Raw genomic sequence first — 143,797 nt, 5'->3', positions numbered from 1 at the left:
TTCAAGGACTTTCTTCGAATCTACTCTTACAGTGTTTAAAAATACTCATGCGTGAGTGTTTTTTTTTTTTTTACTTTTATGACTTTAATGATTGTAATAGACACAGTGATCAAGACAACGTTTGCTATAGTTTCATCTTCACAGCTTCACCCAAATCACTGACACAAACATTCCGACTACATCCTGTCAAGTGAATCATCTGTATGTTATTTGCTTTTTTCCTGCACGTAATGTTATTCCGTGCGAACTTCCTTTTTTGTATATTCCAGTGAAGGGTCTGGGTCTTACAAGTCCCTGAAGGCTTTGATCGGACCCGACATTCAACTGGCTATACCTGCATTACTGAATAAATTTATTATTGTTATTATTATTACTATTATTATTATTATTATTCGACGTTTAAATCCCACGTCTAATTTTTGACCGGTAGGTTTTTCCATAGAGTTATTATAATAAACGCTAGAGGCTCATTTGGCGCTAGTGTCTACGGGACTTCCGGTTGCAAATTGAAGCAGACAGCATGCAGTCTACTTTTCCCGTCTTTCTGTGTATTCCTATGGGAAAACGCGCGTGAATTTTGTCTCGTCGCCGGAAAAAAACATTAATAACTTTTGTTATTTCGATTTTACCATATAGTATGCACCTTTAATAATATTATGAAAGTGTAATTGCTTTAGTTACAGCATTTTTTCTTTACCACTGAACGATGTTAAACTTCGCCATATTTCAGGCCCAAACCTCTGTTTCATGGCAGGTGTGTAGAAACGAGCGACGATTCCAAGCAAAATAACAATCGAAAGGGATGTAGAGTGTGTTCAAAGTTCGACAGCATTCCGTTGGTGCTTATATATTGCTAATATGCCTGTCCTCTCACTATATGAAAGTGCCCCCGTCGTGCATCTTTACGAGTGGTTAAAAAAACGTTCGAAACGTAAATAATAAAGTACGTGGGCTACGACATGTGTATTTTCTTATTATTTCCTATTCTGGGCAGTTCTTATCGCGCACCTGTTCCCTGGCTTCCCCCTATTCGCAAAGATTTGGAGCGTGCGAATGATGATTTGAACCCAGAACAAGCATCTTCGCATGTACTCATGAGCAGAAAGAATAAAGCAGTACTTATTTATTGCAAATCAAACTATATTACGTGACTTTCAATTTATTTTGATCGTCTTCAAGCACAAGGAGTTGCCTATCCAGTGTTACTGCGTAGTTCTTGCCGTCTCTCTTGGTTTTCCACATGTCCTTCGTTCGTTTGGCACATATACCCCCATCCTGGAAAGCGTCGGCGCCGTGTTCGCGCTAACAGTGTCCGACAGTGCACATAAATACATGGACGAAGCGGTTCTAGCACCGTTTTTAATGCCACGATTTTAAAATAAAAACGCCGTAACTGACCAATTATGTCATCTGCGTGTCTAGGAAATGTTCCAATGTGCCTAGTAGGTACGAATTATTCGTGATATTTGCTCTTATAATCGAGAGCAGGGAGGAAATCCACTCGCTTTTTTTCCGTAGAAATGCATTACCGGAAGTCAATTTCGGACTGCTTGCTGTCTGCTTCAATTTGCAACAGCACACTAGCGCCAGTTGAACCTCTAGCGTACATTATAATAACTCTATGGGTTTTTCGGAGCGAAATCCAGTCCCATGCATTCTTCCTTAACAATGCCTCAAGCAACGGTTTGTTTGGAGCGGTGACGTCACACATAAAGAATCTATTCAAGTAAAAAAAAGAAAAGCGTAATAAACAAAAAGTGCGTCGGCCGGGAATCGAACCCGGGTCAACTGCTTGGAAGGCAGCTATGCTAACCACTATACCACCGACGCGGCTGGGTTCGGTGGTAAGAGAGACGGATAACATATTCTTTTATTTCATTGCGAAACCTGTCGCTTCCAAGGAATCGGCTGTTTCTGAAACATTTACGACAAATTTCGAACCACAAGACGCCTCGGCGAGCCTGCTGCAGATGAAAGCGCATGACGAATGCACACGAAATGACTGACGTCTGCAACATTTTTGAACCGTTTGCACAATGATTCTATTTTGAATTTGTAATTATTTGAAACATGGCAGGTATAAGACAACTCATCAGGTTGATAAAAACGAATTGTATTGGCCTGCGATACGATACTCTCTCACGTAAATCATAACAGACATGGAGATCTGCTAAAACTACAGCGAGAAAAAGCATCTGTTTAGAAACATGATATCAAAGCAGCGTCGGGCCCTCCTCTTTATTTTGCAGTTGATGTGCGTTATAAATAGGGCTCCGCGTTTTCGGTTTTTAGTTTTCAAAATTCGGCGTAACTTTTTGGTGTTTATTTAAAAATTCAATTTTCGGTTTTTTCGGTGTATATTTATTCCCAAAAATGTTTACCGGTTTTTTTCGGTGAATATGAAAGAAACACAATCGGACACCGGATCAGATGATCCTTGTAGCTGTGATATTTGTGATCACTGAAAGAATAACGACACATATAGGCTCCTTGCACAGGACGTCATTTCCGTTGCCCTCCAAAGAAGAGGGGAAGGAGGAGCTCCCCTCTTATCAGGACCCTCCTTTGTACCTCCCGGATTTGTACAGGCGTCGCTATTCTCCCCCTAGAAGATTATAGAAGATTAACCTGTCACTCAACATTCTTACAAAAGCAGCTTCCCTCTCCTCCTCTTACTTGGTGTTCAAAAGTGTGCGATGTGACGTCAGGTCGCTACAACTTCCGTCAGGACACACCTCAAAATCACGGAATTCGCGGGCATAATCTTCAGCGCGCTTCTTTTTCCTTCCCATTCTGACGACGTGAGCGTCTGAGGTGATGACCGTACAATGACCAGCGGAATGGTAAAAAAAAAATTCATTGTATTTATTTTTTAACCACAGGAAAGTTTGAGAGAGGGTGTTAAGAAAGGTATTAACGGCTTTCCTCGATGACCTCTGAAGTGCACGAAGCGAAAAACCTTAAACTAGCCTACATCCGAACTTTTTTTTTCGGACCGGGAACTTGACACACTAGGCCCGATCACAGAAAGGACACAGACGTCCCTCGAAGGCCAATTCAAGACCTCTAATTGTTGAATGTTGAACCTTGGAAGAAGGCAATTACGAAGGCGTCACACAATGTCGAACCTTGCAAAGCCCTCCCTCTCTCTCTCTCTCCCCCTCCCCCACCGTACTTTTATCGGTTTCAACCGAAAACGCCAAACCTCCAAACTGACCTTTTTCGGTTAAAATCGAATTTCCGAAAATGGATTCGGCGTACTTTTATCTGTTTTTATCGATTTAAACCGAAAACTCCGAACCCTAGTTATAATGAAGGAGCAAATATTTTTTACTATAATATGAGCGGTTTGAGAGCCTAAACTTCGTTTTTCAGGCTCGCAATATGGGTTTGTGTGCTTGGTAACTGCTTGTAATCATCACCTCGAGAAAAAAATCCTACTGATTCTTCAGTTTTAAGGAAGACCACAAATAGCGGAGGAGCTGGATAAAAGGCTCGAGGTACACTTAAGCACAACCTTCGTCTGTCCGGGGCGATTAACCGACTGGACCATCCCGGCCACTGGTTTCAGCGGACTCAATTTTTGACCAGTTCTCTGTGTACTGTTAGTTTCGAATTCGCTTAACTTGGTAGACGACGGCCGTTGCCGATCTAAGGCCCGAGCTAGTTTTGAATCGCGGCATTTACGTGGGACGTCATCTCAGCTTCCAAATGTCGGAAAGGGCCCGTCTTCCAAGATATCTAGGGAACCACTCCTCCCCATAGGGACAGGCTGCACCGTATATATAATGGGAATGAGTGAAGATTGACAAACGTAGCCGTAGTAATATTGTGACCGAAGAGGGGAGAAAGCAATTATTGAATTTATTGCATTAAAGTTAGGGAAGGGGAGAAGGAGAGAGAGCAGTATTACCGTAAAAAGCCCGCATTCGGAGGAGGGGAGGAGGAGAAGGAGAGAAGGAGGGGAAGGGGAGTAGGACGAAAGGAGGAGGAGAATTTAGGGGAGGGTGCGGAGGAAGAGGAGGGGCATACCCTCCTCTCCAGACCGTCCCCTCCTTCTCCTCAAGAACTGCGCTCTAATTCGGCTTTACAGAAAATTGTAAACGTCTTTTATTTTATTTTTTTAATCCCTTTCATTCAATGCGTGACGTCACCTTTCATGGGAGCGTTGTGAGTTGTTTGAAACTCCCGCGCGAGGACATGTGACGACAAAAGGAGCGGGTTGGTAGGGATAATTAAACTTGAGGAAGAAAACGAGAAGGGACGGACAAATACAAACTTCCAACTGGCAAGAACATTTATTGACACCAAGATTTTGCTTATATACAGGAAAAGGAAGAGGGTGAAAAAAGGTGGAAAAAAGGAGCACTATGCCGTCACTATGTCACGTGACCATGTTACACATGATTAATCATAGCGACAATACAAAAGCGCCACGAGAACCCACAATTTCTGATACATTGCAATTTTGTATATGATAATAAACTGCAATAAGGTTCCGTTGAACAAAAGGTGACGCCGGCTGGCACAGGCCATTCCCGTGCAAAAAGCTGCCGCGCGTGTGTCTGATGAAAAAAGTGCATTTTGGCACTCTCGAGTCTCGCGCACTTCATCCTCTTCTGAATAAATAGCATCAGTTGATAGTCAGCGCTCGTCCTGTCCTCTTCTCTTCTATCTTCCTGTCGTCTTTGCGCTGTTCAAACACTTGTATATGATGATTTGATCAATAATACAGTTACCAAATTTTTATTCTCAAATATTTACTTTGTGATACTAAAAGAAGATACAAAAAATACCGCGAACCGTTTAAAACCGCTTGTCACTATATTTTTTCAGGTCAGTTCCAAAATGGCGGCCTAAGATTTCGGTTCGATTCAGTTCCGGATCGGCTGAAAATAACGGTTCAGTTCCAGTTTTCGGTTCAGTTCGGTTACGGTTGAAAACTCTGGCTGTCGTGTCATCAACCCATCGACCAAACAAAAATTTCGCTCACGCCACCGACGCCGGCTTTTCGGCTATGCCACCGACGCCGGATTTTCTGCGACAGGCGTTCATTACCCCTTTCGCGTTAAAATCTAATGTCCTTTCACCTTGGTTTACGACAAACTTAAAACAGCTACTGAATAAAAATGAATGTCTGTTTGCGAAAGCCAAAAAGAGCGGTGACGACAACGACTGGTTTCCTTATCGCTCGTATTCTCGAGACAGACTAATATCGCAATAAAAACAGCTAGAAGGAGTTTTACGGTCCCAAATTATCACATCTACTTCGTACTGAGCCTCGTAAGTTTTGGAGGGCAATCAGTCCGAGTCATGCTCGGAAGGACCCCGGCCGTGTTAGCAGGAATTGATAATCGTTAAATTAACGACAATGAAGCGTCATATCTTCCTTTCAACCCTTTCCCCGTCTTACGGCTCTACTAAATTCGCTTGACTGACTGACTGAATGCTTCTTTATTAATATAGCAGCCCCTTCGGCGTACTTTGCTCTTTGTTTGCTAAGCAATTCCACCTAGGCAATTTCAAAAGTAATATTTTTTTTCAATTCTAATTTTTAAAACAAAAACACCACTGTCATTGCCAAAACAAAAGTTAGAACCTAAAACGCTCAGCTGCTCGCTTAAGATTAATTAAAAACAAAGAAACAAGCATTTTCACTAAGACTAGACTATTAAAATTAATAAATGCGTGTAAATTATCTCCCAATTATCATTTACTCTAAGAGGTAGAATACTTACCGGACCTTTTGTATTTTATAATTCTTTTAAATTGTCTCTCACGCATATCTGAGAACATATGGAAAAGAAGTAGAATGTTACATCCTACGTAGCAGTTCATTCAACCTAGTATTTAGTCAAGGTCTTCTATATTGGTGCAGCGCTCAGCGTCGTAGTGTACACTACGTCAAAAGAAGGCGTCGGTGGTATAGTGGTTAGCATAGCTGCCTTCCAAGCAGTTGACCCGGGTTCGATTCCCGGCCGACGCATCGTTTTTTGCTGCTTTTGCAAGTTTGGTTTTTTGCACAAACATCTGAGTACAAGCTGAACCCTCCAACCTGTTCGGCACGTTGCACTGTTTTACTTGTCAAAAGCTGGACTCCATGTACGAAATGAAACCTGTCATTTTCTTCTCAAGCCTGACAAGATTTTGGATATCGGTTATCGTCTCTGGAGCTTTGTCTAAAATTGCTTGAACTCCTTGTGTTAACCTAGTAAAATTAGAGCTGGCCGAGCATGTCAATAATTTTCAGAGATCTATGCAGCGTCTTGTCGAGGTAGGTTTTTAACAAAAAGTTTCAAAATAAAATCAAACCAGTGAAAGACACAAAGTTACCTCTTTATAGTAAACTGCGAACACAGAATAGTTCGGAGAATATCAAACGTTCACATATTGTAAAGCTGTTCATTATGTACCTTATATTAATTGATAGTCCATATATGTCGTAGTTGTTCAGGCTCATGAAGAAGAGAACGGGTGGCGCGAGGAGCAGGAAGGACGATTCGATCGCTGCTTTGCCCGAGGGCCGCACGCACCGGCGCCCAGCTTTGACCCTAGGATCTAACATGGCTCAGCCCCCGGGGAAAAATACTTTACCATAGAGCCGGTGCTGTAGTCCCTCACGTAGCGGAAGCCTGCCTTGGCCTCGCTCCAAGGAAGTGAGGCAGTCTACCATCAAGTCCCTCAATTATCGAAAGCCTGCGTTGGCCTCGTTCCAAGGGAGAGAGACAGACCACCACAAGTCCCGGGTCCATCACAACATCCTCAAAGGAGAACCAAGTCGTCGCCGCGTGAGTGACGCAACTCCCTGGGCCCCAATGGACAGTCTTATTGAATTCACACTGAACTATTTATTTTTGTTCGTCCACACTAGCGAGTTATACTCCTGTAACAGGGGCACACTTAACAGCAGTTAACTTAGCTTTAACTGCTGTTACACGGCACCACAGATACCGCACTATACTATTAGACAGCTATTTCCTAAGAAGTGAAGAGAGCGCGTGCACTGCTTTGATGGGTGCTTAAGATGCTCAAGCGCACGTTCGCCCATAGCTTTGACTGCATAGCCGCAGAATGCTGTCGGCAAGTATTGTGCGCTAACTGTGGCTTAGCGTAACTGCAGTTGTGTGCCCGTGTAACAAGGGTATTAGGGGATTTGAATCAAATGCTTATGTTTATTTCTGTATTTAAACGTTCGTACCGCTCTCCTTTAATATTTTTTTATAATTAAACGTGCTTTTTTTTTTTTTACATTTTGCTATGCACGTGTCCCTGGTTTGTTTCCTTCCTCTGACACCCTCGGAAGAACCTGAAAATATATTTAAACCGCCAATGGCGATTAGCATTTCCAGGGAAATCGCTCCTCGAGATCTCGCCCCAATGGCTGCCCCAAGATGGGCTATTACATGAGAACTAGGGGTTACGCAAGAAAAAGATCGACCACTGTGCATAAAACACACAAAAATCATGAAAATAAGATTTAAAAAACTGGAAGAGACGTGAAATATTTTTCCGATGGTCGCTCAGTAATAATAAATCTTAAGGTATTAAGCTATGAATGCTTATTCTCATGGTCGAAATCGTTGAGGTACACCGTACTGAAAGTTCATGGTACTTCAATTGAAAAAAGACAAACGCGGCATCAAATAAGTATTATGTGACAAAGATACCCATGAAGAGGCGATAGCTTGACAATACCACGAGTTCACCGAATCTCTATAATAAGAGGTTTAAGTTGAGCTAGTTCGTACATGTCAATGCAAGAAGGTCAGCTTGAACATCAAAAGCTAACGGCGTTCCAGCCTCCACAAGGCAAGCGGGGCGAGTCAGGGAAAACTTCTGTCCTCGGAGTGATGACACTCCGGTTCGCCGTAAGGGGGCGCCACGCAAACTTATCGGGGCTTATTACCTCTCGTAAGCCGCCGATACTTCACAATTCTTCGTCTTTTGCCTGATTTCTCGTTTATTCTGTCCTGTCTACAAAATTGTGTCTTCTCTTGATAATGTCGTCTGACATTCCAATTCACGTTCCCTTTATTTGGTTGGTCGCATTATTACAGCTACGTTTCTTTTGTTTTGTCAATGTACACCTTCAGTTTTAATATGAGGATCTCCAGAGCAACCCACTTTATATTTGCTGGAAGGAGCATTTACGACTTGTTCTTTTCTTCTTTTTTTTTTTTTTCAGAAGACATGTGATGGTCGTTTGTGACGTCGTTTGCACGCAACAGTCGCCCAGTTGAGCGTTGCTTACATTTGTCGCTCCCGTCGCTCCGCGTCTGTGCTTCGTTTGTTGGTCTGGTTGGTCCTCTGTGACTAGTAAGTTGCCGGAGTAATTGGCGGCCACTACGGTGACAGTTCCGATTTCATAATCCTCGGTACTTGTGGTCACGTGAACTTGACTTGGTCTCACGAGATATTTTCTGGTGGTACTCGGATGCGAAGTATTGTGATGGTGCGAGTACTGTTTTTCTTCTTTGACGTTCTCTGGTTTTTGTCATTCCCTGATTTCCCAGCTGAGCTTTGAACTTGACATTGATAGGTATTCCACGATGCGGTCGCTACGTTCTTTGACGATAGTAAAATCCTCTTCGAAATGTTCGGTTGGTAGGAAAAGTTTGTTGGCATCGCCTAGGTATCTCAGTAGACAGTTGTAGTTTGTCAATTTCTCGTAGGCTTCGTTAACTTGCCAGCCTATCGTTTTTTTTTCTGGCAAGTCATTCGTAAGATGATCAAAGAGAGTGATTACCTGCGTGCGCAATGCAGTTCCTTCTTGAAGAAGACGCGCAATGTCGGCGTCGCCGAAGATGTGAATTCCCTGGCCGTTCGTTGCTTTGGTTGTCGTCTTGTTTATGTCGCCGTTCGATCTTTGCTGCGTCAGCTGTTGAGACCCTTTGTTGGGTTGTCCAGTAAGGTTCGCACCGCTTTGTTATAGCTTCTCACGGGTTTCGGCGCCATGTTGTAAGAACGGCTAACTTTACGCAGTGTTCACTAGGGCCATGCCAGCACCATGTTTTTCACAGTTACTTCAATCACTCTGTTATCCCAGCCAATGGAAGTCAGGTAAGATTGTTTTAAACTTTATAAGCTTAGCTGTATTTTTGCATTTCAACAGTAGCAAACGCAAACAGTCAAGAGTTTAATACGTCTTCAATCAAATGCGAACGTGCGCAATAGTTGGGAAGTATACACATTCTACAGCTCAGCGGTCAGATATAGGGCACCGGAGAAAACCCCACCGGAGAAACGCTCACCTCAAAACCCGCAGATACGGAGAAAAGCTCACCGGCCTTTGAGCGGATGAGGAGAAAAGCTCACCGAATTTCTTTCATTTGTTCTTTGCTTAGCGAATTGTGTGTCACACGTGGCAGTTTAACACATTTAGAAATCATCACTTCATTAAAACTAATTGTCCTCTTTTTTTGTAATATCCTTAAAGTTTATCAGACATGTTTACTAATTCGTGAGAAATTAGTAATCACCCATTTTGTATATTAATTGCGCTGCAAATATAAAATCAGAACATGAGACACCCGTAAAAAAGAGAATTTATTGACAGCTTGACAGTGCGCCGTCGGTAACTCTGTCAGATAAAGAGGTTTGTTTTTTGCGAGCTAATATGAATAACGGTGTTTGAACCGGTTCAGCTCCGAAAATTGTGTGGTGTCTGATAAATAAGTAGGTGTTTGTTGATGTAATCACTGTCGGGTACGCTTTTTTTTTCTTTTTTTTTTCACTAATAACATTTTTGTTGCGAAGACAGCTTTGTTATGTCATGCTGGTTGTCTTCACTTCGTCTTCGTCGTTTGAGCTGTTTTCATCATGTATAACGTTTACCAACTCGCCCGATTCACTACCTTACAGAAGACTTGTTCTTATATAGGTCACTAGCAACGACGGTGACAGTGTGCAGCTCTGGAGGTCATGGGTGGCTGGTCGTAGAATTGCACAATCACACAAAAGCAACGTCCTCCAGCAGCAAAGTCATTTTTCTTTCGCTTGCATAGCGAGACCTTGCCTGTGAAGCTGTGGCTTGGAGAAAGGGGTTTAATTGTGCCTGGCGGAGTCAACTGCCCACAGTGCAAGGAACCCGAAACGATTGAGCATGCCTTCCTGTACTGTTGGGACGCCATTTTTCTTTGCGATGTTTTGAAAAGAACCTTAAAAAAAGGAATTATGCATAACGTCGTATACAATACGATTCCTTCCTGTTGAGCTTTATTCTGATGTTCCATATGACATGATTATGGTTCTTGCGCTCTTCAGCTTGTGGAAATCTCGTATGTCTGTGAGGCATGCTGAACAGCCCCAGAAATCTGCACGCCTGTTTTTCATTGAGATAATTACACAAGTCAAGAGTGTACACTCTCAGGCAATATGAAAGACACACTCGGAGCGCGTGGCCGAGGCGGTGGCTGGCGGGGGCGCTGCGAGCGCTCCGGGCAATTCCATTCTGCTTCGAGGGGAGCACGCTCCCTCGGGGCTCAGCTAAAGTGAAACGCGCTTATCAGATTGTGCTGAGCCCCCAGTGAGCGTCCTCCCCTCGAAGCAGAATGGAATTGCCCGGAGCGCTCGCAGCGCCCCCGCCAGCCACCACCTTGGCCACGCGCTCCCAGTGGGTCTTTCATATTGCCGGAGACTGTACATAAGTACAGCCAGACACTGCCCGAGTGGGCTGATACGTTGGAGAGTTTGGGCAAGATAAAAGAATTTTAAATGTAAAGCTGCCCGAAAGTATCGGGTAGTGAGTTTGAGTGTAAACATGTAAATACGCGCTGAATAAAGAAAAAAAAAACACAAAAGCAACGTGTGGAAAATCAGCACGAACGTCTAGAAAACGTGCATGTCCGTGGAAGTAAGACACCTCGATTTCCCACTGACCGTTCTATCCTGTTTTCAAAAGTGAACAAAAGCTTCAAAAACAGTTTCAGGCACCGCGTTGTCGCGCATGCACTGTCAGATTTTCGGCATTTACAGTTTTCCTTATTTTTTTTTTTAGGCTTTAGGCAGGCATTATTACGTTTTCAAACTTTTTCTTGTTTTTCGAGTTCATAAAGTCTTCAGCTGGACTTTCGTTGCCTAGAGAACAAACAAAAAAAAAAACACCCGCCCGCAATTGTTATTTTGGGAGAAATATACCCAATAAACTTGACAAATATTCAAAAAATAATATTTTCTTTTTGACAGAACTGACAAAATTTAATGATAATAAATTGATGCATGTTGCGCAGGATCCGGCAGCCTCTATAAAAAGAAGAAAACAAATTGGTGAACTTTATTTCGCATACGCTCAAGGCCTTTCTCCATATCCGCCGGTTTTGCGGTGAGCTTTTCTCCGGTATTCAAATAAAAGACCCTTGAAAATACTAATATTTATAAGCCAATACGCGAACACAAAACTCGTGTCATTTTTTCGTTCCTATATAGAACGTCTGATGTTGCAGAAGATAAAATCACGCAAAAATAGGGGCATGTAACCTTCGTACACATCAGCATAAGAGGAGAAAAAGCTAGCGGATTGTCTACGAGAAACATCAGCATAACTAGACATGCACGCAAACAAGGGAGGGCGTTATCAAAGAAGGTTTACGCTTTTACCAGCTTTCTGATATGCCAGTCTACGACCCGCGTTTATAGCGGCATGTTCACGCTCTTTTATGCGGCTGTGAGTCATAAAAGCGGGAATTCCATAAATAGCGAGTGAGTTATACTTCCCGCATCCAGAAAAGACGCAATTACTCGGCCTACGAGCCTCGGTACTCGAGTACAAAAAGAGAGCCCGTAATGAGCATCTGGTAGTGCGAGAGTTTTCGTTTACCGCCACTAAAAACAAGTATCAAAAGGCAACGCACATGCCTCGAGATGTACCTACGTAGAAGTGAAAGGTAATGCTGGGCAGCTGGAGTCATGTAATCTGGGCAAAGTAGAAAATGTGGGGTACTCAAGATACTTGCACACACACAAAAAAAAAAGTCGAGACTATATTTTGAAAATATGTCTTTTTCAGAGCACGCGACTGTTCTCTAAGCTTGATTTTACTTTTGCGACACTTCAGTGCTCTTTCAATAAACAAAAACGGTGTTTCTGAACAAATAGGGTCATAGCAGAGGGTAAAAAGAGAAAAAAAATGCCCTTCTCCTCTCGCCCGGATGTCGTCTGCTCCGCCGAGTGGGCAGTACCTAGCATCCGGCTGGCGTACAAACTATGTTTAAAATCGCGTCATTTTGGGAAGTTCAAGCGCAGATGCGCAGATCTTGGTATGCCAGTTATCATGTACTACTATGCTAGATAAAAAAGACTAACAGAGTCCAATTGCGCTGTTATCTGCGTGCAAATAAAAAAAAAATAGGGAAAACTGTGTCAGACTGGCCGGTCTCTCCGGCGAAAAGTGAATCCGGTGGCTGTACCTATTTTGACTATACAAAGTTCGTACCGGTGTAGGCCTTTAGCGACCATGAGTGGATGTCTGAAATAAATAAATAAAAACGTGCTCTCCTGCCGCAATACACGCAGTAGTTAAGGGTAGTACTGCCGGCTGATTCAACTGCTATTTAAGTAACGAAAAAGAGATATGTCAGTTGATCATTTACCGAAGTAGAACAACAGAGAGCTCTAGGCTGATTTTGGAGTAGCCATAACTATTCTAAGAACGCGAACCACTTCACAACGGCAGCCACGAGCGAGAGTTCGATGTTCCGTACAGCCCGCCGATACAGCCCAAAGATGGAGAATGGCAACCTTCCGTTTTGTTATGGTAGTTTTGTCGTCTGCTAGCGGAGTCAGGCGCGTGCCCTCTCCCTCGTTTTACCCCGCCGAACCCGCTGAATTTTCCGGATGTATGGAGAGGGCGCTGCTGTCGAACAAAATGGTGCCGCCCAGAGAGCGCTAAATGGAATGGTCTATAGACCCCTTTCGAAAATCACATGCCGGTTATAAGAAGGTCGGAACTATCGCACAATGGCGGAACAACGGACATTGCGGAACGTGCAAGTCATTCTATAAGACAGTGAACGTCGGAGGGCGGTTAAAGCTAAACTTTTTGCCACAGTCTTACAGTCTTACACCCTTTGCCACAAATACTACACTCCAAAACTTATGTTCGATGTACAGCGCCCTGAAGTCGAACTGACAGCCTCAAATTTTGCGAGGGGCTTCACAGGGTTGGGCTGTATCGCGATACAAATGTATCGCGATAGTATTTTAAGAATATATAATAGTGTTTTAAGAATATATAATGTATTTATATTTCTGTACTTAAATATATTTTCTGGTGTATTCCTGGTATCGCGATACTATTACAGCCAATGTATTTCGTTACAATTTTAAAAGAATTGTGAGCTCTACACAGAGTTTTGTCCGGGACGTTTTGTTTCTCTGACCGCACATGACTCCCTTTTTTTGTGCAAACGTTAACAAATGTTTACCCACACTTTAGGCGGTCGACTGTTCCAGTAGGTTCCAAAAGTTGAAGGCGCTGTCCGTGCGCCCAACTAACAGATAAAGGGATACGGGTTCTTCGAACTTCATTCAACGTGACGTTATAAGATCACTGCTGAAAGAGGCGTCTTAGGGCGGAAACAACGCTGATTTAGACGTCCCTGGGATTTTGTGTCGGAAAGATAAGAGATGCCGAAATAAAACCGCGCTCGAGCCACGGTGAAAAAATCGCTTGCTTCCCTTACTACTTCCCAACATACAATTTTGAGGTTAATTTGATTCCTGCTTCATGCAGTCTTCAACCTGCCGAAAGTACTTGCTTGGTACTTTAAAAACAAAATCTTGCGTTCTAGACCACGCTTTCTTTCTGTTGTTCGTATGCAATGAGAAGTGAACCAAAACATTAAAAAAAATGTGTATATAAAATGTATAGCAGTGTCTGTATTTCAGCTCCACCAGAATGTATTCCTGTATTTATATTTAAAAATACTTGTCTAGTGTTCACAAGAATTTCTGATGGCATCGAAATACATTTTTATAAATGTAGTTCAGTATCAATATTTTAGCTGTTTTTGCCATATATCCCAGCTAAAGTACGTAGCAAATGTTAGAGAAGAAATCACACAGATTTTGCAATATGACCAAAAAAAAACTTTTTTTTTTTTTTTTTTAGTTAGTAACACGTGTATTAGCCTTTTTTTAACCAACTGTACCATTCGGTTATCAAGCGGCTCGTCAAAGCTGGTACCGTCGGTTCAACGTCTGTGCGCTGTACGTCGTACGAGTTTTGGGGTGTAGTACATGTGGCAAAGAGTGTAAGACTATTCGCGACTCCAGCAAACTATAGCGGGCGCGCTGGTCAGGCAAAGGGGCAGACAAAAAGGGGTCGTTTTCGTCGTTCAGCACGCGCAACACCATATATTTCTTGCACTGCAGCGTAAAATCACTGTTACATATGAAAGCAAAGCGATTTTTCGACGGTAGAAACCTTCTTCTGGTTAGTGCGTAGGAATGACGCGGCGGAAGCATAAAAATAATTATTGGAAACGATATTTGCTTCTATGGTGCATGCGAAAACCAAGCAGCCATAGCAGACGACAGAGTAGGAACGACCTCCCAGCCTGAGCTTCTGGGTGTTGTCGCTATGCGGCGTCGATTTCGCGAAAATCGCCAATACCTTCTTTTTTTTTTTTTTTTTTTAGAATGTATAGGAGCAGGCGACCAAGTCCAATGGCGTCGAAGAAGCAACGTCACTGCGCTCGTACTTTTTTTTTTGTTTAGTCAGTATGCCTTTCAAATCGGTATGCCTTTTAATTTAACCAAACGCATAAAGTGTGCCTTGACGGTGCGGTTTTTGTCCGCCATTGTGCAGGGATGCCACAGCTGCCAACAAATGGGTGTTTTTCAAAAGGGTATCATACGGCATGCAAGTTTGTCTGCTTCTTGTTGACCTCGGTCCTTTGTTTACCCTTCAAAAACGCCCACGTCCGTTTTCTTTTTTTCTCTCTCTCTCTCTCGACTTTAATTAATGATGCCGCGAGCTCCTCTGCGTCGTCATCGCGCGGTATCTGCACGTTATTTTTGTTGCCCTTTCACTTGTGTGGCCCTTTCGGCGTTCCGTTGCGCCAAAGACGCATTTTAGAACACTTGCTCGCCGCATTGATGCTAACACAACGTTGGGACCGAAGTTCGCGGAGTGCACCGATTGGGCTATCTCGACGATGTCTTCGCACTTTCGTCGCCGGCGTCAAATACTTTCGGTTCCAACTTCGATTTTGACGAGTTTAGGGCCCCAGAACTGTATTACAAGCGTTCATAAAACTAACACAATTTGCTCTATCAAACTGTAGTGGTACGTACGGCTATGTTTCTTTATTAAAACAACATTTTTGGAGTCAAGTCCTGACAGCCGAAAGGTGCCAAAACATGTCGATACTACACACTGACGATTATGCCTTTGTCTTCTAATTCCAAAGTCAGTTTTCAGCTCCGGCCTTCAAACCACAAGTTGTGTAAAGGCTTTTGAAGACTTACAAGTAAACGGGATCCCATGCTGACATAAATCTCAGAAATAATATTGGAAGCGATCTTTATCTCCAAAGTCCAATAAGGCATACAATTCGGTATTTAAAGTGCAATTGTATATAATTATTTAAAAGATATTAAGCCGTCGTTTCGGGAAGCGAAGCACCTTAATTTTTATATAAAATGTTCAGTACATTAAGCGGGGAGACAAGCGGCATAGGTCACGTGGCGTCAATTTCACCCTTAAATTTAGCGGGAACACTAAATTGCTATATATGTCACGTGGTGTTAATTTTTCGGGTGGATTGAGGGGGGAAAGCGTAGACAGCGACAAAGTGTTTCAAATGCGTCTTTGCCGCATCGGAAACCAAGGAGGAGCACGCCAATGGGCGCGTTAAGTCCGTGCTCAGGAGCGCGAGAGTTTGGCACTCCGTTCGCTAAACGGACGGGAGCACCGCCGGAGACTGACACTCAAACGCGCTCTTCGTGCACCAAGTATTTCTCGGAGCGCGAGTGACTTCTTCCCGCTCCATGAAGTAATGCCCACAAACACGATGGCTGCGCTTACCGAAACGTTGTCGAAACGAAGGGCACTGCCGAACCACTGCCGCTTTTCAGTTGAATAGTGCATAATCCACCAGGTAAAAACGATTTGGTCTGAAAGCCAAGACAGCAATTACCGTTCCGGAAAAAAAAAAAATGCTTTCATGCATCTCTCGTAAAAACGATTTCATCTGTCGTACGGTAGCGTGCCGATAGCACAGCGACAGAAAGGTTGTCGAGATGAGAGGACAGTCGGACCGCTCTACTTTTTAGAAACCTTAGCCCAGAAAATAAAGATACTTCAAATGGAAAGTCGGAACATCAGCTATAGCGTCGCGGAAAAGGTTCGTTCATGCACGTCGCCTGACAACGAATTGACGTGCTATCTGCCGGATTATAATGCAATTAAATGCAAAGGTGCAAGCGAGCTGGGCAAGAATGACGAAAATGATCTTTTGGAGAAGGGGAACAAGTGGGAGAAAGGACAAACAAATCTCCAGGCACAGCTATATGCTACTGGTGCCCAAGCTCCAGTAGATTCTAGCCCAAGCCTAAACTTCCTAATCATAGCCTTAAAATGCAAGCCGTTCACCCTTGTTGATGTTAGACTGGTGGCAGCTGATAAAACCCGTTTGCTCTACTGACATTTGACTCCTGATTAGTTCAGTTGGTAGAGCGCTCCATTCGAAATGGAGAGGTCCCTGCTTCGATACCAGGACCAGACGAATTTTTTCGGTCGCACACCAGTCACCTAGCCGTGTTTGGGGATCTGTGTTTGCCCTTTGTTCCCCTTGCTCCCCTTCTTCATGGATCATTTTTGTCATTCTCGTCCAGCTCGCTTGCACATTTGCATTTAATTGCATTATAATTATGATTTGGGATTAAAAACAACTCAAAATACGAAGGACCGGACGAAGAAGTAACACGGACGCAGCTCTGACTTACAATTGAGTTCATTGATCGCAAAATCGCAATATAAACATGCGTTGTCACAAACAAAAAAAGAAGAAAAGAAACTAAAGGAGGAATTCAGCCCACGTGATACATCGCCAGCAAGAAAGGCGCCAAACACAGCCGTACAGAGCACGTGTTAAAAAACAAGCAAGTCAAGGAACTAGAAAATCCCTCTCATTGCCTGATAGGGCCACCAAAGGACTGCTCACACATGCAGCGCCCAACCTCGCTATCTCAGCGATCAATAAACTGACTTGTAAGTCAGCGTTGCGTCCGGGTTACTTCTTTTTTCTGGTCCTTCGTCTTCTGCGCTGTTTTAAATCCTGAAGTATATCGCACCATCTAGCCCAAGCCTAAACTTCCTAATCATACCCTCAAAATACAAACCGTTCACCCTTGTTGATGTTAGACTGGTGGCAGCTGATAAAACCCGTTTGCTCTACTGACGTTTGACTCCTGATTAGTTCAGTTGGTAGAGCGCTCCACTGGAAATCGAGATGTCCCTGGTTCGATACCCGGACCAGGCGGATTTTTTCGGTCGGGCACCAGTCACCTAGCTGTGTTTGGAGATTTGTGTTTGTCCTTTGTCCCTCTTGTTTCTCCTTCTCCAGGGATTATTTTCGTCTATCTGCCGGTATCGACGTATAGCCCATAGACGGCTTCCGCCCAACGCTGCAAGACGGAACCACGGAACATCTGAGAAGTTTGACGGAAATTTCCTGCGTCGACAAGCGAGTTCGAGAATGTTCTTTCATTTAAACCGGAACAGCATCCATGGTCAATAAATAGATCGGTCAAGGTAACTTTGCGCACGTGTGCTCGAAGCGAGTTTCCAAACCTTTCAGGAATATTAACATTCGTGGTAACTTTTCCTAACGTCAGCGTCCTTTCTTTTTTTATTTTTTTTTTTACTTTACACTGCCATTTTACAAAGGCCATAATTGATCTATCTCCGAAATAATTCTGTCATATGCCACCCGTATCCACGAGATGCCAGGTTCTTCATCATCGTGCCGTGGAAGTGGCGCATGAGGCTCGTCGATAGTTTCGGTGTGTTGCGCTCCTGTAAGCTATGCTCAGTCTCCGTGGCTCCGTTTAGTTGCTGCGATCGGAGTATGAAACTCGGAGCGTCGGAGTAAGAGTCAAGGAGCGCAAACTTTACGCGCCCAATCAAAAGCCAACATAGAGAACGTACAGGAAACACTCCGTGACGAAACAGCCAAGCGCGCGCCGTCCTGAGCAGAACATTGATGCGTCACCTGTAGTCATATGACGTGACGTTAATTTCCCCGCTAAATTCAAAGGGAAACCTCAAGGTCTTTGGGTCACGTAAAGTCGACTTCCCCGCCACATCTAGCAGGGAAACTGAATTGGCGGACAAAAAGTTTAGATCAAAAGATCGTTAAAAAAGTATTTTATAAATATTTCTAACGCCGGTTACAAAAAAAAAAAAAAAAAGCATTGATAGATTAGTTCCTGATCTGACATTCGACTCTTGTAGAAACGTCTCGTAGGATCGAAAGCGTTCCTGTGCGTGGCATAAAAGAACTGTTATCGGTATAAATCCGGAATAAACTTACAGACCCAAGATGAATCGCAATAAATAGTTACGCTTGAAGTTTGTGAAAGGTTCCAGTATTTTTGCAGGGCAGTTCCAAATATGGGAAGCCGAAAAGCTACCCGCTAAATCGCTTACATCACCCGAAAGTTTTAACTGCCACTGTCACCTGTATAAATTTTTCTAAACGGTGAATTTTTGTTCAGGCGCTAGAGTTGTAGAATAAACTTCCTCATAGTGTCGTCGCACTGAAATCCTTTTCTGAATTCGAGACTTTCGTACGCGTATTGTTTGCACTGTAACACTGTGACGCTTCTTGCGTGTGCATGTGTGAGTGCATACTTTTGGGGTGCGGTCGTTAAATAGTGCTCTGAATGTCGATATTTGAAAGCAGTGTTGTATTTGACTTCCAAGTTTGCATCACCCCCTCCTGCCTTGGCCCTTGACAGGGCTGGCGGCACTGTGAAATATTATTAAAAATAATAATAAAATATCTCCCCTACGCTAAGGGATATGTTATCTTCACTTTATTTAGCCTACATACTACACATCTTAAAGAAAAAAAAATTTTCAAACGCCCACACAGTGTTCTGCGATCAGTGACGCAGCAGCTGTTGCGTTGTTGAAAGGTGTGATTTTGGGAGGCTTGTTTTTAGTCGATGTGCTTTTATAATATTTGTTTTGTAAGCTTTTCTTTTAGTAGATAGAATAAATAGTCGTACATGTGTGGAAAGCGCAAACGCGCTGCCTCTCGTGCGTTATAGTCGGGGTCCTGTGCCCTTTATAGTTCTGGTGCCACTGCGGGAAAGAAAGAGGGGGCAGCACCTTGCCATAAAGTTTTGCACGCGTTACTGAAAAAAAGTAACCAATTACAATTACTTTATTGAAAGCTGTGGCTGATTACAGTAATTAATTATTGCATAACAAAATTTATTGAAAAATTATCAGAAAGATTACTTTTCGCGTTACTTTTTTTTTTACTTTTTATAATGAAATCAAAAATGCATACATATGTTCCAAGCTTCAATTACATTTTGTTTCTCTTTGTCAATCACACCTTGCTAAGCTTCAACGGCAGTCGTCCTTCGAAGTTCTCGAAAGTCATCTTCCCACGTTTCCCGGTGAAGATGTCTGCCTCGACTCTGAAGACCCTCTCGACGAATGCGCTTGGGGGAAGCACACTGGCACACACACTTCGCGTGCCAGTTCGTGGTTCCGCAGTGCTTCGACGGACGCTTTCGAGTCCTTTAGGAAGCGAAGCGCTTCACTGTTGCGACCGCCTGTTGAAAGCGTTTCAGTCGAGTGCAGCGAAATGCTGAAAAAATCGTCCTTGGACCAGACTTGGACGTAGTTCAACTACTCTACTCAAACTACTGTAGTTTAACTACTTTTTCGAGTAACTTAGTAACTTTTAATTACAACTTTATTTGGGTAATTAGTAGTTTAATTTAACTACGTTTTTCAGGTAACTTCTACTCAAATTACTAACTACTTTCGAAATCTAATCCTATTATTATTTTTTTTTTTCATCACAAAAGTTTGAGCGCAGAAATAAATAAGACGCTGGCAGATTAAGTGGTATTCCCGAACAAGGGGCCCCCCACATTCCGTTCCCACGTACTTATACTCGGCAGGCGTAGAAACGGAATCAGAGGCGTCCTTGGGCCAAGGTGGCGACGAGCAGCCAAAACATAGCACCGGCGCGCACGAACGCAGAGATTCTTAACAAGCCTTGGTCGGGTATTGACCTAATCCGGTAATGCAAGCAGGCGCCGCGCCTCCAGCTGCAACCGTGAAAGACGGGGACACTCCAAAGGTTGTTGTTGTTTTCATGTTGCGTGTTTTTAGTGAGTTCTGACTCAAGTGGTAGGTTCGATGGTAGGCACCACTGGAATGACCTCGCAGCTGGGCGCCTGTTCCCATGGTCGCCTCCTCGTCAGCGCACACTCCCTTGCAAAGCTGGACTCCCGCGCGCACAAGCGCAGATACGGATAATCCGATCATGGGCACACGTTCCCGCTTTCAGCTGCAACTGTACGAGCGCCGATGCTTGTTCACGTAATCTTTCGCGTTCTTCCGACCTTCCACGCCAGGGAGACCTCCTCTTTGTTGAAAACGTTTTACTTGTCAGGGCGTGTTAAAGGGTGTCCAAACAGGACACTACAAAACGCACGACTCCGACAAATCGTGAAAATTGAAGCGGACGCGCCCGCTTCAAATTTCACGATTTGTCGGAGTCGTGCGTTTTGTAGTGTCCTGTTTGACACCCCTTTAGGCGCGTGAGGATACCGTAGTCGCCGGGGAGGATTTCGAGTCACTTATGGGAGATCATTTTGTTGGACCCAACGTCAACGGCGAAAATCTATTTTCTTTCTTTCTTTTTTTTTTTTTTTTTTTTCAGTGGCGTAGCTATGGCCCTGCAACGAGACGCGCAGTCGTCCGGATGATCTGATCGACGTGGCGCGAGACTTCATTCCTTGACGGTCAGGTGCACTCGGTCGGCAAAATCTCTGAACGTTGTGAGAATAAAGAGGGGCCAGTCATAACAATCTCAACTTGCCGAAGAAAAAAGGAAAAAAGGAGGAGAGTTTGTTATAAAAGACTCTCTAGCCGAGGCAAGCCTCACATGTTTCGTCATGGACCCCAAAGGTGCAGACACTCGCTTACCAGACCCTGCACAGCCTGCTTCTGAAATTGAACGCTGCCTTTGCATCCAGCCACGGTGGAACGTCTGTTTAGATTGACTGAGGACGTCATTAGAAGTCAAAAGGGGAAACTCTCCGATAACAACTTTGAAAGACAATTGCTTCTGCAAGCGAATGAACTATTTTGGAAGTCATAAAATGACTGCATATATTTCATGCTGGCAGGGTTTTTCACTGATCAAAACTGCTGTTCATTTTGGTGCCACAAGAACATAAAAAGTAACTTCGAAAGTAACTTCAAAATAACTCGCTACTTTTTTACAGTAGTTAGTAGTTTACTCAATTACTATTACAAATGCGTGATTTCTACTCTACTCTAACTACTTTTGGTCTCGATACTCAGTAACTTAACTTAACTACCTTTTTTGAGTAATTTGTACATGTCTGCCTTGGACGGATTCTCCGGAGCGTCCGCCGAGAAGGCGGCCGTTGCGCAACCATAGAGCGACGCCTGAGCTCGTCTGCCAGAAGGCAATGAAGCTCCTGGCGACGTCCTTCAGTTGTCGTCCACTTTGCCTCAACTCAATAATTTTAGCTCTTGCGGAAACATATAACTGATTACTTGTAATTGATTACAGAAAAATTGTAACTGAATTACGGCGAACGTTACCGCGAAAGAAAAGTAATAGAAGCTTTAAAAGATTACAATAAAATGTAATTGATTATATGGAATCAGTTACTTGTAATTCGTTACGCACAAGGCTGGCAGAGATGACGTAATTTTGTGTGGTGCGATGGCAATCGGGAGAAAGTGATAGCGCAGTAGGGCTATCACTCTTTCCGTGATCACGTGAATTTTTGCGTACGAACGCCGACGTATTTTTCCTGGAAGGGTCCCTAACCACCGCCCGCTGTACAATATTCATCATAATAATAGAGAAAACCTGATATTGTTTTATTCTGTGCAAAGTTAGGAGCAGAACGTCGGCTGCTATTTGAGGCTCCAAAATTGTGTCTATCTTGGTCTTCCCGCCAGCGCGGCGACCTTCTGGGTTTGTACGCAATTCCTTCAGGCGACTGTGGTTATAAGTTTTTGTGAACATTTTCAAGAACTTAAGGGAACGAAAATGACAAGAGAAAAGAATCCGTTTCCTCCTCATTTTCTAGACACGGCACAGCATCTGCTCGTGTAGGTGCTTTACATTACTTTGATATTTCATTTCATTTCATTTTATTCACCTGAAGGGCGTCCGATGAACGCATTACATGAGGGGAGATTCAAAACAAATGACAAAGGTTAAAAAAAAAGACAAAAAAAAGAGAATAGCAAAACACGGAAAAGTGAAATGTGATCGCGGATGCACCCAATGTCGTCGAACAAAGCGAAATAAAGAAAGAATAAAGCACAAAGAAAGCACAAAAGCTATTATACAAAAACATAATCAAGGTGAGTAATTATACAATAGTGAACACTAATACCTAAATGAAATGGGATTGCTGTCACTAACAATTTTATCAGGTAACGCATTCCAGTCTCTCATACAAAGTAATAAGGGGGAGAAAAGGAAAGTGTTAGTGCGACTCAAGAATGGTTCTATAGTTGCCGACAATGACCTAGTCTTGGCGATGCAAAACTGGCAGGGGGCAATAAACTGGTTTAAATAGGCGAATCGCTGTAATGGATGCTATGAAAAAAACAAAGCCGAGCTATTTTACGTCTAAGTTCAAGAGGAGAGAAATTATTGCTATTTTTAAGGCCGAGAAATTAGTTTCCGGTGAGTAGTTGTTGCATATAAATCTTAATGTTTTTTTTTTTTTTTTTTTTTTACAGATTCCAGTTTTTAAAGAAGGTACGTTTGGTGGGGGTTCCAAATGGTGCATGCATACTCTAATTTGGGAAGGACTATTGTCTTGTATGCGAGTAGTTTTGTTTTAGTTGGGGCAAGATATAATGTTCGTCGCAAGAAGCCAAGCGTTTTCAAGGCACTGCTTGTAATGTATTCAATGTGGTAGTTCCATGATAGAGTGTCTGTAAAATATAAGCCCAAGTACTTATGCAATGTTACATGTTCCGGGGGTTTGTGATAACAGTAAATATTGTGATTGTGTTACTGTAGAAGACTTAGTGATGGACATTTGTTTACATTTGTGAGCGTTTATGTTCATCTGCCACCTAGAGCACCAAGAAGATATAGTATTTAAATCGTCTTAAAGTAGAGATGAATCGTTATTTGTAATAATTTCTCGGTAAATAACGCAGTCGTCGGCGAAGAGCCTAATTGTGGAGTTTATGGAAGAAGGAAGGTCATTTATGTATATTAAAAACAACAGAGGACCGAGAATACTACCCTGGGGAACCCCGGATGCAACGTGCCAAAATATGACTTCAAAATTTTTGTCAACGCTGTACCTACTTTTGATCATTTTTAATTTTTAAATGTGGATAGTTCTTCATTAGCTCCATTGTTAATAGGTCGCTAGATTCTCCTCCAAAAATAACTGATATTTTCATTTAAATTCTAGTATATTCATGTAGCATGGGAAGGGTCCTAAATGATCCAATAGCGTACGTCTCAACATGTTTGTTCGCAACATAATTGCTCATAAAGGGCAGAATCATTTTAGTATCAGAACATAAAATCAGAAGATGATCATGTAGTTTGTGAATAAAGAAAACGATGGTATTAAACAATTAGTCTACGTCAGGCATTAAGCACATTCCTACAAAATCACGCAATCAGATTCTTCATAGCATTATTTCGTATGTAAATATTTTAATTCGCTCCATTGTAGAGTTTACGCATCCGTTCAAATCCTCTCGCAACATTTGTCCAGTGTTCCTTTTTGCGGGGCAGATCCGAAGAGACGCGTCGAGCAAACACGTTGCTTGTCGCTAAAACTCAAGCCGTCTCCTCGTGCCGGAGATAAGAGACGTACTTTTCCAGCGATAAGCAGACAATAAACACGCGACACGGGACCCAAACATTCCGTCTCAGTCACCTTTATTTCCAGCATAGTATTGAAGCTGCGAATATAGTGCTGTCCTTTCCGGATGCTGCGTATGCCCTCCTACGTTCTAAGCTAGGCCTTTCGGCTCAACGAGGTGAGTGCCATTGATCTGTTTACTTTGTGTCCCTGTTTTTTCTCGCGCTATTTTATATGTTTCACTAAGCTGAACCAACTAGCCCAGCAACCTATCTTGCTTGAGGGCCACTAGGTCCGTTCTTCTGTCTTCAAAGAATGTTGTGTTACTAAGAAGGCAGGGGCGTGTTCTTTGTATCGTCTCTATTGTACATAAATGTCGATCAAGGAGGCAACGTAATTCAGAAATATACATACAGACAGATGGAAGTTGTTACCTTCCTTTTGAGGTGCAATTTTGAAGAACCTCTTTTGACCTCCCTCGCCAGGAATTGGAAGGCCCGGATTAAGATTCCGGTCCCGGAACCTATTTTTGTTATGAAGTTAGATATTTTATATGATGGGTACGAGTAATTAATCTGTAAGCCTGAAGTATGTAGACGTTTGTCAGAGAGGATCGAGTAGGAAAAGAAAAAAGGCCAGTCTTGTAAACACCATCGATTGTTTTTGCGAAGTTATAAATTGAGTGCGCAATTTGTTGTTTAACAATGATTTCGACTTAAAGGCATCTTTGTGTAGGCACCGTGTCGAAAAGCTTCGCAAAATCAATAGGAATTACGTCCGTCCGACAAACAGCATCACTTGTTTTTTTCCGAAGTCATTAACTGTGAGTGCACGTTATGAAACCGTTGATACATCGACGAAGACCAATATAAAACAATAATAACAATACATTTATTTATTTACAATATACTGCAGGCCATTTGTAGGCCCAAGTAGGTTGGGACAATATAGAGTAACACTGCAGAACATTTTACAAACAAACAAACAATAACAAATTAATCAAGAAAGAAAACAATATGCCTCAAAACCAGCAGCAAGTTTCCGCTGCTAAGTTAGATAGGAATATGGCGTTCATATTAACGTAAGAAATACATTTTGTTTAAAATAGAAAAGAACCATTTTAACACGTTTCTAATTCTCAGGAGCTTATTCTGCTTTAATTTACACGTTGAGAAGTAAAAGCAATAAATTTAAGCATGACCTCAGATGTCGCTTCAAAATTATGGTTAAAATCATAAGAGATTCCTTTTCTTTTTTTTTTTTCTTCTTTTTTTTGTCAACGTTAAGGAATGTTGCAAAGATTCCTTCCCTACGTTGGTTATTGCAGCATCCAGAATACTAACTTGGAAACTTCAATTGCTGTAATGTTGTTGTTATCAGTATATACACTGAAGAAAAGTACTGGTTCAATTAGCTAGCAATCTCTCGGAAATCTTCAGTGTCTATCCAATTTTGTGGTATAGAATTAACGGGTGTCTTTTATACTGTTAAATATCGCCAAAGGATTGTACACTAAAAATATATGGTCACATTGTGGAAGTAATGTTTTGACTTGTGCATTATTGACCTTAGTTGCCTTCGTAATTGTATGTTTGCGTTGACCCAGCGTCATTTAAGAAGACTGAACCTAATAATTTTAAGCTTAATATGCAAGTTTTATGCCTTAAGATGTAAGGGTTACGTTCTGAATGGATTGGCAGTGTGGGCACAAATCTATCTATACAGGTGTTAACTGTGTTTTAAACGAAATCCAAATATCATCAATATTGATGTTACCTCTACCTAATTCTCAGAAATCATCAAACGACAATTTCAGGTGGACTACACATTTTCGTTCAATACCCCAGTGTAATCAGACATTTTAACAACTCGGTCTGTCTTCTTCGTAATAAGTTCAACGTACGCATTTATACCAAATCAAATGGTGATCCCGTCTTAACATGGCAAGAAAACGTCTTACTCAGCAGCTGTTTGGATATAAAAACTAGGTCTGCACGTGTGTGCTTGCATTTGACATTCTCGTGGTAGAAAACGATATGCGACAAGTTACTATTATGAAAAGAAATATTATTCATAGTCAAATGTTCAAAAGTTCAGCAATCATATTTCAAATTTGCTAATGATTCCTAGGTATAATTTTGAAGATTAAAATAACCGGCAATTAAATCATTTACAAAACATTGTCTGCATATGTCCAACGTCATGTAGTCGTTTTCCTAGTACACCTTCTGAAGCTTCTGGTGGCCGGTAGACCGCTTTGATGCCATTGTGAATATGCAAACTGGCCCGAACCGACTCAATGATTAAATTATGTTGGACTAACCTTGCATCCATACCTTCAAAATAATTTTTGCTGTTGTACCCGCTCTCAACTCCACGTCTTCTCGTAGTATTTGATACGATGATGGTCAGAATTTTTGTCGTTGATGTTAGCATGCAACCCCGTTTCTCTCAAAACTGTATATAGATAATCGGACAGTAACGTATGTTCTATTTCAACAGGTTTATTTACAGTGATGCTTGTATTTGCATTCATATCAGTGATAGAAAAAGTTTTCACTGTTGTCATTCATCGCGGGGTTACGTGCATCTGCCGTTTCACTGCCAGGCTCTAATCAATTAATGCGTGTGTTATTTCCCAACATGTTTTTAAATCATAGCATGACATTATCGTCCTTTTTAAGGTCTTTGGCGATATTCCAGAGAAGCTTTCTTTTTATCTGACATAAAATTATAAATATTGCAATACTAAAGTTCTAAATCGTTACAGTTTCCGTGAATTTACTTTACTGTTTTCTTTTGACATTAAACACCAGTAATTATCGCAGGCATTGTTTTACCTATACGCGGTTTCCCAGTCCTCTAAACCCTGTCTATTCCAGCGTATTCAATACCTAATTTGTCGTGCAACATGACCAAGATGAAAAGTTTCACATAATAGGAATGGGTCTAGGAGAACACGTCACAAGCCGACTCGTTGCAGCCAACTCGTCATAGGTAAACTCGTCAAACAGGGCAAGTCGTCAAAGGGCATCTCGTACACGGGGAAGTCGTAACAGAGGGCAACTGGGCACTTGTCCAGTTCGTCACAATTTACCTTTTTCGCCCATCTTGCGTTTGCAATCCGGCTTCGATAACTGATGAAAAATAGTAATTTACAACTAAAAAATAAAAGCACGACATGGTCTTGTATAGAGTTTTCTCAAAAAGAGCTTCTGCTGCCATCTCGAAGAGTTTGTGCGTATGGCGCATGCTTTGCTCTCTTTCCGAAGCGACAAACACGCACATGCTGGGCTGTAAATATCGCACTCTGCGCCGTACCTGAGAATGGTCTATTGTCGGGGACAAGCAAAGAGCGCGCACGTTAGCTTCCGCCGTGCTTTGGTTGGGCGTGCGCGCTCGTGCTATTAAGGGAAGCAAATTCATTAGCCCATGACCGATTATAACAACCGCTCTGAAACATGAAACTATTGGGTCTAGGAGAACTGATCACAAGCCAACTCATCATAAGTAAACTCACCGAGTGGGGCAAGCCGTCATAGTGCATCTGAGGGTGATGGCTTTGGCCTTTGCAATGCTTTCTATATCTACAGACCGAGTACGCAGCGTCGGGTTCTTTTCGGCTAAGCGTATAAGAATACCTTTCGCACAGCATGGGAGCGTCACGCTGGGTTTTAATTCGGTCCATCATACCAAATGCGCTCGTGCTCTCTGAAGGTCCGCAAATTTCGTCCCTTTATATATACGTATTCGAAGCCACTTCGAATGAAAAACCCCTTCGGCGTAGATATAGAGAAAAGAGAAGACGTTCTCAAAGACGAAACCTAACTGCTACACTTCCTAGCATCCTGGTGCGGAGGTCTGCATATTGCACCCCTGTCTTATCATTGCACTATAAGTTCCGACCTAGCAAAGCTTTCGAAAAGGATTTAATAACAAAGGGACGTCGTAAGTAAAGATAACACCGAAAAGCCGACCACAACCGTCCCCTGCAAAAAAGCAAAAGGAGAGGTCAAGTTTGAAACTGCGACAAGTTCGATGCGACCACTTTCCAAAATAAAGCCCCCCCCCCCCCCCCCGCCCCTTCCCCTCCCCCCTATAAAAAAAAAAGTCTTTGACGAACTCTCCAAGAACGAGAAGGTCACTGCGACCACTTTCCCTACTACGAGTTCACCTAGAACGAGATGCTCTCTTTGACCAGTTCACCTATGGCCAGTTTCCCTATGACGACTTGGCTGTGACGAGTGGGCCTGTTCCCTAATAGGAATAGCTCTACAAAAAAAAAAAAAACGAGGACCACTAACTGAACACTTGCAACAGGACAACCGCGTGGTCCACGCTTTTGTTTTTCAGCTGTTATTTTTTTTTTATTATTTCGCCCCGTTCAACACTATCATCGAGGTGAAAGGCTTTTCTATATCTCTTTCTTTTCTTTTTTATTATTTAGCACCGTTTCAGCTATCCGGAATATCAAAGAATAGCAGATTATTCCTCCGCATTATAATTTTTAGATTGCGACCCTTATCCTCAAGCGAAGCAATTGATTGTTTCAAAGTAATGACGGTGTTGGAGTACGTGTCAAGTCTTTCTGCAAGGTTACTGAAGAATACTGCGGTTTCTATAATTCCCTTTATTTATTTTTTGCCCTTTCTTTGGTTCGTCTTTTTCCCCCTAATATCTTCGAAGGTATGTTTCATTGATCTTCTAGAAGCTTTTACAGGGTTTCGCTAGAAGCCCGAATTAAGCTACCCACAGTCGCTGTAATGAAAGCCACATGGGTCTCCTAAAACACTTGAGTCCCAACATAACGCAGGGAACAATGCTGGAAGCCTATCCCCCAAAGATGTCCGGACCTTGCGAGGCGCCCGCCGTTTGGAAGCCACTTTCCGTCACGGTGGCCGGACTCCTACTGGGTCTGGTGGGGACTCTGACCTTCGTCGTCGGATTCGCCTGGCTGAACAACCGCACCGTCTACGCCTCGGGCCTGGCGCTCTTCTTTGCGAGCGTTGCAATGGTCACCATCAGCATGGCCGTCTACAAGACACAGCTGGAGATGCACAGGCACCGCACCCAGCACCAATACTACGTCACAGATTACGGCAAGCTCGACGAATACGACGAAAGTGGTGACGTCGGCGCGGACGTCATACGCAAATCCGGCCGGCCGGGTCCCTCGCCTGCACCGCCATACACCATCGTGGTTCTCGAGAGCGCAGCTGGATGGTGCGGCACCACAGCGCAACCGCAGGTTCTCTTTCCGCAGCACGATGGCAGAAGCCCCACGTATATCTAGCCGAAGAGGCGCTGCGCATTGCCTGAAATCACAACCGTAGACCAGAGTCCTCCGTAAGAGCGGGGGATTCGAATCCAATGTCGATTCAGATTCTTAACCTACGAGCGTTGTACTTTTCCACAAATATTAGGGACTTAAGAAGTCGTTTTTTTGTGAACACAAGTATGCGGCTCAAAACACAAAACTAGAAGAAATGTAGAAAAAACTAGAACATCATGCTGTTTTCTTGCGTTTTCTTCAAATGTCTTTCAGACTTGCCTTATCATTGTCCCTTGTTTTGCTTGCGAAAAAAAACTGCGCTGTGTAGAAAAATTGGAAACGTTTTATTTTTAATGTTTTATGGAAACATTAACCTTAAATTGCCAGCTGTGTTGATAAATTGTGCCCTGAAATAGTCATGAAGTTTATTTATTCAGTCTGATGGGTAGAAAGGTAGTCATGTTGTTTAGCTGACAAAACATTTTTTTTTTTTTTTTACCGAACCGCACTGTTATGCGAACCGGGTCCATGCAGAGAATATATTGTGAGGGGATGTACCAATGGTATCTATTTCTAGACGGCGTTTATTTGTATTGTTTTCAGGAATAATTCTGAAAGCAGCTCTTGCTCTACAGACGTGTTTATTCTAACATGACTATTTTAGGGCCATGAGGATGATTACTATACTATATATCGACAATGAAAGCGACATATCTGCGATCATGTTTTGCCAATACGTTGTACTCCGTTACTGCCAAAAACAAATGCCATAGAAACGAACATTAATATTTTCGCGTCGACGGCATGTCCGCTTTAAAAATAAAAGCGTCTTCAAAGAATATATAAACTATTTTGATAATAGTTCAAATATGTAATCTCAATTAAATTATATATTGCGGGAATGCGCAATAACTCTTTTGAAATGTAAACACGATTTGTCGACGCGTTCAGTACAGCACGAGGGAGCAACTTAAAAGGAAAGTCACCCTGATACTGACTTTGATAAACGTACTATAATCAATATTCGCAGGACTCGTAGAGAAAAGTCCAATCCCTGTTATTTTAAAGTTGAACGGCTCATCCTCCACTCCTCCGAATTGTCCGTTTTCTAACATAAGTTATGCGTATCCAGTCAAGCGCTTACGCTCTTCAATATCTTTAAGTGCATAAAATGTATTATAAAAAAATTGTCGTTGGATGTTACAACTCATCAAGATCATTATTCTTCAAAATACTGTCGGAAGGTAGAAACAAAAGCTGCCACTGCATCGTATTTTATGTAAAACCACGCAATGTGCTGAACCCGGTCTCTTAACTCGGTTTGTAAGTATCAGAGTGACGTCATGAGCCAGATCTGATTAGAAAATGCCACGCCTGTTCACAGATGGCACCATCGCAATTTCATGCTTATCATACTCTCCTTCAAATTTTATATACATCACCTGAGCAATCCCTAAGATATATCGAATGACTATTTTACAGACAAATCGTTCGGTACTGCCTTCGACATCGTTCTTTTATTCTTTGCGACACGCCCGCGATTCTAGTGATCTTTGTATTCCTAAGTGTTAATAAAAATCAAGAAATCCAAAAATGCATTAGGTGGTGCTTCACTTATGCTATCCTTAATTAAGATAAGCGTCTATAAAGCAATTTGCATAAACAAATAAATGTTCCCACTAAACTCAATAGTGACGCCTACCTCTTACGTTCATTTAACTGACGATCAATTTCGCCGAGTTCAGAGGGTCGCTGCAGCTGGTTCAGTTGTTGGCCTTGCTCGTAGTGGATTGGTTGGGTTGATGGTCTGCCGCATCACGATGAAGGACGAGGCGTCAGTCGGAAATCTCGGGCCTGACACGGTGGGCGCCCCCTTACGACAGCGGTTCTACGAGTGATCCCAACCAATCCAGTGCTGTAAACCTGTCTCGCGACTACACTCCCCGCGCGTCCCAGCACCCCTCCCGGAGGTCACGTGGCACCCACACGGTATGCGGGTAGAAACTGGGGCAGAGGAGGAGATCAAAGCCCGCGGGACGCCAGAAAGCCGAGCTCGGACTGCAATGATTAGAGGACAGACGCGAAGCGAGCTGCCTTTTTCTCCCCTCACTGTTCGCACGTATTCGAACGCGAACGCCGAAAGCCGGACGCCAGCGTTCGGCGTTCGAACGTGTTCGAAGAGTGAGTAGAGAAAAATGGAATTCATTGAAAGACGTCATATCTCATTAAGAGGATATCTCAGTAGAATTTCATCTCCGATAGGAACTTTTTCAGAATCCAGATGGCTCTGGGGAGGACGCCTTTCCACTCAACTGCTTACGCGATATAGTGCTGCTTCCAAATAAAAATAAAGAAAAAGCCCGACTTTTTGTTCCGGTTCTCAGCGGACCGCTTGACCCTGAAAGCCCCCCACCCCACCCATCCCGTCCCACCACCCTGCGAGCTCCGAGAATGGCTTTGTTTTTTGTCCGTTCAAAAAGAGGATAGCGGGGAGTGTTGTGGGCCTCCGAGGCCATCGCCAAGGGGGCCCTTTGTCCTATTCTTACCGGATTAGGAAAAAAACGAAAAAAAAAAAACGCGGTTAGAGAACGCTTCATTTAGCTGCCTGATACTTTGGATTCATTTGGCTCAGTTCTTCGCGTTCCGAGAATTTTTCGTAGGACACAATTTCCATATAATATGTAGACTGTTGATATCGTCATTACAAAACGAAATGCGCCATGTGTCGTGTCATAATCTTGCGAAATAGTCTACCACAAGTCAGAATGGCGTTGCGTCCTAAATAGCGGCCCCTCAGAGCCTTCTTTTCATTACTGCGAAGCAGTGCTTAGAAAAATAGAGCTACTTACTCTAAAAAGTGTCTGATCTCCTTGTGTGAAGAGAGAAACGAAATGAACCAGTTCCCGATACCATCAGCAGCCATTGGAGTCCCAACGTTTCTTCTAGAGCACCGGATTTCAACGGTCACCCCGATTCCTAAATCGGTGTGCATTTTCGAAGTGGCACGGTATCAGAACTATATGTTGTACTGCCGAAATGCCAAAAAAATCAATAACCACAAGTTTAGATAGTGTTGTGTCTTATATGCGTACTGATCAAAGCGTAGTTCTAGAGTCACAAAGCTATGCTTTAAAAAAAATATTAAAACAATAACTTTCATGATTACGCGTTCCGCTTAATCACTTCGCTAAAGTGAATTGCCACTAAGGCTCTAGAAGAAACGCTTTACCGAGCACCGCATTCGTTCTTGTTTTGTTTTGTTCGCCTGGACAAAACGCCGCCACCGCAAATCACTCAAATAAGTAAACGCTGTTGCACATAGTAAAAGAGTGAAAGTGCGCTGGTTGATTTTTGGGTCATGTGATTACATTTTTTACAAAGTTATAAATATCTTTTTTTTTTTTCGAAATGAGCCAATTCTATGTCAAGCGAAACTGAGATAAAGTCATATGTTTGCGTATCAGTGAGCCATGTACTGCGGCCACCTCCGCAGTGGTCTTCGTCGCATACTATGACCGATTCAAGTTTAAAAACATAAGATCGGTGCACCGACGGGTATAGTTCTTGTTTCAGCAGAAAATACCTTATTTCGGTTCCTAGATTCACCCAATTTAGAAAAAAAAAAAAAAAAGCTTTTTGAGTAGAGTTTCAGGTTAGTTTCCTATATAGACACACCAAATGTATGGTAAGAAACTTTCGCGACACCTGAGTGCCAGCAACTGCTGACAGAATGTGAACACGCCGTGCTGCCACGTACTGGTCGACTCGACAAAAGCCGCTTTTCTTATACCTACAAGCAATGTCGGTCAGTTCTGAAATCTCTCGAAAGCTGCCTTAGAAAGGAAGAAAAGTGAGTCCACAAAACACGCAACGTTTTGTCTAATCCAATCTTTATTTCATATGTAGGCACGGTGCACTCATCGAATCCCGGAGAAAAGCTCACCGGAGAAAAGCTCACCGGAGATAAGCTCACCGGAGATAAGCTCACCGGAGATAAGCTCACCGGAGAAAAGCTCACCGCAAAACCGCCGGATGCGGAGAAAAGCTCACCGGCCATTGAGCGTATGCGGAGAAAAGTGTATAGATATTTTTTCTTCTTTTTATACAGAGGCTGTTGGATCATGCGTAACATATATCAATTTATTATCATTAAAATTTGGCAGCTTTGTAAAAAAGAAAATGTCCTTTTTTGTAATATTTGTTAAGGTTATTCGATATATTGCTCCCAAATTAATAATTACGGGCGAGTGTTTTCTGTGGCTTACTCTTTAGGCAACGAAAGCCTATCTAAAAACTTTATGAACTTGAAGAACAGGAAAAAGCTAAAAAAAGTTAATGCTGACTGCCTAAAACTTAAAAATCAAAGCTGTAAATGCCGAAAATCCAAAAGTGCATGCGCAACAACGCGGTGCCTGAAATTCTCTTTGAAGCTTTTGTTAAGCTTTGAAAACAGAATAAAGCAGTCAGTAGGATATGAAAGCTTTTTTCTTCCACGGACATGCACGCTTTCTAGCCGTTTGTGCTGATGTTTCCACAGGTTCCCTTTGTGTGATTGTACCCTTCTACGGGGAGCCACCTATGACCTTCAGAGGTGCACACTGTCACCATTATTACTCGTGAGCTATATAAGAACTAGTCTTTTGTAAGGCAGGTAGCGAATTGGGCGAGTTGGTAAACGCTATACATGATGAAAACCGCTCAAACGACGACGGAGTGAAGACAACAAACACGACACGACAAAGCTGTTCGCGCAACTAAAGTTTTGATCGTGAAATTAACAGAAACAAAACAGCGTAGCCGGCACTGATTACATCAACAAACACCTACTTATTTATTAGGCACAACACAATGTGTGGAGCTCAAGCAGTTCACACACCGCTATTTATATTAGCTCGCAAAAAAGAAACCTCTTTATCTGACGGAGCTAGTGACGGCGCCTTTTTTATGCAGAATAAAGCTAAGCTAAAAAAAATATCGGTGACCTTTTCTCCGCTTCTGCCGGTTTTGCGGTGAGCTTTTCTCCGGTGAGCTCATCTCCGGTGAGCTTTTCTCCGGTGAGCTTTTCTCCGCCGCCCGCACTCATCCCTAGGAACCTGGAAATGGAGTGAAACTGGAAATGGAGAGAAATGATTCACGAAATTCTGTTCGAACCTTCAGTCATTTTAGAGGTTGGAAATATCGATGCAACTGGCCCACGGAGCGCTTTACTTTGGCATTACCTCTGCATCATGCCAGGACTGCTGAGGCTCGGCACTCATCACTTTAGATATCGCATTAGTCCTAAGGGCGTTTGTGAAAACACAGCGAGCGAAATCACCAAGTTGTTAAAGGTAATTTCAAGTCGCAGTCGTACATGTAAAGATCAAATACTGCCGGTCGCGAGGACCTCGCTGTGGTCCGCGACAACACCGTGTCAACATGTCAGACGTCTCGAGCGGACGGGCATTCGTAGGTTTGGCTCTGCTGCTGCACTCGATATTTTATCCAACTCTTACATCAAAGTCATGTAAGTGAAGGCCATGTGATTGAACCCAAGAGACCATTTGCTATATTACCCAAGCATCAAGGAGAATGCAGGAATTGGTGTTCCACGCGCCACACGCGCACGCCTTCCCCGTATAAAAGGTTCAAAGTAAGTAACCAAAATAAAGAATTAATGAACGTGCGTGAAAGACTCCATTTGTTTTAGGTATCTATTTTAGAAACGTTACTAATTAATGCTGAGGCCAGCACGTGTTGCGCGTGCAACCCCAATCGCTGCATTATCCTTGATGCTAGGGTAATATAGCAATAGGTCTATTTAGGGTGCCTCAAGGTCTATTTCATCTAAGCCGTTTCGTAAAACACAGTTTCATCGAACATCATGGTTTCTGGCGAGATCGTTTCTCGTTTTTGTAAATAGTGTTTTTTTCTTTTAAAGGATAAATATAACGTCACGAATGACAAAGGATGGGGCGTTAAATAACTGAAAAAACTAAAAAACTAAACGTATAATGGGGCGAAGAAAACAGAAGGTTGGCGTCGCAGGCGTCGATGTCGGCGAAACAGCAGGATCGGGACTGACTCCGGCTCTCCACGCGGAGCTCGTTACGTACACGCGTGGGCTTCTGGAACAGCCGGCGTAGAAGGTTCGGCGCGGAACGTTCTAACCTCGAATAAGCCAACAGGGTTCTGGAATTCACCAGAACGCAACATTACAGAAACAATAAAAAAAGGTGTATCCGTGGCCAGGCATCGAACCTCGGCTACTTGCGTGGAAGATAAGCACGGTAACCGTTAGGCCACGGGCGCGCGGCCTAGTTGGCAAGCCGCGCACGCTTTAATATTATGTTCTGCTTTTCTTCTGTTTTGTAGTAAACAACGACTTCCTTCGGTTATGAGGCCTAAGACGAACTTGATACTTTTTGGGGGCCAGGAGTCGTCGGGTGCGAGGCGGGGGTCACATTGTTGCTTTTCGTAGTACACAACTTTGAGGCAATGCCCTGTCTCCATGTAAAAGTTATAAAAAAAAAAGCGTTCCCCACTTTTTTATGTGTTCGCATTCTGCAAAACTGTAGATTCGTCTGCCTTTTCCCCATTTTTCTTAGAAAGTAAGCTGTTCTTCTGGGGCTGAACGAGAACACTTGGTTTTACAAATATACGAACACGCGAAAAGCGCGCGAGCGCTGAGCAAAGTGCGGACGTGAGTTTTAAATATAAGCACCGCAATGCGAACAGTAATAAAATATTTCGTAAATGAGCTTTTCTTTGCATTTGTCGATTTTGCAGTGAGCATTTCACTGGTGAGCTTCTCTCCGGTGAGCTTTTCTCCGCCGCCCGCTCTCCGGTGAGATTTTGTGTCCGCCGCTCAATAGTAACAGCCGACCAAGGGCTCATCGCAGCCAAGACAGTGCAATCGACGAACACCATGATAAAAGGCTTGCGGGTTCTAGTCTAATACATTTACCTCTATTTCATAAAATACTGAATCAAGAGTGTGTTGGTTCGAGTCAAACAAAGACTCTTCAGCGCGACTTTCACAACTTCCAAATTGCAAGGTGTCACGCCTACTACCAAAATGCTTGTTCTGTTTCTAGCTTCACTGGATTCTTTCGCAATGTTTGTTTTATTTGGGTAGAAATCCGCCTCCATAAGCTGACATGCAAAGCGAATGTCGACGAACTCACGTATGTCTCTTCCAGATTTAAAATAAGTAAACATTTTGAATGCATCTCTGCAGAATATTTGAAAACGCCAGATCAAATCACCTATCCTATTTCGAACAGAAAGAAGTGGTAAGACAGTATCTACTCTTTGACCCTTCGGTAGCTTTTGTCTGCCTGCATTTGCTAACTTCAGTCATGCAAGGACCGCTTGAAGCGTGAAATCTTTCACTCCCATTTTCTTGACCCAAAAATGCCAACAAAGATGAAACATCCTCCCAGTAACGCGCTTTGGCGATTGAAAACTAATGACCCTCACCCACCCGCTAAATATCTCCGCCGCTAAACAAAAAAAAAAAAAAAAAAAAAAGAACAACAAGAAACTTTTTACTTGCATTTGTGCGACCCCAAAACACCAACAAAGAACGGAACATCCTCCCAAGGACGCGCTCGGGCGATGTACAACCTATTACTCACTATCGCGATAACCCGCAAAATATCTTCGCCCCCCCCCCCCCCAAACAAAAAAGAAAAAAAACAGAAAAAAAAAAAGAAAGAAAACAAAAATCTGTTTCGAGAGGCATTCTTCCTCAAAATCCCGCCTGTCAACCCAACGACCTTGAAGATGCAAGTAGTCCGGGGCGCAATAACACATTGCGCAATTTCAAGAGCAAGTTTCGCGGAATCACTCATAGATGGCACCACCTGACAGCTGAATTTTTTGACGTTTTGATAGGCTACAAACTTAGTTAAAATTTATTACAACGATAATCCCTGGAAAAAAGATCTTGTAAGAGATATATTCAAAAAGTCCTGGTCTTGAATATTGTGGAGCCTAAATTTGTATTTAGATCCCGGTTTATTTTTAAATGTTTATGAAGCACGGAACGAGGAAAAAAAGGCTTTTTCAGTCATCTTTAAGTTCCTGTAAAACATTTTAAGCGTACAAATCGAAAAATGTAGCGCCACAATATTACTCAGTTTTTTATTATCTTTCTAATAAAACCAATCCCAAGTCAATCCGTCCGGTGGTTCCTGAGAAAAAATACTGAAAAGTTGCTATTGGAATTGCATAGGGCTCGGGAGGTGCGATATCCTCTTAAAGGGGCCCTGCAAGGACTTTTTTCACTGGTTTTTAATTTGCACCGAACCTGAGCGCACTGAACGCAGTAACTTAATGAAACTTTTCTCGAATTTCGGTTTATCTTAAAAGTTATAGGAAAATTAGAATTACAAAAACAAGCAAAAAAGAACCTTCTTCGTGACGTCCTTGGTTGCTTGAGTGGCCGTGAACTAGAGGAGGGGTGGTGAGCTCAGCGAGCGGTCACGGCTGCCGCACTCCGTGTCGGCGGCTCGAGAGGGCGCCACTAAAGCATGTTCTGGCTAGGTTGTATGAAGCGGGCAGCCAGGGCGGCTCGCATTGCATTTGCTGCGCGATTAAACGCTAATTCGGCATGACACTTCATTCGCCACAAACGACAGCAAACACGGGGTAAAGGTCAGTTCAGAACGGGAGTCACTTCGCGCTGCCACACCGCCAAAAGGCCAAACCGCAAGCGAAAGCTGCTCGCCGAAGGCCTTGAAAACACTCGGAACCGGTCGGATCCTCCAGTCCATACGACCGCAGCGCCGCCGCGTACATCCGGGACCTTTCTACGCTCGTCGCTCGTTGGTGCCTGATCCCACTACGCCTTTCTAGTATGCGCCGTCATTTCCACCGCTTGTTGGCGGATATGTCGACGGGACATTTCTTGTTTCCGTAGTTTCTAAACTGCATTTGTTTCATTTCTGATCAACAAAAACTACTTTCATAAATAATTGAAACGGTTCGCGTCACTTATATCTTGTATTTCGACTAAAAAGAAGCTTCTAACGGCTCTGACCAGTAGTAATCTCAGGACCAAAACGTCACATTTTGCGTGCTTTCGGCACCGCGGGTCGCCCCCGTAGGTGGAGGAGGTTTCCGCGTCGCCCGGTGAAAATATGACGCATTGATATTTAGTTACTCTCTCCGTGCCCGCTGGCTTGCCCGAACCCCAAGAGACGTGAAAACCACAAAAAAAAAAAAAGGGTAGACGCTTAAATATGATTGCATGGCGCCTTTAATAATACCTTATATTGATGGTTACCTTTTTGATATATAATCAATCGTGTCTGGCGTTCTTCGAGGGGTATTTTATGCCCTTTCTTGTTTAATTTATGCATAAACGACATTGTAAACGTAAATAAAAACGTGCTAAATATGTCACATATGCTGACATACGTTTGTTATTTGCAGGTGACTGCAGTCTCGAACCAGCAAATTGGGAGAATCAAACATTGCAGCAGCTGTCTGGAGTAAAAATTAATGTGAACAAAACTAAAGCCGTTTTACTTCACGCAAAAAAAAAAAAAAATGTGACTTTCTATATTCGTCGAAAATAGGGGCTTTAACCAGTATTAAAACACTTGGGGCTATTTTCAGGGAAACAATGACTTGGGGTGGCCATCCGAATTATAGTATTTTGATAAAGTTGTCACGGAAGGTTGCTATATTATTGCCATTGCTGTATTCTTCCGAGAAATGTGAGACTAGTATTCCATAACGCATTATTGCTTTCAGATTTACACTATTGTCACCTAGTCAGTGGACACGGCAACCCCGCCGTGGCAGCGTCGCTTAACATGCATCCCATCATGTTTACGCAGATCGTCCTTGGCTGCTTGCTCTACGTACCGTCGCTATCGGTGGCAACTTCGGCTGGAGAATTCCGCGCTGGCTGCAATCTGCTGCCGTGCGTCGAGACAGCTGCGTCATCGATTACACGGGTCCACGTGGCGAACTACCACGGCACAAAGCTCACGCGCATGACTACATCAGCTGATCACCTCGGCACAACTGGGCTTAAAAACTGGATGACTGCGGTTCCTACCTTCAGTGGACACGGCAACCCCGCCGTGGCAGCGTCGCTTAACATGCATCCCATCATGTTTACGCAGATCGTCCTTGGCTGCTTGCTCTACGTACCGTCGCTATCGGTGGCAACTTCGGCTGGAGAATTCCGCGCTGGCTGCAATCTGCTGCCGTGCGTCGAGACAGCTGCGTCATCGATTACACGGGTCCACGTGGCGAACTACCACGGCACAACGCTCACGCGCATGACTACATCAGCTGATCACCTCGGCTGATCACCTTGAATTGAACTCGCTCTACCGACAAGTTGATGATCTTGATAATCGTTCACGTAGAAACAACTTGATTGTGAGGGGAATCAAAGAAGAAACTCTTGAAACTGAGCAAGTTTTACTGAGGCTTGTAAATCATGAAGTATTCGACGGTATACTGAAAGTGAAACTCGACTCCATCGAACGAATTCACAGAATCGGAAAACACACACCTGGTAGAATTCGACCAATTATATTGAAATTTGCTGACTTCCGAGATAAAATGAAAATTCTTAATAATTGTTCTAAGCTCAAGGGCACCAACATTAGCATTAATGAAGACTACTCGAAAAGGGTTGTGGAGATTCGGAAACACTTATGGAACTCTACCGCTGATGAACGAAAGGAGGGAGCAAAAGTAAAGTTAATGTTCGATAAAATCAAGATCAACAATGTCCTCTACGCTTGGAACGAAGTTGCCAATATAAGATACAAGTGTTTCACTTCACCAAACACACAAGAACAATGACATAATAAAAAGAGTTTCAAATTAATTAACATAAATGCCCGGAGCATCTTAAACAAGGTTGAGCTTATTGAAAGCATTGTTCTGGAACATGAACCAGACATTATGGTAATTACTGAGACGTGGCTTCATAAAGACATTTTAGATAGTGAAGTTACACCAGAAAACTACAGAATAGTGAGAAAAGACAGGGGAGCACGTGGTGGAGGCGTTGCAATTCTAATTAAAAATAATATCACATTTACTGTTTTGGAGGACGCTGAAGCCATTGAGTCAGTATGGATCCAGATAAAACTCAACGACCATGCCGTTGTCCTAGGTGGAGTTTACAGGCCACCTAATGCTCCAGTCGACTTCTTACTCAAACTACGCGATTACATGGACTCTGCAATACGGTCTCATAGTATTTTGTTAGTGGGGGATTTCAACTTACCAGGAATAAAATGGAATAAACTTTCAGCCGGAACAGCGGAAGTGGCTAGTTGTGACCAACTACTGGAACTTGCTTTCTGTTATAACTTGACGCAAGTCGTCACTGGGGAGACACGAGTGTCTTCCACGACCTCGTCCCTACTCGACCTAATCTTTGTTTCAGCCAACCTAAACGCTGCTCTTCCAAACTGCGAAATTTATGAGGGAATATCAGATCACAAAATGATAGTCATGACATTAAACGCAAATCTCGGCACAATCGACTGTCCATCGCGTAAAACATTCCTGAATTTTGAAGCCGCCGACGATGTTAGTATTTTAGACTACCTTGAAAAGTCATTAGACGATTTTCAGTTGCTCCACCAGACATCTGTCGGTACAGAAGTTTTGTGGAACTATTTTGTTGAAGTCGTTCAGCACTCCATTAATCAGTTTGTGCCTACTCATACAAAAACGACCAGGAAAAAAAGTCCTTGGATCACTAGAGATATCATTCACAGAAAGAGAAGAATAAAGCGTTAGCGGAAAACCCTTAAAAGTAATCCAAATATCGATAAAAGGGTGCAACTTCACGCCATGAGTCATGATTTGAAAATACTTGTGAAAGACTCGAAGAGCAAATTTTACAACGTCACACTGAAAAAGTTCCTTACTGATGACCCTGCGAAATTTTGGCGTTATATTAATCCGCGTGCCAAATCGGGAAGTGACTCCGGCAACACTCAAGAACGCGTTGAAGATTTTAATTCCTTCTTTTCTTCTGTTTTTACGCGAGATAACGAAATTTTGCCGGGATTTAAAGATTTCTCTGAGTATCCTTCAATTGGAGATATTGAAATACATGAAGAAGGAGTTTTAAATTTATTACTTAATATAGACGTGAAGAAAAGTTCCGGTCCCGACGGAATTCCGAATGCGTTCTTAAAAAGGTACGGTGAATGGGTTGCTAAGTATCTTACTTTAATTTATCAATCATCCTTAAATGAAGGTCACGTGCCTAAAGCCTGGAAGTCTGCCAGAATTATACCTATTCATAAAGGCGGTTCGGAGAGTTGTGTAGAACATTTCCGCCCCATATCTCTTATTAGTACATGCTCCAAACTCCTCGAACACATCGTTTCTAAACATATGTTGACTTTTCTAAATGACCATAATATACTGTATGAATATCAACACGGCTTCCGCAAGGGTCTGTCTACGACCACACAACTTGTTGAAACCGTGCATGATCTTGCTCAATCTATTAACAACCGAAGTCAAACTGATGTGATATTCTTGGACTTCGCAAAAGCATTCGACAAAGTGTCACATCCTAAATTGTTGCTTAAAATTGATACCATATTTAAGAACCCCATAATTACAAATTGGTTTTCTTCCTATCTTTCTTCGAGAGTTCAGTTTGTCGAATCCGGAGAATATAAGTCTAGCTTTGCACCTGTCCTTTCGGGAGTTCCACAGGGTAGTGTACTGGGACCACTATTATTTTTAATATTTATAGATGACCTCCGCTTTGGGATTTCTGTTCCAATGAAGTTGTTTGCGGACGACTGTGTATTGTATAATAACATTGAAACCCAACAAGTTCACATCGAACTAAGCAATAACCTCAGCAAAATTAAACAATGGTGCGATGAGTGGCAGATGGAGTTAAATCCCTCGAAAACGGTATTGATGACAGTTACACGAAAAAAGAAATTTTTAAGTTATGATTATTTTTTAGATGGCACTAAACTCCTCCGTGTGGATGAACACAAATACTTAGGATTAGCATTCACGAGTGACTTACGATGGAACACTCACATTGAAAAAGTCTCATCAAAAGCTAACAAGGCACTCTGGTACCTTAGAAGAAACATAGCTAGCGCCACACCAGAAATAAAAAAATATATCGTATAAAACATTGGTGAGACCAGTTCTCGAATATGCGAAAATTGTTTGGGACCCATATACAAAGATCAATATTACTAGACTCGAAAGGGTTCAGCGGCTTGCAGCTAGATTCATCTTTAGTAAATATAGCCGCACAGATTCTCCCACTGAGCTATGCTGCCGTGCCGAGCTCCCAGCTCTAGAATTAAGAACAAAGTGTGAGCGTATGAAGTTTTTGTTCTTAATTTTTCATGATTTAATTTGCATAAAAAAATCTAACTACATGGACATACGCTTGGGTGAATCCACAAGGCACCGTCATGCTATAAGAGAGCCGTCTGTTAGAAACGATTGCTTCAAGTATAGTTTCTTTGCTAGAGCAATTACGGAGTGGAATGCTCTGCCAAGTGGCACTGTCACCCTAACCTCAATTAATGAGTTTGTTAAAAACGTTGAGAGCTTAGTACTTTGTCACGCGTCGTAAATGTTGATTAGTCACGATGCCTATCTAGTGTTCTACTCTTACCCTCAGAGTCCATTTCCATCATTTTTTTTGTCACTTGTTGTGTTGGCGTTAATCTGTATAAGTACTTGAGCACTTCGAATGCTGTATCATTGCCTGTCTAGTCACCAAGTCATATAATAACAGCATCTTTTTTTTTTTTTTTTCTCTTTTCGTGCTTTTTGTCGCAGCAGGTATTAGTATTCTCTGCCGCCGTTCTCTCTTTTTTTTCCTTATTGTGCATTGTTGTTTGCATGTATGTGATTTACTGCATTGTATTACCCACTCCTGTAAAAGCCCTGTCTAGGGCTGACAGTATCAATAAATAAAAATAAATAAAATAGTCTGGAGGAAGACTGTATGAACGTGTGAAAACGGCGACAGTTCTACGTTAGGTCAAGCCCCCAAAACGAGCAGTTTTTTCGTACTTCCTCTTTGTCCCTCCTATCGGCAAAGCCGCCACGAGAGGTTAACCAATATCCCCACATCTCCCTTACTTATCACTCCAAGGGTTTTAAATGCTCATAAATATTTTTTAGGGGAACGCATACATATTTCGCTCCTCGTATGAGTGTGGTGGTTTTGCCGCAAGGAGGTTCAGTCTCTGGAAGATCTGTTAGGGAAACCTGCACCTTAACGTTGCTGTCTGGCTTGGTACTGGAATCAGATATGTTATGTTTCTGCGAATGTGGTCGCCGCCATAGGCGTAGACTATGAGGGGAGGGGGTGGGGGGGGGGGGGGGGGGGGCAACGGGGCTCGTGCCTCCCCTGGTGAAATCTGCACCCCCCCCCCCCCCCCCCCCGGGCCATGATCCTTACCGAGACGCTGTTTACGTGCCATGTAACGAGCTTCTAGTAGCGACATGCAAACAAAATAACGCGCACGTTGCCTTTATTAGGGAGTTTTAGAATAGCGCACGCTAGAGCTTTGCGTACGCAAAGAATAGCGTCGTCGCCACTGCGCATGCTCCGAACGCAAACCAGGTTTTGCGCTTTGCGCGCGCAATTTTAGCGTGCTTTATTTTTCGGAAATAGCGTGCGTATGGAAAGAGTCTTTGCGCTTCTCCGAGGGGCATTCGTGATGAGAAGTTGGCTGAAGCCAAGACAAGCAGAGTTAAAAAATGGCGGCTCCCAAGATTATGTCGGCGGCTGCTTTGGCGGCGTCGTGAATGCGACGTCGGCGGCATCCTCGCGACTGCAATTTTCATTACAGGACGACATTGTACTCGGTTTGGCAGCGATCATCGGCAACTTGATGCTTGTGACGGCGATGGTACGATGCGCGAAGGTCAGTACACGAGACCTCTCTTGCCGAGGCGACGCAAGCGGACACGACCGGTCAACCGCTCGCGTCGCATTGTCATGTTTAAACAAATCTAAAATAGTACTCTGGACCAAAAAAAACGTTTTTTTTTTTTTTCAATATTTACAGCATTTCGTGTGTGAAATAAAAATTGTGACTGTATCTTGGTGGCGTCGCAAGCGCGAGATGCTGGGGCTTTTGCGTCGCGACGGAGAAACGCGGTTCTAAAACTCTCTCGCGTCGCGCGCGCTAATACAAGCGCTAAATTTAGCACTAGCGTGCGCTAAAATTGCGTACGTTATTCTAAAACTCCCTATTGACAATATACATGGGAAATGGAATTCCAGCGTGTTTTCGTTAGCGTGAATCTCCAGTTCTGGCAAAAAAAAATAACGCCGAAACACCCCCCCCCCCCCGGGAAAATGGAAAGTCTACGCAGCTGGTCGCCGCCATCAGTGTTAACCAAAGTGTGACCTATGTTAATTTGCACTGCTCTGCACCACTTCTTACCGTTGCAAGTCGACTATCCACAGATGTGTTCCGTCGTCCAAGTCAATCAGGTCTCTGACCCAATGTCGGCGATCGAAGTCTTGCTCATGTTTTTGTTGCTGCGAGGTCTCAAAGGTTCTAACGCTGTTAAAACTAGGAAGGCAGAGAACGAGGCACTCGTCAGCAACTGGAAGAGTTGTCCGCAGCCTCCGTACCTTTAGGAGTTCTGCTGGACTATACTCATTTAACAGTGAAGCTGTTTAAGGCAAGGGCTCCATGGTTTTTTTCGTGTGCAGTGACTAAAACCTTTACTCTCGCACCGCCACACGCGCCGCACGCTTACGCCTTCCCCGTATAAAAGATTCGAAGTAAATAACCAAAATAAAGCGTTGGTGAACGCGCGTGCAAGGTGCCATTTGTTTTAGGCTTGTTACTTTAGAACAGTTACTGCTGCAGATGCCGGCACGTGCGGCGCGTGGTACACTATTACCTGCATTATAGCGTCCTCTATACTGACAAAGCCTTGCAAAGCCTGGCAGATCGCCACGAGGAGCGGCCGCCGAAATTGAAAAGGTAGAGCGGCAGTCAACGGACGAGAGAAGAGCCACGTGACAGGTGCCCCGCTGCGGCGGGACGCCGATACACACCTCTCCCGAGCGATGGAATGTCCGCTCGTGCTCCTCGCGCTACTGCTTCTTTTCTCGTCTGGTTTGAAAACCATGTTTCGAGGCCTCGCCGCTGCAAAAGCTGTGCGCTGACGTCCTGGTTGCTCGAGAAATGTTCTGTGCAACCAGATCCTCACGCTAACCACGCCGATGAAACCAGCCGAGTTGTCGCCGTTTCGTCGTCGTTCTTTTGGAACCGCAAGCCGCAAATTCTGATTCGGAATGAAACGGGACAGAGAAATACTGTGCCTAGATTTGAGAGAGTTTCCAACCGTTCGATAGCCGCGTTTGAATTATGAACTGCCAAAAAGTTACGAAAAGACGAAAGCGTCGATCGGGCTGGCGCCGTCGCTCTTGCGTTTGCTCGCCTTCTTTCCACGCGGCAAGACAACACATGCGCACGTACGAGCAATCTGCGCTGGAGCCGACTCCGTGGTTTCAGCTTCGCTTGCTCCCTCTTTTAAATCTAGGCTCTCTAAAACAGGATAGATGGACAGAGGAATGTATGAATAGCGGCAGTTCGACGGCGACTTGCGCCACCCAACCACGTTTTTTTTTTACTTGATTATATTGTTTAAGCCTGTTTACTAAGATTTAACCCTCTCTGCTTATTTGTGTGAAATAAAATCCCGAGTGCCCTTTTTCTTCCTTATAATTGAGACGAAATACCGCAAATGCACCTTTTCTGAGATATATAAATATAAAAAAGTAAATGACTGTAACTATGTTTTTTTTTTGTGACGCTTAAGGTAGATAGATTATGTTTACGCCATAAAATTGGATCTCTAGTGTCCAACGTTCATCAGTAACTGCTTCTTTTTTTTAACCATAATTCTTAGGCATTTGCTTTTTTTTGTTTCGCACGAGATGCATCTTCTGCACCAGGCGCATACTCTGCACTTATAATAATCTATTTCGCAGCACACTTTGAAAAATTTCTACAAATAAAATCACTATTCAATATTCAATTCGATATTCGTTTTTTTTTTTTTTTCTTAATTCGATTCGGTATTTGATTCAAAAACTACTATTCGGTATTTGCACACCCCTAATATTTATGTTTGTTTACGATTGGGATGGTTTGCCTTCTAGCACTGCAAGCATTGCTACATTCATTTTGATAGTGCTCTAGATATATATTTTTTTTTAATTATAAGTAAATAATCATGCCAACTAGTTCTTGCTAACTAAAATGTCAGTTTATGTATTTCTGTATAATCTCATGCCCTTATATTCTGTACACCTCCATGCCTTTGGCCAGCAAAATTCTTCAAATAAATAAATAAAATGTACCGCAATATACCTTTATAGCCCCCGAGCTAAAGCGGGAACACGATTGACAACGAGAGCGGTGCATTTCGGCACCGCGCGATCAGTGGCGCGTGCCATGAGACGAGACACGGAGATTCGGGCGACATGGTGGATCGACATTCGGCGCTGGCCGGCTGCTGCCCTGGAACTTCTAACCTTTTGTAAATATTGTAAATATAAATGCATGGTTACTTAAACCAATCTCGCTACATTTATATTTACAATATTTACAAATGATTATAATTTCTAGGGCAGGAGCCAAGCAGCGCCGGACGTTGATCCACCATAGTTGCGCTTGAAGTTTTTATACAACATTTATAACAATAAAACTGGCATTAATAGCTCATTTTACTTATTACCACCAAATTATATCTCAAAAATAAAAGACCACATTCATAAGATTAGAGAATACCGCACCAGGACGGAATTGGGCAAAAATTCTTTTTTTGTTAAAACAATTAAGGAGTGGAATGCCTTGCCCAGTGCGATTGTGTGTGCCGTGAATTCAGAAATGTTTTTTCAGAGCTTATTCGCCCCCTGCGATAATGCCTGATGGCGCTGCAGGACAATGATGAATAAAGAATAAAGAATGTCGCCCCGAATCGGTATTGTGGCACGCACCGCCGATCATGTGGGGCCGAAACGCACCGCTCCGATTTTACACCACATTCTAGCATACTTGGTGTTATACACTAACATTTTAATATGCTCTTAGTAAACAAAAAGTATAGTTCAAGTATATCTCCATAGTTCATAAAATTAATATATGTTTAGCGTATTGCCTTTTGTCACCTCCCACATTTCTATCGCAATCTCTGCAATTACCAGGTACCCCTGCACAAACCTCATGAACTACAGTTTGCGTACTCTAAATGGGCAGGAAGGTTAATGAGCATCCACTTGAAATAGCCGCAAGCTCATGAACAGCCAGAGAAACAAGACTATTAAAAACGCATCAGTTGAAGAAAAAAAAAAGTCAAAAGCAACGTGGGACAAATGGCCACCAAGCTGTACCTATGAATGAAGGCAGCAGGGCTCAACTGAAGCAGAGAACAGAAAACCCATGACGGTGGTCTTTTTTGTTAAAGCCATTCGCAACAAATGATGAGCCCTTTATTATTCAAAAAGTATGTAAATTGCCTATTTGGTGCCAGAAGGGGCATCACCATCTCCAGCTGCTGGAACCACTTCAGACAGCCACTTGAGGTAGGGCGGGTTTCCGTGCTGTATCTGCATTCACAACAGCCAATACAAAAGTTGTCAAAAAAAAAAAAAACCCATATAAATGATGCCCAGGCCAACCCCCCCCTTTATTCAATTCCAAATGTGATAGATATGAAAGGCAAACTAGACTGTATAACATAATGCTAACATGACAACAAAAGTTCATCGCAATTTACACACAGTTAGTGGCGAGTCACAAAGTTTACCATTAAAGTTCATTCTTTATCTTTTAATGCTAAAGCATTAACTGTCTCATGGAGCGAGCTGACGTCATCAGTTTGAAGCGTGAAAACTGCTCCTAGTTTCCGCGAGCCTTCGGTTCCATTGGCTGGCGCGCCTCGACGGGGCTCCCATTGGCCGCTGCGCCATGGCCTCCGAGATCCCGAAACGCGCACGCGTTAGTACACAGCAGACGACAAAGGGGGCGGACGAGCAGACGACAAAGGCAGCGGACGAGCGGCTTGCAGGCTTTCGCATTCACAACTCATAAAAAATGCTTAGGTGTACCGCAAGCTTTTTTATTTTCCATGCTCATGAACAGCTGCCTGAATAATGATGCAGAAACACCTTTTTGGTTTTCAATTATGTAGAATTTGCAAGGTATATGTACATGGGTAGCGAAGCTTCCATAGAAGCCCACATGTCGAAAAAATGGCGGCCCATGGAGCTGCTTTAGCGCCATCTATGAGTCGTGGGGACACTTCCGGCGGAACAAAAAATCAACAGGAAATTACGACACTTCCGGAAAAAAACGTGACGTCATGCGTGCGTGCGGTTTGGCGCGAAAATTAAACAAAACTAATTCCAGAGATTACAGGTAAATGAACGACATATACACTAAAAAGTCTCAAACATAGCTCCGTGTTTGAGCTTTGTTTGATACTTTTTAGTGTATGTCGTTCTTTTTACCTGCAGTCTCGGCTTTTTCTTGGGGTGTTTACACCTTGTGTTTACTCTATACTGGAATACTGGATCGTTTACACCCTTATTTGCCCTTGCTCTTATATTTTGTTCGAAATGTTTTTTTTTTTCTGCAGCCGACTTTTTTAGCCGACCTGCTATGAGAGTAGTTTCATTTCGTCACAACCATCGTGTCTTTGCACTGTGGTCAAACTCCAGCCGCAGTGTTTTGCTTTTTGTTCCTTCAGGATCCCTGGGAAGTATGTGAGAAACCTTAAAGCAAATTTTGTAATGTCACAAAAAAGAGTGAATGAAATTGCTGGAGTGTGTTGGGCGTATGAAATACACAACAGTAACTCTAATGCAAGTCCAACGTCGCTTTAACAGTCGCGTTTTATTTGTTTTATTCACTTACAATCATTCACTCAGATTACTCACTAGAATTATACAATCGGTATCAACTATTTTCAAAAGGTCATGGTCGAAGAAAATTTGTAGATCGGTACATAAGGCACACTGTTATAACATAAGACATTGTACAATCGGCTGGATGTTGTGAGGACATTGACAGTTGATAGTCAGCCACTAATAACTCGGAGGTTCCACAGTGCTTCGACGACAACTGAGGCCACCACTGTAATACACAGAAAAGCCCCACTTTTCTACACATTCCTTGGGCAAGGTACCATAATGCTGCAAATATCTTAACTTGCATCTGCTGGTGCTGCTACACTGCAACGCAGCGATTGTTTGGTGCAGGTCAAGGAAGCCAAGTGGAGTAAACCCTCTTGGAGCCCTGTGGTATGCTGCACTTCATAAGCCAGTGTTGCTTCACAGCTTTAAACTTTATATATGTGAATAAGTTAGATGACTACATTACTCCTCAAGAAACCGAAGAAAATGAAAGGCTCGAATAGAACATGCCTGCGCTGCTTTAAAAAGTACTCTGGGTGGTCTCGCATACGTGGTCTGCGCACTTGCTGCCTAGCTTTACACTTTGCTACTGTATGAAATAGTCAGCATTTTTTTTTCTCGCGCGAACCAGTGCAGAATGACTCTGGCATTCAGAGAAAACAAATTATCATAAACACTTTCGTCACATACAGTCAGACACTTCGAAATATTCTGGTTAAAAAGGACACAAAGAGTCCGTCCTACGTTCTCCTTTGAAATTAGGTTGTTGATACATGTCTCGAAGACTTCCTCACAAGCTTCAACAAATAATATGAAAGAAGCAGAAGGAACTGAGAGGATTCTAAAGTGGGAGTCGGCAGTTCCTTTCACACTCAAATACAAGAGCACTTGATTTCCCTAAGAAAAACACGCATTTTCTGTCCTCAACTGATATTTCTGGAATGTTCCTACACAGAAATGAACCTTGAAGAATATCGATGCCAGCCACCCAGCAAAATAAACCATGTTGTTCTCTCCTATTGCCAAGGGGTAGTTTGAAGGCGAATCGTCTGCCGTGGTAAGAAAAACTGTGCTTCCTAAGGCAAGACGAGGAGAATGTGCCAAAAGGCCTGCTGGGAACGTATAGCAAGGAGAGACATGTCATCAGCACAGTTTGATTTTTCCGGCAGCTTGAATAGGTTGCTAATCAAAAGTTGCCCAGAACGCAGCCTGAAATTGACGGAAAGTGGAGTTCGTTTTTGCACCTGATTTTGAACGTATAACAGCAAAAGTGTTTTCAAGGGTGTCCTTGTTCAGATGGCGGCTTAAAAGGTGGGAAAAACCGCAATTAACCGCGAGGTGACTGCTGAGCAGCAGTAGATACCTAACTGTTAAGCAGAAGCCACAAATGCAGTGCGGCTGCCTTCCACATCCGAGTACTTGCAGGCTCTTAAAAACCAGAATGCACTCTTTCAGAAACTCCTCATGGATAGAGCCGTTACAGATTGCAGAGGCATATGGCGTCTTTGCAGATTTCTGCGAGCTATTTAGGCTGTCAAAGAGACGGTTGATTCTTTCAACGAATCTCGCTGTGTGAACAGCTGTGGCTGGCAATTGCTAAGAAGTAACAAGGGCATACATTGCAGCTGCGCAGTGATTGCTAAACACTTGAGCTGCTAGCTTCAACGACATCTTTGACAAGAAGGTCAAATTAAAATGCTTCTCCTTCAGCTTTGGCATACAACCGGTCTCAAGTTTACGGTCCTTTTCATAAGCTTCCTTGATGTAGGAACTTTACACTATGTAATCACCAACTTTTTAGTCGTATTTAAATAACATGTTTCTTAGTCACTTCAAAAGGTGCGGAGCATCGAAAAGAAAAAAAAGTGGCTTGCCATTGATCTCTACGTAAGGCTTTTCGGCAGTTACGATGCTTGAAAAAGAGACACGTTCTGGCACCGTTCATCACATACAACAGCTACCGGCTTCAGGCCAGCGTCCAGAAGGGCGCTGTAGCACTGGAAAAAGAGATCTTTTAGTACATCTGAAGGTGTGCCTTTGTGAGCAAAAAATAGCAAAGCGGCTGCTTCCACGGTGTTCGGACTCCTTTCGCCATGAACATAAGAGCCTTATTTGCCAGTTTTTTGCCTTGCTGTCCACTATGTTCTTTAAGTCTTTCAAACCTGTCAGACGAGGGGTTGTATGAAAGCTCTTTTTTGATGTGCATTTCATCAGACTATGCTGCAGGCCCGATCGGCTCGAGGAAAAGAAGCTGCCCGCCTCTTTATCAGCTCGAAAATGCCAGGGTAAAATCCAATCTTTAGTGGCACACCCTGAAGCCATATAGCTGCAGTGACCTTACTAATGGCAGCCTGAGCAGTCGCCTGCGATACTTATAGCCTTTGGGGCTATGAAAGTAGAGGCCTAAAGCCAAGGCTTTGTTGTGGCTGCACCATCTCTGGCCAAACCGGCTCACATTGCTCATTCTAAGCTGGGCTTCAACGAGTGCGGCGACACGAGGAGACACATGAACGCGGACACTCTCAACGACTTTGGCAACAGTCCTCATCTGACGTTGTCGTTGCAGCCTTCTTTGCAGCCTCTTGTTACGCTCTTGTAGCTGTCGCACCTTGGCTCTCAGGCGTTCACCTTCTTGTCGCCGATGCTGCGGCTTTTGCAGGGTGCTGCAATTTGGCAAATGACCCCCAGATTAGGTTTCCAAGAAAAACTTGCAATCGCCATCAATTTATTAAATGTGTAATCTATTCACGCTCAAGAACATTCCTCAATGATCTGAAGTGTCTTTAAACAAGAACCGCAAGTTTGAAAAACTACACACGCAATTCAAGTTTAGGAAAGCAATAATAGATCTTTATGTCGGACTAGGCGCTTCATGTTGGCCAGAGACCTGATAGTCCAAAAAGACAAGGGCGCACACAGAAACATGCAAGTCGGAATAGGCATCCAAACTGTGAAATGCATTTTCTTAAAGCTTGACCATACCTTACTTATGCCCATGGCATTGTAACAGTGAAGCGCTCGCACAACAACAGGCGACTAAAGTTTGGCAGATAGGACAAGGGACCATAACAGGCTCAGCATCACACACATATGACCACGGCAGCTTTTCGATAACATTAAAAAACACTGTCTTACTTGAGGTTTTGCGGGAAGACTTATGATTCAGTGAAGCCGGTTCAGCTGTTTTGATTTGACGGTGTTAACACCTGCGTGTGGAACATTTTTTTTTGTCTTTTTGTGTGCTTGACAATGACAATACCATGAAATAAAAATGTGGTGAACTTTGAACAAACTTCGATTTGTAGCTGCCAGCTAGTCGGTCTGGTGTTATGTGACCCCTTGCGTCATCTGCTTTCAAGATAAAGTTTAGTATTCCCTGGTGTTTTTCGAGCCTTGGCTTTTTATTTTTGCGGCCTGATATCTTATAACTTCACAAAAAAAAATAAAAAAGTTCGCATCATAGAAAGCACTCACATTTGTGAGAAGGCCCAGCAGCACAGCCAGAGAAAGAGTCTCTAGGCGACGGTGAAGAAACCAAAATCTCCATGTCAGCCACGTGCCCGCTAAACTCTTGAGCAGGAGCAGCATCTTGACGTAAAGCGTAGCTGTGATCAACCGCAAAAAAAAAAGAAAGAAAAGCTTTTGTAAAAACTGCAAGTAAGAAAGCAAGTTCAACAGAGTGGAAAGTTGGACGAGTTGGTCGTTCATTTAAGCTGGCAGAAACAGTGCCTCTCTGTGTACTTTTACTGCGCCTGTCTGTATACTCCTTGTTTCCTGTTTTACGTCAAGTTGCGCTGTTTCTACCACTTGAGAAAGCAACCTCACAAAGAAAAGGGAATAAAAAAGACAGCACAAGCAATATTCGGCCACCACTTAATATTGGCTCCTAGTCGACTGTTCTCTAGTAAGGTGCACGAGTATGTGTGGTCCAATGAAGCCACAGAAATCCGCTCTGCAAATTTAATGTGAACTTAGCAAAGGAGAAGAGGAAGTCCACCCTTATTCCCCTATTTGAACGCATAAAAAGTATATTCTTCTTTTATGACAGGTTTAATTCAGAAGACTGGTCGTCAGGGTGACTACAGGAACTCCACCAGTCTGAGTGGCCGGAGTATGTGCAGCTCGATGAGGCTGGCGAAATCCTCTCTGCAAATTTAGCGTGAAGTTGGCCATGGAATAGTAGTTGAGTTCCTTCCTATGTGTCTATTCTAACACACGACAAAAAAAAATCACCTTGTTCCCACGAAAGTTTCATTTCGGAAGACTGGTCATCAGGGTGACTACAGAAGCTCCGTGAGTCTGAACTGCCAAAGCATGTGTAGCTCAATAAGGGTGTAACACTCACCTCTGCAAATTTATGGTGAATTCGCCTATTTTAACACAAAATGTAAATCACTTTCTTTCATGGGCAGCTTTCTTATGGAAGACTGGGTGTCGGCAAGGCGAAAGATGCTCTGTGACGTTGATTATGTCACCTCAAGTAAAACATGTCATTATAAACGGGCCTGAAATGAACTTCTAGCAGTACCTCTGTCCATGTTCAACCAACTTTTCCCAGCTAATCTCACCTAGTTCTTTTGCAAAATGCTCAAGTCATGAAGACCATGAGGTAATGCAGTGGTGCTGGCAGTTGCTGCCACTTTATGTTAGTTTCAGTGAAAAAGCTCACCATGCAAAACTGCTGAACCTGGAGAGCGTTTGCTGGAAATGTCGCCATGTGTCGTCTCTCCAAATAATATAAAAATGTAATGAGCCCACAAAAGCAATATTTCAACCCCATGTGGTAACCATTTTTCTAAGAGCGGGTTAACCATGCTTAGTCACAAAGTGCACGGAAGGTTTATTGGTCTGCTTACTTTTTGTGGGAAGCACACTTGGCAACGCATTGTGACGGAGGTGTCCAGGGCGCAGGAGAGCTGACTCCTCAAAATGTAAGGAGCAAACTACCCTGTCTCGTAGCTGCCATGGAGTCTTCACCTGTAGACTTCGGTTGTTGCAGAACCGAACCCAGGCTTCGCGCCTGCAGATAATGCATGGTGCTATGTGGGTGCCGTGAATACTTACGAAAAAAAAAATGTAACCAAAATGTCCGCAAACCAAAGCAAATCAGTACAAGGACCTTAACAAATGCATGACATCACTGCTCTGTGTACATGATGAAGAGTAAAAACACGAGTCTTACGCACAGATGCCCTATTATATATCTGTGTTGTACCACTGATAACCACGCCGATGATCACGACACTAGGCTCCTCAGAGCCAGGCCGGTACAGGTAAATTTTAATATCGTGGGCACTTTTATAATGACGGCACACAACGCTGCGAAGTCAGAGTGGTTTCGAACTTAAAACATTCCTAGTATAACATATTACGCCTTCAGGTGTAGTTTCTTGTGCACATCCAGACAACACTAATAGTTTTAGGTAAAACTAACAAGAGTTAAGAGGAGACCGAACAAGGGGCATACATCACACAGCAGGCATGTCACTGACAGTAGCGAAGTCTCACCTTCGAGAGTCGAGGGAAAACGGGTGCAGCGAGATGCCAGCCGTGCGGGTATTGCTTTCACACATTTCCACGGAGCACCGTTTCTTTGCGTATCGCGCTGTGCTCATCGTCGCAAAAGACGTTGAGCCCCTTGGGCGCAGTAGCGTCCAAGATCCAAGCGCACGACAGCCGAGTTCCCGCGCAGGTCACTGGGCTAATCACGCCCGAGCAAACAAAAAAACTCCCGAAACGGTGTTAACTGCCGCTAAAACAATTAAAAGCTAAGAGCACGTGGAGGCCCAAACACAAGCAAGCAGACGGACGTCAGCAGACTGCCTTTGCGCGCGCCCACGAGGTCTACAAAAAACTGCAAATATCGCTATTGCTAGTCGGCCTTTTTGCTAGTGGCGTACAGAGGACGCTAATAAGAAGTATGCATAATATTAGCAAAAACAAAAACAGTTTTGAATTTTGTAGCACGTTAAATATGATTGATATTATCTAATAATTATATTTAGCTTGTTTAAAAATACCAATGATTATACTTCTAGTCACAAACTAATTAATTTTAATAATGTTTGTCCCCACCTCTCCTAGTCGCGCTTCGATCGCACCCTTCACGTGACCCTCCAGGTCGATGTCGCTGGCGATTTGTTTTGAACCGCTTTTTGGCCGAAGCTTCGCTACCCATGTACATATACCTTGGAATTTGTTTGGATAACGAAACTGGCAAAGGGTGTATTTAAAGGGTAACTGCAAAGAAAAAGGTGTATTTTTAAACAGCCTAGTTGGGACAAGCATGTCTCAAAACAAATTTTCCAACAAAAACAAGATTGTTCACAGCAATATTTATCGCGCGGGACTGATTTTAGTTTGCGGCTATTTCGTCCGTTTTAAATCGCGCGCCACAAAGTTGGTATTATACGTCACGGAGTGGCTGCTCTACGTCACGGAGTGACGTACTCCAGTCACTCCGCGCGCGTCATAAGAGCGGGAGTTTCAAATGTGGAGAGGTTGTGACTCCGACTAAATTACGTCCTGTGGCGTAAATATTGCTAAAAAAAATTTTTTTTTCGTGGAAGATTTGTTTTGTGAGATGCTTGGCCCAACTAGGCTGTTTAAAAAAACACTTTCTTTTTCTTTGCAGTTACCCTTTAAGAAAGAAAGGCACAATAACGCTAACTAAGGAGAAAGAAATGCAAATATGAAAGTAGCACACAAAATTCACGGCATACTTTCAAAAACAGCTAACATATGTTAAAGGACACATGCAAAGGAAAAAAACATTTTTTTTAGACAGCTTAGATGGAAAAAGGATGTCATAAAACGATTTTACAACGAAGAAACAAAATTTTTAGAGCTATATTTACGGCGCTATACGAATTTGTAGTTGGCGCTCGCGGGAGCCGCCGCTGGTCACGTGGTAGGCCCGCGCGCCGCCGCGCTGCGTCGCCGCCGCACGCTGAGCGTTGTGCGAACGCCGCTTCAACGCGTTTCTCCACGCCGCCGTCGCCGCCGCCGCACAAGTTCGTCTGCTTCGGGGCGCCGCCGCCGTCGTCTGACCGGCGCACAGGTCTATCACGTCTGCGTGCGCTTTTTCAGGAGTTTCCTTTGGGCTCTAAAAGTTACTTATTCATCTTAGTTTTTTGTTATACTTCAAACAAAGATGAATAAGTTACTTTTAGAGGCCATAGGAAGCTTTCGAAAGAGCGCAAGCACCACGTGATAAATAAAGACCAGTCACGTGATAAATACAGACCACTTTTAAGCGGTGCCCGCGGGCGCCAACTACAAATTCGTTTTGCGCCGTAAATATAGCTGTAAAAATTTTTTTTCTTCGTTGTAAAATCGTTTTATGGTGTCCTTTTTCCATCTAAGCCGTTTAAAAAAAATGTTTTTTTCCTTTGCATGTGTCCTTTAAGGACACACAGAAAAATAGTTAGATATAGTCATACAAGCTTGAACATTTGAATCTTGGAGTTGAAGATGTCAATGTTGGTTGTAGGAAGTGTTATAAAAAAATATATGCATTTCATGGGACTGGTTAGATTGTTTTTTTCACTGAGAAAAGGGGAGTAACCTATAATATTACCCTTGCTACATAGAGGTGAAAAGCTGAAATGAGGTTCGGACAGTCAACTAAACTGTGCAAGCATTTATGTAAAAAAGTAAGATTGCGCTCTAATCTCCTGGTGTTTGCTGCCAGACAAACATATTGTCGCAAGTCTTGCATGATCAAAAAGCCAGTGCGGTCATAAACAATCCGAAAAAACCAACTAGGTACTTTTTTATCACTGCCTGGCTTGTAGGACCAATACAATACCAAAAGAAAGAATTAAACTCAAGTTTTGTATGTATCAAAGAACAATATTAATTGAATTAACAAGTTGACGAGGAAAGTTATTGCAAAATTCCAGAAATAATGCCTAACATCCTAAGTGCAGCATTTGTAATTTTAAAAACACGTTCATTGAAAGACGAATGTTAGTCAACATATACTCCTGGACCTCTCATGCAGTCATTCCTATGCATAGATAAATTATCAAGAGAATAACAAAAACTTTGAATTTTCCCTTTGATGAAACCAGAGCATCAGTGTGGAGGATTACAACGTCAGACACTGGAAGTCATGCACGTGTTTCACTCCCCACAGCTATGCACGCTAGTTTTCATCAAATCAAGCTCCTTTCAGTGCTCATGAAAAATTATATTTTACGGTGCTCGTGAAAAATTATATTTTACAGACTTCATTATTTCCATTGTAGGTGTGTCTGTGACAACTTTCTGTTCGTCACATAGTCAAGGCAGTTCTCAACTGGTGGCTTTGCTGCAGAGAAAAGCTTGACTTTGAGCCGCAAACATATTTGCTTGATAGCATCCTTGTAGGCTAGGTTTCTCTAAAAAGCTATGTGCATATAAATACCTCAGCAGAGCTTCTTAAAAGGAATTGTAAGTGTCCAGACTGTTATGCAAACCATGCATAGGGGCCCAATAATCCAGAAAAAATACCTACAACTCAAAATAGGATTTTAATCTGCAAAAACGTGCCAATCCAAAGCCAGCAGCTCAGGGTTCCCTGGCGCTGGTCCTCTAGTTTCAGTAAGACTTTTTTTATTTTTTCGTCTTAACAATTTTGCAGCGAGAAATCTTTTTGGAGGTTGCGTTTTGACGCCATTACCTAGTGCTTCGCATGAAAACATTATTGATTCTCTGGATTGTTGGAGCTCCTTTAAATGTGATTTGCAGAACAGCTTTTCTTTCTCTTAGGTCACATAAACAGCTCTTTGCTCTAGTAACTACGCACCCTTGCTCACTAGCTCATTACTTAATAATAGTGTTGTTTCCACCATAAGATGATGGTGGCAATCAGGAAAGAAAGCTGTAAGGTACAGCTTGACGGGTTCCTGGCCGCATACAGCAGCAGCGACAGAGTGGGGAAATAATACAGCAATCAAAAGAGAAACGCAAATGTACAGAAAATGATTGCCATCACAACATGTTAAGCACAATACCTTAGATTATCACAATGTTGACATATAGGGCATGAAAGGCAAACAGAAACAAAGCAATAAAAAATAAGATCATAGTAATAAGTATTAAGCACGGAGTAAGGAGAGCAACTACACTAAACATCAGTGAAAAAAGGGTGACCTCACTTCACTCAAGGATAACTTGTCCCAATCAATACCTTTAGCTAAAAACAGATTAAATAATTTAGGAACAGCGTATTTCAGCGTTTGTGTGCCTTAGTTTGTTCTCGGTGTGACCATCTCCCAACATTCAGCTCCGCGGGTAGGGTAATTATGAATGTGTTTCGAGATTTGTGCAATATTTATAAAAAAGTTTGTATTTCCAACTTGCTCCACTTTTAGGCTAGTGACAAGCCTGTAATCATATAATGTGAGGACATTTTTGGTGGACAGCACTGCAGCATGTCAAAATAAGCATTTAAGAGGCATAAAAAAGAACCAAAACTACTAATAGTAACTTACCGGAGTAGATATCACTTCACAAACCTCATAAGGATGATTTTCCCTGGAAAAGTGTAAGGCACATGAGAGTTTATAGCAGCCTTAGTGATGTACACCGAGTCAACCAAGCTGAAGCAGCTAAGGAGACGCAGCATACAATTGCTGCCCTTAATAAGACATTAAAGTGAATTTTCAGCTAGCATTTAATTATTTATGACTTCTTTTAGATGGCATATACCCAGAGTTGCTATGTGGAGAGTTCAGGGCCTCAGGAATCAACTAAAGAGGCACAACTACTAGAACTAGTGGTGACATGGACTAACAACGCCATCAGACATAATAAATGCTGTGACATTAGACCAGAATAACACAGTTCAGTTTAAAAGAGAACATTCGGTAGAATTGTAACCAATGCACAGCAATGAGCAAACTGGTTTGAGAAGTGCTCTTGAAGCATCTGTCCCACTCATGTAGAAGACATGGAATCACTGCTACCAAAGAATAACAATCAATAAACGTTCGTCAAAATAACTTTCTTTTTTCTTTCCAATGTCCAGCTCACAATGGGAAAGAGGAAAAAGATGTTTCTCTCATGAAGCCTTGCAAAGTGCTTTTTGTTAAATGTTATCAACTAAAGACCTACAGTCAAACCTTCCATGAGCTTTCTGTCTGTTCCCCCAAGATCTCTGTGATGTGAATAAAGATTTGATTTGAAATCCTGAGCCCCCTGCAATCAAGGAGTGTGTTACTTGAGTACCTTTTAAGTTATTTTTTGAATTTTTTTGAAAACAAGAGGTGGGTTTCTTTCTATGACATGCATGTTGTCTGCTGCATCTGCACAGGTAGCCAGGAAAAATCCCTGGCCATGATAAAAATCTGAAGGAAACATGCATCTATGAAAGCTCATGCCTTTTGTGGTGATCAAGTGGAATAGGCCTACTGTTCAGAAATAATGTCTTGCCAATACAGAGGGCCCCAGTTCCAGGGGCAATTACTAGATGTGCTACATGGATGGATGGCTGGGTGCATACAGCTAAACCCTACAAATTGGAGAGGAGGGAAGAGGCAGAGCCCTGCACAACCTAGTGAGTGTTTTTGATATAAACAGTTCATCTCTACCTAATATGCAAATCATTAAAGGGATACTTCAACGAAATTTGAAATATTCCCATCGTGTTCAAAAATAGGTTCAATATGACCGACAATATCCGTAAATGACAATCGCACGTTTGTATTTTGAGCCTGGTGGCTGTATTTTTCGTTATAAACGGCCTACTCTGGCAAGCGCTCGGAGAAGGCCCAGCGGAGACCACGTGACATCCAACGCAATCGTGACGTAGGTCGTCTCAAGACGAGCAAAGCTACGGCGAGGCAGATGCGAGAGGATGGCCTAGTCGTTCCAGCCACCGAAGCGGCTGCTTTTGTACGAATTTTGAGTGACGGGTTAATCTTCTGTAATCTTGTAGGGGGAAAATAGCGACTTCTGCGACACACAAAAGGCATTCTCGGGAAGAGGGGAGTTCCTCCTGCCCCTCTTCTCTCGTCGTGGCCGGAGACGAGACAACCTCCGTCACTAGCTGTCAAGGTTCCTAGACGGGCATTACAAGCGAGGCGTTAGCGACATCCACCAGGTGCTCTTTGCTAATCGTTTAATTCGTTTTAAAATTCCTTTTCGTGACTTTTTTAACGAGATATTGGTATGTTCGATGTGATGCTGCTTTTTTGAGCACATATAGACCAAAAAATGAGCGCCAAAATTTCGTTGTAGTATCCCTTTAAGGTTAAGCCTTTTAATAGTAATACTGTTAAAAATTAGAATCCATGACAGATACGCCTCTACAAAAGAATATGTGAAGTGTGCAGTTGCCGTGGTGTATAAGATTCTGCTGAGTTGTGTGAGGGTCTACACTGGACAAACAGGTCAGTGCATTAATGATAGAGCACGAGAGCATGATTGGTTGCTTCGATCAACAGCAGGGCTCATCTACCCCTGCACTGTGGCCCTTGTTTGTGTCATCCTTTTTTTGACAACATCCCCATCACTGAAAGAGGAGCCGATAAGACAGCCAGGGAATTATTACAGGCATATGAAACGAATAAGCAGGGGGAACACAACTGTGCAAGCCAAACTTCTGTTTCCTCGAACAAAAAAAAGATAGCCTATTTAGACACCATCTTGACATGGTGGTGATCTGGTGGTTTACTTCGTTGGGTGTTTTTCAATAAATATTTAGTTGTCAGATCCTGTGCACTTCTCTCCAGTCTTCGTTGTTTCATATATTTCCTAAAGATGAACCAACTCGCCCACATCGCCACTCAAATTCTAATCAACAAAAGGATTGGCTCCCCGCAGGAACACTTTTTCCTTGTTGTGCAAGGTAGCTAAAAGGGAACTAACACATTTGTACTTATTTTCTATAGCCAGGGCCTCCAACATCTCGCATGTGAGCTGGTTTCCTGAGGTGTCCTCAGATACTAACATTCCTCAATCGTTGACGCAGCGCCCAGCTTGTTCTATGTAGCAATACTCGCATGTCAATGGAATGTTGTAAATCACACTTTTTCACGCGGGAATAATTTGTCCTGTGATTGATGGAACAAAGATTTTCTCAGTTACGTCGCCCCTGGTTCACTTTGTGGCACATTGAAAATGCCTTATTCAGCGCTGAGCACACAACTTGCACGTCTTGCCAGCTCGCAATCTTTTTTATTTTATGGGTTGTCCCAATACTTATATGAAACCACTAAAAAAGGTCAGCATGCCTTTTTATTTTGTGTGATGTGGTCATTATGGTCGCATGCATTCTTGAGGTAGTGGCAGATCTTTCTGCAAATAGAGGCCAGTAAGGATTGCTGAGTGCATCTGACTTGCATAACTTTTTTAGGCTGGCTAAAATTGCTGTGGTAGCTACTTCTGATTTGACAATGTGTGATTGCTCAGACTGAAAGGGAGGAAATTTTTACCCGATTGAATACTTGGAACTCCAATTTCTAAAGCCAGATCAAGGAACCTAAGAGAATTTTTGATGGGAAGCTCATAGGTGAAGTTGAGCCCCATGCACCTTTGTTGGAAGCATCTCAGGATGGCATCGAGGCACACATCGGTTTGTTCATCACTTCCGTAGAACAAAAAATCAGAACATCGTCTACATACCTAAGAATTACTCCTAAATTCTTTGGTCTTTCATGATTTTTTGGATAGGTATTCCACAGAAGGGGAGAAACACCTCACTGAGATATGGAGCCACTTGGGAGCCAATGCATACACCGCTCTTCTACAGATAGTGGTGATCTAGGTGAGATGCTATCGTTGCGAAGAGGCAGAAGCGTAAAAACTCCAGGAAGGTTCCAAAGTTCATGGCCGCCACTTTCTGGAACGATACGAGGCCTTGTTCCTCTATGGTGGATTGGAGAACTTGTAAGAGGGTTGTGTGCAAAATGGAGTAATACATGTCCTGGGCATTAATAGAAAATCCAGAAATCATAAGTCTTCCTTTTCTGAGATATCCAGAAGGGGCCTGGTATCTAAACTTGAGAAATTTGTTTCGCTAAAAACTTCGATACAAATGCTTGCCAAGTGTTCCTCTCCGATACATTAAGGAACAAGGCGTAGCATTCCAAAATGCGGCGGGCATGAGCTTTTACGCTTCTACCCGTCAGCAACGATAGTGTCCCACCAATATCACCACTACATGCAGAAGAAAAGTGTATGCATAGGCTCCCAAGCGGCTCCGTATCTCAGTGAGGTGTTTCTCACCGCCCCTGGAATAGCTATTCAAAACATCATGAAAGACCCAAGAATTGGGGTAATTTTTTGGTATGTAGATGATTTCCTGATTTTTTCTTCTATGGAAGTTGATTAACAAACCGACGGGTGCCTTCATGCCACCTTGAGATGCTTTCAACAAAGGTACATGGGGCTCACCTTAACCTATGAGCTTACCGTCAAAAAATTAGGTTCTTTGATTTAGCCTTAGAGATTGGAGTAGTGAATGTATATTGGAGATTCCAACCCTAATTGGGGGAAGGTTTCCTCCCTTTCAAGTCTGAGCATTCAAAAAATGTCAAATGGAGGGTAGCTACCACAGCAATTTCAGCGAGCCTAAAAAAGTTGGGCAAGTCAGACACAGCTTCAAGAAAGAAATTTCTGGACTTCATGAAGCTGGATACCCACAAACCTAAGTGGTCTTCATATGCAAAAAAAATCTTGCACTACAATCGAGCCCAGTTATATCACACTCGGGGACCGCCAAGCCAGCCTACACGCGGGAAGATATGCCACAAAAGAGCAGTTCTGGGAAAAGAGAGACAATGAACCGTGAAAAAAAAAAAGTTGAGGGTGGCAAAGCAAGGGGAAGGGCACGCGCACGTGAATAGGGAGAGCAGGGTGTGCCTCCTGTCGGAATGGCAGCTTACGACCTTTCCCCAAACACTGCTGGTGCTGCACGACTCCCAAGCCCCAAAATAAACTAAGCAAAAAAAAAAAAAAAAAAGTCTCCCCGCAAGTTGAGTGTGTTGACAACAAGGGTTATGCAATCGCACTCTGAACGCCTCATCTTTGTTTACCTTTCTCTTTTGCAGTTATTCCTTTGCCCTTTTTTTTTTTTTGCCTGAATTTAGTGAGCTTTTATTTTTGTTGCTTAACATTTTTCTAGAATCAATTGATTTTTTTTTATGCTGCTCGCTTTTTCGTTTTTCTTTCTTTTTTTCTTATTTTTGTGTTTTGTTGCTCGTGCTGTGTGGAGGTCCCGGTCAGGAATGCACGCAAGCTCAGCGGTGTTTGCAGTTTTTGCAGTCTCCGACAACTGCGCTCTACTGCATTTAGCGGCTCTTGGATGCTCTATTTGGTAAGCTCTCGTTTGTCGCAACCTTCAGTATTAGCAGAGATGCAAGGAAATTTCAACTCAAGCTTAATTTAACATGCTTTTGTTTATCAAATTATTGATATATCGAACTATTTTACAATCACCTTTGAATTCAATATATCCGGGTTCGACTGTACATCAAGAATGCACATGACCGTAATGATCACACCGCGCAAAATAAAAAGGCACGCAAACCTTTTTCAGTGGTTTCATATATTCATGGGATCACCCATAGATTAAAAAGTATTGTGAGCTGGCAAGAAGCGCAAGTTGCGTGCTCGGCACCGAATAAGGCATATTCAATGTGTTGCAAGGGGAACGAGGCACAAACTAACTGAGAAAATCTTTGTTCCACCAATCACAGGACAAAGTATACCCCATGGGAAAAAGGTGATTTACAACATTCCGCTGACATGTGGGCATTGCTAAGTAGGATAAATAGGACGCTGCATCAACGATAGAATGCTGGAACACCCAGCTAACCTAAAAGAACCTGACGGGAGCAGGGCACCTAGCCGCTCATTGTCGGGAATGCAAGTGCGAGGCCTCTTTCAGGAAAGTTAGCATCCTAGGACACCACAGAAACAAGCTTGCACATGAGATGTCGGAGGCCCTTGCCATAGGAGAAATCGAGGACTAATATGTTATCTCCCCTTCAGCTACCTTGCACAACGAGAAAAGAATGTTCCTGCAGAGAACCAATCCTCTTGTTGATTAGAAATAAGAGGAGGAAGTAATAAGAATACTAGATGCCATAGATTCATCAAGCAGAAAACAAGAGAAAGAGAAAAAACTAATATAAGGATGAAAATGTTTTTGATAAAAAATAGCTGATAGTCCAGTGGCACTATATGTCCTTTCCTTTAGTATCCTCCCTTTTTATGTTCAGCTGCTCCGACCCTAACTAGCTCAACTTATTCTGGTCATAAAAATACTGACGTGTTACAATATTCCGAAATCAAATCGTACTCCAAATTACTGCACAGAGAAAGGGCAGCACCAATTGTACCTTGCTACATGTCTTGATTTTAGATATTGCTACTACCGCGAGCTTAGTGGTAGGAGGAGAGAGGTACAGATAACTGAATATGGCAGAAAACATTACAAATTAATACACAGTGGATTCTAAATCGTTTTGCTACAAGGAAGAAAATTGGTGTTGGAAAACTCTGGAGTGAGTCATAACGAGTTATATTAGGATGTAGGTTATTTCAATCCAATATGCTGTGATGAAGAAAACAAAAAAAAATTGGATTTTTATTAAAGCAATTGTTGTGAGGCTGAAATTTATCTATGTTTCTTGAATGTGAAGCACAACCTATGGCACAATGGTTTGATCATTTTGTGATAGCGAGGAGTAATTATCGGTAGTATTCTGCAAGCATACTACCACTGAAAGCTCACCGTACAAAGGTTGTCATCTCGTCGAGGCGCAACGTCCGAGACTTGATCACCTGCACAAAGAAACCACAGGACGATTAACATGCACTCTATTCTGATCAATGTTATTTATTTATTTTATGCCCCAAGCAGCCGGTGAAGGAGCAGTGCAAGTACAATTCATCGCAGTGCCCTTCCATTCAAACAAGAGCATCTCTCCAAGCAGCACGAAAAAAATGGGCATCCACTGCTACCCACATTTACCATGAGGACTTCAGAGTCTGTCTGGATTTCATTCTTCCACTCGTAGCTAAAAGATGAGACAAAATGCAAGCGTATGAGTGCAGGACAGTGAATGCAAACGTGACACCTCTCTGCGCTCACTCACACAGAAACAACATTGGGGATGATGTTAACACATGCCGCCAGCTTCTTCTGCACCAATGCCCTGCAATGACAGAAAGGTTGACGGTCAGTTTCCACCTTGATAACCATTTCTTTCACTGCTTTGCCTCCCCCATTCCAGGAGGACTTCTCTAGCTGTTACAAGATTGTGCCGAAACGCTCTTATCTCGGGACTAGACGATATAGGAGAGAGCACATCTGTCTTGGATAAAATTTCCCACACCTGAGTATCTTGTGTGAGGTAACAGCCAGTTGGCATTTACTGCATAAGATTACCAAGATCTAAGATACATTCCTAAGGTAATGGGTAAACTTAAAATCCCTAAATTAAAAAAAAAATTGATTTCTAATACAAATAAACATGACCTCAGGCCACGGTGCAGGAAGGCTCTTTAGGTGTCGAGACTCCGCTCTCCGCCGCGACCAAATAATGACACCCCGCGCGCTTGGCTTCACGGAGCCACCCCCAGATGGCGCCGTAAGTTTCAGGCCATCCGGTAGCGCACCGGGCCACCTGTGCTAGCTGCCTGCACGGCGTGCAGCTTGCTTTCCGGTAGCTACGGGTTCGCGTACGATGTGGTATGTAGGTGGGGCCATTCAACTATCATCTCTCTCAGCACAATGAAGTTTTCATAACCTGAAAAATGGCAGACGGGCACACAAGAGTAACTCCCTAATACCAGCCGACGCGACAGTCTACGAGTGAAAAAGAAATATCCCTCTCCTGTAGATAATTTCTAGCCTAGCTTACATTTCGTCGTTTGTTTTCTCAGTAGCGTCGGTAAGCGTTTGTAAAATGAATAAACTCTGATTGTACCGCAGGTAAACGATAACTTGAGTGCGACCGAAAGAAACAAAAATGCACAAAAATAAAGAATGATTAACACAAACCTTGTTAACGGATAATATGGAACTGAATTGTTTTAAGCACCGTTCACATGACTTTTCTAAATATATATATATATATATATATATATATATATATATATATTGCGTTCGCAAATTCCAGTTGATTCGACTAAACTATTAGAAAACATTTTTTTTCAACATCTGGGGCAGCTAACGTAATTATTCTTTTACATTTTAAGGCAGCCTTTGAGTCCTGCTAAATTAAATTGCTGGCCAAATCGGCACGAAGTTACACATTTTGCACGCAGAGGTTAATGAAAGCAGCATTCTTCGAAAGGTTCACTTTGTTAGTACACTTAGATTTGCATGTAGCAGATTGCAGCAAAAGTTTATAATAACCACACTCGTCAAGGAAAGCAAACCGGTTTTATAAATGGCACTTCTGATATAAGTATAATAATAATATCATCACAAACTTCAATAAGTAATTAAAAAGATCGCTGTAAAATAATGCTGTAAAAAACGCTGTTAAAACATTGTTTAATGTATGACACACTCTATAGCTGCTTTTGGAGTTCTTTTCTACATTACGAGGCGCACAGTCGGGACTTCTTCTTCTTTTCTCGAGGCTGTTTCTATGCATCTCGGTTTTTTCCTCTGCAGTACTGCCGCATTCCCATACGATCCGAACCCTTTTGCACGTTCGACCGAAACCGGAGAAACGTCTGCCTTCCACGGAGGTGTCTGCATTCCACCAGAACGCCAGACAGAATCCGACCCTGAACAGATGGGCAGTCAGTTGTGTCTGTGTCTACTGTTTGCAAGACAATCCCCTACAAGGCGCCTTCGATTCGGAGAGAACAACGACCGAGCATGTGACTGATGCCTTCGGCAGATGTTTTTATCTTGATTGTCTCTTTTACTAATATTTTCATGTCGTTGTTTTCCCTTTCTAAAATATTTACGTTTCCCCAGGCTGGAGAGCAGTCGGCGCATTCATTCAAATGTTTGGCTATTTCCGAATTCGGATCTTTGGTTTTTACATTTCTTTTATGCTCTATTCACCATTGCAAAAAAAAAAAAAACATTTGGAAACAATTAGAGGCGGCGTAAGCAATGGGTGACTTAGCCCACGTTCCGACGGAGGGCCGGCGACCGGACGGCCTGAACGTTTTGGCGCCCTCTAGGGGCAGGCGGAGAAAACATAAAAAAGGAGGGGACGTGATGTGTTCGCCGTTCCGACGGGGCGAAGAGAGGAGTCTCCACACCTAAAGAGCCTTCCTACACCGTGCCTCAGGCCATAACTAAAGCAATCTGTTTTGAAAGTAACTTCACCGGTCACTGGTTCTCGGTCTTCCTGCATGTGCCCCGTGCGACATGACGAGACAGAGCCAACCTTAGAACGATGTGGGGGGCAGGTACTATATGGATTGCTGCTGCCTTTAATTAGTGACAGGTTAAGGACCCAGCAGATGCTGCACCCACCAAGCGTAATGTACCCGCTCTACTTTCGAGAACATAGTGTGTCATTCGCTCTGCGAGACAGGCATGTCGGCAGCATCGGTAGGGTGGCCAAAGGGGAAAGTGCACTCAATGCCTGTATCGATTCAATCCAGTGATCCGAAAGAGAGGTAGCTAGATGGCGCAGTCATTGGATGTGATCCAAATTCATGCCAAGATCCGCGCGCTTTTCGCCGCGTCGCCACGTGTGCTAGGATCCACTGGGTACTGTAGCGATCAGCAGTAAAGAGTTCCATGCTGAAGCGGGCCATTTTTTCACGCATTTCACTTTAGAAACTCATTTTCTGCAACGGTTTTTCGCAAAGAATATGAACTCGGGCCGTCATGAGAACCATATTCGGCGGACAATAAATATGAAAACTGAGGTTCGACTGCGGAACAACCCATTACATGGAGCTGTCCTTCTCGTGACAGCACATACTACCTTCGTAGAATATTGCGGTGTCTTGGCTTATAACATGGACATGATGGCACCTTCCAACCAAAAAGGCTTTCAAAATAAAGCTCGCAAAATACCTGCCATCAAATCTTTATCTGAAGATATTGGTACTCCAGGTTTGGAGAAGGACTTTTTCTTTTGGTGTAGAGAAGAAATCTATCCGTAAGGTTATGTGGCCGGGCTCTCACCCCAGTGCAGAGCGGTGATGTTGAAGAGAATTTTACTTGTTCAGATGTCCTCCATCGGCACAAATATGTTGTAATTCTTTTCATAAACATACTCCTACAGAGCCTTTTGTAATTGTCTTCGTTTTCCACTTCCATATTTAGTGAAGGAAAACAAATTGAGCTTTGTTAACGTTTAAATATAGCGAGAGGTCGATCCACCTCCGAGATTCAGCGGCATGGTTCAACGCTGTGGAAAGGTAAGTTATAGGGACGTCCGGGACTGCTAACTAGGGGTCTAAAATATACTCATGCTCCTGTGATCACAGGATTGCATATGATGCCTGTTCCGTGTAAAAACAATTAGGGGCACAGCTGCAGTAGATGATTGGCTGAGCGGATCTATGACAATTGGGTCAGATTCAATCCCAGTGCCACACTTGTCCCGAAGCCGCAGATTATTTGTCTCAATGTGCAAAATTTAAAGTAGGCTAGGTGAAAATGTGCAGCCGTAGCTGCACGAGGGTTCGTCAGTCCATTGACGATGAGCCGGAGCCTGTCCTAATGCGATGAGCCTAATGCAACAGGATTAAGATGGCTTTTATATTCGTGCGACAAAGTATACAAGCCTATGAAAGCTTCGAGATTATGAGCAAGTGGGGAGGACTAAACAGATCTGGAGGTCACCTTAATAAAGGCTGATATCAAAAGAACATTAACCTCGTCTTTTCTTTCTGATACTAAATTCCTTAACTGGCTAGAGCAGGGCACCTCGTACCATGTGTAACTTGATTGGAAGCATCAGCGCCATTGTGCGGATCGTGCACAAGAAGCATTTCTGCCACAATGCAGACAAGCAAAAAAACACCCATATCATCACTTCCGGCCTACTGTGACAAACCGGTCAATGAGCGCACCCCCCCCTCCAGCCCACCTTAGCATCGGTTTCAGCTGCGAGCAGAAGGGGCGAAGCTCGCAGCTGATCGAGCAGGACGACGTCGTCGCGAGTAAAAGCGCAGCTATCGAGAAGGAGACCGGAAGATTTTGCCCCTCTCGTAGTCAAGGGTGAAGGAGGGACAAGGTTGCAACTTCGACAAGGGACACCTTCACGTGCAACAGTGCAACGACGAGACTTGGCAAGGGCACTGCATTAAAGAGACGAATAAATACTGCATCGAAGTCGTTCTTTCGGGGTATCCTTTTTATTAAAAGAAGCGGAGAAGCAGACGGAGTCCGGTGAGGCAGCACGGCAGTGGCATCACCCGATCACCTCACGCAGCGTACCGCGGCGACCAAGGCGTTTTCATGTTGACCAACGAAAAAAGTTGTGAAGAAACGCTCCTATTGGAATAATTTCTTGAGTCAGGAGCAAGCAGTGCACCTACAAAAGGTAGCCAATGGCACTGAAGAAGCGTGTCGACTGTAGCCATGGCAGTTTCCAGGCCTATTGGCTTAACTAAGTGGGCACGCCGCATATTTCGGCGGCGACACAACTGCTGGATTCTCACGTCGTCCGAGAGAAACTAGCACGGACAAAAGTCTATACAGGCATGACTTTGCAACATAAACCCGGATAGGCAAAGAGCTGGAAAATCACTGCAAGAACCTGGCATCCCCGAAGTCACCAACCACGCTTGCTGCCGTATTAAAAAAAAAATAGCTTGTCAGTCACTTTCATGCAAGCCATGACGTGACGGCTCGAATGGAAGTGACTGGCTGGAGGAGTGATATGAATTCCTTTGAGGGGCATTTCCAAAAGTCAAACTTGGGGGTCTTACGTGCCAAACTAACAAAGGGCATCTGGCACACCCCAGCGGAGGACCGAGGATTCAATTCAACCACCTGGGATCTTTTGATGTGCAACTGAAAGCTCAATTATGTGGCACCGTCCCTGCAACGAGCATCCGTCAGGTTAATGAGAAGCATTTGCCGCTGGGTCGAGCCTGTCACCAACAGCAATTGCCTAGCCTCATTTATCTACCAATAACTAGGGGCAGACCGCAAATCACTGACTCCTTTCGCCACTTAGCCTGCTGTGTAGCTGCAAGAAGATTCCGAAGTATGTAAGCTTTAAAGGGGCCCTGCAATCATATTTAAGCGTCTACCTTTTTTGCGGTTTCCACGTCCCTTGGGGTTCGGGCAAGCCAGCGGGCACGGAGAGAGTAACTACATACCAGTGCATCATATTTTAACTGGACGACGCGGAAACCTCCTCCACCAACGGGAGCGACCCGCGGTACCGAAAGCGCGCGATATGTGACGTCTTTGGTCCTGGGCTTATTACTAGTCAGAGCAGCTAAAAGCTTCTTTTTAGTCGAAATACAAAATATAAGTGGCGCGAACCATTTCAATTATTTATAAAAGTAGTTCTTGTTCAGTATTTTAGATCAGAAAAGAACAAATGCAGTTTATAAGTTAAGTCCGGAAACAAGAAATGACCAGTTGACATACCTGCCACCAAGCGGTAGAAAAGGCGGCGCATACTAGAAAGGAGTAGTGGGATCAGGCACCGACACTGAAAGGTCCCGGATATACGCGGCGGTGCTGCGGTCGTTTACGGACTGGAGTATCCGACTGGCTTCGGGCGTTCCGAAGGCCTTCGGCGAGCAGCTTTGTCTTGCAGTTTGGCCGTTTGCGGTATGGCAGCGCTAAGTGGCTCCCATTCTGAACTGATATTTACCCAGTGTTTGCTGTCGTTTGTGGCCAATGAAGTGTCAGGCCAAAGTAGTGTTTAATCGAGCAGCAAATGCAATGAGAGCCGCTCTGGCTGCCCACTGTATACAGCCTATCCAGAACATGCTTTAGTGGCGCCCTCTCGCACCGTCGACTTGGAATGCGGCAGCCATGAGAGCTTGCTGAGCTCACTACCCCTCCCTTAGTTCACGGCCGCTCATGCAACCAAGGACGTCATGAAGGAGGTTATTTTTTCCTTGGTTTTGTAATTTTAATTTGCCTAGAACTTTTAATATAAAGCAAAATTCTAGAAAAGAAGTTTCATTAAGTTACTACGTTCAGTGCGCTCAGGTTCGGTGCAAATTAAAAACCAGTAAAAAAGTGCTTGCAGGGCCCCTTTAAAGTGACTCACGCGTTGTTTATGTTGTCAAAACCAATATCTGCACATCTAAGTACTTCACAGCACACAATCGGAGAAGTTTCAATAAAACGCACACAGAGCACCCTTTTGACAGGGAAAACACCCTCTGTCACCAGCCAACCAACCAAGCAGTCTCCAGAGATTGGCTGTGTCTTGTTGTGTGAGTGTGCACTTAAAATTATTGTCAGGCCCTCGATCAGCAGCATTAAGGTAGGGGAACACTGCACGTAACACATCATTTGTGCAGTTGTCCAGTTCTTCATTGTATAGGTTGCAAAGGCAATGCCATTACGTCGCACTCAGTGGCCACGGACTCGGCTACGGCCTCTGATGGATACACCCTACTGCATGCCCATTTGTGTAACCGCAGTTTTAGCGACACGGCCACACCAGAGACGGTGAACATGTAATTTCACGTTTCAAATAACATCTAGAGAACAAATGTGAACAAGATAGAAAAGCTTTATCATCTTATATCATGCAAGCAGCATGCAAAACATTGTGGAAACTTGGAAAAAGCGGCAGAATCCTAACATTGCCACTCACTCGGCGAGCTTCTTGGCCACCTGCTGGTCCGGAGCGGTCACGTAGGAGACCGAGAACGTGCCAGGAGAAATATTGCTCGGAGCTGCGACGGAAGTCATTGCCCGACGTCCGAAATGCACCAGAGGGCTCTGGGACAGAAAGAAGGTGGTGCACAGGGCCTGTGAGGGAAACAAATTCAACCACCGATGTCGGGATCTGCCAATGAGCATAGCTGCGACCTGCTTCATACTGCCGTATAAATGCAATTTTTTTTATTCACGCAAAGAATCTGTTTTGTCATAGCTCAGAGCCAACAGACATTATCTTATGATGCCGAAAGCCTCAAACAACAGCCGGACAACGAATGGGAGTGGGCCAGTGCCGAGTCTAGTGAGCGCGCCAGCCCATGCAAGTCGGTGCCCTTGTGAGCCAGTGGAAATAAACCTACTTCGCCTTTCTGGCCTTGACAGTAGTGATGACGCAGCAATTGAGTTGACCTATGCTATCATCATGCCTTACAAGGGACGTATGCAAGCCACACTCAAATGTTACGTCTGGTACACCTTGTTCTCCAGTGTGTCACCACCACCACAAGGCCGGACTGTGCCCCAAGCTACAATCACTGTTGCGACCTTGTTGCTACCGTTCAGAAAGACTGCATCCGAAGCACCTCAAGCTCAACTCACCGGAAACGGTCCCCATGGATGACTCCCGAGTTGCAATGCCTTGTCTGCAATGCCTTGTCAAGTTCCAAGAAACAAATCAACTTTGGATGAACCTCAAATCTGCCATCCACGTTGCTTATATCTGCCATGCCCACCTCATCACTGAGGGTGTCAAGGATGACCCAAAATTGTTTTGGGGATTCACTAGTCAGCAGCGATCCGCCTCTCACAAACCGTCTGTCACATCCGGCAACTACCCAGTAACATCGCCTTACGACATTGCTCGACTTTTCACCACACGATTCTCGTCGGTTTACAGTAACCACTCGGGTGACTTTGACATGGACCAGCTGGTTGATGAATTGGACACAGCTACCATCTGCCTAGCCAGCTCACTGTCCACCATCGAGTTCTTTCCCAGCGATTTCCAAAGTGCCACCGAATGCATATAAGTCCTCGCACACCGCCGGACCAAATCACCTCGCTCCCAATTTCCTCAAGCTGCTGTACCCTCGCATTTCGCAACCGCTGCTGGATACGCTGCAGTCATTTCAGGAAAGCGCCTTCTTCCCAGACACAGGAAAGCAAGCTCTCATTGACCCCTTTCACAAGGGCGGGGGAAAGTCAACCTAGGCCACGTGTATTTATCGCCCCCTGTCCATCACGTCAATATTGTGCCAAACCTACGAGCGCATGATCAACGACAAGTCGTGCGAGTTTTGCAAGAAAAACAACCTTCTCGCCCCCACACAGCACGGCTTCAGAACCTGCGAGACTGCACTGGCTTCAATCATGAACTACATCAGCGACAACCTCGATGGTGGCACTTCAACAAATTTGGTTCAGCTTGATTTCAGTACCACGTTCAATACCCCGGACCATATCGCACTCCTGCAGAAAGTGGCCGAGGCTGGTGTCCGCAGTCCCCTGCTAACGTGGATGGTGTGCTTCCTCACAGGCCGCAAACACCAGGTCCTCTTCCATGGATCCCGATCCAAGAGTTATGCAGTTACTGCGGGGCTAATGCAAGGCTCCGTCCTTATTCTCCTTGTACATCAACGATCTACCCTAATCGAGCAGCATTCACACGATCCAGTAGGCTGGTACGCTGACGACACCAATCTTCTTGCACAGACATCCCTCAAAGCCAGCTGTTCCAGCCTCCAAGCACACTTGTCTGTAGCCCAGCAGTGGTGGTGTTTGGAACTCTCTTGCTTTAACCCATCAAAGTGTGCTGCCACGCTAATCAGTCAAACCCACAACCCAGCAGCTCCCACTATAATCTGTCTGACATCCTTAAGTCTGCCACTTCAATGCCGACTTTCGGTGCGACATTTACCCCGGACATGTCCTCCACACATATTGGCCACGCTATCGCTGAGGCCAGGCGTCTCCTGGGATTCGCGACACGGATATCAAAAGTAAGCGGTCCCGCCACCTTTCGCGTCCTGTACACCACGCTCATACTTCCGCACCTTGAGCACTGCAGCGCAGTGTAATGCCCACACCGGTCCAGCCTTGTGGACAGCCTAGACAGCGTGTGGCGACAGGCTGAAGCGCCTCGGATGGCGGCCCTTGTCCCATCGGAGGAGAGTCACGAAGTAGGCCTGACCTGCCGACTCTTTGACGGCTCACTGAAGGGCACCTACCTTCCATCGATTCCAAGGATAGATAGGAGATCAGAGGAGCCTCAACTAATTCAAGTGCAGACCTGTCATCACGGCTCTTCACCTAGGTGTACCGACCGGGATCGAGGACCTCCTTACAGCCCCGATCAGTGCTCGCTCCCTTTTTCTCCAAGATTGGCAAGTCTGTGGGATTGTGCCAACTATTCTCAAAGTCTGAATTTACAATCGTGACTAGTGAACTGAACCCTTATTGAACTCAGTTTGTTTGTTTTTGACCTTGTATCCTGGCTGGCACTCTGGCAGGCGCACTTGCGTACAGGTTCTAATCTTTCTGCTCGGCCTCGCACGCCACCCAGAGTAATACTCTCATACAAATAAAATAATAATCATTATTCTTTAGTATTATCTTTCCTGCTACATCATCGTAACCGGCGCATGCACTCGCGCCGGCCCGCGACACGGGCCGGCGCACCGGAATCTGAAGTCGACATCAAAAGATGGGGCCACTTCCAGTGACGGGGCTGATTACGAGCACGGTGACTTCGGGCCAGTTGAGCCGGCCACATTGCCAGCTTTGCCCAGGTGTTCGACACGCAAGCGGAAACCACCGGACAGACTGAACTCAGAGACCAACACGCGGAGCGGTTCTGTTTACCAACACGGCCGGAAGGCCGCGCATGCGCGGTAGCTATGTGGGCAAAAGTGGCCCGGCTTTCCGTGTTTTCGCCATTGCGTTGTGTGGCGTGCGCTCGTTGTTTACCTTGTAGGGGCGCTTCTAGCTTTATTTATGAGTCGTATTTCCTGACAACATATGTCACATTTGAGCTCGTTATTCGAGCCTGAACGGCAGCGGCATCGAAACATACTGTGCGTGGACGGCGTTGCCTACGAGGATCCGGACCCCGTAAAGAAGGCCTGCTGGACCTCCGACGTGAAGTTGTTGCCACCGAAATCGACGGCTCACGTCATCGTTTTAGTTTTTTTGCCAAGCCAGTTCACGGCCGACACGGTGCAAGCATACAAATATCTCGAGGCCTACAATTACTTCGAGTCGGTTTCCGCACTGCCGGCGGGATCAGCAGACTGTGGGTCTGCGGAAGTGTATTTATTAATTAAAGTAATACACACAGCGTCTTGAAGTCAAGGTATGATATTTCTCCTACCCTCATGACCACAAGGCATGACAAGCAGTAACGCTTTGTCCGTTCAGCAGTCTTGGCGGTAACACGTTAAAAGTAACGGTGCTACCAGGAACACATTATTTTTTTCAGTAACATAGCCTACTCGTTACTCTTTCGATACAGTAACGGGTAACATACTTATGTTACTATTTCAAGTAATGTAGTTACGTTACTACTTCCCAAGTTAAAGAAATTACACTTGAATTTGTTCCGTGTTTTTAGGCGTCAAGCCATGTTTTTCTTTGTGTTTTTTCTCGTGAGTATTTAGGTGAAACTGTAAAAAGAGATAGAATAATTATGTTCAATTTCTGCATAAACATAATGTTTCTTGATGTATGAGCTTATGCATACCTGTATCGTCAAAACCGTAAAATGTGTTAAATCATAATTTAAAAAGTAACGCAGAAGTAACGCGCGTTACTTTTTATTGGTAGCGGTAAAGCGTTCCTTTCATTTTTAGGTGACATAGCTCAGTAACGAGTACCTTTTATTTGCAAGTAACGTATTTCGTTACTTGTTTTTCGGTAACACCTACAACACAAGAAGCAAAGGGGATTGGTTCTGTCACCAATCCCCTTCTGCTTGGTAGCACGGGCATAGCGAGCCTCCGACGAGCGCTTGGCCGGTGCTGTGTGCGCGAACACCGTGGGAACAAAATCTGGGTGGTTTCAATCGGACGACGGTTTCCCTGCACATAAGCAAGCCTCGGGACGGAGATCGAAATGGAAGCCACACTTGCCTTCAAGAAAGTGCTTGCCGCACAAACGGTCGTTCGCACGAGGTGACCATTCTTTTCGATCCACGGATATTGTCCACCTCCTATGCCTTTCGGAGTCTGCCGGGAACTTGTGGAAACACACTCCGCTACTTTTCTTGTACATTTCGGTGCAATTAACGGCAACACAGCTTCGTGGCATGCTGAAATGCTATGGTGCGCATGCGAAACAAGCGCCCTTTTGCCCACACCAACCGGCTCCGGCGCAATCGCAGCGCCGCCGCAGCTCCGTGACGTCAAGCCCGCGTGTCGGTCTATAAGGGGGGAGGGAATGCTACGTCATCGTAACCGGGGCGTGCACTCGCGCCAGCCCGTGTCGCGGGCACAAGCGGTATGCTACATCACTGCAACACCATCTAGTGCGCGGGTGCTCGCACAAGTCCACGAGATGACAGCCAGGGCATAAAGGGATAGGGCTAGCTGATTAAACATTCCACGTTAACAGCCACTAACGAGTTTTCCAGTCGTCTTTTTCTCGGATACTTCACCCTCTGCCCTCTGAATCGACAGCCAGTTCACCAACTGATCATCACCGACTGTAATTGCTTCTGCGGCGCCATTACACGACATCTCCGCTGTGTAAACCCAAGAACATCACCCGTAACATCAACACAAGCTCCATTTCAACATCGTCATGCATCTCGTGCATAGGCATAGACTTCGGGAAGTGGGGCATGGGGGGTCGTGCCCCCCCTAGTGAGATTCGGGGGGGGGGGGGGGGGGAAGGGGAGGCAGAGCCCCCCCCCCCTCCAGGGCCCAGGCCATCAGCCTTACCAAGACGCAGTTTACGTGCCATGTAACAAGCTTCTGGTAGTGGCATATAAACAAAATAACGCCCACGTTGCCTTTGTTGACAAAATACATGGGAAATAAAATCCCAGCGTGCTTTCGTTAGCTTCAATCTCCAGTTCTGGGCAGAGCCCCCCCCCCGGGCCCTTACTGAGACGCAGTTTACGTGCCATGTAACGAGCTTCTGGTAGTGGCATGTAAACAAAATAACGCCCACGTTGCCTTTATTGACAGAATACATGGGAAATAAAATCCCAGCGTACTTCCGTCCAGTTCTGGCGAAAAGAAAACGCGCGCGCACCTACCCCTGCCCCTGCTGCCTGCCCCGCCCCCCGGAGGACTTCTCAGCCTGCCTGGGATGCCTCTAGCCCCAAGCCCTGCGTCTACATTCTTTCCCCGGTGTTTCAAGCACTGTTAGTAATCTCACGGATGTTCCCACAACATTAATTGGGCTTTGAAAGACCCTTCGAACGTCCTCGGTATCTCGTGTGCCGATTTTCACCGTAGTTCGGAGTCTAGACCACTTTAGATCACGACCGAACATTCTTTTGATAGCTCTAACCCAACTCCTGGCATTGGAATATGTGTTGTTTTTTTATTTGTAAACAAAATGTTAGATAATTACACTTACACTTATTCAGACGGGCGGTGGACTTACCGTAATACCTATCCCTGTCCAACTACGTAAAATACTCTGCAACACTGACATCCACGCTTGTTGCACCGTAGAACTGAGCCAACAGAGCACTAAAAGCACTAAAAATGGTCTGCAAGAGAGAGAGGTAGTGTTTGGAAAAAGCAGAAAAAGAGAGGCTGCCACACAACAAACAAAACGGACGCTTGGCTTGCCGATTCGACTTGGCTTGCTTTGCCGACTTAGCAGATTGCCAAACTCTGCTTGCAAAATATACAAATAGAGTACAAATTTGAAAGATGTAAGTTTATCACCATTCATAGCTAAAAAATTTAAAACTGCATAAAAAATTTTAAAACTCTCATTTGTCAAATTTGGCCAAAACTTCAGAAGTACGCAACCCTCAATGAAGTAGGCAAGTTGTAATCCAGGAATCCGGAGTCGGAGCGTGGCAATGAGCCAGTAAACATCTCACGTTCCCGTCTCACCCGTTGAAATAGTGACATTTGCCATGTGCTGCTAGTTACAACAACATCGTACTTTGTTTTGTCCTTAGGTTGAAATAATGAGTGCTAAAACTGTAGCGCATAGCTCGTCGCTTAAATCAAAGTACCTGAGAAACTTCGACAAAATTTCTCTTCCAAAAGAAGCTGTTGGTAAGGGTTCATTTCCTCCCACTCACCGCACCACCATACGCGCTTTTGAATCCGAATTCTAAAGCGTAGTACATTTACAGAAAGTTCCGAGTCATCTGACGACGAAACAGCGGACCGCCCGACCTTCGTGATTGACAGCAAACCAAATTTTGGCGAGGTCCCCGATTGCACGGCTCCAAAGCCGAAGCAGAGGTGAGTGCTTCTCTCAACTTTGAGAACACGTGCATTGATTGGGTTAACCTATATGTGTATACCATCTGTTCACGGAAAGAATAGTCTTCAAGCTCTATTAATCGGTTAAGTTCCTTTTCAATTAAACAACTCGTCAACCAGCCTACGCGAGGTGATGTCGTACTGGACCTTGTTAGTACCTCCCACTCCGAAAACTTGTTTACTTCAGCTATAATGCTGTGAGAACTACAAGAGTCGATTTTAGTAAGGTCATTTGGGATTATTCTGAGGCAATTAGCGGTGCCATTAAGGACTCTGTCGACTTTCTGGCTCAATGTGTTAGCAAGTGCCACGCATGCCCAGTTGAAGACAATCGGCAATTTATCAAAATCAAACTAATACTGATACGTGAAAACTTTATCCCGAAGTTGGTTATTACCCCACGTGAGAACTGGCCCTGGTTTTCGGGAAGTGTAAAACAGGTGATCTCGAGAAAGAAACGACTGTTCAGAAGGGCCAAATTTTCAAGTATGGAGCATGACTGGCAATTGTACGAAGAGTGCGCACATCTATGCGTGCTCTTGGGATTTTACGGTACATACTTGCTACTACAAATTTCAGCTCGCTGCAGAAAACTGCATTGTCGCTGAATAGCGAGATGAAGCAATCAAATTGAATAATGCCTGTATATATGACATTGGCGAGACCGTACAGTAGGAACAAGCATAAAAGAATTCAAAATTTCTAGGAATGCGGCAAGGAACGGAAAACTGTCATGGTTCAAAAGTAGCTCAGAATCAAATCAGCATTTACAACACTCTGTAGAAACAGAAAATCGCGCTAGAGTCTTCTACATGACAAAGGCCAAAGTAAAACTCTACCGAGAAGAAATTCATAATTAATCTCGCTGATGAGACTTACAGAGCTGGTCCTGTGATTGCAGCGTCGCTCTCTCCTCCGTGCTGGACCCAGGCATCGACCTGGCAGACACATACGTGTCCACTCGGCCCCGAGACAACCCTTCAGAGCCGAGCCGGAAGCTCAAGGAGCTGGTACTTGCGACATCTGGTGACGAGGTGGGCTCTTCCGCAAATATCCATTCAAAAGCACAGGCTGATGGCATTTCCAACAGCAATGCTTCATTCAATCTAGCTATTTACAGACATTGCATACATGGCGAGAAATCTCACGCTGAAAGATATAGGCGACATAGAAGAATTCCCACAATTAGCCCCCTTAAGGACGCTAATTGCAGGAATTTTTTTCTGCCCCCCTATAAAAGAAAGAAAAGACCAATTTTGTTGCGTGCTCTAGTTTTTATGCTTAAAAGAATTAAACAAACTGAAGGTACATGGTGACGTCCCTCGAAGTACCGCATTTGGCATTCGGGGCCACCGGCCATCCCTCTTCGATTGTCGACTTTTCAAGGTCCGATTTGGCTACAACGGAGAACCACACCCCCGTCACATCGTTGAGGTTTATGCCAAACGATCGAGACGAAAGACGGTCCATCACGGAAAAGATGGAGAAGGTCGTGACTGAGAAGAAATGGTTTTGTTGGCTCTTGGGTGCATCAAAAGCTTGTCTACTCCGAATGATGACACACCGTAGTTCCAACGACTGCCACACACAGCTGCGGATGAGAAAAAAAAAAATTTTTCTTTTGCGATTATGCAGCAAAATTGCAGTATTTCTGGGGAAGGTGGCACGTTTTTAATCGCTTGTGCCAAGATAAGCAATATAAAAAAAAAAACAAGCTGCAAACTCTTTCAATGTTAAAATCGTTGCACTGCCCAGGGGTGGAAGCGCCGCGCCATTGTGCGCCAATCCACTTTCGCTGCGCCATCCTGCTCCCAAGCGCACATTTTGTGCCAAAACTAACCAAAGAAGCTTTTTTTTTTTGAGGTCATTCTTTTTAGAGTATTTTCCTTTATTGGCCACAGTGGTTTACCGTGTTGTCTGTGTTTAGGTAATTCTGAACCAATTGGGACTTTTAGCAAACCGTTGCCGTGTTCTGCGTACCACGCACTACCGGAGCCTTTTTGAAGCATGCTTTTAAGTGCGCACCCGAGTGATATTGTGACTGCGGGGTGCGCGCTTAAAAGCATGCTAAAAAGGCTCCGGTTGTGCGGAACACTGTAACGCTTTGCTGAAAGTCCATATTGTTATGAAACCACCATACCGATGTGGCCGTGTCAATGGAGTGTAGGTCTGATCTCCGAAAATGGCACATGCATAGGTTGCTTTGTCAGAGTACTCATCAGAACCCTGACTAACGATGCCTCGATGCATTGTTTTGTCATTTACTTCTTTTTTTTTTTTTACACAGTGGCACTGAGCATGACCGCGTGCATTCGAAATACCACACACGCGGCATCAAATCGCGGATACCATAAAGTCTCGTACAAACGCCCGCCCCCGAGAAATCACACATCCCGTTGTTTTTTTTAATCACATCTGCGTGATCTGCGATGTCGGTACGTGACAAGCGTGCTCGCCGCGGTTCCCTCGTGCTTATCGCACCGTGAGACGCGAATCTGCAGCATCCAAACTATACGGGGTATCCCTTCCCATGATGTGCAAATTCCTAACTCGTTCTCGCATTTTTTATTTTTTTTTTATTTTTTATTTTTTTTTTGCGCGCGATATTGGTTTTTGTAGCACTCGAGTTTGTAGCGGTCGGGCCATACCCGTTACTGGGGAGTTCAAGGCAAATTCCCCGCATACTTAACGCACACGTGAGTTCGCCGTGTCTGTGATATGTATCGGTAATGAAAAGACAGTGAGTGCGCAGGCGAGCTGGTGATAGTTAAACATGATGTTTAAAACCTGAGACTGTGGTAAGGGAAAAGTTGGGAAACTTTGAAGTTGAAGAATTCCCGTTTCACATAGCACACACACACATGCACGCGCACACACCCACGCGCGTGCACACACACCCACAATTGCACACAAACCATTTACCTTTTCATTTTGGGTTGGCATTCTTTCAGGACCTTATGGTATATAAATGTACTTAAGAGCTTGCTGGCATTTATTCACCTATCATCAAATTTCAGGGGAAAGCGATGACTACTCTATATAAATAAACATTTGGCATAATATACCGTAAAATCCCGAGAGATAGCCCACCTAAAATCAAGAAAAAATCGGGTGAAAATATGTGGTGGGCTAACTTTCAGTGTACAATCAAGAAAAGTTGAAACCATTATATTTTTAGGTCATGCTTCCCTTCCAAGCTTGTTATCGTGGCGAGGGGCAACGAAGTAAAGATGACTGCTTCCCAGTCATCAGTGATCGGGTATATCCCGCCGCAGTTAAGAAGCGGCATTTAACGGTACGTGCTGAGGCCATCATGGATCCCAGCACTACTATTGCTAGAAGTGGGCTATCTTTAGGTGTTTAAAAAAAATTTATAAAATCAAGCAAAACGTAGGGGCGGGCCACTTTTCGGGAGTGGGGCATCTCTCGGGATTTTACAGTATATATATATATATATTTTTTTTTTTTGTGTGTGTATGGGGTGAGTGTTTTTGCTGAGACTGCTTCCGCGCTCCTCATTCGTGTCGTAAACATATGAAAGCGATAATTGGTTGCCTCAGTCCTCTGTAGAGATTTTTCTAAATGACATAGGTGGCGAATACACGTGCTGGTACCCAAAGAGCAAGCCGGCGGGTGGACAAGGAGAACAGTGGGAATATCCTGCTCGGCGAAGCAAACTCTAAACCATTGTAGGGCGCATCCAAGCAATGCGGAGAGCAAGTCGTCTGCTTGCGCAGGAGATATGGTGACATTAGAACGACTCCAAGCTCTGTTTGGTTTTGATTGAAATGACTGTGGGTAGACCTGAATGCTAAGTGCCTTGAGGTATACCTGCTATTTTTTTCAATCAGCCAATAAGAACTCGGCGTTCTGACGTCACGCAACCCCTGTGCAAGATGCAGACAAACTTGCGGTTCGTAGCACTGATCTTTATAACAATTGCTGGATCGCGTTTGCCCGCTCCGCGAATGTGGCCACTGGCAACCATCTTTTTGGTAGAGTTACCTCTAGCCAAAGTACAGCTCCTGCAGCCACTATCGTCCATCCATGGTAGACAGCGTTTTGGCAGGTGTGGTGGCAGGCTGCCGTCAAAATAGGGTGGGTTATATTTCGTGCTTGATTGAAATTGTTTGACGAAACATGTTTTTGAAATCCGGCGTGAACGGTAGCCTGATCTTTGAGGACCCGGTGAAGGTTTCACGAAATCGCAGCGCCGGGGGAAACCAGCACAGCACGCATCGAAAGTCGCATCGAAAGCAGATGCCGGTATGGAGTCTGCTTTCGATGCGAGCTGCACTGCTTTTCCCCGGTGCTGCGCTTTCATAGAACTTTCGCCGGGTCCTCAAATATGAGGCTACCGTTCACGCCGGGTTTCAAAAATATGCTTCGTCGAACAACTTCAATCAATCACGAAATATCACCCACAGTACAGTGTACTAGATTCACGGCTATTTTATGGCAGCCTGCCGCCATTGCACTGTCCGCCATATTACCATTGTAGAGAAAGACAGACGAAAAGCGACTACGTCTGACGCATTCCAAAATCGAACTCTTCTCTTTTTTTATTTGCACGCAATCTTCTTCTTTTCTCAGTGGCTGTCGCCACATAGCCCCCCTTTGGAGACGGAGTCGTCCCAGTGAACTGTCCTGGAGTATTGGATGCGGGTCGCGGGTGCCACTGTTGAGCTCGAGGTGGCTTGCACGCTGGGAAGATCAGTCGGCTGAGCGATCATATCGCTCTCAACAAATGCTGGCTTGAGGCGGTCAACGGACACAACCGTGTCGCGGCCATTAACTCGCAGCGTGAATGTTTTTTCGCCACGTGCCACGACGAGGTGGGGACCAGTGTAAGGTTGCTGGAGCGAACGGCGGACACTGTCGACGCGCAAAAACACGTAGCCACTGTTGTGCAGGTCGCAATGGAAGAAAGGAGGTTTGCTCTGGCGTGTCCGCGTCGGTGTAGCGCGCACGTCACCGAACAGACGGGCTAAGTCTTCCCCGTAAGGCAATCCTGCAGTCATCGTAGGGCCGCCGTGGATCGGAGTGGTAGGGCTGACCAATTCAGCTGGGAGGCGCAGCGATGTTCCATAAACTAGATGTGATGCGGCACATCCGAGGTCTTCCTTTATGGCTGTGCGCAACCCTAGGAGGACGATGGGTAGAGACGTGGCCCATTTATCTGGTGTGGAGTGGGCCATGAGGGAGGCCTTGAGATGGCGATGGAACCGCTCAACCAAACCATTTGCCTGCGGGTGGTAGGCTGTGGTCTTCAAGTGAGCGATGCCAAGAAGAGTTGTCAAGCTTCGGAAAAGGGCCGATTCGAATTGGCGTCCGCGATCGGTCACGATTTCGGCGGGAACCCCAAAGCGGGAGATCCAGGTGGACAGAAGCGCAGAGGCGACAGTCTCGGCAGTGGTGTCTTTGATGGGACAAGCCTCCGGCCAGCGCGTGAACCTGTCGATGACGGTTAGGAGGTACCGGTAGCCCTGCGATGACGGTAGGGGTCCGATGAGGTCCACGTGAATGCTGGCAAAGCGCGTGTCGGGGAGTGCAAACTTTGCCAGAGGCGTGATGGTGTGCCGGGACACCTTACTCTGCTGACAAGCAATGCATGCTCGTGCCCACGCGCGGACATCAGTGTTCATCCCAGACCAGACAAATCGTTCCGCGATTAGATTTTGAGAAGCGCGGATGCCTAGGTGTGAGAGTGCATGAAGTTTGTTGAAGATCTGACGCCGAAGTGGTAAGGGCAGATAAGGCCGTTTCCGTTCGGTCGCCGGGTCGACGTCGCAAACGATGTTTGTGCCCAAGTCGGAGAAGTAAACGTCCTCAAAATGGAGAGAGGAGGTTGGGGAAGAGCGAAGGTTGCGGAGCTCTTCGTCACTTTCCTGTAGAGCAGGGAGTTGTCTAAGGTCACACCTGCGGTACTGAACTGCGGAGACGCGGCTGAGGGTGTCGGCGGGGATGTTGTGGACGCCCTTGATACGCTGAATGTCGGTAGAAAATTCAGCTAGGAATGCCAAGTGTCGCGTCTCTCTCGGAGAGTATGTGGCCTTAGATGATCTGAAGGCATATGTTAGTGGCTTGTTATCTGTAAAGATCACAAACGATCGTCCTTCCAGGAAGAATCTGAAGTGCTTGATGGTAAGGTAAGCCGCGAGGAGTTCACGGCCGAAGGCACTATATCGTTGCTCGGTTGGTGTAAGTTTCTTGGAGAAGAAACCAAGCGGGAGCCACTCGTTGTTGATGCGTTGTTGCAGCACCCCTCCTACTGCGTATCCAGAGGCATCAACCATCACGCTCGTGGGGGCGTCGTGCTCTGGATGAACTAAGAGGGTAGCAGAAGCGAGACGCTCCTTGATGGTAGTGAAAGCGTTGTCTGCAGCGTCAGACCAGTCAACAGTGGCTGTTGTACCCTTCGTAGTTTGAAGGAGCGCTTCTAGGGGAAGTAATATTGCCGCGCAACCTGGGATGAACCGCCTGTAGTAATTCACCAGGCCCAGAAAACGGCGGAGCTGGCGGAGCGATTCTGGACGTGGGAAATCGGTGATCGCTTTCACCTTGTCGGGAAGAGGTCGGATGCCATTGGAGTCTACCACGTGGCCCAGGAATTCCAAGGACGGGACGCCGAACGCACATTTTTCTGCGTTGATGATCAGGCCATGTTTAACGAAACGCTCGAATACTAGGCGCAGGTGGCGTAGATGTTCCTCCGGCGACGAGCTGGCGACAAGAACGTCGTCGACGTAGGCGAAAACGAAAGGTGTAGTCCGCGGAGAATGGCGTCGATGAAGCGTTGGAAGCTTTGCGCGGCATTTCGCAAACCGAAAGGCATCCGGGTGAACTCGAAAAGTCCAAACGGTGTGACGATTGCGGTTTTCTTTACGTCTTCGGGAGCGACCGGGATCTGATGGTACGCTTTCTGTAGGTCGAGTTTCGAGAATATGGTACATCCGTTCAGGTTGGTGGTGAAGTCCTGAATGTTGGGGATGGGGTAACGGTCGGGGACTGTAGTCACGTTCAAGCTGCGATAGTCGCTGCAGGGCCGCCAGTCGCCTGTTTTCTTCAGGACTAGGTGGTGTGCAGAGGACCAACTACTCGAGGATGGGCGAGCAGTGCCGATCTCCACCATGTGTTGGAACTCTTGCTGAGCGACGCGAAGCTTTTCGGGACCTAGCCGACGAGACCTCGCGTGTGTAGGTTGACCGCTGGTGATGATGCGGTGGACGACATCATGCCTGACCGGTTTGTTCCAGTCGGGAGCTGCCGTTAACGATGGGAATTCGCTCAGCAAGTCCCCGTAGGGCGACTGTATTGGTTGGCGAAGTGTGAAAGCAAACGGCTGGAGTGTGGAGGTTTGGCCGGTGATGAAAAGGCCCATGGTTGAGTCATGAATTTTCTTTTGTGCCATGTCTACTAGGAGAGAGAAGTGGGACAAGAAATCCGCTCCTAGAATAGCGTGACTGACCTTGGCTACAAGAAAGATCCAACGAAATGTCCTTCGCAAGCTAAGGTTGATCGAGATTGACCTCTTCCTGTAGACGGGGATGTTGGAGCTGTTGACCGCTTGCAGGTGGCAGATAGGAGTAAGTGTACAGTCAAAAGAATTTGCGGGTAGCACACTCACTTCGGCTCCTGTGTCGACCAGGAACTTCAGTCCACTGGTAGCGTCCGTAATGTAGAACAGGCGACCTTGCTTATTTGGGGGAGCGCTCGTCGCCACTAGCGATCCCGTGTCTTGTTTTCCGACCAGCTGCAAGGCATGGTGCAGCGTTCTGCAGCAGCTCCAAAGCGCTGGTGATACCAGCAGTGCTGTTGCTCTTGCCGCTGTTGGTTATGCCTTGGCTGGTGGTTCGCCTGTGGCGAGGGAGAACGACGGCGGGAGCTTCTGGTCTGTGAGGATCGCCTAGGGCTGCGAGGTCGTGAAAGGCGCAATGTGCTTGTGACAAGCTCCTGTAGTTGTTGCACGTCTTCTCGCAGTGCTGCGATTTCATCCCGAGTAACCGCGGCCGCTATGGGTGCGCGAGTCGCTGGAGTGGCGGGCTCGGGGCGCTGTACTGATGAGACGGTAGATGTTGACGGGTGTTGGCTTGCAACCTCCATGATCTTATCGGCGTGGAGAGCCAAGGCAGGCAAGGACAAGTCGGATGCAGTCGCCAGGATCATTTGCACCGACGGTGGGAGTCGCTGCAAGAACAGCTCTTTCAAGAACTGGCTGTCGAACGTCGTGGCACGGTCGCCGAGAAGCGCCTGCATCTGGCGCAGAAGTTGCGATGGGCGACGGTCGCCCAGTTCTTCTGCTGAGACTAACTGCTGCAGGCGTTTGCATTCCGAAAGCATTGTGCGTTCTAAAATGGCAGTCTTGAGCGCATCGTACGGGTTCGTCGCAGGTGGTCGTGCGAGGATGTCGTAGACCTCCAGCGCCACTTCGCACGGCAGCGAAGCCTGGACATGGCTGAACCGTACCTCTTGGGATATTATGTTGGCCAGTCGGAAGCTTCCCTCGACTTGAAGAAACCAGACTTCTGGGTGCTGTGCCCCGAATGGAGGCAGGCGAACAGCGTAGGTGCCAACGGTCGCAGCGGAGGTTGCAGGAAGCCCAGCATCAGCTCGGGGAACGTCTGGACGTTCCATGCTGGGACATCCGGGTCACCAATGTAGAGAAAGACAGACGAAAAGCGACTACGTCTGACGCATTCCAAAATCGAACTCTTCTCTTTTTTTATTTGCACGCAATCTTCTTTTCTCAGTGGCTGTCGCCACACCATGATGGCTAGAGATGATATAACTCTACCAAAAAGATGGTCGACTATGGCCGCATTCCAGTCTATAGGCGGAGCTGGTCAAACGCGATTCAGCAAATCGACATAGAGATCAGTGGTTCATAGTGGCTTGAGGAAAAACTTCCGTTTTATGGTCTTACTTGCTAGTTTTGTCAGTCACTTTTTTTTTTATTATTAAACTCTTCAACAAGCTTTTTTTCTTTTTCGTCAGACATGCCCGTTTTAGTAAAGATTAATTAAGTGCATATGTATGAGCAGGAATGGTATAGGTCGTATGAAGTTTTCAATATTTTTCATTATTGTACTTTTATCAAATAAGTACTCTTTTGAGTATCAGAAAACTTTTGATTTGTGCTCTGTTGAGTACTGGAATACTTTAACTTGTGGAATGTGCGATTTAGGCATTGTTAAGTAGTTACAATGTTTTGTTTTCATGAGGCTTAAGTTGTTTGTGGCCTATGCCTACTATCGTAAATCCATGAGAGGAACCAACCCGCTACCACCAGGACAGTTCTCAATGGCAGCCGTTAAAATATTTTTTGCTGTGGGCTGGAATATATTTAAGGAAAGGTCATGTTTGGAAATGGTTCTGGAACGTCACATGGAGATGCTTTTTTATTTATATTTCTCTTTGTATTTAGAAAAACACATGTGCTTATAGCACCGAGTTCGACTCGGGTTACCGGCTCCAAGATTTGCTTATACTGCTACGAAACTTGACTTTTGTTGCTTGTGAGCTGCTCCAAAGCTGCTCCAAAGGGGCATCTTTGCTGCTCCCAAACTTGCTCCAAAAGGCTGAAGCTTGCTTCCACCCCTGACTGCCCTTTAAACTGCAAGCTTGATTCGAGTCGCAATCCTTATATATGCCCCTTAAGTACAAAAAGGGTGGACAGACTAAATCATTCCGAAATAATCTAAGCATTCGATAGCCAAATTGACACTGAAGCAATAATGTTTTGTAAGAATGTTAGAGGCTCTGAACCAACTGCTAAATGAAAAATTGATTATAGTATAGATACTGTATCACCCTTCGAACTTTTTATCACCCCGCTGTTATCTAATGGGACCCCGAATTTATACCTCGTGTAAATATATTTTGCACCTGTGTTCCCCTGCCTTGTCGCGTGTATACCGTAAAATGCAGGCCAAGCACCCACTCAAAATGGAATCGCGATAAAAATGGGGAATGGGCGCTTGTCCAGTCGTCAGTTTTAAATATCAATGTATTGCACATATTTTCTCAGATCTTACAACTTTGGGAATGGGCGCCTAGTGTGGAATGGACGGATGCACTGTATTCTATGGTATTTGTAACCTAAACCCTCCCTGTAATGCGCCTGAAGGGAGGGCTAATAGTGTTTTCAACAAAGAATTTTATAATATGGTGCTGGCCACTTTTTTGCTTCAGAAACTCCACAAATAAAATGCTCTGCACATTGGCATTCTCATTTCCAGAGAAAGAAAAATGTGTGTTGACAACCGCCAACACAGTTTTCCCGAGGGCTCCAGAGTTCTTTAGGACAAGACATTATGGCATTGACACGGATGACCGGGGGTGCAACTCAATTTGCGGTGCTTTATATTGGATTTCCAAATCTCGGACCATTGTCACAGCGCTCGAAGTATGGACGTTACAACCGCGTGCTGCGTCACTATGGTCAACTCGTCCCCCTCTCTCCTCTTGGAAAGAGAGCAAGCAGCAGATGCATGGTTTTTGTGCTTCCAAGGCTGAATTAAATTAATGCAAATGTTTTTTTTTGCATAGCATTCTTTATACAATTTTTCTGACTGCACCCATACTGTAAATTAACCTTGTGAAGATGGAGGCTTGAGCTGGTTGGTGATGGCTGGTTCACACACAGAGGTTTAAAAAACATTTGTGGCACACTCTGTCGTAAGTAATTGCAAACGTGTGGACCAGCCTTCATACGTGCCGTTAAAAGACGAGCAGACGAGACACAAATGAAAGTTTTAATAAAATTACTTTGGTTTCCAGAGGCTCTTCCGCATAAAAAGTCTTTTAGGTGGTCTGAGACAGCTTGTGAGCGGTGTTATCCATTAATGTCTATGCAAAGAAGTATAATGAGCGTTCCAGTGTATAATGAGCGCTTCAATGAACTTCCTAGCTAGAAACGTGGCAAATGCTCCGGGTGGTCCTTTCTTTCTGTATTTTGAACTACAGTTTTTTTTGTGTTTTTTTTTGTATCTGGGTGAAAAAAAAGAATCTTGGTAAGGTTGCGAAGGTTTGCTTCTGTTACCCGAGACGAAGCGACATCTGTGAAACAAAACGTGTACCTTGTGTTTGTATTTTGTTTTGAATATCCCAGACTAGGGCACATGCTCGCATGTTGATGCCTAATTTTGTTTTTTGATTGCAACACCCTAACGAATTGTCGAAGAAACACCACTCAAACGACAAAGTGTACCAACCATTTGATATTGGTTCCTTAAGCAAAGAATATTATAATTGGAGTATCTTAAGAGGCCCTGAGCTGCAAACAAGGTTCTCTAGCTGGCTAGCCTGCTGTGCACTTTGGCAGTAGATTTGACAGATTTTCTTTTTATTCTATCATACAATAACAGTTTCATGTTGAAGCTTGATTTCGGGCTGCTTGAGAAGTTGTAACCTTGCCGAAACACTATTGAACTCGCATAACTGGCAGGATCGTTTTTTTTTTTTACTCACACAAAATGTCATACTGGGTGATGGCTGCTGTGTGAGAGAATGCTCTGTCAAAGCTGTGGCTTGCCTTTTCCAGCTGTTGCGGGGAAGTGTTCTCACCCCTGGCTTCGAGAAGAAAGATGCCGTGCCCCCGTACACCGAGTCGTTGAAGCGCCTTAAGGCACAGCGGAGGGTGAGTTGACTCCCGGCGACATTAGTTCTTATCTGTCTATTCATGAGGGCAACTTGTTCTGTGAATACAGCTGTCTTTGTCTTTCTGATACATGGACGAATTGTAGTGGCTGCACACTTTACATTGGCTGGTAGCTCGTGGCCCGGCATTTAGCATAAAAACATCCGCCCTCACTATTAAATCTTCTAAACTGGGACAGGTTGTGCCTGGTGCAACATACTATGACAGACGTTGGACCATCGGGCTCGATCTTGACCCCGTTTGACCTCGCTCTCGGGGCATGCTTTGCACATTAACCTTTGGCTAGGTGAAGGTCTGTTCGGTGTTCTTTTTTCGAAGCTTCTCGCAGTCGCCAAGAGGCAGCTCCGATCTAGCAGAGAGCACATGCAGGGAAGCCTCGACCGCTTTCTGCAGGCACGATAAGCATGTGCCCGTGACAACCCGTGTTATCTTTTTTTCTCTTTTTTGTGGCGTGTTAATTTTGTAGAGTCCAGTTATAACAAAGAAGCGGATATAGCGAAGTGATTTCAAATTCCCGTCCACTTCGTTGTAACCGGTTTCGACAGTATTCCAAAAAGCACCCTCCGAATTCCACGAGAAATAATCTCCAAAAACATGGAGTTCTGATTATGATTGAAGTGTATTCTAACCAGTGAGACTGACAAAATGTGAATGGATAGTGGAAAGAACTGGGTTATTGAAACATCTGAACTTTGAGAGGTAGTGATTTTTTATGATGCTGTACTAACGATCATCATTACACGCTTAAGGTTATACAAGACTCACAAGGCGCCAAGCGCGATGACAGCGTTTCACAAAATGGATGCCACCACTACCAACCCAAAGCTGCATAATGTCTTAAGAAATGAGTGCTGTCGAAATGTCTTCTATAATGGAATGGTGAACTACTTGCAAACTCCCCGATATAGTCTATTATATCCGAATGGATGTTTTAACAGAATCTGTGTTAAGTGAAGTTGGCTCAATGGCATAGATAAGAAGACAAAATCTAGCTTTACAAATCAGAATGTTATAACTGGGATTCTGTGTTTTCAGATAAAACCAGAAAACTTTGATAATCGTTCGCCAATCGAATTTTCGTCGGTTCGGATTTATTCTAATAACTGAATTTTGAGGTCACAGTCGCAAAATAAAAAGCAAAGATGTCTGTATTTTATGAGTAAGGTTTGTCTGACCACAGGGTTAGTATAGTCTTGAGAGGAAGTCGCATCAGTCTTTTTGTTTTGTTTTCTCTTTTAGTCTAGGATTATTGTCAAAAGAGTTTCCCGTTTATCTCGTGAGGGTTTGTTCAGTACAGTGAGCCAATGTAATAAATGACGAAAGCACTTTTTATAGTTTCTAGTTTGTACCATATTCTTGTGGTTCTTAGATAGGGGAGGTGATGTGTTTTTATAACAGTGAAAGATAGGAATTTGTAGATTGATAGGAAGAGGAACGGCGGCTGAAGTGTTTATGCTTCCCGACGGCTATTTCAAGGTACTAATGTTTATTGAAGCAATGCTTGTTTGAAATATTTATCATGGGCAGTTAGTACCGTCAATCGCATGAGCACCTTTCAGTGATGCAAAACTATAGAAAAATTGATAGTTTTTACAAAGCCATCAATAGTGGGCTATCGATAGCACTATCGATAGCTGATTTTTGATAGTGCCATTGATAGTATTATTGATATATAGGTAGTGCAATCGATAGAACTATCAATAGTTTGCTTTTGTTCGACTGTCGAGGCTATTGGAAATCAGCTTTCAGAAAACTATTGAGTGTGTCGAAAATGAAAGCACTACCCAAAAAGAAATGATGACGGATATGTGCGGACAGACGAGGCATGGTTCTAGGAAAAACCTGAAATTGAAAGGAAATAAAACATAAATTGCATTTCTCATACAGTGAATTTAGAGGTAAAACTGAAGTTGCATTTTGCTAGTTTTCCTGCGCACACATTTTGTAATTCGTGGAGTTCAGATATCAGCCTTCACAATTTTGTATTTCCGCATTTGTAAAACTATAAAATATATTCAGTATTTTTTTTTTTTTTTTTTTTTTTGTCTTGGTGCTGGGAAAAACATTTGCTGAAGGCATATAGCAGGGGTGGCCAAGCTGCGGCTCTCGAGCCGGATGCGGCTCTTCGCGGGTTAAAGTGCGGCTCGCGGTTTCCTCCCCCACTACCCCTCCCCCCCCCCCCCCCCCGCCCCCCCCCCCGCGCCTCCCACCAGATCACGCAAACACTTCCCCAAAAAGAGAAATGGAAGGCGTTTTAAATCGACAGACAGTTTACGGTTTGGTTGTCTTGTGTTACAGCTACCTTACGTACAGTTGGCCTGCTTTTGACTCGGATAGATTGAAAGTAGTTCGAGTTTCGTTTATCGCTCTGGACAAAAGTTTGCTGCCCCCCCTCTCCCTCCCCCCGGCGGCTCTTGAAAGTTTCGTGCTTGCGGCTCTTAGACCGGGTCAGCCTGGCCGCCCTTGGCATATAGCATCAGAGTTTCCAGGGTGATTCCACGTCAGTTCATGCAATGATGGTCCGGGTCATATTTTAGATATTTTTGTTAAAAATATATATGAAAGCCATGTTCTTGGGAGGAACATTCAGCTAGATATGAACGCCGTAAGAATTTTTTTTCGCTGAGAAATAAAATAGAGAAGCTTGAGGCGTGGAAATTGAGAAGATTTCACAATGCTACTTTGCACAGTCGTCCTTTCCTTATCGAACCTTTCACGGCACCATAACTTTTTTAATAGGTTTTACAAAGGTTATACAACACATACATAAAAAATTAAAAATATCCATAAAATATTTCAATGCAAACAAAAATATCAAACATGGCACAAAAACGCGTTTTAGAGACATATTCACAATTTTTTTGCAAATAAACCATCTTTCATAGTACTTCACAAAACATATCAAAATGCGCGTATTTACATATTCTTTACGAATATATAAAGATAATATGCCCACCCTTAAACATATTTTTGTTATCAACGCGGAAATTCGACTGATTTCTCAAAATGTGGCAAGATTGGGCGTCGATATTTAAAAAACTCCATCTTTTATTTTCTTTAAACTCCCCTTGGCACTTTGCAGTGACTTGAACTAACCTGTGATGGCAAAAGATTGAGTAACATATGACCTCCAAGCGGGAAAAGCTACGACAAACCTTCACTCGGAGCGAGCCGACGTCTTCGTCATAGCGGCTTTGCTGCACAGCACCAAACGTTTGGGCGTTAGTTATGGCATGTATTTTATATTATTAAAATTCTTTTTTTATACGCGGTGAGTATTAGTGACGTGAAAAGGAGCTTTGAGCTGGGATGCCATTAATTAGCTTACAATTCACAGGAATAAAACGGCCCCACTCTGCAAATTCGCTACCTATGCATCATACATAAGCTTAAAACTCTCAGTTGCGCGAATGGCCATGTATACATCTGGCCTCTCGGCATATGATGACTTTCACAGATGAGTTTCCTGGATTCCTTTGACAGGTTTTACGGTGGTCCACTTTGCTTGCTTCACCGCACGAAACTCTCGAACTCGAAGACAGTTGTGAGCACTGCGCAGAGTGGTTTGACGCGTTTTGCGAAGTGCTGAAGGCATGTAGTTCCCACCAGGAACGCAAGCGATTGTACGTGCTTCTGCCACCAATCATCCTGAAGAAAACAATATTGTGTCTGGTGTCGGGTGCGACTGCCTACATGATTGATCAAACATGAAAACTGAAGCGCAAAGGTGGTGTTTGAGCAACCCCTGATCCCTACATGGCGAAAAAGGCGAATGCCGAAGACGTGGGGGTTGCAATAGACTACTTCCATAAAGCCCTGCATGCAACACGGCGCGCGTTGCACTCTGGGAACTAGTTGGCCAGCCAGGGAGGAGGGTGGCATGGTTTCGGTTTCGATCGACACGTCGACAAGAGATTATACACAGAGCGTGGGCTATTAACGGCCGTTATCTCATGTTTTCTGGTCCCGAGAGCGTCATTTGTGGTCTCTAAACTAACCTAAATGGACAAACCTCGAAGCTTTAGACAAGCCCGAGACGTATAGCTTGTCTGAACTCATGCTTGCTGTATTTTTGTGCTTGAGCCTTTCTGTTCGCGTTACAATCGAGGTATGTGGACGAGCCAGTGCTGGGAATCTCGACACTGCGAAGCTCGGGGATCTTGCTTGTGTACGAATCAACAAGCTGTAGCAACCAATAAGTATGCATACATCGAGCTCGCGTCTTTACATTAGTGTTGTTGATCAGGAAGTTTGTTTCGTGCGTCCATACACGAAATATTACTTTTTGCTATTACTGTTTTTCTTAATATGCCTGAGTATGCGAGGTAAAACTGGGAGGCGCCAATGAAAAGCTAAATTTTAGCACACTTCTTATCTCTTATCTGAACAGACCCGCAGCACTGCGCGAAGTGAAGTTCCCACCCGCTTGCATTCCACTAATATTCAACATCGCGTATGCGCATAAAGTTATCCTGCATTCATATAGGCACATTCGCACATACAGACCGTTTTTAGAAGGCAAAAGTCGAGCACTTGTGTGAAGAATGTCGCATCGTTCGCCGGGAGTGCGCCGGACGGGCATGAACCCCTATGCGGTGCGCCAAACAAACGAAATTATTCAAAGCGCGTTTGACGGTTGCTAATGGCCATAATATTTGTTATCTGTTTGCTTTCTTCCTGCCTGAGTACGTCCAGATAATTTCAGACACAACGTTCAGGCACAGATCTTGGGCGTCAGTAAAAGCTCGTCCAAAAAGGCTTAGCGAGGAGTAGGGGACGCTTGTAATGGCCTCCGTCGTAGCTAGCCGATCTCAGCGTTTGCGAAAACTTATCTCCTATCAGCATAAAATTTGAGTGGGAGATATATGATGACACGAGGAAGACATCATAGTAACTTTTGTGCAGTAGAGAGGTCGAATTTATTCCGTTTCCTTAAAAGTTCATGCGTCAACGCTGGGCTCAACTTTGATACCTTTGTGAGAATGCGGCTTGCTTTTTGCCCAATGAAGTAACAAGAAGCGAACGTTTGGCAAACAAAATAGGTGAAAGGCTCCAGATGAACAAATTTCAGTTGTTGTTCACTGGTACTAGACGGGATTATTGAAATTGAGCTGAAAGATGCACTCGTGGGGTAAGCCACGTCTTACTACGGTTGCATACGCACTCATAATATCCGGTGTTTCGGGAACAAAGAAAAGTGCCCCGGTCTTCGTTTTGTATCGCTCGAGAATGAGTGTATTGTACGTTCGTGAAAAGTCAGATAATCGAAAACGCAAGCAGCGCGTTCGGTCGCGGCGTGATAGCATGAGATGCAGCTGCTCAGTCGAAACCGAAACTGAGCGGCCAACTAGTTCCCAGAGTGCACTGCGTGGTATTTCGCCGCAATGGGGCGCGTCGGTTTTGGAAGAAGTCCATTGAGTACTACACACGCGACGACCTCGCTTGCTCTGTTCAAAGCCCCGACAAAAAGGACGTCGTCAAAGCCATGATCAACGACATGTTCAAAGTCGTAAAAAGGTTTATGACCCGCTCTATTAAGGAAGCTTACCAGCTGTTTAGGAAGGACCATCCCCAACCCGAACTAGGCATCTCCAAATTTTATTCCCTACGACCAAAATGGGTAAAAAAAAAAGTCCCGAGCACGAGGTGTGCGCATGCATATATTGCGTCAATTTTCAGTTGCTTTTAACGGCAATAACAAATGCCCCAAAGAAGACATTTACTGAAGACGACCTCAAGCGCATCTACCTCTTCTGCGCTCCACAGAACGATTGCTTTCTGCACCGTTGCGAAAAGTGCCCAAAAACGCAGAGCATCTCGCTGCAGTCGCTTCATCTCGGCGAAGACCAAGAGATCTGTTTCGCGTTATGGGACGCTGGCGAACTCGTCAAAAAGATTATGGACACTTCTGCCTTCCTGCGGCAATAGGAAAGCGAAAAGTATATGAGGCATTCTTACATCCTTGACCTTGAACGAAGCCTGATACATGACACAAGAACCGCCTTACCACCCAAGGCAGTGATGTTCCACTTCGATTTTGCGGAAAAATGGACAGTACTCTTTCCAACCGAAGTGCGGAGTTTTCATTGAAAAAAAACTCAAGTGTCTCTCTCCACAAGTGTGGTTACGTCCACGCAAGGCACGCAAAGCTTTGCCGTTGTCACCGATGGTACATGAAACATGACACAGCTCACGCTCTTCTAGCCACATAGGCCATAAAAGAGTATGTTAATGTTCATTTCCCAGTCTTTTTTGAAATAATTTTTGTATCAGACGGAGCGGCGGCGCATTTCAAGAATCGCTTCCAATTCCACGAATTGTCTCGGAAGCCGCACTCTTCGGCAAGATGGATCTTTTCAGCCACTGGACACGGAGAAAGCGCTTGTGATGAAGTAGGTGGAAGAACCAACGCTCACCAAGTTGAGATCTTCGCTCAACTCAACGATTGCCACCGCTAAAGACTTTGTGGAAGTGCTACGTAAAAAAGTAACAAATGTCTGCATGTTCCACCTGTCTGTGGAACGGGTTCGAGAGTTTCGTGCAGTAAAGCAAGCAGAGTGGACCACCATAAAACCTGTGAGAGGAATCCAGGCTTCTCATCTGTGGAAGTCATCATATTCTGAGAGGCCGGATGTATACATGGCCACTCGCATAACTGAGAGTTTTAAGCTTATCTATGCATAGTTAGCGAATTCACACAGTGGGGCCGTTTTGTTCCTGTGAATTGTAAGCTAATTAATGGTATTCCAGCTCAAAGTCCATTTTCGCATCACTAATACTCAGCCCTTATGAAAAAAAGAATTTTAATAATATAAAATACATGCCATAACTAACGCTCAAAACGTTTGGTGCTGTGCGGCAAAGCCGCTATGACGAAGATGTCGGCTCGCTCCGAGTGAAGGTTTGTCGTAGCTTTTTCCGCTTGGAGGTCATATGTTACTCAATCTTTTGCCATCATAGGTTAGTTCAAGTCACTGCAAAGTGCCAAGGGAAGTTTAAAGAAAATAAAAGATGGAGTTTTTTAAATATCGACGCCCAATCTTGCCACATTTTGAGAAATCAGCCGAATTTCCGCGTTGATAACAAAAATATGTTTAAGGGTGGGCATATTATATTTATATATTCGTAAAGAATATTTAAATATGCACATTTTGATATGTTTTGTGAAGTATTATGAAAGATGGTTTATTTGCAAAAAAATTGTGAATATGTCTCTAAAACGCGTTTTTGTGCCATGTTTGATCTTTTTGTTTGCATTGAAATATTTTATGGATATTTTTAATTTTTTATGTATGTGTTGTATAACCTTTGTAAAACCTATTAAAAAAGTTATGGTGCCGTGAAAGGTTCGATAAGGAAATGACTGTGCAAAGTAGCATTGTGAAATCTTCTCAATTTCCACGCCTTAAGCTTCTCTATTTTATATCTCAGCGAAAAAAATTGTTACGGTGTTCATATCTAGCTGAATGTTCCTCCCAAAAACATGGCTTTCATATATATTTTTAACAAAAATATCTAAAATATGACCCGGATTATCATTGCATGAATTGACGTGGAATCACCCTCCACTAGTTTGTTTCATGCTTGTGTTTCTTTTATTATTCAGTTCTCACAGATCACTTTTTATAGCCTTGACCACCGACTGGTGAAAATAAACACTCTGCTAAAAGTCTTTTTTTTTTTTTTTTGCTAATGATTATTTGTAGCGAATTTCCAAAAAATCAGGAATTAGCTGTGGACAAAAGCAGTTAGGCTTGTATGCCGTGATATGTTGCCACTTGTTCAGTTCTAATTTGGCAGATTTTAATAACGGTGCTTAGAAAAAGGTTTACCTCTTGGTATAAAATACAAGTTCAAAATACAAAAGCTGTCCCATTTCTATAAAGAAATAATTTTGTATGTAACGGAAATCTTGTTGTGAAGACTTCAAATTGAACAGTACCAGATAAAAAGGTTATACCAAGCCAGCATGGTTGATTAGTGATGCTTTTAGTTTCTCCAGTCTTCAAATACAATAAATTTGGGAATATAATAACTAAATAAAAAATAAAACATAAAAAAATAATTTTGTGATCCAAGTCACAATAGACCCCTTGCAGAAAACCCGGCAACTGTGTGTCTCGGCATGGTAACCATGGCAACAGTGAGGCGGTCAGCAGCTGCGTGACATGGTGAAGGAAAGCAGGGCGCAACCTCACTCTGCGCCAACTGAGCTTTAGGCGCTTCATATATCGTTTTAAGGACAGTTTACGCGCTCCAGAGTATCAGTGAAGATGCAACACAGTGCTGTGTCCTGGTCTGCACGCAATATGGATACACTGACAAATTCGGACGGAAGGGAGTACTTATATATATACCTATTGGACCGTCCGCTGCCGCGACCGTTTGGCTAACCTCACGAACTCGCATGCATTTGATTAATGAGGATAATATACTGGTTCTGCATTATACTGCTTCGAGTTTTCTTTACTATTGCTGTTAGTCAGGCATACGTTTGACGCGGATAAACGAGCGTCGGTTTCACCGGACGGATCCGTTGCCTTTCGGCCAGCCTCGCAATTTTGCATGCAGTTGCTTCATTCACTACGTTGTTATTTCATCGCACATTTATTTGGTGTTGCGTAGACAGATAGCATCGGCGAGGCTAAACGAGCAGTCGAATTCCCGTATCAGTCCTGCGAACATTTTCTACACTTTAACAATAATTGCGCGAAAAAAACAAAAAAAGCTTTACCTTGCAGGCGCTTTTTTTTTTTTTTAATCTTCTTTTATGTTAGTGAGGCATCCGCTAATACCATTTCACTTTATGCTTCCCTGCAGAATTGGGACAGCACCGCATTAGGTTCCCCTATAGGGCATCTTTTTATGCAAGTTTAGTGGGGAGTCGCAGACACATCATGATTTAATTATATTGGTCATGATTTGTCATCATCTCACCATCTTTGTGTTCAGGTTTCATGCCTAGCAAGCTAGCTAGCAAGGTTATTTTCCCAGCCGGCGGCGGGAAACAGTCGCGTTACTTCATTTGCCATGCCACTTTTTCACGCAGAGCCAGCGGGCCGAAGAAAAAAAACATTCCTTCACCATGGAGAGTGCGCACACTTTTGCCCGAGGGGCACAGAGTTGTCACACTTTTGAAAGGGGTCTATATTGTTATAAATGCAGCAGTATTTCAGTGAAAAAGGTTTTTGAATACGAGAGGCAATACTGTTTCCTTTCTTTCTTGCTAATCTAACCACCCGTGAGCCACATCAAAGCAGTTCATACTTGAGCAACACGCTTCATAACATCATCCTTATTCCTTTAACATATGCGTTTTCTCTCCTCAAACGTCGGTGCTCATTACCTCTGCTTGAAATGCCTTTGTACCATCTCTCTCTCAGGCATAATTCACAAGTTCTATTACAGCAATTGTTAAACAAACATTTCTTTCCTTAAACCACCCAATAGATCATCCCATTGCACCACAAACCGCAAAAGTATTCAGCATCTCGCTGGTCAACAAACGCGTTCATTGTTTCAGCTGGACCATGAGGCATCTGCACATGGAATAACCTTCCATTGTCACCATTACTGACACCACACTATTTCTGGAAAAACTTTTCTCGTTTATTCTGTGTACTGCATTTCTTTCGTAATTACACTCACTTTCTTTATTATGGTATATTATTGTCCGTTTCTGTCTTACATCAAATTATGTATTCATTATGTATGGTTCAGTTTGTTTATTTATTTATTTTAACCCTAAAGGCCCTTTCGGGAATTACATAAGGGGAACGTTACACAAAAATTGGTACGACTGAACCACTTATGGTTCAGTCGTGCCTGTATGTTAGTTTTGTGTATTATTTGTTGTGTTTTTATTTTTGTATCTTTTTGAATGTCCGCCTTTCTGCAATGCCCTTAATGAGCCTGCAACGTATTATGAGTAAATAATAAATAAATAAATGCACTTATTCGGTTCGAAAAAACGCCACACTTACCTTTTCATCTGGGTAAGCCCCATTCGCGCACTCGATCACCATCTCTAGCATCATATTCCAGCAGGGTTTATGATTTATGCGACGCGTTTACTTATCAAGGGCGACAGGGGTCTTCATTTTTCTGATTGAGCTCTGGCTATACAAATTATAAAAATCAAAGGGCACACTCTGGAAAGCAATCTAAAACAGCAAAAAAACCTCAACAACGTATCAAGTTTTTAATTTTCTTGAGCGTATTGGTGATAAAGTTGAATGCAAGAAAGAATAAAACATGAAGGACGGACAACACAATACATGTTTTGACTTGCAACGTACAGGGTTTTAATGCCGACAAGCACCGAGCTTGGAATTCTCAAGGGTGGAGGGAAAAGGGGGAACCAGGAAAGGAGGGGGGGGTGTAAAGGGGGTCGAGGGAGAAGGAGGTAGGGAGGTATGGACCTAGCAGAAAAAAGGGGGGGGGGGGAAAGGAGGGGAGGGGCAGTGGAGGAGAAGGAGAAAGGAGAGCATAATCAATATTTTTGATAGTTTATTGTGGATAGTTTTTGAGGAGGATTTTTACTGTTTTCTGATCGTTTTCCAATAGGTTCTATAGGTTTTTCCTTGATTATTATATAGATGTGACAAATTGCAGTTACGTTTTTCTTTGAGCTACATGACGTTTCATGGATGTACACTTGACATTCTTCATCACCTAATAAAACACTAATGATAGCTTTAAGATAGTATGCTGTCGATAGTTTTTCAACATTCTACTATAAGCAACTGTTGATTGTATGCTGTCGAGTTTCACAATAGTCGACTATGTACTATTGATAGTTTTACTATAGTTAACTATCGGTAATTAAATTTAGCTTCCACTATCGATAGTTTTGCACCACTAGCGCCTATGCCAAATGCAACTTCAGAAATATCTGTTGGTACTGGCGAGTCTTCGTGAATTTATGGCACCTTTTTTGTCCAAACATAAACTTTTATATTGAATAAAAAAAAGAAAACGCTGGAACACAGTTGAGTTAAACTTTGAATATAAGAAAATTTGGAAGCTAACAAAAATGAGCTCTGATAGACCCCGAATTTCCAGCAAGAAATAAACCTTGAGAAACACCCTCCGAATTTCACGACAGTATAGTCTCCAGAAACACTGAACTCTATACTCGTCAGCTGTTTGGAGCGCAAGTTCGTCTGCTTCTTTTGCAGGGGTTGTGGTGACGTCTGAGCACCGTGCTCCGATCGGTTCTATTTATTTGTTTATTTATTTATTCAGATACCTACAGCGCCATGGGGCATTACAGTAGGGGGGGGAGAAGTTGGAAATGAAGAACACGAATAGTTATACAAAAGTTAAAAGAGCAATATTCACAAGCCATAAATCTTTCAGTATCACAACAAAGTGCAGGCTACATAAAAAATAAAAATGCGGTCTACTAAACACTACGAACGTTACTCCACTACTAACTAGACACTACGAGGTTAGTGTTGAATAAAACATATCGTTAGGAACAATGTTGACCACCGAGGCTGGCAAACCGTTCCAATCCCGTATTGTTTTAGGAAAAAAAGAGTTCATATAGACGTCACTTTTACAGCAGAATTCCTTGACCTTATACACATGATCCTTTCGTTGCGATATGTAATCTGGCGGGTGAAGGTAGGCATTTCTATCTATCCCAGTCCTACAGTGAAATATGTTATTAAAAAATTTCAGTCGAAGGTTCTTCCTTCTAAAGCTTAACTCCTTCCATCCTAGGCTCTGTCTTGCACGAGTCATACTAAGTCGCCTGTCGTAATTGTTTAAAACAAAACGGGCAGCCCGGTTTTGTACTTTTTCAAGTTTGATTATCTGGACAGCAGTGTGAGGATCCCATATAGTGCAGGCATATTCTAAAATTGAGCGGACATGCGAAAAATAAAGTCTTTCTTTCAAGGAACGTGGTACAGGCTTAAAATTACGAGCGAGAAAGCCAAGCATTCTCGAGGCTTTAGAGACAGTATAGTCAATGTGCTTATTCCAACTTAGGGTCGAGGTTAGGAATACACCAAGATATTTGTATTCGTAGGCAACAGTGAGTGGCTCGTCATTAATGGTATAAGTACTGAGGGACGGAACACGCCGTCTCGTAAATGGGATGTGGACAGTTTTCTTAAAATTAATATTCATTTCCCACAGTTTGCACCAATCGGTAATTGCATTTATGTTTGCCTGTAGAATGTCGACGTCATCACTCGCTCGTATTTTTCGATAAACAACACAATCGTCTGAATGAAGGATAGTGGGTAGACCTCAAGGCAGCTTGTTTTGAGGTCTACCCCTTATCCTCCAATTGTGCCAGTGGGAACTCGACGTCTTTCTGACATCACCGCAGCTCCTGCACGAGAAGCAGATGACTTGCTGTCCGCATTGTGGGCTACATTGCTAAGGGTAATGCAGCACATTGGGCGAGAGGCCAAGGCTACATTGCCAAGGCTAATGTAGCTTTCACAGTGCAGCAGCCTCTCACAGCCGTGAGAGCACATGGCTTCATCTTGCCTCTCGCCCAACTAGATTTGACAGAGTCAAAGCACTGCAGAAAGCTACGCTAGCCTTGACAATGTAGCACATAATGGCTGACGGCGAGTATAGTTATAACGAACGTCTGTTGTAACCAGACTTGTTGTTACAAGGTTATACTGTATATATCCTTTTGTCCTTAGCACTCTTGTTCTGGCCTCAGACAGTAAAGAGCTTCCCCATGAATTATCAAACACCTTTTTCATTCTAATGACCCGTTTTGGTGATCTGTGCATTGCTAAAAGCTGATTTCTCTTTCATTCTTCCCTCCCACATTTTCTTTTCTGCTTCTTTTACTTTTTGGGTTTCTTTCATTCATTTTGTTATTAAAAAAAGTTGAAGAGGTTTAAAAAAAAAAGAAGAGTTAGAGGTGTATGCCAGCGTATGTTTGTCCCGTGAATTTGAAAATGACAAAATTTGACCCGAGCGTGTCAATAAAAAACTGGTTAAGTGCAGGAGAGCTAATGTAAGTCATACATGATGACCGAAACCTGAGACTGTGGTTTGAAAAACGGAAACTCGTGAAGGACTAAGATTAAGGGTCAGACAACAATAGTCGCCAGAAAAAGCGAAGAAACAACCGCTGGATGTGGCATTTATACCCAGAGGTTTCAATTGCCTCGCACTTGCTACTTGTGAGGGGATACGTGCAGCGCTTTTGACTGCTCGGGTAAAGCTTGCAGAAGGCGCAAAAGTGTTGAGGTCTCTTTATAGGTAATACACCACCATTCCCTCCTCTCCTTAAACGCGCAGGGAGAAGGGGCTTCAGCGCTACTTTAAATGCGCCGTTGTGGCTACTTGGCGTGTCAATCCGATAAATATATCCCCCCTTTGAACGGTCCGCAAACATTGGTTTCTCAACGTATTGCACTGGGATGTACTACAGAGGTGCCCGAAAGTGGTAAATTCATAAATTGAGAGTATGAATACGTCAAACCTCCGGAGTCACCTTTTCGTTTTTCGTGACTTACTCAGGTGAGCCAATCTTTCCACAATTTTAGTAAAAGCCCCCCCCCCGCCTTCGGGCACCTCTGTAGTAAATCCTACTGCGATACATTAAGAACCCGATTTGTGCGGACCATCCGAAGTGGGATCAAAGCGTTAGTGTACGCGCTGTAGAACATGTTCCCAAGGGACTATAAGAAGTTCAATAGTGGAAAATAAATGCTGTGGAAGGTCACTACGACCTGCCAGCGACCGCCACTGGAGAGTGCGGGAAGATTTGATGTTGGTTTAGAACACAGCTCTTAGGCGCCTGCTTGCGTGTTTTGTGGTGTCGGCGTAACCGTGCGAAATTTAGAAAGAAAATTGATGTCGCGTGACCTCAACACCAATTCAATTTGCCGCTAAATTTAGTAGGGAATTGAATTGGTGTTGAGGTCACGTGACTTCAGTTTTTCCGCTAATTCTTGTGGAGAATCTGAATTCGTTCATAGGTGATATGACGCCAAGTCATGCGACGTCATTTTCTCCACTAAATTTAGCAGGGAAACTGAATTGGAGGAGGTGCGGAGAGGAGAGGATGGAGGAGGGGGAGCAGCATACCCTCTCCTCCTCCTCCTCAGGTGCTGGGCTCTAACTTCGCATTGCAGAGATTTGTAAACGTCTTTAATTTTTTACTTTTTACTATTTTTACTATTTAGTGATACTAAATAACATGCCCAGAACTGTAAAGCCCGAGTGTTTAAAAATATGTAGTTTGGGCAGCTAGAAAAGTCAGCAGGTATCCCTTTAAGCTTGGTTAGCAGTCGGTTGAACACTTCACTAGATATAAAAAAAAGTTCCAGTATCAAAGCCGGGGTCAGGTAGGTGTTTTCAGTGGCACACCAGTTGCTTGGAGGGCATGACTTGAGCTCCATCTTAGGTGAAAGTATAATAATTTCACAATAAAAAATGCCAAGCTTTTTTTTGTCGTTTTCTTTATATGAAAGTTTAGATATGGCGAACTGCACAGGCAAGAAAAACATTGAATGAGCACCAGCGCTCGTGTTGTCCTGTTCTTCCTGTCCTATGTTCCGCGCTGTTCCATTTAGTATTGAATGAGCTTTTGACGGTTTCCGTAATTCGCTCGTGACAATTTTGTGCTATTCAGGTCTGTTTTAGTCCAGTGGAAAGGTGCCTTTCAAGCAAAATGCAGTACCGTTCTTCAGAGTATCATGTTGGTTTTGCCCATGGCTCTAGAACGGTGTCAGCTTGGCAGGGCAAAAGACACGGCCATGTCTTCTAACACTGCATGCACACATTTTCTGTGTGGTAAACGTGCGGAACAAAGTTTAGTACAATCTGCTTAAATGCAACTCTGTTCATAGGCCCTCTACTAACTTACCCAAGCATCATGGGTAATGTTAGGAAGGTATAAATTGGATGCACAACACACGCTCCCATTACCCGTATAAGAGATACAACGTAAACAATTAAAATAATGCATCGACGAACACACGGGCAGAGTGCCTTTGGGAGCTTCCTAGGTAACTGAAACTTTGCATAATGTTTGTTTCGGAGTAATCTCCTTGCCTCATGATAACTAGAACTCCCACCAAATTGAACGGTTTTACGCTGAAAAGGGATGCTACTGCGTGTTGCGTGTGCTAATTGCACTTGTCCGAAACTTTACGTGCCACATAGCGCCACCTTGTGTCTGTGGGTGTGCAGAAGGAGCGCAGCCTGACCAAGGGACCCGGGTGGTTCGGGATGCCTGCCCCAGAGTTGACGGAAGACCTCAAGAGGGACCTGCAGGTCCTCAGGATGAGGCGGGTGCTGGACCCCAAGCGCTTCTACAAGAAGAATGACCTCAAGGACCTGCCCAAGTACTTCCAGGTAGGGGGCTTGTCCTCTCTCTGGAACCTAGAGACTCGGACGTGCACCACGGCGCACCAAGTTTGCACGCCGGCAAGCACCCAGTTTCTCAAGAATTTCGCCAACCTTTCCCGAGGTAACGAAATGTAATATGTTGAGCAGACTCCTTGCAAGTACAGGATAACTTGGTTGGACTCAACAGCTTTCGAAACCACGAGAATTATGGGTCTGAACCCCCGCCGCGCGACAACCGCTGTTTTTGGCTAAGCGCTTTATTTATTGCCAAATTTGAGAATTTGACCTGTACCTCCCATCAAAAGTGAGAAACTGCCAGAGGAGGCTGGTTTCTACAGAAAAAGTTACAATTAAAAGCTGAAAGTGTTAAAAACACAATGTCAAGAAGCTACTGAATTCTAAAACAAAATGATGCCGAAATCGCCACTGTCGTTTCATTGATTCTCGACGAAATGCATTAGCATTTAGCGCGGGGGTTCAGACTCGACGAAGGATGGGAATTCCAACCTTGCAACGGTTCGCATACTGTTGTGTTCAGAAAGCCGGCCTGTTCTCTTGGGCGTCGGCGGTTTTGGAAGCAGCCACCATAGCCTCGTCCCTGCCCACAGCACACCATTGGAAGCGTACCAAAAGAATCTTTCCCTCTTGTAAGAGGAAAAGTGGGTGTAACAAGTGTTGCGTTTCAACATAACGTTTAATGCATGTCAAGACATGTTTACAAATTAGTTATAAGTAGCATTCCGTGTTTTCGGATAAACCCGAAAAACTTTAAAAAAAAAAACACTTGCCGGTAAAATTTTGGTCAATTCGGATTTGTCCTATAAACTCCGAATTTCAATGTGCCAGTCCCCCCCCCCTAAACACACACACACAGAAAAGTATTTTACAATGAATAGTTTGATCAGTGTGTAGAGTCAATGGTCCTGGGAAAATGCCACCGCACTTATGTTTAAAATTTTGGTCAGTAGAACAAGTCATTATACTTTTGGGTCACAACAAAAGTCACTGTTTATGTTTCCAGTTTGGGTCATGTATTATTGGTGCTTTAGAGGGAAGAGAGGTTGTGTTTTTCGAACGTTGAAAGCTATGGACCATAGGGATCGCATAAAATGGGGAAGAGGGACAGTTGAAACTTCTCTATTACATCCTTGACCACTACTTTGCACGGCCGCGCGGTAGGTTGATGGAATAGTATAGAATGAATAGGTTTGTGCGATTATTAAAAATTTCGAATAGTTGCTTAGAATATAACGCTATTTGATATTCGCTTCGAGAAGAACTGCACTATTTGTGTTTTTCAAGTGTTGATTGCGGCGGGTTAGCCCCGTTGACTGCGCTTCTTACCGAGCACTGGTGCACTGCGGAGAAGCAACACTCGCGGAAGCAAGCTTTGTGGGTGCTGCTTCTCTGCGTTACATCGGTGCTCGGTAAGAAGCACACTCAACGGGGTAACCTGCCGCAATAAACACTCAGAAAAGGCTTAGAAGAAAAGCATACATTCAAAGCAGGATGGTGCACGTGTGCTGGCTGTATTTGAGAATAAATTGAAACTTTGTGAATGTGTGTATCTACATAGTAGTAAAAGTTTCAAAATTAAACTGACTGCTGTGCAAGAGTATGTTAGGCAGAGATGCCCTTACAATCTGAGTTCATCATGTGCGATTGTTTCCTTTTTAACTCGAGATTAAAGGAAGAATATTTAATATAACAATATTTGTAAATTCACTCAATTGGGTATAGTTGGCCATTTCTATAGGATTCATTTTATGTCAAATTCGTTGTTTGCTTGCAATCTCAAGACGTTAGACCCTCTGAGGACACAGTTCATAAATATAGATAGATTAAACTTGGCTTATAAATGAACATGTGGAATAACCTTCACGAGTTTAGCTTGGTTTTCGTCTAAGCATGATGCAATGGTAGTGAAAGGCGTGGAAAAACTATTTGAATCGTAAATATTCGGCCAAAACCACTATTCGCTTTGAATTCACATCGGACTCGAAATCCACTATTCGCACAGGACTAGGAATGAATGCAAGCTTCCCAGCGGCTACCTCTAGGAATTTATTGACTTTAAGGTATCGACATTTATCGAAGCAACACTTGTGTGCAACTTTTGTCGTAGGAAAAATTAGTATCGTCATAGTAATGGCGCCAGCGCCAAATACAACTGAAGAAAATATTAATTGATACAATCACTTTTTTTTTGTCCAGCATATGTTTACATTTGGATATTATTTATTTATCTTTAATCAGAAACACTGCGAAATTAAACTCCGAATTTTGGAGAATTGGAGATCGAACAAAAATAAACTCTGATAAACTCTGAATTTCCGTCGCAACTCTTGTCTGGCACACTTTCGACGTCGTCGCAAAGCAGTCGCTGAATTCATTGCGGAGGTCTCCGAGCTGTCGTCGTTCCGTGGCACTGAACTTGGGGTTAACGTCGAGCTGCGGCAGCGGTGTACTGTACGGCTGGCATGCGAGGGCTCATCGCAGATCATGGCAATTTTGGTGCGGCCCAGAGTTCCTCGGTGTGTCCTACAGCGGAACCTTTCGTGAGGTTCTGCGCCTCCAGTCGAAAGTTTGTCACAAGGATCACAGTGCACTCGTCCTGCAGCTCTCTTATGCCCCTTGCGATGCCTATTCCTCTCCCGAAGACCAGTTGGATGTCGCCTTCCAGAAGGACTTTCCCGTGAGCGACTGCATCGGTTACGACGGGCACAAGAGCACTCAATTGTGGCGGCAGGTTCACGTGGTCCGCAATGACTCGGATGGCGGCTGGCGTAGTTTGGATCCCTCCGGAGTTCGGACGGGCTTTCGCAGCGTCAACCTGTTTCCTCCAAGGTCGATCACGGCACCGTGCTCACACAGGAAATCATGCCTAGGATGACGTCTCTCGAACAGTCCTTGAGGACGACGAATTTCACTGGACAGGTCTCCCCGCAGACGTCCACGTGCGCAGTACACCTTCCCACTGATGTGATGAGATATCCGCCGGCGGTTCGTATTTTCGGGCCATCCCTCGACATCATTACTTTCCAAAGGCGGTGAGAGAGCTTCCCACTTAAAACCGAATAGTATGCTCTGGTGTGGATGAGTGCCTTCGCGTTGTGGCCGTCAATGATTACGTCGAGGTCATTGGACACTGTTGCAGAAGCATCACTCTGATGCGTCTTGTCGCTAGTGGGGGAGCCCTCTGACCTTTGTGGAGGATATTGGCGTCGTTCGTCCTCCGCAACACCACCTCCCGGTATTGCCGCGCTTAGTTTTCCCGGCGGGACATGGGAGACAGGCTTTCTCGGCGGGACCGATGGACAGTTGATGCAGGATCGATGGACAAGTGATGCAGGGTGAAGGCGAGCGAGCTCCTCGCGGTGCAGCGGGTGCAGGAGACGGACGGCGAAGATACTCGTCAATGTCTCATGGGCACTCACCGTACTGTGGGTGCGGGTCATTCGGGGGGAACCCGCACAGCCCAAGTTGTCCGTAGGGGCATCGGCGACAGGCATGGTCAACTTCTCCGCAATGGTAACATAACGGGCGTCGGTCGGTCGTTCGCCACACGTCGGTTTTCCTCAGCAAGGGTCACTCTGGGCGGACGTGCTGGACCCGTTTTTCGTGACGTCGGGAGAACTGCGGTGCTGGATGCCATGACGTGGAGGCGCCACATACGAAGAAGGCGGCGTTGACCGGTGGGCCATTGCAGCGTAGGACAGCGTCTGTTCCACGGGGGTTGGCACGTCGATGGGAGTTTCAGACTGCAAGGCCCGCTGTACCTCATCGTGCACGATATCGGCAACTGACAGCGACGCCGGGTGCTCAGCAGCGGGCAGCAGCGTTCAAAGCTCCTCTTGGACGACGTCTCGGATTATCTCGCGTATGTCCGATGTAGTGGAGTCCAAGTAGCAACTTGACGACGCGTATGCCATGACGCCAGGTAGTCGCTGGTAGTGGGAGGCTCATGCCTGGAAGGCACGTTCAATATTCGTGGTCTCCATCACAAATTTTTGATGGTCGACAGTGGGTGGCGTACAAGGCCTCCAAATATGTTCTCCTTAACGCCACGCATAAGCATTTTCAGCTTCTCTTCCTCCGTCGCGTGAGGGTCGGCGCGTGTGCTTAGACGTAGCACATCTTCAACGAAGCTGGTTATGCTTTCGTTAGGGGCCTACATTCGTATTTGAAGCTGGTCCTCTGCCTTCTGTCACCGCTGTTGGCTTGAGAAGGTCTGCTTCAGCTCAGTGGTGCAGATGTCCCACGAAGTGAGCAAAGCCTCGTGGTTCTCGAACCAGTGTCTCGCAGTGCCTTCCAGCGAGAAGGAGAGGTTCTGGCAGCATTGCTCAGTGTTCCATCCGTTGTGGCGGGCCACATGCTCGTAGTGTAGAATCCAGTCCTCGACGTCTTCACAAGGTTTGCCATGGAAAGGCATCGGCGATCGAGGGGCGACGGGCAGGTAGACGACAGGGGCAGCGGCAGGGGTCTGCAACAATTGGCTTTTCATTGTCGGCTTCGTCGACTGGTGGATCTTCTTTGCCAGTGAACCGAATTCCGGGGGCAAACCTTGAACACGGCGGCTTCCTCGGGTCTCTGTCGATTCCACGGACGGTCTTCTGGAGCCGGAGACTGGGCTTGCGCTGCGAGGCCTCAGAGGGGTACGCTTCATGGGCTGCGGTACCCCACACCTCCACCAGAAATCTCACGAATGAATGTGACGATAAGACGAACAGTGAACTTAAAATTAAAGTTTAATTGGTGAACTTGTGCCAAACAAAATAAGTAACAAAGGAGTGCCGAGGCAGCAGAAAAGCAGGCGGCGAAACGGAGAGCGAGACTGACTTGACAAGGTCACGGGCAGCTGCTTATCTACAGTGTGTCACTATCTCGGAAGTTCGGCAAAGAAGGTTCGAGCGTCGCGCACTCGGGGCAAGAATGAACTGGCACTTTCGTGAACAAGAAAGCAGGACGAAAGTTACAACCGGAACCAGAATAAATGCGAATCTTCTAGAAGTTTGTGGCCCAGCGTTGCTTTCTCGGCCCTGCGGGCGGCAATATACGCGCGGGAACTCGCACGTTACAGGAGCCGATATTGTGCGCACAGATCGCGGACAAAAATGCAGGAATCCACTATGAACTTGTTTGTCAGACGTACCAGTACCGCAGATCACGTGGTTGATGCGATTCCTGTCAGACATCGTGTGACTTCCAACGGGAATTAGAAGGTGGGCAATGTTTCGGAATATTTATTTTACCGATATTTAGCTAGAAAAATGGGATGGGCGATTTCTCGAGGGAAGGTGTCGTAATAGAATTTTGCAGTACGCACTTCTGTCTGGACTTAAAGTTGGATCACACTAAAGAGACATAATTTCTCTTTCAAGATGTCAAAATCTAAAGAAAATTTTTGGACTGTACACAAACGCGTCATGCCTAGTGCGGGCAGGAGAGCAAAACAAAAAAGAGCAGTGCTTACAGAAGCGCTGCAACCCAAGAAGATCCCTGGTCAAACAAGTACACACAGTGCACGCGGCATCATGTGCTTTAGCTTTCAGCACACCAGCGTAGACCAGTGGACTCGTGGACTACAAAGCCCACAGTGCGTCTACCGTATTTACTCGCTCAATGAACGCACTCGCGTAATGAACGCACCCCCCAAGTCTGCTCTCAAAATTTCGACTTTTTTTTTTTCACTCGCGTGATAAACGCACCCCCAACTCGGACGTCAAAATTTTGACCCCCTCCCCCCCCCCCACGCGCGCGAAATGAACGCGTTTTTTTTTTCCTGTTGCAGCGAGTTGCGAATGCATGGACAGCGTGGGCGAACAAAACGCCTTGCAAAAGGCGTTTAAAAATTTCGCAAAGATCCAATGGAAGCAAGAAAAAAAAAACATGGAGAGGCGCTTTTTTTTTTTTGCGCAGCGCAGTCTGAACTTTGGATTCATAATGGAACAGCGCGAATTTTTGCAAGGACAGAAGAAGGAACTGGGCAGGACCAGCGCTCGTCCTGTCCAGTTCCTTCTGTCCTTGCAAAAATTCGCGCTGTTCCATTATGAATCCATACCAACTCGCCCAGTTATCCTGTTTACTGAACTTTGGGTTCGCGCGCTGCTGCGCGCAAGAAGGTAAGAAAGAGAAGCGCTATAAGCGAACGAAACAACTTGCGAAAGGCGGCAAAAAGAAGAAAAAAAAACCCACGGAACTAAGAGAAAACAAAAACAAACAAAGAGGAGCTTTTTTTTTTTTTTAACAGCGCAGTTTGGTTACAGGGGGTCGCGCGACGCGCGCAAGGAGGTAAGAAGAGGAGCGGATAAGCCCTCTAAGCAAACGAAACAGCTTGCAAAAGGTGGCAAAAAAAGAACAAAACACACAACCACGGAACTGAGATAGAACAAAGGAAAAAGAGCTTTTTTTTCTTCTTTTTTTTTTTGCACAGCGCAGTTTGGTTACGGGGGGGGTCGTGCGTCGCGCGCAAGGAGATAAGAAAGATAAGCGGAGAGCCCTCGCCTAAGCGAACAAAACAAATTGCGAAAGGCGGCAAAAAAAAAAAAAAAAAAACCCAAGGAACTAAAAGAAAAAAAAAACAGGGGAGTTTTTTTTTTTTTTTTTTTTTTTGGCACAGCTTAGTTAGGTTAGGGGTCGGGTGCGGCGCGCAAAGAGATAAGAAGTTACTTCGATTTTTCAGGATAAAAGGTCCGTTCATTATGCGAATACGGACGCAAAAATTTTACTTCGCGTAATGAACGCTCCCCCAACTTTGCATTGATTTTTCGGAAAAAAAAAGTGTGTTCATTCTGCGAGTAAATACGGTAATAGGGCTGCGCAGCTACTGAAAACCACGTACGCCTTTCAACCAAAAGATCAATGGTGCCACCACTTGGGGAGCAGATAAGTCTGTTTTCCTTAGCTTGTCTCTGATGATACTGGAAGGTGCAAACTCCGCTTGTTTAAAGGGGTTCAGAGGCAAATTAATTTATTGAGTTGGGAAGTCTGCATTGCCACAAAAGAGATACTAAGGTGGGTTTAAGAACCATTTACATTCTTTTATGATAAAAAAAAAATTTTTATATGCTTTTGGGGTTTTGAGTGCAGATCTCCAGAAAGCATGCGTGAGTGTCTTCTCCCCTTTATCAAACGCTGGTTCTCGCAGGCACTTCCCAGCAGCGTTTAATCGATCCCGGGACTTTTGAGCAATGGCTGCCTTGTTCTTGAGTATGGTACTCAATGTACATCTGGGACTGTTGTACTCTGTGGCAGCATCTGACTTTTCCCCATTCTCAATGCAACGAATTATGCCCAGCTTGTCCTAAAACAGTAGAGGCTGCCGCTGCTTGGTCCGCATTTCTCGCGACCACGCGGGGGGTACACTGGAGGTACATGGGGGCACACGGCATTCAAACAAAAAAGTAAGCTGCAAACAAAGCGTGCACGGAGACAGGTCCTGGTCGGCTAAGGTTCAAGATAAATGCCAAGGAGGAAAACAAATGTGCCTTTCACGAGCTTGGTCACGCCACGGGCTGACAGATCGCAGCTGTTGGATCTCGTGCAGTTTGCTCGGTGCTTGGGGAGGGGTTGGGGATGATTTTAGGTTGTGCAACGGATGGATCAGATTGCTTAAGTAAAGGGAACAGGTTGTTGGGAAATCCGCACCCTTTCAAGCGTGCATCACGAGTTTGCATCAAGAATTCCTCCCTTTAGCTTATCTTTCTTACCTCCCCTTCTGTGTGTCTGGCTATGCTATCTTTGTTCGCAGCTCGGGGTTCAGGAGCTTTTCTTTTTTTCCAACGTTTTTTGTTTTGTCTTTTTAGAAGGGACATGCTGGGGGCGGGCATTCGCGCATTTTTGGAAGGCCGCACACGGTGACAAAGTTCAATATAGCCATTCAACTGTTTGTTATAAAAAGTAGCTACTTCTTAGTTCTTACACGCATTTCTGTTTGAAAAATTTGGCAAATCAACATAGACAATAATTTGCTATATTCGAGTTTGTCATAAACTCGTTTGACTGTAGTTTGTTGTGGGGTCCATGCATTGTCTTCAAGTTCCACTTTGAGTGTTCTATAAGTGAGCATTTGGGTTTAAAGAAGAGTGACTGCTTACACTGGTGCAAGCAGTCACACTCTTTTTTCCCCTAACTTGAGGATCAAATAGTCTGTATGAATGAGACGTCAATGCGACTCGACTAAGAGCACATATCCGAATTTCCTTATAATCATCTCGTTAATCTAGGTGAGCACTCGTACGGTACTTTACAGTCGGTTTATTAGTGCCGAATAGGCCACTAAACATAGAAAGAAGCATTTCCTGCTTCTTTCTGGGGGTTGTGAACTGGGGGTTGAACTGGGGGTTGTGGTTCCAGGTGGGCACTGTGATGGACTCTCCGACGGACTTCTACCATGCCCGCGTGCCCAAGAAGGACCGAAAGCAGACCCTGGTCGAGGAACTCCTGGCAGACGCGCAGTTTAGGAGGTGGGTCTCTGGACGGCGCGTGTCGGCGTCGGAGCTCTCCAGACTTTCCCTGGGGTGGCTGTTTATTGGCTAGAGGAACCTTTCCTTTCATCCTATTTTTTTATTTCCGAGATTTCTGGTCCCTCCAAAGTACAGCACGTCCCAAAAAAGTATTTGCGGTGTTCTGTTTCATCCCAAAAATAGACTATGCGTCGCCCAACGCTCCTTCTCTGCCCAAAGGTAACGGTAGCGATCCGAACTTGATGCCAAAGTTTGAGAACTAACTGTTACCTCGTTCAAAAGTTATAACTGATTTTCTGAAACTTTTGATGAAAAATAAGGCCTGTTTTTTTTCCGTTTTCAGTAACTGGCACCATTCAGCTCCATGTATTCGAGGCCTTCGTCGGCCACCATTTTCCCATTGAAAATTTTAGAAGATCGCCTTTAAATTATTAATGAGATAATGGTTAGTTCTGAAACCTTGGCATCTGGTCCAAATTGCTAGCGCTACATTTGGGTAAAAAACGAGGTTGCGGCGATGCAAAGTTCATCTTTGCGGTGAAAAAGAACATTGTAAGTTTTTTGGGAGATACCCTGTTCATTTTCTGTCTGACTTCATACAAGCTCAAGTAAGCAGAATATCCCGTGCTAGGTAATAATTGTTCTTTTATCTTAACCTCTTAAGGAGACACACCCCCTAGAAGGGTCAACTTTTGAACCCTTGGCTTAAAATTAGTGAATATTACAGGGTAGGCTGCTGGTCATGCTTGAGGGTGCAGAACAAAATTTCAGGTCTGTCGGTTAAATGGGAAGGAAATTAGAGCAGCTTCTATCAGCAACACGCCTACATTGTTTAGTTAATCTATCGTAGAAAAACTATTGCAATATTTAAGATTTTTATTCGCTAGATATGCAGTAGAATGCCTAGAGCGTGCGGCTATGGAAAGCTTTTTGTAAAAAGTCATTTATTTCCTCTTCTGCAAAATTGATCAACTTTTTTGTCTTCCGTGTCTTGGACAAAATGTCAACATTATATCCCCGGATTATGTCAACATTATATCCCCGGATTATCTGCAGATATCCGTAGTAAACTGGCGGATGCGGATAAAATTTAGACTGATTTTGGCAGATTGCAGATCGGATGCGGATGTCAGGGGCTGCGGATGCGGATATCTGCGGATCCGGATCTAAATTTTTGGCTGGTGGCATTCAGTCCGTTGACTGACGTTTCATCTACAGATTGTTTCGTCGACATGCGACGTTTGATCGAAAGGCTTCCCGTGTTCAGTCATCGAAAAACCTGAGACGTTTCGTCGCCCACAACCCTGCTATTTTCGTAACAAACTTTTTGCGTCTCGCCTGGATTACAGGGGAAAGGGGGACATGGTTTGGTTAAGCACGCCTTAGTGAATTGCGCGCTAGCTTTTAGCGGCTTAGTGAAGAAATACATTGTCGACAAAACGTTGCAGGGGCATGTGCCCACAAAACGTACAGCGTCGACGAACCGTGTGTCATTGAAATGTATGTCCGTGAAAAGTTGTCCACAAAACGTATTTCCACAAAACGCGTTTCGAAGAAACGATATGGATCCTAAGAAAGATCTGATTCTTACTGAAGATCGCTTCAGTTAGTGCATTTCATCTCGTCAAAAATGCTATCTATAGAAAAAGTAAAGAATGCAGGGCATCAATCGTCCCGAGAAAGCTAGTTCCTTGGCAGGGAAAGAACGGAAAACTTTCTCTGGGCAAAGAAAACCTCAAACGAACAAGTCACAAGAAAGTAGAAGAAAGCTACCCCTCTCCCTAGAGAGTGGTGTGGTCATGATACCAAAAACAAAAGAAGTTCTTCGACAGCGAGCGCAACCCTGTGGCGCCACGGTTTGCAGAGTTTCGGAATCAGCGGCGCACGCACAAAGGCAGAGCTCGTAAAGTGCTGTTTCTTTTTTGTGTGCTTAGAGTTCTAGCCAAGGAAGTCTGGTAGTTCATATTCGTCCGGTTATGAGGCCAGGGCGCCAGGAATGCCAGTGGCTGCGCACCCAACCTCCGTAGCCGCCCCAAGCAAAAAAAAAAAATGTTTACTTTCAATTTTGATATTTGGGCGCCTGCAGGCTGCAATCTTTCTCGAACAATGCGTTAGTCGATCCGATCAGGCCTTAGACTCTGACTTAGCAGCGCATCTGTCCATTGGCTGACACGAAACACCGTGAGACTCGAGGCAGCCGCACACGCTCGGTAACATCACAGAAAGGATTTTGTCTTCCTACCACTGCTTCTCCTCCTCTCTCTCCGAACTCTTTTTTATTTTTTTATGACCTTCTTTCCCAGGCGTTCAGACTTCAGGGGAGAGTTAGGAGGCCACAGGTTAAAGTTTTCGATTCTGCGTGCGGCGGGGAAGAACGCAGTCGGCGTGATTTCCGCTGATTTTGCTAGTCTATATGTAATCATAACCTCTGCTGGTTAGCAAGAACGTCCACATGGTTCCACATTTTGCGGATGCTGTCCGGATACCGATACAAAGTATGCGGATGCGGATCGGATACGGATACAATAATGTAAAAAGTTTGTGGATGCGGCTCGGATGCGGATACTCAAACTGTTATCCGCGCAGGGCTCTAGACATCCGTAAAGTGACAAAAGAATTCCATAGCCACACCCCTTATTAAACTTCAGTCAGGAAAAGTGAAGAAAGAGCCTTCCCTGTATTGCCGTTATCAAACGATAGATTGACTAAAATGGAATTTATACCAAAAAACTGACCGCATCTCCACATGGTGAATGATGTTGATTGGGGCGAAGCTCTGGTGGTGCTGATGATACTGATTTTTTTAGCATTTGACCGCAGCGCCCTCTTGTCTATAAACGTTGAGCTAATGCATGCAAAGTTTAATGTGATTATATACGCATTTGACCGCAGTTCCCTCTCCTGTATAGACGTTGAGCGGCTACATGCAACGTTTCATCCATGACATCCTCAGCTCTTGAGTTACTACCACATCTCGGAGCCCCCTACTCGTCCCACAGTCGTGGCCGAGTGGTTAAGGCAATTGACTAGACATCCATCGGGGTTTCCCCACACAGGTTCGAATCCTGTCGACTGCGCAAACATTTTTTCTTTTTTTAAGAAGACAGATGGGATGGCAATCGATTTGAGCACAGACGCGGGACAAGGCTAGACCCTAAGGAGCTTCGCCCCTAAAAAATGAAGTGGAGAGAAACATGTTCAAAGTTTTCACACCTACGCCTTTACTGTGGCACCTCTGTTAGGTCGCTAGAACAGTCCAGCAGCGTACGTAGGACCCTCCTGTTGTAAGCGCTTCTGCTCAGAGGCCACTGCTTCCATTTTCCATCGCTTGTGGGCCACTTTTGAAGACTCTAATGCACTGGCTCAAGACCTGGCAAGTCGGTACTGAGTTGCCTTTCTTGCCTGCGACTTGTGGTGTGTTCTAGCCTCCATCTTCATTTCGAGCAGTGCCCTTTCGAAGCCCCTTAGTCGCAGATTGTATTCCAGAACTGATAGTGCCACTGCAGTCTCAACAGTCCGGAGGGAGGCAAACTCCGTCTTTGGCATCTTCCAGATCAGAGCATTGAAGGACTCATTGGCATTCCGAGTTGTCATGCGTGAGCACCTGGCCAACAAGTCTTTGTGCATCAGCCGGTTGTACACCCGTGAGCGATATGAAGGTGAACTGCCCTCTTTTTGTTTTTGACGCTCCTGCAAGTTTTGGGACAAGCTCTGTTCCAGAAGAGTGCTAGAACGCAAAGTTTAGACCCCCAAGCCACATACCATTTGAGACGTTGAGAGTTAATATAGCTTTAGGGAGCCTAAAACAGGCAAGCAACCAGGTAAGGTGTTCACCTTCATATTGCCGGCAGGTGTGCAATGGCACATGCTCCTTGGCCACATCTTTGGAGAATGCCGGCCGGTGAGGTTTTGCAATCGACGCCTTTAGGGCTGCTTGGAGTGCAAGGTGGTGGTTGTGGTAACACCACAAATCCTCTCCCTTGGGCACGCAATGTGCCGAGGCTCGTCATCGGTAGAATACATGTGTAGCAGGGTTGCATACACACCACGCTGCATCGCTGCCACATCTGGTGCATTCTGTTTTAGGGCAGTGGCGTAATAGTTTGTCATTTTTTTCGTTATGACATTTGTGAGCTTGCCTCGTCCCCCGAGTCCCTCCTTTGCCTTTTTCAATTTCTTCATACCTGCATATAGCCTCTTCGCGACGTGGTTCACGCAGTCTTCTTTACTGACGTCCTTGTCGTAGAGCTGCAGCGCAGCAACATGGTTGTAGGCTTTGGAGTCGCTGTCACAGAGCACGGTCACATATTGCAGCTTGTGGAGTTCCACTGACCGGTTGAAAATCACTCTTGCTGCCTGCACTTCCATGGCGTTGGCCGAGCTGGCAAAATTTCTCTGGCATTTAGACTCATGCCCTTTCATCAACTCTTCATGTCTGTTTGCGCCCTCTTTTGGTCCAATGCTGCAAACATGGCAGTAGTTGGTTTCAACTTCGTAATCTAAAACTAGTCCAGTGTCTAGCTCGATGGCAACACCAACACCGAAATGAAACTGGTGGCCTCGTTTGTGCCAAGTTCCATCGTAACTTATGCATACATCTTGTAGCTGGCCTTTGCCATCCAACGTCCCTAGCGTCTTCCTCACAGTTCGCGCAGCCTCAGCCATCGCGTTTGCTGACGCCCATATGGCCGCGTCATGCGCCTTCGTTGCAATCTTCTGATAAGATTCGAGGGTCATCGGCGGAGGTGCATTCAGCTCTGTAAAGAAATTGATTAGCTTCGTAAAGCCAATACCGCAGTTGCGCGAAACCATTCTGAGCGGTGCGGCAAGCTCGTTCTGTTTGGTGCCATCGATGGTCAACGAGAGCGGCGCGGACACGACGACTCCGCAGACAGGACACTCAACGAAAAACGTTAGATGAGCTCCGGTATCGCTTTAAGTTTTAAATCACACGCTTGGCAATTCGGACAGAGCAGCACTTTATCCAGGCTTCGCAGACAAGCCATGTCCACCAAACGGTAGCAGGCCGCCCCTTCGCCACAGGGCTCTCTGGGATCTTCGGTGCTACCGTCGCTTCGGCCTGCCTCCAGAAAGCTAATCTCCCGCTCAAAAGCAGTAAGCGTATCCGAGTCACAGAACGTACCAATCTCGGGTACTGCCACTGCTGCTGCAGGCACTGGTGGAACGGGCGATGATCTCGACGACTCGAGCACGTTGTCATCGGCGGCGGCAGCGATAGCATACTTTTCACCAAGTCCTCGCTGTCTCTTAAATCGCGAGCGGCAGCCGAAGCTTTGACGTGTTCACAACTTTACCACAGGCATCTTCGAAACGATCCCCAAAAAGATCACCAAAAAGTAGATAGAAAAGTTTGCGAAGGAGACTGAGATTGACGAAGCAGCGAAGTAGGCTTCCAGACGAGAACAAGCATGCGATGAGCGAGCCCGCATTTCATGATTTTGGCCAATAGAAGTCCGCATAGCATCTTTTTCTCCCAAAATCACGTAAATTTCGACGTAGTTCACACATGTATTCCAGCGCGCTCACTTACTCTTGAACAACGATTAGTATCAGCGTTGAAAATAGAAGAGTTCAGCTTTCCAACGAGACTACAATCTCCTAGCTAGGCCTTGCGCACGCGGCGCTCTTCTGAGCTGAATAAGGCAAACATTGCATCGCACCGAAAATAATTAATAACAAGATAACTATGTATTGGATACGAACGAAACTTTGTGGAAATACTCTTCAGGAGTTTGTGAACCTAATAAAAGTAATTTTCAAAATCAACATTTTTTTTGTTAAATGAATTTTCTAGGTTTTGTCCTTCCTTAACTGGAGAGCGCGTCTTTAGATGCGCGTCAATTTTGACCGTAGATCGGGGGACGCTTGTATAGATGCACTGCACTTTCATTGCTGTTGGGAAGCGCGTTTTTAAACGCTCGCTCAATTCAGCATGTGGGTAGGATGCGCCATCTATCCTCGTGTATCGGAAACATTTTTAGTTTTTCGGATTATAGGAAGTGCCGGGGTGCACATCCAACTTTATATGAATAAATTTGTTTTAGGTTTTGAGATTATTGTTATACCTTCGAGAGCTAGAAACACTTAAAAAAAAACTCCCCATTTTACAGATATCTTTGGTCAAAAAGTCCCAAGTTAAGGGGTTAAGAGCTAGCTTTGATGTTGTGGTAGTCTAATTACTATGAAGCAGACACGGTGTTCTTTGTAAACTGCTTCCTCCAGAGAGTTTAAGCTATGAAAATACTTGTAGCATTCTAAAGGTGTCAGTGGGAGTCAAGAGTAGCATACATAGGGGATGAAGAAGGGCAAAAAAAAAACTAGTACAGACTAAGTAAGCCAAAAATCTCCAAATGGTCAAAATAGTCTGCTTTGAGCAGGAATTACATTGGCGCCCATTTGAGCTAGATGCAGTTCTGTAGCACACACGGCCTCACTGCAAGAACCAGTTTCACAAAGGGGCTACAGTCAACTCACTAATTCAAGCTCCAGGAAGCTTGAATTATTAGAAATCCATTTAAATATGATATGAGAAAAGGTAACGATTTGCTCTATGAATAGCAACACACTAAGTAGATTTTTTACACTTTTCTTTATGCAGGCCTATTTATAAGCAGGCACACACATAAAACATTGATGAAGTTTGGAGCAAATAGCAGCTCTTCCAAATTTTTTCAAATTGAATATTGAAATAGTTTTTCCAAGCCCTCCACTACCATTGTACCATGCTTAAAAGAAAGTTCAGCTGAAACTCGTGAAGGATGCTCCCAAGCTTGCACTTGTCCACTTCTAAGCTTAGTTAGCTTAACTATAACTATGTTTATAAAATGTGGCCTCAGAAGATGGCATGTAAATGACAGGTTTGACATGAAGTTAAACCTAAATAGGTGCCCTGCTTTCCTAATCGAGGGGATTTATCAGTTTTCCTGCCACATGCCAATATTATTTTTTTTTTTCATCTCGAATTTAATCCCCTCAGATGTATTAAAAAGAACAAGCACGAATAATGAAAGCAGATTTTCAGGACAGTACTGCTTGCATAATTGCGCTGGGCTAGTCCCATCGAGGGTGCTTCTCATTGAGCACCCGCATACTGCTGAAAAGCACTGAATTAAGCAAAAATGCTGTTTGAATGAAGCAGCTTATGAATGCGTTGAAAACCAGAATTGTAGAATTTGTTTGAATTAACCGGAAGTATGAAATATCCGAGTTTGAATTATCTCAAGTCCACTGTACTCGGATCGAGCAAGGTTGGGAATCTTGGTGGCTCGCGATGAAGATTGGCACGTCATTCAAACCAATATCAAGACAGTATAAAAAAAAGTTGTGACTGCCCACAAAAACTTTTTTTTTTCCTATATACTCTCGTTCAGGCTGGTCCTTTCAAATGTGCTGACTTATGTGCATGCACTGCCCATATGGAGCATTGAAAATATCTCATCTTGGAGTTGAGTGGCGCATAATCAACGGCGTGAGCTGGCATTTCGGAGCAGTGTTGTCACAAAGCACCATCTAGACACAAGTTTGTGCACTAACAAATGATTTAGACCCAAAACCGAGAATGCACCACATGGCAGAGGCAGCGCGGCAGAGGTAGAGGTGGAGGTGGTGCGGCGGCCGTTTTAACCGTTGCTGCTGCCGCAATGTTCCTCTTTTCTTTGTGTGGCACTCGAGAGTGACAAGTTACGTGAAATTGATTACTTTTCACCTAGAAAATTCGTAATGCCAGTCATTTTTGCTTTGTGGGGCCGTGCAATTGCTTTATTAAACAGAAATATTTAGTTGCCCCTTGGAAGGCAGTAAGATTGTCATGTGACTGGTCGCTTACAAAATATAATAAAAGGTCAGTTAACCATCAGGTTCTTCACAAGGAATTTCTTGCATTACAAGAGAAATATCAAGACTATGTGCAATTTTTTACTGACGGGGCCAAAAGCTTGTCTTTCGTAGGTTCCGCAGTTTATTCGGAACACTTTAGTAGAGCGAGACGTATCGACAGTGTTGCAAGTATTTTCACTGCTGAGCTTTACGCTGTGCTCATGGGGCTTGAACACATCTTAGAAGACCGTGTGAGGAAGGCTATTTTGTTTGTAGATTCCCAGAGTGCTCTACTGGCTGTATGTTCTCTTACCGTGAGGAAGAATCGCCTCGTTCAACAAGCGCGTGTCCAAATGAATCGTGCTCTCCTACTTGGCCTTGATATAAAACTATGCTGGGTGCCAAGCCTTGTAGGTATTCCAGGTAATGAGGCAGCAGGTAGATTGACTGCCTCTGTTAATGGTGGCCTAAAAGCATCGGTCGGCCTACCCTATGAGGATTTTAACCCAGTTATTAAAAAATCAATTTATGAACTTTGGGAGTTGGAATGGAATCAAGAAACAGACAATAAACTACATAATATCAAACCTTGTTTAGGGTTATGGGAGAGTTCCCACCAGAGGAACCGGTTCCACGAGGTCTTGATGTGCCGCTTGCGTATTGGACACATTCGGTTAACGCATCTATATTTACTTTGTAATAATGATACCCCGCACTGTGAGCATTGTGGCAAAACATTGACTGTCCTACACATTCTGTGGCATCTTTAGGTACTTGGATCAAAAACGACGAGTATGTTTTTCCACTATTTTTAGATCCCATCTTCCATTTCATCCCAAATTTTTGCTAGGAAATGAACCTCTTGTACTTTTCAGTAAAGTTTTGGAATTTCTTAAAATAACAGGCTATCTACACCTGTTATAACCCCTCCTTTTTCACTGTGTGTTTTTTATTTTCAGATAATTCCTTATTGATTATAACTTTTATACTTACCTGAAATTCATATCCATATCTTTTACACGATTCATGTTCATACTTTTATTGCATGACCAGCTACTATAGCTCTGTCTTCTCCCTAAAGGTCCGTTCACACTCTTGCAACCGAGTACGACTGAGAGAGACCAGACCGGTTTTTAAGCCTCTTGCGACTTCTTAGGACCGGATGCGGTGCAGCGGAGCTGGTCCTAAGATATCGCAAGAGGCTTAAAAACCGGTCTGGTCTCTCTCGGTCGTACTCGGTTGCAGGAGTGTGAACGGGCCTTTACCCTTTTCCTGCAATAGTGTATGCTCCTGGCGCATTTTGGCCTAGTTGCTCTCGCGCCATAAAACTCCAATCAATCAATCAGAAATATTTATTAAACAGGAATTCGTTGTACTAGTCTGATATACACATTCAACGCATGGGAGTTTGGCCGGTACTTTATTTTACATCAATAAATGAGCACTTTCGTACGAGAGGCCTTCATTATAAAGGCGTTTGATGGTATTCACATGTGTGGCAACGGCACATTTCGTCTCGTGTTGAGGTGCGGAGCTGTTCATTTTCACATGTTTGTTTTTGCACGGTGGGTCATAAGGACAGGCATTTCCAAAAGCGTGTTTCGGGGAAAGTATTAGGCCAGGCTCAATTTGTAAATAATCGCTTGTAGAATCAATACACTCAGAGGGAGCTTGGTGCCGCCTTTCGCTTGTCGGCTCCCAATATTGCTCTTGGCTGCAATTTGTCTACATTTTGGACATGCTGCTGTCTGATATCTTTCGAGAAGGGGAGGAGACTGGTTGGGTCTGCAATTAGTTGTGCGAGTCTAGTGTCCAGAGTAATCAAATATGGTGAGCTCACTTGTGTCACCAAAGGGATACTTTGTCCTTGCACATCCCTCAGGAGGAAAGCAAGCTCGAAGCCTTGCTGCCTTGCCACAGCAATGTAGAGGATGCGGATGTTGTCCACATTGGCACAGCGTCCATGTCTTCTCCATTGTCATTCTCGTCAGTTGACGAGGTTTCGCTGTCAGTGAGCATGTACTCATGTTTGAGCCATAGTCGTCACTTCGCTGGAGCAACGCCACGATTTCTGCACCCTTGAAACCTTTGTGACGCTTACAAGCGCGCATGAATGAGAACAATTAACGGAGATATTTCGTGCTGGAACAAATAAACTATTTCGCCACTCCGTGAATGCAAATAAAACTCAACATGCTTACTGTGGTCGATAGATGGCAGCACCTATCGCATCCATCAAAATTGGCACGCATTCGAAGGTGCACTCCCTTCATCCGAAGGAAGTGTTTCGCTTTCCATTTCAAGGGTAAGATGCCTTAGATGCGCGTTTAAAGGTGTACTCTCTGGTTAAGGTTACTCCCCCCCCCCCCCCCCCCCCCCCCCTCCCTTTCCAAATCTCATTGCTGGTAGATCCATGCAGTGCTAATTAGCTTACGTCAGCAATGTCGACAGCACAGCATCTCGCAACGCGGCGACACCAATACAGACGCATCTGCGGCTTCTCTCATCGAGCCTCGGTGTGTTTGCCGCAAGTGGGCCGTGGATTCACTAACAACGACGTTGTCGAGAGAATTCGCTGTTGAGACTCCACAGTGCCCGAACACGACACCGATGCCCAACGACTTCGCCGTGACTCTACTGCAGATTCATGCGGGATTGCTCATTTTTTATGTCGACCGTCGTAAGACTCGACCGAATCTGTGAACATCGGACATTTATAAAACTAGACACGAGCAACTTTGAATGTAAAAAAGCTGGAGCAGGGGTCTGGAATGATAGCTGCCAGTTGTAAATCACGTCTTCTGGTTTTCGATTTCCGTTAAGATAAAGAAATATTATGTGCACTGAATTGAGATGAGCAAAATATGCACCCCAGCTGGAGATTCCCAAAATAAATCCTCCCTTCTCCGCAAAAAAAAATAAATAAATAAATAAATATGTGTAGCTAGTGGCGTTAGAATGACAAAGGGCAAAGGGGCAGAGTTTTTTCCTAGTCCTACGATCAGATAACTCTCCCTTCCACCTCTACTCCTTCTTTTCCTGTTGTCCCTTCACCTCCCAAACACTCGTGACTCCCCTGCCCTTGTATTCTAAGGCTAGAAACCTTGCAGTAAAGCCAACTTGTAAAACTACCATTTCGCCGATTCGTGTGGATGTGTGTTTGATCACCTACTGTAAACAACTTATCTTTTTGCGGGCTCAATATTTCGCTATCTATGTCAAAGCTGAAGTTTTGGAATAATTTGCGGGTTCTAATTTCGTGACGCAGTGGGATCATCATATAGATTCCAATCTGTTTGCATTTAACCGGAATTGTTCGCTGCACCTATTTTTTGTGACTTGTAGGCGATTCACAAAAATTACGTTCTTGCAAAAATTAAGTTGTTTACAGTACAGTCGCCGACTGATTTTTCGGACACGTCCGATCGCTTGGACGTTTTCGCCAAACCGTCATAGAGTTAATGTATAACATTGACCAAAATTTCGAATGCCAGAGAGCTTATTCCTCTATATTTTTTACATAATTTGTGTGATTTCCCCAGTTTGCAGCCACAAAACAACCGCCACAATAGCGCTGCGAGCTTAGTCACCGCCATTTGGCTTGTTTTGATTTTGCCCTGTAGCCTCGATATCACGTCCTATGCAATGAACAAGCTGGGTTGAGGCTATAGTCCGGTTCCGCTGTAGCCAAGATGGCCGTCGTCTGCCCCTTTCTTATGGCTCTTCCAGTTTTTCTCGTAATCCGTGTTTTTCGACTGCAACCGCGAAAAAGAGCGGCTGTCTGCCGTTCTTGTGTTCTTTGAGCGCGAAGGTTTTTTGCCAATAGGCTTTGTGTTGAAGCGAGCTTGGTGAACTGGATGTTGTCTACAAATAGTGCTAAATGGCGCCAACCTCAACTTCGCTGTTTGTGCCAATGAAGGTGCCGACAAAGTGCAGCACTGTTATCGAACAGATAAACAAAGAAGTGAAAAGTGGACAATATAAAGCGTAAGTTGCATGAGAACTTAAAATTGACACCAAGCAAGTGGAAAATGGCCAAAACGCAGCAGAATATGCTCAGAAATTTTATGTTTTGGCTGAAATACTGGGTGTCCCAAGGAACGGCCAGGCTCTTTAAATCAACCGCAAAATTCAGTTTCTTAACCTATCGCATTACGATTTTGTGCAGAGTTGCCCACAGATGGTGCATTATTTTTTTTTTTTTTTTGTAAAATTTGCAAAGATCGAACTCTCCTGAGGGAAAAGTTAAAAAAGAAAAAGGCTTAGCTCCTATGGAAACGCAGCGAAGCCATCGGTCTTCAAATAATGTGGCACCGCTTCCCACGGGAAACCTTCGATGGCGAAGCAATCGCAATGCCAGCTGCCGCCAACGAACGAGCATATGGTGCCGAAAGCCGGCGGCATTAGCAGACGATCGTTTTGACTCAAAAGCGGCACGCATTCCGCAGCGGTGACAATCACAGAAATAAAAACAGGCGCGTTAACAGCAAGGAACTGCTAAGCAGACAACATAAGTACCCCGAAAAAACAGTCAAAATTTCCCGACAAACTATTTTTTTAATTGATTATGTGTCCATTCAGTAGGTTTTATTAGTAAGGATGATAAAATAATGCATTGGCAACTGATGTCAGAAAAGCTCGCGCCGCTTTTGAGTCGAAAAGATTGTCTGTTAAAGACGCCGGCTTTTGGTGCCGTATGCTCGCTGATTGGCAGCAGTTGGCATTGCGACCGCTTGCGCCGTCTCTTGTCTCCCGTGTGAAGCGGTGCCATATTGTTTGAAGACCGGTGGCTTCGCCGCGTTTCCATAGGAGCTAAGCCTTTTTCTTTCTTTACTTTTGCCTCAGGTAAGTTTGCCCTTCGCAAATTTTACAGAAAAGATGCATCATCTGTGGGCAACGCTGCACAAAGTCGTAGCGCGATAGGCTAAGAAACCGAATTTTGCGGTTGATTTAAAGAGCCTGGCCGCTCCTTGGGAGACACCCAGTAGATTTTTTGGACCGTTTGATAATTCAGACAATTTCGGGGTCCCCTCCAAGTCCAAACGATCAATTGGCGACTTTATACAGCAAATAGAGCAAATAAAAGGAACTCTGATTAAGCCCATAGATAGTTTACATCATTGGCAACAATAGAACATTTTTTTTAAATAAATAGAGAATGGCTTTTATGTAGCAGGTGCAAATTATGGCTGAATCTAATTTTTTACAAAATTTAAAAATTTACGTAAGTTATTTCGTGAAGCTAAATTAAACTAAGTGGTACCAGTCGACAGCTTGTGTCGACTGGTTAAATAATATATGCGGGACTGTCGGCATATATTATTTAAAAGCAACATTTGAGATGAAATCAAAACGTCAAGGCTACAATGCCGAAATGTCATAGGTGTGCGAATGAAAGCAGCCTTTTTCAGTGAAGGAAATAAGATCGGAGAGAAGCGTGGTCCTCTCCGTCAAGCTTGATCATCTAAGTCGACCAACAAGCTCACCAAGTCACTGGCACCAAGTGGCAGCACCGGTCCATAAGTGGTGCAAGCTCCCACCTAGTTTCGAAGGATTAGTAATGTCCATATATTGGTGCAGGATGCTTTCCAATTGGGCTTAAAGGAGCTGTGCAACGATTTTAACGTTGAAAGAATTGGCATTTTCTGCTTTTGATATTGTTCACTGTGTCACAAATGGCAGAAAACACACCTCCTTTCATCGAAATGTTGCGATTCCGCCGCGTAATAGCGAGGAAAAACTTAGACTATTTCCCGACCTGCAGCCACGAGCGGCGGCCATGAGAAACAAGCGGCGTGACGTCGCTTGGGTAGTTGTAAAAAAGATAGCAAGTTGTGTGAATATCTGCTCGATAAAAGGTAACTTTTCTACAAATCTTGTCGTTCCAACATATATATAAATGCGTCAAAACCCTGGTATCATCGAAAAAACTTTTATTATACGGAGTTTTAGTGGCGCCATCTATCCTAGGTCCACAAAACCGCGAATAGCCACCAGAAGCTGGAGGGGGAGGGGGACAGCGCCGGACGGGCAAGGACGGGCTTGGCCAGACCCGGATGAGAGTTTCCTCCTTTCACCGTATATTTCGCGGGGCGCCCGCCAGCACGTGGTCACGAGCGGATGAGTTCTCGCTGCTTGCTGATGGCTCTAAAGAGAGAACTTTTCCGGAACCCCGCGCCTTCTCAAGTGACGTCACCGCGCACGTGACCCGGAAGACGATGTACGAGTTGAGAGGCGGCAAAAACCTGGATCTTTTTTCATTTTTTTAAATACAAACTAGGGTATCCAGGCAAAATCTGTTTTCTGTAGTTCACTACAGAAGTGTCAGGCATCAACTTCCACAATTATTTAAGCAAAGCCCTGAAATTGTTGCACAGCTCCTTTAACATGTCTCACAAGTGTGCTCTTTTTTTAAATTTTGTTTACGTGGTCTGGCTTTTAGCGTCAACCACCAGAAGGTGTTGGCCTATGCTGTAAGAGCCCGTGAAAAAGCTTGGATCACAAGGAAACGCAAAGAGGCAAGAGTAGGTGACTCGAGAAACATGGTGCAAAGTGAGAGCTAGATCCTGCATGCAACTTATTCTCCTCTTTCGCTGTACCCAGTACCTTTGCATTTCTCTAAATAAAGTGACATTTCTTGCGCAGATTTTCTAACATTGAGCTTCCTTTGAACCTGGCCACCCGTCTGAGCATTGCAAGCTTGAAAAAAAAAGGGATTCTTGGTATCGAGCAAATGCGGTACATGGTCACCTTCCTTCAGAATGAAAACCTAGGTCGCTGAACTGATCATTTTGAATCTTCTAAATGCTCTAGGCTGACCATTCTAAAGATGTTTAAATGTGTTTAAATCATCCCTTCTGATTTTTTTTCTTCCTTTTAAATTGCTTATCAGCTATTTCTTTATTGTATAAATGAAAAGGTTTGTTGAACTGTTGTTTATGCATCTTTATTGTTGCTGCCTGTTGCCAATTGGGGCAGATTCCTTATTGAGTTTCATTATTAGGAGGCTATTTATTGCTTCCAGTAGATATGCAGCGCTCGTTATATTGCCGCATGCATGGCCAAGAGGAAATGTTTCTCTTTACTTCTAGAAGATTCACACTTACTCTGTGTTAGCCTATTACATTGTTATAGTGTAGTAGGCCAGCACAGCACAGAGCAAATGCAGATCTTCTAGACGTATGAAGAAGCGCTTGCTCTTGGCCATGCACATGGCAACATCTTTGAGCCGGCCTAAAGATTCAAACAAGTTTAACCAAGTTTAACCCTCTTTCCAGTTTCAACAAGAAGAAGTACCAGGAGGCCATGGCAAAGCAACAGAGGGTGTCCAAGAAAGCCCTCAAACACATGAAGCGGTTGAAGAAAAGAAAATGATGAGGTCTTAACTGTCCGACACCTAATAAATTAACACGTTCCACGCTATAAAATTTTCTTATGCCATACTAGTGACATCTGGATATAGCGAGTCAATAGTGTCCTCGAAAGCGTGTTCCAAAAGTAAGTTTTATGGGATAAACATTTGAGACTCGACTCCCTCTACAGAAACTACTAACGAATACCTAGCTGCAATTGCCTCGTTGGTTGGGGTGACCAAAGTAGCGTGGCATTATTCTTCTAATTTGCAACCATATGCCTCGCAAACGCATGAAAACCTTTATTAAAGGGCAACTCTGGCCAAAACTCGAAAAGAAATAATTTACTGGTATCGCTTTAATGACATAAATAACGACCCCAGCCAAAATATTACATCTGGGGGACGCCGCATTCTTAACTAATGGCAATAATAAAAATGTGACCCGCTGCGAGCCACTGCTTTTTAGCGGGCCGCCAGCGGGTTGCCGATCGCTAAAGCAATGTTGGGCGGTGGCGTCATGGTCGTTCTCTCTTTGTCCTCCGATCCGGACGAGTGTATCCGTTGCGCGGTTGAGCAGTGTAAGTGCGCCTCTTTGAGTCACTACCTCCAGGACTTCAACTGGTGATTGGCTTGTTTAGCCGTTGCTTTTGTCTGTAGCCCGTGTAGCTTAGGTATAGCCTTTTGTTTATTTGCTTGGGAGGACTCCAAGGCTCGTTTTAGCGAGCAACTTGGTGCACACTCGTGCTCATCGGGTTGTCAGAAAAACTGGCCGAACTGCAGTCATGGGTATGTTACTGCTAAAATGTAACAGTGTTACAGTTATAGTTACTCAGGGGAAAGTAACCTTGTCAGTTACAAAATTGAAAGAGTAACTTGTTACAGTTGCTTTGCCAAAGTAACCCCGTTACTTCGTTGTTACTTTACAAAATATTGGAGAACATTCAAAAGGAACATTCTTTTATATGCCTTTAAGTTAGCATAGATTTCTAATAAGACATTGTTTTGTTCACGGTATAGAATCTGATTATTTTGAGAAACTAAGATTTTCTTAATAATCAATATTAATATGTTTGGTTCCTCCTGGTTCAATTTCTACCATGAATAGCTCCTTGAACAAGATAATAATTTAAGGCGGTATGTGAGTAAATAAAATATATGATTATAAATTTACAGTCTCTTCTTCGGCAAATTACAGGCGACTTTAGTTTTTCCAATTTTTAACATAGCAGATACCTGGTCCCTGAACAACTTTAAAATAAGTGTGACCACCATAAGCTATACACGAACACACGAACAGCAGGTGCTTAAATCTCGTATATATCCAATCGTGCTGCCAGTCTACAATCAGCCAATTATAATTTTAAATTTTTTTGATGAGGCGAAATCGGACGGAACCAATAAGAATTGTGCAAATGTGAAGTCAACAATAAGTCATACCTTGCAATCAGCTTTGTAAATGTTTTCTTATGCCACTCCAATCCACTCGTCGGTCGATTTGTTTTCTACTCCGCGCGCGCAACTTTTCATGAAACACTTGGAGAGCAATGTTGCGGCAACATTCCTCCAACAAAATAAGCGCTCATCGAGATACAAACGACCACTGTGTAAAGAATTCCAAACTGCTGGAGCAATCTTTTCTCCAACAGTTCCTAACCAGATCGAACACACTAGTGCTTCTCCATCTCGCCACCCGAAATAGAAGAAACCACCCGGAAAGCCCACGACGTGAATATCTATAAATCAACTGATGCCAAGTGCCCCTGGTCCCAGCTGAGGACGTTCTTTCAATTTCAAGAAAATGCACAAACAAGCAGAATGACACAGACGTTTCGAGTGAACGCTCTTTCTCAAGTGACAAACCCTGGGAGGGGCAAAAAGAGGGTGACGGGAGACAAGGCCGGTAATTGGGCTGTAAAGAAGAAAAAAAAGGGAGGGAGAGAAAAGGCCTGAAGTAGACACCCTGCGAGAGTACATCTGGAATTTGGACGATTCAAATGAGAGGCGAATGAAACGTATGTCTGGCGGGAAGACTACGAGGTTCGGGATGTCCCATAAGCCTGCGTGCTCTGTGGGCGATGTACCATACACAACTGGTGCGTACACGAACGTCCCCATCCTCCCAGTTGGCGGTGCCAGCTTGAGCAAGCAGGGCGAGCCAAAATTTAGTTTCTTTATATTTTTATTTGTTTCCCCTCCGACTCCAGACGTTTCTGCAGCAGTTCTTGCTGCGGCCTTCGTGTACCAGGACATGGGACTCTCACGAGTTGTGAAACGATTTGGTGGTTGTGTTTGCAATATTTTTGCACATAAATCTGACAAGTAGCTCTAACGACGTTTCTTTTTACAGTTACTTTCGAAAAGTATTAACTCTTACAGTTACAAGTTGTTTTCACTAAGCAGTAATGAGTTACAGTTGCAAGTTACTCCAAAAAGCAACTAGTTACACCTAATGCGTTATTAGTAGTGATGGACCGAATCTGCCGAACTTCAGATTCCGTAAAGTTTGGCACATGCCAAACTTTTGAAGGAACTTGTTTCTCGAAAATTCGGCCAAAGTATGCCCATGCGCGAGAACGCGACTGGGCCATGGGCAAATGGATGCCATGCGGTCGTGTGGTCACCATCGGAGTGTAGTACTACCAGCGGTTACGGCGTGGTGCAGAGTAGGCGACATGGTAACTGTATTTGCCAGCCTTTGTGAGTGTGGTTCTCTTCAATATTTTCTGCCTCAAAAATGAAAGATCGACCAGAAATTTACTCAAAAATGATGCAGTCCACTGCGCAAATGATAAATGATGTGGTACATCCGGGATAATGTGATTTTATTTCATCTTTCCATTGAAGCAACGAAGTTGCAACATTGACGCACAAGTAATTTAAAGCACTCCCCTGTTTTCGGCTCACAAGTAGTTTGTGCCAAAACAAAATAATATTGCATTGCAATTAGCATTCAGTCTAAAAGTTTTTTTTGTGCGACACAAGGGAGTAGACACAGAAAAGCGCAACTTTCAACTAGGGGTGTCGCGAACCGGCCGCGGTTCGAGTTCGACCAGGTTCGACTTTTTCGAACTTTTAGTGGAAAGTTCGTCGAACCTTGTATTGAGGTTCGACTCGTGTGCGCATGCGCGACAGGCTGGCCAGTTGGCTTCGGATTGGATGGTAATGGCTAAGAGAAGAATTAAGTGCAGCGCTGATCGGCTATTTCAGTCAATACAGTACTAAAATTTAAGTTATTAACTTCTTCAGTGAATAGAATTAGTTTCTTTTAATTGCAGCTGTTCACACAATACAATAACCCTCTGTATAAAAAAAAGAAATTCTCCAAACCTAGACATGCTTGTATCAAGGTCTGGCCACACTGTCCATAAAGTCGAACCGGTCGAATCTGGTGAAAAGTTCGAAGGTTCGTCGAACCGGTTCAACCCAGTCGAACCCCGAAAGTTCGACCGAAAAATCTGGTTCGACAAAAGTTCGCGACACCCCTAGTAATAACTGTGTCAATATGCATTTAAAACAAAACACCTAAAGGCAAATTTTTCACGAAGAAACGATATATGAACTTTTAGGTTTAGCACCAATATATTTTGAAGAATCTCTAGGTGGCACAAGCTACCGCCCGTTACAAAGGGTATAGCCATTAACGTCCATCCATCTGCTAGATCTTTCGAAAAGGTCGGCAAAAATGACAAAAAATTGAACTTTGCGGAATCCCAAGATTCGGCGCCGAATTCTCAATTCTGCAAAATTTCAGCCCATCACTATGTACTAGTGCGCGATTTTTAACCATTTTCAACGCTTAGCCGGCTTAGCAACTCGCCCTGCGGACCAACAACAGCCCAAGACTGCCCAGCTGTGCCTCTAAAGATGCCGAGCACAACTTGTAGCGCTGTGGGCTGCTCAAACAACCCGCTGCGTAACCCGGAGGTGCTTTTTCATAAGTTTCCAACGGACCGGAAATTGCAGAAGGCGTGGGTCAACGCTGTTCGACGAGTGGACTTTGGAAAGCCTTGGGCGCCGACCCCCAGGTCGAAGCTCTGCTCCGATCATTTTTCCCCGGACAGTTACGAACGAGACCTACGGGTGTTGGCTGCTTGTGGCTTGTCAGCGAAGGGCACGAGGCTGAAAAAAGATGCCGTGCCGTCGCTCTTTGCCCACCGTCCGCCCGCTGTTCCAGCACGAGCGGCCTACATCAAGCGGCGGCGAATCGAGGTACGATCTTTTCAGCTTTGCGGCCATGCATTCCTCGATTGATATCTTCTGTTGTTCTCGTTGCATGATAGACGTTGAGGCAAGCCCTCGAATCTGGATCGAGCGCTGCGGCTTGTGCTTTGCCGGAAAACGTCTCGGCTCAAGGTGAGGTCTACGCACTATCCTTTCAATCAAAGCTAGTCAGAACTCGGCGTCGTTGTGACGTCACCGGAACCTCCGCGCGAGAAGCAGACGGCTTGCTCTCCGCTATCCGCAGTGTCGCCGCGAAGGTGTGAGCTAGAGTTCCTGTAGCTCCCTACGGGAGCCAGAGTTGCGCGTCTGTTGTCCACGTGCCGCCGCGCCGCTATTCACCGAGATCCGATCACGTGAGGAGCCGGATCAAATGCCGTGCAGGAAAGTAGATGTTCCACGCGACCGGCGTACGTTCCGCCAGAGCCTTACATTGGGAGAGTTTGGCCACACATTGGTTCTAATAGACGAGCATCTCGAGGCCAACCACAGTCCTCGAAACAGCCCCTAGCGGTGATCATGAGCTCTAAAAATGCGACTTCGCTAATTTCAAGCCATTTTAGCGTCGCTCGAGTAGGAAGGTATAACTCTTGGTGACAAAACTTGGTGCATGTGAGGTTCTCGTCAGGTCCATATTCAACGATAGCATAAATGAATGTACGGTCCAAACCAGGGCCGACCTGCTATACTCTGTCTCATCCTACAATGGACTAAAGCCCAATGCTACAGGCCGCCAGGTCCAATCACGAGCCTGTGAGAAACCACATATATATTTGATCCGTCGTACGTATCACTGCTCCAAGACGCGTCATGTGGAGGCAAATGTTTTGTCTGCTTATTGAGCCCTCTCGGCGGCTCCGTCTGGTTGCAACTACTGAAGACTACTGAAGGGATTAAATGCCATCTGGAAGCGATGGGGCAAAGAGGACCCGGGATGAGAACCAGTGGCCATTAAAGGGGCCCTGCAATCATATTTAAGTGTCTACCTTTTTTCCGGTTTCCACGTCTCTTGGGGTTTGGGCAAGCCAGCGGGCGCGGAAAGAGTAACTAAATATCAATGCGTCATATTATAACTGGACGACGTGGAAACCTCCTCCACCGACGAGGGCGACCCGCGGCACCGAAAGCGCGCAAAATGTGACGTCTTTGGTCCTGGGCTCACTACCGGTCAGAGCCGCTAAAAGATTCTTTTTAGTTGAAATGCAAAATATAAGTGGCGCGAACCGTTTCAATTATTTATAAAGGTAGTTTTTGTTCAGTATTTTAGAGCAGAAAACAAACAAATGCAGTTTATAAAGTACGGAAACAAGAAATGACCCGTCGACATACCCGCCACCAAGCGGTGGAAAAGGCGGGTGTGTCGATCACTAGAAAGGAGTAGTGGGATCAGGCGCCGACACGGAAAGGTCCCGGATGTACGCAGCGGCGCTGCGGTCTTATGGACAAGAGGATCCGATCGGCTCCGAGCTTTCCGAAGGCCTTCGGCGAGAAGCTTTGTCTTGCGGTTTGCCCGTTTCGCGGTATGGCAGCGCGAAGTGGCTGCCATCCTGAACTGATCTTTACCCCGTGTTTGCTGTCGTTTGTGGCCAATGAAGTGTCATGCCGAATTAGTGTTTAATCGCGCAGCAAATGCAATGCGAGCCGCTCTGGCTGCCCGCTGCATACAGCCTATCCAGAATATGCTTTAGTGGCACTCTCTCGCGCCGCCGACACGGAGTGCGGCAGCCGTGAGCGCTCGATAAGCTCACTACCCCTCCTCGAGCTCATGGCCAGTCAAGCAACCAAGGACGTCATGAGGGAGGTTATTTTTTGCTCGTTTTTGTAATTTTAATTTGCCTATATCTTTTAAAATAAAGCGAATTTCGAGAAAAGAAAAGTTTCATTAATTTACTACGTTCAGTGCGCTCTGGTTCGGTGCAAAATAAAAACCAGTAAAAAAGTCCTTGCAGGGCCCCCTAAGAAATAAGGATGAGTCGGATAGTATGCTCGACATGGAGTGTATGTACGGACTGCGTGCGTAAGGGAGGTGCGGGTCCAGGTACGTTTTACGCACACAAAAGTTGGATTGGATTGTTATGGCTAAGGCGAAACAAATTTATGTCGGTGTTGCCTGCGCACCATCCAACTTCTCCAAACTGTTGACATGTTTACGAAATATGGCAAGAACGTTTATGAAACTAAATATCATGTGCCTTTATTTCATCAATATAAAATAGCACACCATCATAAGAGAGAATCATGTGCGTTAGGTTAATGTTATTCATACTCTGCGTGTCGCAATTTCTCCCGTGCATTCTTTCGCAATGCGGATGCAAGCTTTTCTGAGGTAGTGCTCCACCCACCAGCCTTTGGGCCCCAGTTCATCGTAGGGCGAGACGGAGAACAGCGTCTCAGCTGAGACTGGGGCACTGATCGCTATGTCAATTGCTGGATCGCGCATCCCCGCTTGTTCGCTGCAGTGTATGCGGCCACCAAACAGCCATGTTGCATGCAGTTTTTTGTTAGCATTGCAGAGGTTGGCGGCAGCATGCTAAAGACACGTTTTCTACTCGTTTGTCGTCATTCGCCGAAGACATTCTTTGAAATCCTGTGTTAGCCGTGATACTTGCCATTGAAAAGACGTGGAAAGTTTTACGAAACTGCAGTGCCGCAAGAAAAAGGCACTACTCGTCGAAAGCAAGTTTCACCGGTCTTGCGGCGTGTTAAAAACTTTCTTGGCATGCTGAAGTGCTGTGTCTCTGTGCCTTCGCACGCCCTGATACCGATCAAGAATCGACGCCGTGTGGATGTGTTTTGCGAGTGCATTGTGCGTAAAGCTGAATGTGCCTCTGGATCAGCGTCTTACTTTACTCGGACGACTGTATACTTGTGGCATTTGCAGTCCAGAATTGAGCTTGACCCTGCGTCCAGTAGCGACAAAAGAGGGGGGAAGGAAGGTATGTCTTTTTTTTGTCGTTAGACGATTTACAGAATACCACGCACAACAGCTCCTTATCATTGATCAGTGCTGGCTCATTATCAACCTACTTATTAATTGCACTTGACGTTTGAGCGAGGCTCGCCTAATTGTGATTGGTCAACAGATTGCACACAACCATATGGGCCGCGCTTCAAAAATTTTTGTTCTCGCCATTTTGTACTTTTGCCTTCGAAAACCCTCCTTGCTCCACAGCATTGCTCTATTCGTGCTATGTGAACCATTAGAGTAGATTTGTAACCTAGCCATGGTTAATAGCAGTCTTGGATAGTAATGTGTTACTAGTAACGTGTTACTAGTAATGCATTACTGTAACTTCGTTACTTTTTGGTAACTTGTACCTCTCACGAGTTACTTTTTAAAAATGTATCTTGTAACTGTAGTTCCATTACTTTTTCTCAGGTAATGATGAAAGTAACGACATTACTTTTGTCGTTACTTGCCAGTTTTCTTATGAATAATATATCTTTGAACAGGTGCAATTCAGCTATTACTTGCGCTTTCCAAATTGTCTTTTCCGACATATCGAGTGTCCAGTTGGCCTTGCACAAACTTGTGAATACATTCTTTCTCGTGAGTCACGACCTGAATATAGCCAACGTGTAGATCTAATGAAAAATAAAAATCTAGTAATCTTTACGCACTTGCTTGTACTTTGTGACTGAACACTTACATCTTAGCATCTTGTAGTGCTATCTATGTTGCGGTTTTTCTTTTAATGCGAAAGCATTAACTGGTCCCATGGAGCGAGCCGACGTCATCAGTTTGAAGCGTGAAAACGGCACCTAGTTTCCCTGATCCCAAAGGTCCCAATGGCTGGCGCGCAGCGACAAGGCTCCCATTGGCCGCTGCACGCGTCAGTTTCAACAACTACCGCCAGATAGCGCTGCGTGTCCGTGCCACCAGCGCGCCGATAATATTAACCGCCGCAACCCCATGCAACTACGGGCCTCGTACCGGTTAAAACAGACACGTTGGCGTTCGCTCGGAGGCTTCTGCTCGTCTTGCCGCCGACCAACATGGTGTCGCCTCCACCATTCACATTGTCGACGGTGCTTCTGTGCTTTCGGATTCACAACTCATAAGTGCTTAGGTGTACCTCGAGCTTTTTTCAGCGCAAACACTTTTTATTCGGGTGAATCAACAATACACGCGGAGGGCACTGCGCATGTTTCGTATTTTGATTAGCGACACTACTCCGACGTGGTGTCAACAATCGAGGCAAAATTTACTGCTGTTTTCGCGGGGTTTGTTTCTGGCTTGCTGGCTACGAACTGAAATATGTCCAGCGACTCTACGAACCCAGCGCAACCGTCAACGAGCCAGCAATGTGCTCGTGCTACCAAGGATAGGGCATTTGTATTGGGCTGCGTTTGCCCCTGTGCAATTCCTTCCAGTCCGCCAGTTGAGCGCCTGTTCAGCAAGGGCAGGGATGTGTTTGCCATCAAATGAGGGAAACTTTCAGACAATACGTTCGAGAAATAACTGCTGCTAAGTACAATATGAACTAAAAAGTGCATATTTAATTTTATGCAATAAAGCTTGGTGAGGGGCGTTTTCTAGTTTTTCCTAAATTTTTTTGTGTGATAGAAAAGTAACTTTGTTACTTTTTAAAAGTAACTGTAACTGTAACGAATTACTTTTTAAAAGTAAATTGCCCAAGACTGGTTAATAGTACATAAGAGCATGCTCAGATCACCCCCCCCCCCCCCCCCTTTTATTGATAGCAACTCACCGGAACAGCTGGACGTCCAGAACTCCGTGGCCGATATATATATGATCTCAAGACATCTACGTGCCACACACCTTAAAAACATTAGTGCGCCGTCGATTCTTGATCGGTATCAAAGTGTGCGAAGGCACGAAGATGCAGCACTCGGTGTGCCAAGGAAGCTTTGATCACGCCGCGAGACTGCCGTCACTTGCTTTCGACGAGTTGTACCTTTACATTCGGCTTCACACACATTACAATCGCAAAACGCATCCACACGGCGTCGATTCTTGGTCGGTACCCAAGCGTGCGAAAGCAGAGAGACACAGCACTTTGGCGTGCCAAGGAAGCTTTGTACGCGAGACCAGTGAAACTTGCTTTCGACGAGTTGCGCCTTTTTCCTGCGGCACTACGCTTTCGTAAAAATTTCCGCATGTTCTCAACGGCAAGTATCACAGCTCACACATGATCTTAAAGAGCGTCTTCGGCGAATGACGACGAACGAGTAGAAAACATGTCTTTAGCATGCTGCCGCCAACCTCTGCAACGCTAGCAAAACGAGAAAAAAAAAACTGCATGCAAGATGACTGTCCGGTGGCCGCACTCGCGAAGTGGGGATGCGCAGTCCAGCAATTGTCATAGAGATCAGTGGACTGGGGGAAAGAAAGCACTGCCAAAGCCAGCGCACGAGCCTAGCGGGACCGTCTCAATCCGAGCCGAGTAAACCGCGTCCCGAGACGCTCATGTGCCCCACCCTCTGCACTATTTTAATAATAATAATAATATCTTCATTATTTAATAATAATATCTGCAGGCAACAGCCTGTACCATAAAGGCTCGCGGTGCCGCATCTAATGAACATGATTGTGCGATTAGTATATACATGCAAGATGACGACAAGATGGATTATTGCTATTGCGGAGGATGTCAGTCCGATTTGAAGATGTCCACATTCCTTTGAGGCAAGTCAGCAGCAGGCCAAGGGGATCTGCAGCCTGCCGTTCGATCTGTGCACGGTAGCATAAAGGAGCCCCAGGAGCATGATGGTGCTGTCGCTCACTATGGTTGAAGCATCAGCCTCCAAGGTTGTAGCCCAGTCAAAGCAGAAAGCTGCTGCCTCCGAGGTACCGAGGCCCAGGGCTTAGATTGAGGCGCTGCCGACGCCCGGTGTGGCATCCCCTCAACGTTGTTGTCTTCTTGTTTTTTGTTTTCTTTCAGCCAGTCTTAGCTGAGACGTTGTTCTAGGAAGCCGGTCAAGAGCAAACTATCGTCGAGATTGAACGCTTATATTTCACGCTTTAAATGTTGTTTACAATATTGTGACATCGCGGTCTGCTGATTGGTCGACGCTGTGTTGCACATGTAGTTTATGCTCTAATTACGGGAGGAGTATTTGGCGCTGGCGGTGGCCTTTGCTCCGCCCATCGGCCAGACTCTCCCAATATACGGCCCTGCATCCCCCGCTTTTGAGCGCACCGCATGCCTCGAACGCGCGGCGCTGCTATTTGCCGAATTCAGTCACGTGAGGAGCAGACTCTGAATGGTGTGCAGGAAACCCGGCGCTACGTGGATGAACGCGCAACTCTGGCTTCCGTACGGAGCCTAAACAGGAACTCTAGTGTGAACGCAGGCGCGGGGGGTTGCTTAAAACGTTTCCCAGTGATACACGCGCCGTCATACTTTCTTTTGGGTGGCACTTGAAGGCACGAGTGGAGTGCCGTCGGGTGGCACCTGAACACACTGCAAGAGTGCCGTCGGACGGCACTCTAGACACAGCCTTCCTTTTTTTGTTGTTGCTGAAATTAGCCAGATCGAGAAATCTAAACGTCAATTTTTTGCTAACTTTGACTATATTGGGTGCATTTTGTTTCCAAAAACTATCAAACTGAAATCTGTCATTTGGTGCGAGAATAACCATACAGACCAGATGGCCGTGGTCGATTGTTCAAAGGGAATCTAATAAGCAAACATACCCAACTTTCTCAGTTTCTCCTTATGTGAATTTAACCTGAAATAGGTAGTATTAAAAAAAGTGCTTTTCCCTCACTGTGTGATGTTGTATCACAGCACAGAGGTGCACATGTGCAGTAATTATTGAGGAAAGTGTTCTTATCCAGGTAATTTCTTATTCAGGGAATTGTTTTGAGACTGTGAAGCCTTTTTTTTTTTCAGAGCGCGGTAGCTTTTTTTTTGGATATAAAAAGCGTTTTATGCCGAAAAGAGTTTTGAGATGAAATTCCACGCAAAGCTTTTTGAAGTGAGTCAAACGACTTCCTGTGTCGTTTGAGCTATTTCTCCCAGGGCAGTCTAAATATAGTGCAAGAAATATTTATAGGCATAAGAAAAAATTTATTTGTTCCTGTTTGCGATTGAACAAGGTCAATTGTACTGGCAATCATGGCAATCTGCAACGTATCACTAAGAGTTACTTGTCTAACAGCCTGACATGGATTAAAGACGCATGCTCTTTAGTAATTTCACTGCCCTCTCAAGTTGCAGCTTTACCTAAAAATAGCTTATGAGATGTTCATTGTCAAAGTTTCAGGAACACAGACAACAAAAGTCGTTGGTAGCAGCAAGGCAGTGCAAACTTCAGCAAAGCACGGCTACAGCTCCAAAGGTGTACAAGTCTCTGGGGGGAACGCCAAAAGCAAGTGCACGCAGTCAAGCATCGACACAATCAGCAGAGCGTCGCAAACCTCCCGGACAACGCAAGAACATCCTGAGGACATACGAAGGTTTTCGACATGGGGACGTAAAGACGTTTTCAGGGTGTCTTTACGGGGTTCACAAGCTATCCTCGGAAGGTCCATTTGTCCGGTACCATCACGTGGTGAGGATGTCCTGGAAACAGCCACACAGATGACATAAGCACGCCCTGAGGACAACCTAAGAACGTCCCTATGTGAATGTAGAGACCTCCCCAGGACGTCTTTACAGGTCCTCAAGTGATGCTCAGAAGGTCCATTTGTCCAGCCCCACCACGTCCTAAGGGTGTCCTGGAAACATCCACACAGACAACATAAGGAAATTCTGAGGACGTCTTAAAGGGCACCCCAGAGATTTCTGAGATGGCCTACTTATAGCCGTAACTCGATCTACATGCTCTAAGCGCCCCAAAAATCCAATGCATACAGTCATCTACAGCCTGTTTTCCTATTAAAAATCTGATCAAGGATTGTGAATCTGACCTACAGATGGTGCCACCGAACCCAGCCGAATCTGGTCGAATGACGTACGGCATTCACGATTGGCTCCCGAGCGCCGTTCGTCGTTCGACCAGATTTGATCGGGTTTGGTGGTGCCATCTGTAGCTCTGAGATCCACTATCCTTGATCACATTTCTAGTAGGGAAATAGGCCGCACATGTCTGTAACTGTTGGACTTTTGGGATGCTTAGAGCACGTAGGTCGAGTTACTTCTATAGTAGGCCATCTCAGAAATCTCTGCAGCGCCCCTTTAAGAGTGTCTAGTAGAAACGTCCGTAACGCTTTTTGTAGTCCTCAAGTGGGCCTCAAAGGAGCAATTTGTCCGGCCCCAGCGTGTTTCCAGGATGTACATCCCAAGTGTGCCTGCCATGCCCAGTGTCGCCTTCTGATGTACTGCAGCCAATGCTACAAGCCTATCCAGCACGTAAAGCATGTCGCATGACTAGTTGGCGCAGCGACATGCCAAGTCATATGACACTGTCATGGCTGGTACAGTGCTAATGGGAGAATTGCACACAAAACACCCAGGTTCGTGATGGCATATCTAAAAATGGATTAAAGAAATTTTGTAGTGCATCCACATTGTCAGCGACTTCAATACACAAGGTATTTGAAATACATATTTAAAATACTTGTATTTGAAATACTGCCCATCTCTGATTTGAAGACCACAAGACCAGAAATCCGCAGCCTAACTATGGTTAACATGGAAGGCAGGTCTCAGACAAATCTTACAAATGATTTGAAGAAAAACGGAGAAAGAAAGCCCCACTTAAAGGGCAACTCCGCTTTATTTTTGGTTTTAAAAAAAAACAATGCAGTCCTTTTCAGTATTGCCTAGGACACGTCAAATATTACGACGCAGTTCTTTCTAAATGTTTCTTCAACAGCCTGGCAAACTTTGCAACTCGCCAAGTTGCCGAAATTGGCTGACTCGAGCGGGCGAATTCAAGCACAACCAGCACACAGTCAAGGCTACGACATGGGCGTAACCAACACTGAGCTAAACGTCATCACCATTGCCCCCTTTTGCTTGTTTTTACTTCTCCGGGTGAGCGTAGCAGATGACGTCATCAACGTTTCCTCTCAGCGCTCAGCGGTGTCCACGTGATAGGCGTAATGGGCCTGCGCAGTGCGCTTCTTGGGATCCGTCTGGCTGCCCCGCTGTGGTCTCACCGTTACCACCGTCTCTCTCGTAACAACCGCCGTCATCGTCTCACCGTTTGTGATTATTGTCAGAAAACAATGTTTTGATTTAACTCGGGAGCGGATCACATGATGGTACGCCATGGCTGGATCTCAGCGTCTCTGGCTTTTACTTGGCTTGGCTTTCTTGACATCCCCCTTTTTAGAGCGCAGCGCTTAGGCACCCGTTTCCGGCTTAAACAGCGTCGCTGTCGGCATAATTGAGCAGTGCATTACGGGACGCGTGATGTCATCGTCATCATCACGATAACGTCACTGATGACGTCATCAGTGACGTCATTGTGATGACGTCATCCTCATCGTCATCACAATGACGTCATCACTAGTGACATCATCAGTGGTGTCATCGTGATGACGTCATCGTCATCATCAGGGACGTCATCACGATGACGTCACGAGAGTCACGTGACCTCACGGTTACGCTGGCGGCGACGGCGACGCCGCTCGGAGGGAGGAGTAGCACGCAGCATGAGGAGGGAGGAGGGGTATATGCTCCCCTCAGTACCCCTCTCCTCCTCCTCAAGAGCTGCACTCTAACAGGGGGTTGTAAGCGACTTTCATTTTTTTATTTAGAGATCAAGCCTGACGACTGGTTTGATTATGCGACCTGATTTGGTCACAGTGGTTGAGTCTGCCGGGTTCTCTCGCTGGGGGCTGGGGCACGCTCGGCTGTCGGTCACAGGCTGTGGCGCATGTGGCTCGACATTGGCAGCATGAATTTTTGCACCGTAGTGTAGCTCAGCCCTTGTCGGATAACCAAAGGCAGTGATGTGATTGCTGCGCCAATTGCGCCAAACTGCGCCAAGGGGCTAACCCTGCTACATCCTGCTACATTTTGCCAAGATATGGGTAATCTGCGCCAAGCCTGCGCCAAAGTACCAATTTCGGTCGCCTTTCTAAACCGAAACTAAACTGAGTACCGTAATTAAGCACGCGGTGAGCTAAATGGCGCAAGCGGCCACCCGACACAAAGTACCCTGCATCAATCGTTCATCCGCGGTCTTGCATGGTTTCCCCGTCATGTCTCGTTCCGCGTCCCCATCGTCTCGCGTTCTTAAAGTTTTTTATTATTTTTTTAACGATAGACGACGGACGTGTGCGGCGCTAAGACGCTAACGTGCTAGGGTACCAGCCTTGTCGTCATACTATGAAACGAAATCACGTTTTTGCGCGGCGGGAGTTCCTTAGTGAGCTGAAGCACTCGCTCCTGAAAGCAACGGCCATGGGAAAACTATATTTGGTTCCTGCCTTCCAGTCACCGTGGTCGCGCGACGTCGGATGTTGCCGTCCCCACGTCGCTGC

General features: G+C 44.6%; 4 protein-coding genes, 2 non-coding genes and 1 pseudogene across 9 annotated transcripts; 5 read left to right on the top strand and 2 right to left on the bottom strand.

The window, feature by feature from the left end:
* Nucleotides 1-1,758: 1,758 nt before the first annotated feature.
* Nucleotides 1,759-1,830, bottom strand: Trnag-ucc. Its single transcript has one exon. It is a non-coding gene; the product is annotated as a tRNA-Gly (tRNA).
* Nucleotides 1,831-5,914: 4,084 nt separating this feature from the next.
* Trnag-ucc lies at nucleotides 5,915-5,986 on the top strand. The gene has a single exon. It is a non-coding gene; the product is annotated as a tRNA-Gly (tRNA).
* An 18,158-nt stretch (nucleotides 5,987-24,144) lies between these two features.
* On the top strand, nucleotides 24,145-30,951 carry LOC8026713. 2 transcript variants are annotated; one of them, XM_002405357.4, is made up of 2 exons: nucleotides 24,145-24,262; nucleotides 28,898-30,951. In XM_002405357.4, exon 2 carries the CDS (start codon nucleotides 28,904-28,906, stop codon nucleotides 29,375-29,377), a length of 474 nt encoding a protein of 157 aa, XP_002405401.3. In that variant the 5' UTR covers nucleotides 24,145-24,262; nucleotides 28,898-28,903; the 3' UTR covers nucleotides 29,378-30,951. The 2 variants fall into 2 exon arrangements, with proteins under 2 accessions (XP_002405401.3, XP_040077922.1); XM_040221988.2 differs by lacking the exon at nucleotides 24,145-24,262 and having other exon boundaries at nucleotides 28,856-30,951.
* An 11,552-nt stretch (nucleotides 30,952-42,503) lies between these two features.
* LOC120849757 lies at nucleotides 42,504-43,064 on the top strand (annotated as a pseudogene).
* Nucleotides 43,065-47,821: 4,757 nt separating this feature from the next.
* LOC8051722 (protein CutA homolog) lies at nucleotides 47,822-77,869 on the bottom strand. 3 transcript variants are annotated; one of them, XM_029985477.2, is made up of 7 exons: nucleotides 77,674-77,869; nucleotides 71,999-72,156; nucleotides 65,369-65,428; nucleotides 65,239-65,290; nucleotides 65,005-65,054; nucleotides 58,757-58,799; nucleotides 47,822-47,969 (listed from the first exon to the last, which is right to left on the bottom strand). In XM_029985477.2, exons 1-7 carry the CDS (start codon nucleotides 77,722-77,724, stop codon nucleotides 47,880-47,882), a joined length of 504 nt encoding a protein of 167 aa, XP_029841337.2. In that variant the 5' UTR covers nucleotides 77,725-77,869; the 3' UTR covers nucleotides 47,822-47,879. The 3 variants fall into 3 exon arrangements, with proteins under 3 accessions (XP_029841337.2, XP_040078270.1, XP_029841338.2); XM_040222336.1 differs by having other exon boundaries at nucleotides 65,245-65,290; XM_029985478.2 differs by having other exon boundaries at nucleotides 65,245-65,290; nucleotides 71,999-72,126.
* A 217-nt stretch (nucleotides 77,870-78,086) lies between these two features.
* LOC8026709 (deoxynucleotidyltransferase terminal-interacting protein 2) lies at nucleotides 78,087-129,247 on the top strand. The gene is made up of 7 exons (XM_029985484.2): nucleotides 78,087-78,305; nucleotides 78,386-78,497; nucleotides 79,420-79,552; nucleotides 90,061-90,156; nucleotides 105,361-105,525; nucleotides 113,875-113,984; nucleotides 129,098-129,247. Exons 1-7 carry the CDS (start codon nucleotides 78,215-78,217, stop codon nucleotides 129,192-129,194), a joined length of 804 nt encoding a protein of 267 aa, XP_029841344.2. The 5' UTR covers nucleotides 78,087-78,214; the 3' UTR covers nucleotides 129,195-129,247.
* A 3,569-nt stretch (nucleotides 129,248-132,816) lies between these two features.
* LOC115324821 (peroxynitrite isomerase THAP4) lies at nucleotides 132,817-141,865 on the top strand. The gene is made up of 3 exons (XM_029985485.3): nucleotides 132,817-133,383; nucleotides 133,455-133,527; nucleotides 140,620-141,865. Exons 1-3 carry the CDS (start codon nucleotides 133,039-133,041, stop codon nucleotides 140,949-140,951), a joined length of 750 nt encoding a protein of 249 aa, XP_029841345.2. The 5' UTR covers nucleotides 132,817-133,038; the 3' UTR covers nucleotides 140,952-141,865.
* Nucleotides 141,866-143,797: the final 1,932 nt, after the last annotated feature.

This window comes from Ixodes scapularis, unplaced genomic scaffold (assembly GCF_016920785.2).
Source record: "Ixodes scapularis isolate PalLabHiFi unplaced genomic scaffold, ASM1692078v2 PGA_scaffold3__209_contigs__length_174095766, whole genome shotgun sequence".
Classification (NCBI taxonomy): Eukaryota; Metazoa; Arthropoda; class Arachnida; order Ixodida; family Ixodidae; genus Ixodes; species Ixodes scapularis.
This window is presented reverse-complemented; position numbering and strand designations above follow the sequence as displayed.

Coding starts and splice junctions, on each gene's coding strand:
- LOC8026713 (XM_040221988.2), top strand. CDS start 28,859: ATGGGTCTCCTAAAACACTTGAGTCCCAACATAACGCAGGGAACAATG.
- LOC8051722 (XM_029985477.2), bottom strand. CDS start 77,724: ATGTCAGTGTTGCAGAGTATTTTACGTAGTTGGACAGGGATAGGTATT. Junction 65,429..71,998: donor GTGGCCAAGAAGCTCGCCGA/GTGAGTGGCAAT, acceptor CTGTCATTGCAG/GGCATTGGTGCAGAAGAAGC. Junction 65,055..65,238: donor CTGAAGTCCTCATGGTAAAT/GTGGGTAGCAGT, acceptor TTCTTTGTGCAG/GTGATCAAGTCTCGGACGTT.
- LOC8026709 (XM_029985484.2), top strand. CDS start 78,215: ATGAGTGCTAAAACTGTAGCGCATAGCTCGTCGCTTAAATCAAAGTAC. Junction 78,306..78,385: donor TCTTCCAAAAGAAGCTGTTG/GTAAGGGTTCAT, acceptor GTACATTTACAG/AAAGTTCCGAGTCATCTGAC. Junction 78,498..79,419: donor GCTCCAAAGCCGAAGCAGAG/GTGAGTGCTTCT, acceptor CTGTGATTGCAG/CGTCGCTCTCTCCTCCGTGC.
- LOC115324821 (XM_029985485.3), top strand. CDS start 133,039: ATGCCGAGCACAACTTGTAGCGCTGTGGGCTGCTCAAACAACCCGCTG. Junction 133,384..133,454: donor TCAAGCGGCGGCGAATCGAG/GTACGATCTTTT, acceptor GTTGCATGATAG/ACGTTGAGGCAAGCCCTCGA. Junction 133,528..140,619: donor GGAAAACGTCTCGGCTCAAG/GTGAGGTCTACG, acceptor TCATTGTCAAAG/TTTCAGGAACACAGACAACA.